This window comes from Barbatula barbatula (assembly GCF_947034865.1).
Source record: "Barbatula barbatula genome assembly, chromosome: 25".
Taxonomy (NCBI): Eukaryota; Metazoa; Chordata; class Actinopteri; order Cypriniformes; family Nemacheilidae; genus Barbatula; species Barbatula barbatula.
Window position 1 is genome coordinate 5,634,232 of NC_136788.1, and position 144,179 is coordinate 5,778,410.

At 40.4% G+C, this 144,179-nt stretch overlaps 8 protein-coding genes and 1 long non-coding RNA gene across 12 annotated transcripts; 3 read left to right on the forward strand and 6 right to left on the reverse strand.

Annotated features, from left to right (window-relative positions):
• Window positions 1–7,145: 7,145 nt before the first annotated feature.
• Window positions 7,146–8,631, reverse strand: LOC306890759 (histone H2B-like). Its single transcript, XM_079450715.1, has one exon. It carries the CDS (start codon window positions 8,592–8,594, stop codon window positions 8,220–8,222), a length of 375 nt encoding a protein of 124 aa, XP_079306841.1. The 5' UTR covers window positions 8,595–8,631; the 3' UTR covers window positions 7,146–8,219.
• A 1,212-nt stretch (window positions 8,632–9,843) lies between these two features.
• Window positions 9,844–118,991, reverse strand: LOC306890760 (histone H3.2; the record flags this gene model as incomplete). Its single annotated transcript, XM_079450716.1, has 2 exons — window positions 118,905–118,991; window positions 9,844–10,254 (listed from the first exon to the last, which is right to left on the reverse strand). The coding sequence occupies exon 2, from the start codon at window positions 10,252–10,254 to the stop codon at window positions 9,844–9,846; it is 411 nt and encodes a 136-aa protein (XP_079306842.1). The 5' UTR covers window positions 118,905–118,991.
• Window positions 10,826–11,212, reverse strand: LOC306890769 (histone H2A-like; the record flags this gene model as incomplete). Its single annotated transcript, XM_079450730.1, has 1 exon — window positions 10,826–11,212. The coding sequence occupies one exon, from the start codon at window positions 11,210–11,212 to the stop codon at window positions 10,826–10,828; it is 387 nt and encodes a 128-aa protein (XP_079306856.1).
• Window positions 11,671–12,306, reverse strand: LOC306890389 (histone H1-like; the record flags this gene model as incomplete). The annotated part of the gene is made up of 1 exon (XM_079450079.1): window positions 11,671–12,306. One exon carries the CDS (start codon window positions 12,304–12,306, stop codon window positions 11,671–11,673), a length of 636 nt encoding a protein of 211 aa, XP_079306205.1.
• On the reverse strand, window positions 32,535–35,133 carry LOC306890205. 2 transcript variants are annotated; one of them, XR_013786261.1, is made up of 5 exons: window positions 34,787–35,133; window positions 33,498–33,816; window positions 33,278–33,403; window positions 33,088–33,163; window positions 32,535–32,706 (listed from the first exon to the last, which is right to left on the reverse strand). It is a non-coding gene; the product is annotated as an uncharacterized lncRNA (long non-coding RNA). The 2 variants fall into 2 exon arrangements; XR_013786262.1 differs by having other exon boundaries at window positions 33,498–33,820.
• lamb4 (laminin, beta 4) lies at window positions 50,065–65,449 on the forward strand (the record flags this gene model as incomplete). Its single annotated transcript, XM_079450887.1, has 35 exons — window positions 50,065–50,139; window positions 50,393–50,411; window positions 50,505–50,662; window positions 52,699–52,834; window positions 52,988–53,061; window positions 53,159–53,347; window positions 53,439–53,502; window positions 53,973–54,187; window positions 54,305–54,425; window positions 54,585–54,773; window positions 54,997–55,152; window positions 56,040–56,152; window positions 56,238–56,317; window positions 56,396–56,528; window positions 56,785–57,051; window positions 57,628–57,813; window positions 57,906–58,015; window positions 58,101–58,221; window positions 58,364–58,541; window positions 58,653–58,796; window positions 58,901–59,132; window positions 59,251–59,408; window positions 60,066–60,290; window positions 60,400–60,617; window positions 60,717–60,813; window positions 60,917–61,271; window positions 61,810–61,970; window positions 62,107–62,306; window positions 62,382–62,567; window positions 63,324–63,468; window positions 63,862–64,069; window positions 64,185–64,320; window positions 64,413–64,583; window positions 64,658–64,811; window positions 65,310–65,449. The coding sequence occupies 35 exons, from the start codon at window positions 50,065–50,067 to the stop codon at window positions 65,447–65,449; spliced, it is 5,514 nt and encodes a 1,837-aa protein (XP_079307013.1).
• On the forward strand, window positions 67,927–89,578 carry lamb1a (laminin, beta 1a). Its single transcript, XM_079450529.1, has 33 exons — window positions 67,927–68,065; window positions 68,596–68,768; window positions 69,668–69,806; window positions 72,330–72,403; window positions 73,046–73,234; window positions 73,342–73,405; window positions 73,501–73,703; window positions 74,757–74,877; window positions 75,268–75,456; window positions 76,084–76,260; window positions 76,353–76,465; window positions 76,645–76,724; window positions 77,368–77,503; window positions 77,601–77,759; window positions 78,408–78,535; window positions 78,711–78,831; window positions 78,924–79,125; window positions 80,728–80,871; window positions 81,019–81,250; window positions 81,598–81,761; window positions 81,967–82,191; window positions 82,274–82,491; window positions 82,607–82,703; window positions 85,735–86,104; window positions 86,189–86,373; window positions 86,460–86,701; window positions 86,782–86,988; window positions 87,190–87,334; window positions 87,417–87,624; window positions 88,168–88,309; window positions 88,481–88,657; window positions 88,754–88,913; window positions 89,143–89,578. Exons 1-33 carry the CDS (start codon window positions 68,023–68,025, stop codon window positions 89,280–89,282), a joined length of 5,367 nt encoding a protein of 1,788 aa, XP_079306655.1. The 5' UTR covers window positions 67,927–68,022; the 3' UTR covers window positions 89,283–89,578.
• On the forward strand, window positions 92,698–96,323 carry islr2 (immunoglobulin superfamily containing leucine-rich repeat 2). Its single transcript, XM_079450208.1, has 2 exons — window positions 92,698–92,917; window positions 93,447–96,323. Exon 2 carries the CDS (start codon window positions 93,456–93,458, stop codon window positions 95,574–95,576), a length of 2,121 nt encoding a protein of 706 aa, XP_079306334.1. The 5' UTR covers window positions 92,698–92,917; window positions 93,447–93,455; the 3' UTR covers window positions 95,577–96,323.
• stra6 (signaling receptor and transporter of retinol STRA6) lies at window positions 96,844–114,382 on the reverse strand. 3 transcript variants are annotated; one of them, XM_079450353.1, is made up of 19 exons: window positions 114,195–114,382; window positions 113,899–113,972; window positions 109,648–109,736; window positions 108,488–108,554; window positions 107,931–108,013; window positions 107,444–107,577; window positions 106,520–106,686; window positions 105,922–106,047; window positions 104,192–104,262; window positions 103,483–103,559; window positions 103,184–103,245; window positions 102,889–103,051; window positions 102,375–102,450; window positions 101,007–101,140; window positions 100,748–100,865; window positions 100,450–100,551; window positions 100,036–100,199; window positions 98,920–99,057; window positions 96,844–98,118 (listed from the first exon to the last, which is right to left on the reverse strand). In XM_079450353.1, exons 1-19 carry the CDS (start codon window positions 114,289–114,291, stop codon window positions 97,868–97,870), a joined length of 2,193 nt encoding a protein of 730 aa, XP_079306479.1. In that variant the 5' UTR covers window positions 114,292–114,382; the 3' UTR covers window positions 96,844–97,867. The 3 variants fall into 3 exon arrangements, with proteins under 3 accessions (XP_079306479.1, XP_079306480.1, XP_079306481.1); XM_079450355.1 differs by lacking the exons at window positions 113,899–113,972; window positions 114,195–114,382 and adding exons at window positions 98,783–98,813; window positions 113,083–113,190 and having other exon boundaries at window positions 97,292–98,118; XM_079450354.1 differs by lacking the exons at window positions 113,899–113,972; window positions 114,195–114,382 and adding an exon at window positions 113,083–113,221.
• Window positions 118,992–144,179: the final 25,188 nt, after the last annotated feature.

Sequence of the window (144,179 nt, forward strand, 5' to 3'; positions counted from 1 at the left end):
GATGCTGATAAACTGTCAATGAACAGAGGTAGGTCTGCTGTGTATCTATACCTGGTCATTGAGTTGATTACTGATTGATCTCCACTTGTGCTAATTGGGTTAATTATCTGAACCTGCTCCTCCCAAACTTTGTTAAATAAAAAGTCATATAATATGCTGTTATAACAGCATATTATACAATCTATCCCATGCTGTTTTAAAATGAATGTATTAATAATCTTAATTTATGCAGTAATTAATTTTACTGCACAAATAATACCACATCTAAATTAAAATACACCATTACAAATGTAACTTCTGTTTTGAAAATCTTCAAAGTTTGTAAGCATTAACTGTAACGTTACCAACATTTCAAAAGTAAAAGCAAAACATATTTCTTAATATTAGCTACTGCATGTGGCATTTTACAGCTAAAATTTTGAAGTTTAGCTGTTTTAACTACTGTAATCATTAAAAATGTAGCAACCTGAATATAACTTCCTAACATCATCCCTAGCAAGTAACTCTCTTTCTCCTCTCATGTTCCATACTTACTTGCCCTGTATCTGCCTGTGAGACCAGCACATCTTTCTGTCCCTGATCACTGGTGGCATGTTGCTGTGTAGCTGTCTGGCTCACTTCTTCACTGCTGATAATTTTAAGCTGCGAGGTGCTGCTGCTGGCTTTGCTGCTAAATATTTCTGTTAGTTTGCGACATTTAGTGGCTTCAGCATCTAAATATCGAAATATTTTCTCTCTCGCTTTCTCAGCCCCACCCTTTTCTTTCCGTTTTTTACCCGCGGCCGTGTTATGCATAATGTTTATTTGTTTCTAGCCTCTAACGTCTTTGCTGTTAGTTTCTTCCTCCCGCTTCCTCCTCTTCTTCTTCTCCTTACTTGGCGGCCAACATAGACTGTATAGGCTGCCAAGCAATGCGGCCGCGGCCAGTGCAGCTGGCATCCAACTTAAAGGTGCATTGCTGCCACCTACAGTACTGGAGTGTGAAACAGATTAGTGGGTGGAAAAAAACAGGTGATGACTGCGTGGGTGGCGGGCGGGCCAACCGGCCGTCCTGGAGTACCGGCCATCTGTGATTCTCCAGATCACACAGATGGCCAGTCCGCCCCTGACTGACATACATTTTACTTGAATACTTTAAGTAAATATTTCTATGATATTCCTTAAAGATGGGAACATGAAATAAAACAAATAGTAAAACTCAGTCCGCTCGATGACAATGATGACATTAGACATACTGGCATCTTCCTCTTCTACAGATCTGCTCAGTACGATGATTTTCATGACATGACTGGAGAAGGTCCTTAATCATCTCCCTGCTGGTATCCTGTGAAATACACAAATCAGTGCAAAGTGGTTAAAACACTGTACAGTATGAATTTTTCAATTTTCCTCAAAGGGTTCCTGTTCTGAGACAAACTGTCCACTAGTCTTAAAGGATAACTCCGGTGAAAAATGAACCTAGGGGTAATTAACACATGGTTACAGAGTAGATCTAAAAATAGATTTGCTTATAACGCTAGTATATGGTGCAGAGAGTTAAAGTAAATCGCTAGTTAATACCACAAGGCTCAAAATAGCATCACACTCCCACGGTAGCATAATGAGGGTCCTTACATGCAAACCAAAGCATTAAGAGCTTTGTAAGTGTACAAACGGTTTAATAAGAAGATACTTTATAAAAACATTACGCGTATACAGACAGCAGCCATCTTGAAAAACAAGTCGAGACTAATTTTTACAATAATCGTCTGACAAGATTAACGTTATATAAAACTTAAGACAATTGTTTTCAACAGAGATGCCATTTGCTAATAACGGATGGCGGTGCAAGTCTGTAAACTAAATTAATAGGTTCATTTATTAATGAATTAACTCAGTTATTCATGTGTTTAACAAAACAAAACTAAGATTATGTTTTAACGTTATCCAAAAATCTGTTAACATTGTTAACATGAACACTGCTAGCATCCGTAACTCGATAAAAAAAGAAAAAGGTAATTTAGGCACAAACCACTGGGACTGCACATAGCTTAATAACTCTACACTTTTCTGCAAACATACCTCAATTACTTAAGCATATTAATAACTTACCGTGGTAAAATTCACATTATCCGTCGTGAAGTCTCGATTCCTTTCCTCTGTGCGCGCCAGTTCAGACTTGAAGCCAAAGACGCATGCGCATCAATTATATTGCTATATTGATTACATTTTACTTGAGTTGTTCATTTTTTGGTGTGATTTGATTAGATGGCGAACACTAAGTAAATATTACTTAGGAGATTGTATTTAAATTTACTTATGTATTTTAGAACAATAAATGACAAAGAAACTTTAAGTAATGTACTGAATTAAACATGCCATTTTCAAGTAAAAAGACAAAATAGTATTTGTTTGTAAAACATACTTGAATAATGTTTCTATTATTTACAAGACCAAATAAATCACTTTTTACAGTGCATGCTCTTCTGCATACATACACGGTTGTAACAAGTGGTTATTTGAGTTACTGTTGCTTTTCTATCAGCTTGAACCAGTCTGGCCATTCTCCTCTGACCTCTGGCATCAACAAGGCATTTGCGCCCACAGAACTGACGCTCACTGGATATTTTCTCTTTTTCAGACCAGTCTCTGTAAGCCCTAGAGATGGTTGTGCGTGAAAATCCCAGTAGATCAACAGCTTCTGAAATACTCAGACCAGCCCGTCTTGCACCAACAACCATGCCACGTTCAAAGTCACTTAAATCACTTTTCTTCCCCATTCTGACACTCGGTTTGAACTGCAGCAGATCGTCTTGACCATGTCTACATGCCTAAATGCATTGAGTTGCTGCCACGTGATTGGCTGATTAGAAATTTGCGTTAACGACCAGTTAGACAGGTGAACATAATAAAGTTGCCAGTGAGTGTAAATAATATGACTGGAATCATAAACCAGCATCAAGCTTCATCTGCTTCATCAAATGAATTTGGTCTCAAGGATCTCTGAGTACTTACAAACATAAACTTAAAACCAGAAACAGAATGCAAAATTAAATACGTATCAAAATAAATAATTTAAACAATATATAGTCAGAGAGATATGTACACTTTAGAGGTTAAAGTATAGTGAAGGAAGTATAGTGCCATCTAGTGGGTAAATATGCTGTACAATTGTTTAACCATTTTTTTAGAATAAGCATTTCATCCATTATTACATATGATTCATGAGACCATTAATATAATAATAAATACACAATTATAAATGTCAAGTAGGTGTAATAAGGGAGAAAATGTACATCTAGTGGGTTGTTATTGCAGAATAAATCCGGACATGTTGATCAGGACATAATCTTTCCTGTATCTCAGTGGTAAGATGGCTCTAGCAATGCCAAGGTCGTGGGTTTGATCCCAGAGGATTACACAGACTTAGAAACAAATGTATAGTATAATGCAATGTAAGTCACTTTGGATAAAAGCGTCTGCCAAATGCACAAATGTAATAAAATCTAGTGTTGATAAGGACCACAAAACACCATGAAGAGATTCATTTATCCATAACAATCCTAACAATCACACCTGATGATATTTAGTAAACTTCATAGAAAACAATACCAACTGTTACTATACCAACTACTTTATATGAACAGGATTTTATTCATTGGTCATATTTTAATTGATTCATATGTTTATGCTCGACATTACTGTAGTTTACTGTTTAATGATAAATGTTGATCTGCATTCACATATAAAAAAAGGTTTGAAGTACTTCAATATATTTTGTGTAATATTGTTACGATATTTTTAAAATAAATATCACATGTCATTTTTTACATGTGTAATAAATAAATGTTGCAGAACTTCTTGATTATCTTTATAAATACAAAATATATTCAACATGATTTATGTTCAGATGATATTGTGTTATTAGTGATCAGTGTTGTGTGTGTTTGTGTTGTTTGAGCAGCTGCAGTATGTGTGAGGTGTATCAGTGCAGTCACTGTTCAGTCTGACTGACGGAGGTTTTTGTACGACTCTTTATCACTGTGTCAACACTGGACCACTGTGATAACTCTGACAGTAATAATCTCCTGCATCTTCAGTCTGAACTCCACTGATGCTCAGAGTGAAATCTGTGTTTGATCCACTGCCACTGAATCTAGATGGAGTGTTTGACAGTCTTTGACTTGCAGAATGAATCAAGAGTTTAGGAGCTTCTCCAGGTTTCTGCAGGTACCAGGCCATACAAGTATATGAACCGACACAACCGTTGCTCACTCGTGTGTTGGTTTTGCAGTTTATAGAGACTGATTCACCAGTCTGAACCATTTTAAAAGAAGGAGTCTGAGTCACAGTTATCTGTCCACTGAAACCTGTCAAACAAAACAGCAGAAAGTCTTTAAAATAATGTAACAATCACATTTTGAGTAATTTAACATTCATATGAAAAACTATACCTTGAATACAAAGTATCCAGATGAAGATGATGCTGAACGTCATTGTTGTTCTTGTTGGTTTGTGTGTTGTGTTGTCAGTCATGAAGTGTTAAACTCACAGCACTATAAACACTCTCAGATCACTGAAGCACGTGATCACAATGCAAAGAGGTGGGCAGGATTCTTCTGCTAAATTCTATACATTTATTACAGAACTTGCATGCATAGTAAAATAAACAATCTTCCCTATCCGGAATAAAACCTAAAAGTGTTGAAATGATGTTGATGCATATAAATGTGATGAGCAAAATATCTGTAGAGTCAAACACAATAAAAGTCTTCACGAGGTCTCGATGCACAAGAGTCTCTGTGAGTGTCTGTGAGTGTCAGACATCATTCATGAGTCTGAAACACACAAGTTTCACTTCAACTCAATGAAGACATTAGACACTTATGAACTTATATGAGGGACTTTTTAAGACCATTTTTATAAACAGTTGAACTGCATTGGTTGATCACACTGTGAGATGTTTTCCTCTTTAAACTTTATTTAAATCAGTTTAATATAAATAATATGACTGGAATCATAAACCAGCAATAAGCTTCATCTGCTTCAGTCAAATGAATCCGGTCTCAAGGATCTCTGAGTACTTACAAACATAAACTTAAAACCAGAAACAGAATGCAAAATTATATACGTATAGAAATAAAGAATTTAAACAATATATAGTCAGAGAGATATGTACACTTTAAAGGTTAAAGTATAGTGAAGGAAGTATATTGTCATCTAGTGGGTAAAGATGCTATAAGAATGTTTTACCATTTTTTTTTGAATTTCATCCATTATTACATATGATTCATGAGACCATTAATATAATAATAAATACACAATTATAAATAGTCAAGTATGTGTAATAAGGGAGAAAATGTACATCTAGTGGGTTGTTATTGCAGAATAAACCCGGGCATGTTGATCAGGACATAATCTTTCCTGTATCTCAGTGGTAAGACGGCACTAGCAATGCCAAGGTCGTGGGTTTGATCCCAGAGGATTACACAGACTTAGAAACAAATGTATAGTATAATGCAATGTAAGTCACTTTGGATAAAAGCGTCTGCCAAATGCACAAATGTCATAAAATCTAATGTTGATAAGGACCACAAAACACCATGAAGAGATTCATTTATCCATAACAATCCTAACAATCACACCTGATGATATTTAGTTTACTTCATAGAAAACAATACCAACTGTTACTATACCAACTACTTTATATAAACAGGATTTTATTCATTGGTCATATTTTAATTGATTCATATTTTTATGCTCGACATTACTGTAGTTTACTGTTTATTGATAAATGTTTATGAGGACTAAAATATATCAAAATAAATTACAGGGTTTGTAAAACAATTGTATGCCAGTTTTGAATAAATATTATTCTGTCATGACTCTGGGTCTGCTGTGTCCGTTTTCTGCCTGTGTGACTTTGTTTTGTTTCATATCGAACACGTGGGGAAATGTTACTACACAAACCTTGAGCAAACACTGTGAGTGTCCAGATAAAGATGATGCTGAACGTCATTGTTGTTCTTGTTGGTTTGTGTGTTGTGTTGTGTTGTCAGTCATGAAGTGTTAAACTCTCAGCACTATAAACACTCTCAGATCACTGAAGCACGTGATCACAATGCAAACTCACTCTCTACATTTACATCATGTATCTGAAGCTCCTGAAGACATTAAATGCCAAAAACATATTAATGTTTCACTTGTTGCTTTATTATTCAGCTGGTGAGTCTATAATTTACACACGACTCACTTCACACAGACACATCTGCCTCTATCAGCAGTTATTTACACTGTGTGTCTGATCATAATATCAGGAAGGTTACTCCAGAGTTTATGTGCTACGTATGAGAAAGCTCGACCCCCATTGGTGGATTTAGTTATTCTAGGTGTTATCAAAAGTCCTGAGTTTTGAGATCTTAGAGAGCGTGATGGGTTGTAGTATGATAGAAGCTCTGTTAGGTAGGTAGGGGCTAAACCCTTTAAGGCTTTATAAGTGATTAAAAGAACTTTAAAGTCAATACGGTACTTAATGTGTAGCCAGTGAAGGGTTGATAAAATTGGGGTTATGTGATCGTATTTTCTGGACCTGGTTAGAACTCTGGCAGCTGCGTTCTGAACTGACTGTAGTTTGTTTATTGATGATGCAGGACAGCCACTGAGTAGCGCATTACAGTAGTCAAGTCTTGAGGTCATAAATGCATGAATAAGCTTCTCCGCGTCAGCAACACACAGAATATTTACTAATTTGGCATCATTTCTTAGGTGGAAAAAGACTGTTTTTGTGACATTTGAGATGTGATTTTGAAATGACAGGTTGCTGTCTAATATAACGCCTAGATATTTTACTGTATTTGTTGGAGTAACAGTACATCCTTAAACTTGCATGTTATTATGCTAAATATTCAGTGTCTTTGGTCCAATAAGTAATATTTCTGTTTTATTAGCATTTAAAAGAAGGGAATTACAGGTCATCCAATGTTTTATATCTTCGATTCTAACAGTCCAATGCTGTAGACCTATGCTTGATTTGGTGGTCCAACCGAAAATTATAGACACAGAACAGCAGACGGTATTATTATTATCAATGAATGTGCTATATCAGGTTAAAGCACAGTGAAGGAAGTATAGTGCCATCTAGTGGGTAAAGATGCTATAAGAATGTTTAACTTTTTTATAGAACAAGCATTTCATCCATTATTACATATGATTCATGATACCATTAATATAATAATTAATACACAATTATAAATAGTCAAGTAGGTGTAATAAGGGAGAAAATGTACATCTAGTGGGTTGTTATTGCAGAACAAACCAGGGCATGTTGATCAGGACCACATACACAATGAACGGATTAATTTATCCATAACGATCCGAACATTCAAACCTGATGATATTTTGTAAACTTCATAGAAAACAACACCAACTGTTACTATACCACAGATTATATTTCAATTCCCTATATAAATAGGATTTTATTAATTGGTCATATTTTAATTAATGTATATGTGTAATGATCTAAATCTGTTACTATAGCTGTAGTTCTTTTTAACAAATATCATAATACACTTGTAGTGTTTGTACATATAAATAAAACTATAGGCCTATCTTAAAGCCATATACACTATAGAGTAAAATGTCATAAAACTACCATTGCAAGATTTTGTCTATTTATTGTTTTTGATAAAAAAAACAACATAAAAGTCAGAACCAAACGATTAAAAGGGAAAAGTGGTAAAAGTAGAATCAGGAGTAAACAGCTGGAATCAACATAAGCCTATTCAAACGACCTAACGGACTTTTTAAGCAAACCTTGAACTAGACTGCCCCCTATAGATTCATATCTGTAACTATATATAACTATATATATAAGTTAACACGTTTACTCAACACGGAATCACATACAGCATTTCCGGTGCACGCACATAGCGTGCTTACGTATTACAACAGTATCAAAAAGTGATCTTTCACGGCACAATTTCACATTTGATTTACACAAACTGATCCAGGTTTTATCATTAAGTTCAAGGTGGGGCAACACTCAAACTTCTCCCCGTAAACAAAAGTGTGTGGTTCAGACTTGTGCTGATGCAGGCGTCAAAGCAACACCACCATGAGTTATCTTCGGTTTCACTTACACTTAACCTTCAGGTCCATCAAATGACAACGGAAGCTCTTTATCCGACATTGTGGGTGGCTCTTAAAAGAGCCTTTGTGGCGTTGAAGCGTCAAGCCGAGTTTTACTTGGAGCTTGTGTACTTCGTCACGGCCTTTGTTCCCTCAGACACGGCGTGTTTGGCCAGCTCACCGGGCAACAGCAGACGAACGGCGGTCTGGATCTCTCTGGATGTGATGGTGGAGCGCTTGTTGTAGTGAGCGAGACGAGAAGCTTCACCGCCGATGCGCTCAAAGATGTCGTTGACGAAAGAGTTCATGATGCCCATCGCCTTGGAGGAAATACCGGTGTCCGGGTGAACCTGCTTCAGGACTTTGTACACGTAGATGGCGTAACTCTCCTTCCTGGACTTTCTGCGCTTCTTTCCTGCCTTCCCGGCGGGCTTAGCGACGACCTTCTTAGAGCCCTTCTTGGGCGCGGACTTCGCTGGTTCAGGCATGGTTGCTCAGAACAGACACTGTATCAGTGATCGCTTTTTGCGGGCGTATTTATACACAACTCTATGCAATTGTTTAGAAAAACGGGGCATGTGCTCCGATTGGGTGTCTCAGTTGGCCAAACCCCTTAAATGTTTTAATTGGTTAGTTCACAGTGTGGCGAGAGGAAAGAGAGCCAATGAAAATATTTCCACCCACAGACTCAAGTATGACCGTGACCCTCCCCCACGCGATTCAGTTTCCTCTGTTCAAGTCCTTTATTTTGGTGATATTCTACACAATGAACATCTGTATCATTGCGCACAATCGTGTGATTGAAATCGCTTATTTTAATGTTTTGATTTAGAGTGTAACATTTTATTCGAACATTTACGAGGCTTTATTTTGTTATACTTTTAAACTCCGACCAAACTTCTCTTCAACTCTGAGCTTTTTTTTGTCTTGTCGCAAAAACAAAAACTCCAACTTGCGTTGAAAGGGAAACAGACCTGAACATTTCGGTCATCATCTGACTGAAACCATTCAATTGTTAATCGTATAGACTTGTTTTTAGACAAAAGTGAAGCCGAACCATATAATCTAACAAACTTCGTTACAGGAGTAAAAATTAAATCTTTGTGTTAAAAGGTGATAGCTCTTTTTTTAACCCGAACCCCACAGAGAATCTTTTCAAGAGGGAGATGAGACACCAGACCCAGCAATGCAGATGACCCGAAGACCGTTATAAAGGCAACATGGGCTTCCGTTACACCTGAGCACTGCCACAGGCCGATTGCCTCCATGCCACGCCGCATTGATACAGTAATTCATCTAAACTGGGGCCCAACCAAATATTGAGTGCATAGAAACATACATCTCAGAAGCCTGACATTTCTGTTTAAAATATCCTATTTTTCTGAGACACTGAATATTCATTATCTGTAAACCATAATCCTCAACATTTAAAGAAATAAAGGCTTGAAATATTTCAACCGATGTAATGAATCTAATAGAAAATATATTTTGTTGCATTTCTGAAATAAGTTACAATAAATATTGACTCATCTTGTTGGCTGTGGCTCATTTGCTAAACATGGAATTTTCAATTAAATCAACTAAACAATATAAATTTACTGCACACTTCCATGGGTCATCGTAATGGATCCTTAAAGACTTTCCTCATACAACTTATTACAATATAAAGTCGCTCGTTCAGTGGAATTGAAGTGGCTCTTAAAAGAGCCTTTGGATTGATTTGTCGGAGATATGAGTTTAAGCGCGTTCACCACGGATGCGGCGGGCCAGCTGAATGTCTTTGGGCATGATGGTGACTCTCTTGGCGTGGATGGCACACAGGTTTGTGTCCTCAAAAAGCCCGACCAAATAAGCCTCGCTGGCCTCCTGCAGGGCCATGACGGCGGAGCTCTGGAAGCGCAGATCGGTCTTGAAGTCCTGAGCGATTTCTCTCACCAGACGCTGAAACGGCAGCTTGCGAATCAGCAGCTCGGTGGACTTCTGATAGCGGCGGATTTCTCTCAGCGCCACTGTACCGGGCCTGTAACGATGAGGCTTCTTCACGCCGCCGGTGGCTGGTGCGCTCTTGCGGGCGGCTTTAGTAGCGAGCTGCTTTCTCGGGGCTTTGCCACCGGTGGACTTACGAGCAGTCTGCTTAGTTCTCGCCATGACTACAGTTGCGACTCTTCTCTGTCAGATACTGAATGAAACGCGCTCTGTGGCTGCTTATAAAGACTAGTCCACCGTGACATCAGAGGGTGGTGACGGTGAGCTGGCACGTGATTGGATAATATGTGACGTCTACGCATACAACTGACCAATGGCTGTGCGTTTCACGTTGTTTAAACGAACCGGTTCCCGCTCGAAACCTTTTGTTTACATTTGTCGCATTAAATCCTCTGATGTTTACTTGTGATGAACTCGCGACTTTACGGAGAAATCACACATTTGCTCTTCTAACAAAGAGGTTTTATTTCGTTTATTGTTGTGTGAGTGGAATTGTAATAAAACACAATTAATGAAAGGCACCACTAACGTTAGTTTAAAACAGTCAGACCAGTTACTGACAAACTCAAAATACTGAAGATCCGTCTTAGACAGACCCTGGTTATCCAACACGTGCGCAATGTTTGTCTGCATCGCTTTATATTTGTTCATCTATTGAGGATGAAATCGCTCCCTTTTGGTTTAAGTGGGTGGCTCTTAAAAGAGCCTTTTCATTGATTCGGGAGAAAGTCGTTTACTTGGTCTTAGCGGGTTTGTCGGTCTTCTTGGGCAGCAACACCGCCTGGATGTTGGGCAACACGCCACCCTGAGCGATGGTCACTCCACCCAGCAGTTTGTTCAACTCCTCGTCGTTACGCACCGCCAGCTGCAGATGGCGAGGAATGATTCTGCTCTTCTTATTGTCCCGAGCGGCGTTTCCAGCCAACTCCAGGATCTCAGCGGTCAGATACTCGAGCACAGCTGCGAGATAAACTGGAGCTCCGGCACCGACGCGGTGAGCGTAGTTACCTTTGCGAAGAAGCCTGTGAACACGGCCAACGGGAAACTGAAGACCCGCTCTGGATGACCTAGTTTTAGCCTTGGCTCTCGCTTTGCCGCCGGTTTTGCCTCTTCCGCTCATGATTCCTTTGTAAGAGAGAATTATCACAACCACACAAACAACGTTTGACATGGAGGTCGTGAGTTCCAGTATTTATAAGGGTCTTTCGTTTGCCTATTGGTTGGACTATGTGAAAAGTTCAAACCAATCACTGAACTTCCCGCCAAAGCCCCGCCCATTTATTTCCTTTAGGCTTATTCGACTTGATGCGGTTAGTTTTTCGTCACGTTGCCTTTCGCCACTTTACGCGCATTAGTTTAAATGATATCGGCTATAATATATATTTATACAGACAACACAACTTCAGTTGTTGCGCTGATTCTGAATTAAAATGATTTGGCGATTAATACCTACATAATTAAGTTTATCATTTTCATAATCATTTGTTAAGAACACAACTATGATAATATCAAAATATGTCTTTAGTGGGCTGGTGGGTGGCTCTTAAAAGAGCCTTTTTTTAATGTAAAGTCAAGACTTCACTTCTTCGGGGCGACCTTCTTGGGTTTAGCTGCTTTAGGCTTCGTCGTCTTGGGTTTGGCAACCTTCGCCTTCTTCGGGCTTTTAGCAGCTTTCTTTGGACTCTTGGCTACTTTCTTGGGTGCCGCTGGCTTCTTCGCCTTCTTGGGGCTCTTCGTTGTCTTTTTAGCGGCGGCAGCGGCTGGCTTCTTCGCCTTCTTAGGAGATTTCTTTGCGGCGGTCTTCTTTGCCGGTGCAGCCTTAGGTTTCTTGGCAGCAGCAGCGGGTTTCTTGGCTGCGGGCTTCTTCGCTTTAGCAGCGGCTTTCGTCGCGGGCTTCTTTGTCTCGGCTTGTTTCTTGTTGAGTTTGAATGATCCTGAAGCGCCGGTTCCTTTGACCTGGACCAGAGTTTCTTTAGTCACCAGACTCTTGATGGCGATCTTGACGCGGGAGTTGTTCTTCTCCACGTCGTAGCCGCCGGCAGCGAGAGCTTTCTTCAGGGCGGCGAGAGACACGCCGCTCCTCTCCTTGGAAGCAGACACGGCTTTGACGATGAGTTCGCCCACGCTTGGTCCGGCGGTCTTGGCTTTAGCAGCAGATTTCTTCTTGGGTGATTTGGCCGGCGGCGCGGCGGCAGCTGGAGCGGTTTCTGTCATTCTTCTCTTCGGATCAGTGCTGTCACACAATCTGTAGTAGATCAGTAATGCTGAACAGTCGAGCGCGCTGCGCTCTTACACAAAGCATGAGAACCATGTAGACTCAATGTCCTGTTCGGCGTCTCCAAGAGCCGTTGACGTGTGTTTGTTTATCCTCAAACATTTACATTAAACCCCGAGTAATACAGCACATTGGTGAGATGAAAAGATATGAACACAAAGCAGACATACAGAGCTTTATATAGAGACTACAACGCAACGATGGAAACGTTTATTTCGGCATTTTTCAGATCAAATTCACGACCGGCTTCAGCCACTGGATTAGCTCGCGTATTATTTTCGTCAGTTTTTTTGTGTGGAACATGTAATGAAAGGTTGAGTGCGTTTACTGCGTTTTCAACATTTACTTTTAAAATCACCTGAATTAAACTAACATCATAGAAGTACTAGAAAAGCGTCATTTATAGGAGTTATTGTGGCCGTATTGAAGCACACGCGCCACCCAGACGCTTCCTGTCCATTTTCACGAGCCTTACTCAGAAGATTAAATTCACTTTTAATACACACTTTAAAACACAGAAGTGCATGTCAAACAAAAAATAAACGATAACTACAGGATAACGGAAATAAACAAATCTTTAAAAAAGACAATCCTCACAGTGCAGATCGGTGATCAGTAAACAGATGTGTTTTCTGCCTGGACTGTATGTCTGGCTACTGTAGGAACTCATTTGACATGTAAACTCCTTTGTGTTACCTATTACCTTGCTCCTGCACTTTCTCATGTTTGAATGGTCTCATTTCTTACATCACTAGAAAACAGTGAGGTGTAATACAAGAAACGTGGCGAAAATAAACGCAAGCTATATACTTTAAAGTGAGAACATGTGTGGCTCTTGAAAGAGCCTTTGTTGCGTTGAAGCTTCAATCGATTAGATTAGATTCAACTTTATTGTCATTACACATATACAAGTACAGTGTAACGAAATGTAGTTTAGGTCTAACCAGAAGTGCAATTAGCAAGTGCAGGATATACAGTGAATAAATGCAGAATACAATATTAGGAAAATATTATATAGTGGGTTATGGTGCAGTAGATAAGTTAGTGCAGTTATTGAAGTTACAGTGCAGTAGATGAGTTAACGAAAGAGGTCCATTAGTGCAAATGAGCATTCAGTGTAATATTTCCAGTGTGCAAGTGAGCAGTATAGAGTGCAAACGATGCTGTGTGTGTGTAAACCCAATCCAGAGCAGATTACATGAAGTAGGCCTACTAGTGTGTACAGTTCAGTCATGCATGGCAGCCCTGTAGTTTTCGGGAGTTTATTTGGAGCTGGTGTACTTAGTCACGTCCTTGTTCCCTCAGACACGGCGTGTTTGGCCAGCTCACCGGGCAACAGCAGACGAACGGCGGTCTGGATCTCTCTGGATTTGATGGTGGAGCGAGACGAGATGCTTTGCAGCCGATGCGCTCGAAGATATCTTTGATCACATCAGAGGAAATACCAGTCTCCGGATGAACCTGCTTCAGGACTTTGTACACGTAGATAGTCCCACCTATCCATGGGCGTAAATTTAATTTAACAGTAGGGGGGGACAATAAACATAAAAATTTATTAAGAGCCATTTTTGAAGGGGACACAAATAATAAAGTCAAAATTGTATAAATAAATGTGAACACAGAGGTATGCCTTGCTACTATCATTATTGTAGCATTAAGACGGCATCATTATAATTTTCTTTAAGTTTCTTTGGATCAATGAAAAAGCTCTGCTCTTCATCAGGTTACACTGGCTCCCTGTTGCCGCCCGCATAAAGCTCAAAACTATGCTCCTGGCCTACAAGACCACCACCGGGTCCGCACCATCGTATCTCCACTCACTGATGCAGACCTATGTTCCTGCCAGATCACTGCGGTCTGCAAAGGAACAATGACTAGTGGTACCATCCGAAAAAGGAAAAAAGTCACTCTTCCGTACCTTCTCTGGATCTGTTCCACATCGGTGGAATGATCTACCTGCTGCTACAAGATCAGCAGACTCGGTTGCCATCTTTAAAAAATGCATCTCTTCTGTCAACACTTCGCTGATTGATTTATCCTTCTTTTCCCTTTCCTTCCTAAAAAAACGTACTTACCTCACTATTCTTAGCTTTGTATACTGTTCTAGGCTTTAATGGACTAGTTTGATGCACTTATGTATGTTGTTATAATTGCTTCCAATGTTTCCTCATCTGTAAGTCGCTTTGGATAAAAGCGTCTGCTAAATAACTACATGTAAATGTGATGTTCATCTGCTGAACAGCCACAACTCCAAAAACATTAAAGGGATAGTTCACAGAAAAATCCTGTCATTTACTCATCAAATCTAAATGTCTTGGTTCTGATGAACAGAGAGAAGGATATTAGGACAAATGCCTGTAACCAAATAGTTTTTGGACCCCACTGACTAATTACATTGATTTGTTTTTGTTCTGTTGAACACAAAAAGTTTTATTTTGAAGAATGTAGGAGAGCAATGAGTTTTGGGGCACTTTTAACTACCATTGTCATTTTTACTGCAATATTAGTCAATGAGGTCCAAGAAATGTATACAGATTTGTAGAAACTGAGTAATCACAGAATTTTATTTCTATTTGGTGAATTATTCCTTTAATAAAAGTGATCATGCTCTCCCTGTCCCTCAATCATTTCTGTCTCCTTTGCTTGCTTGATACTGTGACATTGTTTTCTTATAAAGAGGTTTTGCCTTAATGTGGGAATTTTTTGTACTTATGTTACCCCGAGCTTCTTCCTGGCATGGGTAGAAAACCCTTGAGCTTTAAAAGTATGCACAAGGGGACAAGGTTTTCCAAAAATATAAGAGTTTATTCAAAGCATCAGAGTTTACTAAGACAAACAGGTAAATTCTCCCGTAGAAGACCAAACATGTAACAAATGTTTTCCTCCCCCCCTCAATAAATTTAATTTACCTTCGGCCAAACCCAGATACAGTTGCGGCCTAAACACAGGACCACTCAAGACCCAAAATAACTCATATGCAAAATCCCAAACTCATAATACACTTCAAATAAACATAAACAAAATAATACCTGCCAAAAACAATACCACACCAAACCACGCACAAGAGAGTAGTCCACGTCTGCTGGAAGTCAATGTAATAGGGAGCGTGTTCTAATGGCCAAAAGAATGAGAGACTCGGAAGGGACGTAAACACACAAATACAGTAGAATAAAAAATGAAATCACCTTGCTCGTCAGTCCCCTACACCACAATCATAGCCCACAGCTAGATTGGAAACATGCGGCATGCACGTACAGGGACAGACCAGCGAAGGGAAAACCTAACCGAAACAAAAACAGGAGGAACAGCGAACAACTCCACCTACTGCAACACTGTCATCAACACTGGACAAATTTCCTTGATAAAACCACACAGCATTGTCGCTACCCGATCCGTCCCGGAAACACAATTTGTTCCGCGCATGCGCCAAACTGACCTCAATTACTGTCTGAATTAAATCGAAACATTTTACGGCACTTTCGGGTATTATTTATACCGTGACTGCTGTTGTTTTAAACTCGCTACCAGATACACTGTTTTTTTAATAAATATTTTATTAGATTGATCAATAAATGTATTTATCATATTTGTATAAGTTTCGTTTTTCTTAATGTGACTCTTTCGCTGCTTTGAGATATTCCCTGGCTTGTTAAATTGTTGCGAGTTTGGTTGTTTGTTTTAAGGTACTACTCAATCCATTTCGGTTAAAATTGGTTAATATGTGGCACAAATTAACTTTGTTGAATTAAATAAATGGTCAGATTAAACTGAATTGTTTAAATTCTCTAGACAGAAAAGTACAGATGTGTATACAGATGTGTTTCAATTCATTTTCTAAAGAGGGATCTACTTAACTGTTCTAGATTGTTTAACACATGTCTGCATTTAAGAAACATACAGAATAAAGTTACATGTGTATTTATTCAATTTATTTATACATTTGTTCCATTCCTCACTCACTCACTCACTCACTCACACACTCACTCACTCACTCACTCACTCACTCACTCACTCACTCACTCACTCACTCACTCACTCACTCACTCACTCACTCACTCACTCACACTGTCACCGTCTCTGTCTCTCTGTCTCTGTCTCTCTGTCTCTCTCTGTCTCTTTGTCTCTCTCTGTCTCTTTGTCTCTCTCTGTCTCTCTGTCTCTCTCTCATGCGCACACACACACACTACATTTCTCATTGTAGAACATAGCATTTACCTTTAGGCCTTGTTCATCAAAACAATATGACAAAAATGTTTCCATGTCTTCTTAGTGGTAAAATATAAACAGAAAGTCATCCTTCGCCTCAGAGAATTGAGCCCCCGGAGGTTCTTGAAGGCATTTTGTCGATCAGCCCTGTTCATTTGAAAAAAGGCCTCCTCTATCACCTCCCCACGGAATAAGTGTCTATGATCCTGTACCCAGTACCATGCTGTATTTAGTTCTCGTACAATGATTGGTTCCTGCACCTATTGAAGTTTGTTACATTCTAATTGGTTGACTACATTATTCCTTGCATACTAAAATGGTAGTTTACTATTTTAAACTATTTATTCAGCATGTATGCAAATGTTTCATGTATAACCACTACTGTATAATCATTTACCTTATTAATGTCCTTGTCATCCACTACTCTTCTGCTGGGTGACAGTTTGGTGGTGGTGGATTTTGACACCCTAAACACAGGCTCGACGATCCCCTGAAGGAGTTGGGAGGCTTCTTCAGTCCAGTATGCAAACCTCTGTCCATGCCTTTGAAATATTTGTCAATGTATATGAACTGTATATGTACAGCCAAGATACTGAAATTATATCTGTAGAATCTATCATATCCCTCTAAGCAAAATCTTTCTCATATGAGGTTAATGCACCACCACTGGCGAATTAATGGCACCTTCTCCTAAAACACACAAACACAAAAATAAATGTACACATACCAGTAGTTAAATGACATACTTGTGTGAAAATGCAGCTTACCTTTGTGAATGTTAAGGGACATGATGTGCAGATGCTGAGAGCATACTGTGAAACACAAATTACATTGAAAGACTTGCATGTAGACACCGCAAGAATCCCCAGGAAAAACTGGAAAAGTAAAAGTGCATTCACAGTTAGTTTAAAAAACAACTGTTGCAACTGCCTCTGATGGCACAGTGATTGCCAGTTCCAGGGTTATTATAGCACTCTGCAAGAACAGCACTCTTCTTTCCTCGGACAACTAGCCGCATGTACTGTTTAGTTGGGCCGGCGTAGAAGAGTCTGTCTGTCGCCTGTTTAAATAAGAAAAAAAGCATGAAAGTTGCAGTTAAAATTAATATCATCTGACTATCTGATATCGATAAAGGTCAATAAAAACATGACATCAATTTAACCAATTTTTTATATAAATTAATTTTATAACCAATAACACAATTCAATCCTACAGGAATCATGCCCAAACCACACTGCAAGGAATGACATTTGTAATGGTTTTAATAGTAAAAGCTAATAGTTCATAGTAGTATTTTAATGGAAAGAATTTGCATCTCTGTGAAGGTTTTTATAGTTTTCTCGATGGTCAGTTCTCCTTTTTGTTAAATATAAAATCGCTTAACGCTACTTAATTCGAAGATGCCCGGTAGGACAGTCAGGAATTTCTCCTTTTAAGATACATTTTTGAAGTCTTTCGTGAAAAGCAAATGAATCCATACCGCTGTCACACATAATGAAAGGGGTTTGGCTGCACGACGTAACCGAGCTGGTCCCAGGTCGAGAAAACTGTCGTAAAACATCGGCGATAACAGGAAGTGACGTCGCATGCGCGGAACAAATCGTGTTTCCGGGACGGTCACGGATCGGGTAGCGACAAGCATCACCGACGGTCTATGCCACACTTATCCGCTCTCTCCAACGGTGTCCGCAACGAATAACAAAATATCCCAGCAATGTTCACATCTGCTTCGGGCCCTAGCCATGCGCAAATGTCCTCGAGAGCATACCAAAAAGGCTTCCACACACTTAAGATCCAAACAAAGGGACCGGACCTCATATTTTGGCATCCTCTCAAGTGCCTGCTTATAAACCCCCCACCATGTACTTGGCCACACTCTACAAGCAAAAGGAGCTAGCTCCCCTGCTACACTTACTTTGCGTTTAGGTGAATTGTAAATAATATATTATGTCCACTATTGTGTTAGGTTTATAGGTTTACCATGCAGACTTACAGTCATATTATATAATCGTATTATCGAACCAGAACGCGACAGAACCGGCATGTGTGCACTAACAACAAGCACCTCAATTCATAAAATAACTGCGAGCCGTCTCAGGTAACGTTAGCGGCAGCAAGGTTTTAGAATCCAATCACATTACAGTTAGCCAGTTTAAATATACACAGCCTACGTTTCCATATACATGTGTAGCTCTGTCAAGCATTACGAATGATAACTTAATGCACATTGTGCACAGAAACAAAACAAAAACCCTTTTACACGTATTTAAAAATGAGCCCGCGGCGTGAGTTTTTTTTTCAAGGCGACCATTAGAACGTATCACTTGAATATTTTCATGGCATTTTTTCTTTTTTATTCAATATATATAAAACTTGTAAACTATGTCACGAAACATCTGATATTCTGATTGTCAAATATGTGTATATGAATGTGTTTTGTTGTTTAAACACTTTTGTAATGATTTGCGTTAGTTGAGCTAACAGTTACATGCGGGCGCCGCAAAGTTTGCCGCGATTCAGGAGGATCAGTTGTACAGTTTCCACAACTAATTTATTAATAAATCAGCACCAACTACATTAAATATAATCAGTTCATTTAAAGCTAATAACTTAATAGAGTTCAACATCAACAACCACATGAGCCGAGCCATGTAGGCCCTACCTGGCTTGCGTGACGTGTCTACTCTGTGTAGTAGCGTAATGACAGCTACTCCTCACTAGACGTCCAGCGAGGAGGAGCTTCAGCCTCGAACTACACCGCTGTGCAGCACGTGATGCGCCCCACATGGGAATATGGCGGAGAGTCAGAGACAGTTGGAGGTAGTCAGAGTATGCAAAAAATGATCTTTAAAGATAAAATTAACTTCTAGTTGTGTGCAAATATTTTCTTAGCTGTTTTTGAGTCCCTGAATATGCAATCGTGCATAGTTTAACGTTAGCCTGAAAAACCCAAGAAGCTTACTAACGTTACATGTCACGTTCATTTGTGGGGAATTATTTTGAATGCATGACATGGAGATGAAAAAGCACCCGAAATGAAGCACACATATGTGAAAACAGACATGGATTATCATGGTCATGCCACAATTAATAGAGAAAACTGTCATTGATTTTGGAAATGTGATGTGTCTATGCCAACTTGACTGGAATTACTTGTGCAGTAAACTGTTTAAATGCACAACACCTTCCAGTTAATAAGAATCCAGTGTTGAGACTGACCATGGTATAATATAGCATGTTAAACTTTTCTTCTCACATGTGACTGCTCCAGATTTATTGTTGTAATAATTGCGTGTATTGATTTGTTTTAGAAACTTAGCAAATCATATTTCACCTTGTATTTGTACTATGTCCTTCCCTGAGTGACTTTAAGCTACAGCTTTTAACTTGGCATCTAAACCATTATCATCAGCAGTGAAATGTCATCCTATAATATATTCAGAATACACTATATAGCCCACTGTACGTCCAGTCTTAATTAACAGGGTGCACCACTTCCGCTTCGAGGGACTGACTGTGGAATATTTATCCATTACTAGTTATTTGATCACCAAAATGAACTACAAAAGTGATTCGAATTTAATGACTTGAGATTTTCACTTGGCATCTATTAGTCTGATATGCCTGCAATCATGAGGTGGTGCCATCAGTTATTACAAGCTTTTCCTCTGGGAAGGTATGATATTGATAACTATACTGTGAATGAAGATATGCATTATGAGCATTCCTCTGTATGCAGGTAATTTGTCATAAATAATACACATTGGAAAAAAGTGTATTGTTTTTGCACACTTTCTCTAAAGTCACATTTCTGTCAACAAACAAGTGATCCAACCGGATCACTCCAATTCATGGAGGTCATCCCAACTATGCCAGATGTCATGGAGGTCACCCCAACAACGAGAATCCATGTATGTACATAGATATGTTTATCTATTGTTTGACTTATTTATGCAATTACCTTCCTGTTTCATAAAAGTGTTTGAGCAGCAATTGAATATTGACATTATTATTGTAATGTCTTATCTTTTTGCACAAAGGACTCTGCTGTGATGAAACGGATTCAGCTTGCCAGTGACTGGGTGGAGGAGAACCGAACACAATTTACTGGGAAAGTTCACCTACCTCAGATCACAAGCATGAGTGAGGATGATGCCTTGTTGGCCATAACAAGCATCTGTTTTTTGACACCATTTTTTATAATGGTGAAATGGATGAAGACAAGATCCGGGCTCCCTTCCTTTTCACATTTAAAAGAATAGAGGACATGATGTTTTTCATGAAGGAAATGTATGATAGAAGAAGTGTGTCTTGCCTGCATAACCCTGACCTTTGAAACAAAAAGGCTAGCTGATAGATCTGTGTAAATATTATTTTATAAAAAAAATCAACAATTAAAGTTATGTAGGGAAAGAATTCTGGCATCTTTGTTTATTAATATTCAATTTTGTTTTTTTCAAAATTTGTTGCTAGTGATAGATCCAACTGCGGAATATGGCTTGCCGATCTTATAAATTTGAGTCCAGTTTCACTAGATCTCTCTCCTTCAGGAATTTATTAAATCCAGGAATATCAACTCCGTTGTGAGTCGATACCTAAACATAGCTACCAGGGAGATAAAGAGCTGAAGGGAAGAACAGCAGGCAGGAGACGAAGTGATGTTAAATAAACTTGAAAATTATTAATTGAATCATCTCAGTTGTGCTGTAATGTTCAGTCTAGGATTGTCAAACTTAGTCTGACTAGAAACAGATTCAATAGGTGTTGTAAACCATGCCAGATAAGAGTATCAAAATATTGTCTCCTGATGTTATTATGAACCTTGAGATGGAGACCATTGGAGACTCATATCAAGACAATACAACTCCCAAGGAGGTCAAACAATATTGAAAATAAGGATGAAATGTAACAAATAATATGAATCGAAGTGTATGATAAAAGAAATGAATGAATACATATGATTAATGAATAATGTAAAGAATGAGATAAATTAAATAGAATAATTCAATGAAAGTTTCTATCCAGATGTCACGCTCTGAGAGAGAGACCCAAGAGCAGGAGGAACATAAAAGTTTATTAAGCACAAAGTCAAAATGAGTCACACGAGCCAAGCTCGGAAATAGTCAAATACGGAGGTAGTCGAGAAGGCTGGGGTCGGTCGATCCGCGAACAGAGTCCAGTGGGGCAATGACAGTTCAGAAGAGGGACAGGCAATAGTCAAACCGAGGGGCGAACTTTATCAAAGGGGTGCAGCAACTCGTAAACAGGCAGACAGGAGTAAAAACCGGGGAAACAGTCCAAGGAGCTCTAACCAGCGATCACCAACTCGGATGAGCACACACTGGACAGAAGACAAGGTTAGTACACAGTATATTCAAATGACAAGACGTACCATGGTACAAGGGCAAGGCGGTCAGCATAATTCGCAAAACACACTGGCAAGGAACAGAAAGACGGAAGCAACTATAACAGTCAGAAATTAGCGAGCAAAGCGAGAACAGGTGTGCAAGAGAGCGAAATGATATTGGTAGCAGCTGTGCGTGAGCGCACGTAGAAGAGAGTAAAACGAAAGACAGAGCGAGGATTAGACCAGAGTCCTGACATTACCCCCTCCCTTAGGCGCGACTCCCGACGCGCCCAATATTGGGTAGGCGTGGCTGCGTTGGAAGGCCTCGATGAGCGAACGGTCCAGGATATCCCGGGCCGGGACCCAACATCTCTCCTCATTCGCAGAAGGGAGTTTAGGAAGAGCAATGAAGTGAACCCCTTTAGAAAAGCGGTCCACGACAGTTAGGACCACCGTATTGCCATTGGAAGGTGGGAGACCAACCACAAAGTCCAGGGCAATATGAGACCAGGGGCGGGACGGGACGGGAAGGGGTTGGAGTAGCCCGGAAGGAGGTAGACTGGAAGTCCTGTTTTGAGCACAGACAGAGCACGCCCCCACGAACCGATGAACATCCTCCGCCATAGTCGGCCACCAAAACCGCTGGCGGATGGCAGCCAGTGATCTCTTGGCTCCCGGATGGCACGTGAGTCTGGAAGAGTGGCCCCAGTGAAGGACATGAGAACGGACCGACTCATGGACAAAAAGAAGACTCGCTGGGCACTTCCGAGGCACCTCAACACCGACCAGAGCTCGCCTGACCCGCTGTTAGATTCCCCAGGAGATTGCCCCCACCACCCGATCAGTCGGTAAGATGGTATCAATGAGGGGCGAATCCCCTGAGGGGGTAAAACATCGTGACAGTGCGTCAGGCTTGCCATTCTTTGAGCCCGGCCGGTATGAGAGGGTAAAGTTAAAACGCCCAAAAAAGAGGGCCCAGCGAGCCTGCCTGGAATTCAGTCGTTTGGCAGACCGAATGTACTCCAGGTTCTTGTGGTCGGTCCACACAACAAAGGGAATGGTGGCTCCTTCCAACCAGTGGCGCCACTCCTCCAGGGCCAACCGGACAGCCAACAGCTCACGATTGCCAACATCGTAATTTCGTTCTGTGGGAGACAATCGGTGAGAAAAATAAGCACAAGGGTGTAATTTTTTATCACCGGCGGATACCTGGGAGAGAATCGCTCCAACGCCCACCTCCGAGGCATCGACCTCCACCACAAACGGCTGGGCCGGGTCAGGGGAGAGAAGAATAGGTGCGGAGACGAACCTGCTCTTGAGCTCCCCAAAAGCCTCTTGCGCGGCAACCGTCCACGTGAACGGCGTCTTGGTGGAGGTCAACGCAGAGAGGGGTGCCGCCACCTGCCCGAAGTTCCTAATGAATCGCCGATAAAAATTGGCAAAACCCAGGAACTGTTGTAAGGCTTTACGGGAAGTAGGTGGCGGCCAGTCAGAGACCGCTCTCACCTTGGCAGGATCCATACAAATACCCGTTGGTGAGATGATGTGTCCCAAGAACGAAAGTGACTGGACATTGAACTCACACTTCTCAGCCTTCACGAAAAGTTGATTCTCCAGCAGGCGCTGGAGCACTCGCCTGACGTGCTGAATGTGCACCTGGAGGGAAGGGGAAAAGATCAAAATGTCATCCAGGTACACAAAAATAAACTTATTGATCATATCTCGCAGCACGTCATTGACGAGTGCCTGGAAGACAGCAGGGGCATTAGAGAGTCCAAACGGCATAACCAAGTACTCGAAATGCCCCGTGGGAGTATTGAAAGCAGTCTTCCATTCATCCCCCTTCCTCATCCGGACAAGATGGTAGGCGTTGCGGAGATCTAGTTTCGTGAAGAACCTGGCTCCCTGCAAGAGTTCAAAGGCCGATGACATAAGCGGTAGGGGATACCGATTTTTAATGGTTATGTCATTGAGGCCTCTGTAATCTATGCAGGGACGCAATGAGCCATCTTTCTTCTTCACGAAAAAGAACCCCGCACCAGCCGGAGAGGAAGAGGGACGAATGATGCCCGCTGCTAGAGAATCATTGAGGTACTTCTCCATGGCTGCCCGTTCCGGAGCAGCCAGGGAGAACAGCCGCCCACGAGGCGGAGAAGTGCCTGAGAGGAGGTCGATGGCACAATCGTACTGGCGATGAGGAGGAAGAGAGGTGGCCCGGGATTTACTGAAGACCGCCCCTAACTCATGATAAACCTCAGGAACTCGGGTCAGATCTACACGCTCCACCTGAGGAACAGAGCAAGAAGAAACAGAAAACTGTGCAGAACCAAGACAATTTGCATGACAATAAGCGCTCCAAATAGAAATTGAATTATTTGCCCAATTAACAGCAGGATTATGTAGAGAGAGCCAGGGATGCCCGAGTACTATGGGGACCAAAGGGGATTTAAAAATGAGGAACGTTAGCTCCTCCCTGTGGTTCCCTGATGTAATGACCCCAAGCGGGACGGTGATGTGTGAGACCGACCTGAGAACTCTACCATCCAACGAGTGGGCGTTGATAGGTGGGGTGAGAGGCACGATAGGGAACCCCTTACTGCGGGCCCAAGCTTCATCCACAAAATTCCCTTCTGCACCCGAATCAATGAGGGCAGATGCTTTAATGGAAAACAACTTGTGAGTCAAAACCACCGGCAAGAGAGTACGAGAACCTAAGGTGGGGGAGGTGGTGATAGCGCTCGCCAGGACTCCCCTGACTACCGGCGAGCACCAGCTTTTCCCGGACAGGAAGCAGCCTGATGTCCCAGACCGCCACAGTAAAGACACAATCCCTCGTTGAGACGCCGTTGCTTTTCCCTGGCAGAAAGACGTAATCTACCCAGCTGCATCGGCTCGGGATCCTCGTGGAAAGTGGGCGTTGCCACGGGAAGTGGATGGGAGTCCAGGCGAGGTGTAGAGAACGCCTGGACTCGTCGACGCAGTTCCATCCGGGTGTCGATGCGAATGGCGAGATCTATGAGGCCGTCAAGTTCGTCAGGAGGATCCCGTGCATAAATCTCGTCCTTGACGTCCGCCGTCAACCCCTCGAGGAAGCGCGCTACGAGAGCCTCTGCATTCCAGTGGCAAGAAGCCGCCAAAGTACGGAACTCAATAGCGTAGTCCGCGACCGAACGCTTGCCGGAGAGCCGCCAGAAGTCGTGATGCCTCCTTGCCGAAAACCGAGCGGTCGAAGGTCTTAATCATCTCGGCTTTAAAATCCGCAAAGTCATGGTGGTGTGCGGACTGCGCTTCCCACATCGCCGCTCCCCAATGCCGAGCTCGTCCGACTAACAGGGAGATCACAAAGGCCACTTTAGCCCTCTCAGAGGAATAGGTGCGCGGTTGAAGGGAAAAGACGACCTCGCACTGGATAATAAATGCCCGGCATAAGGTTGGCTCGCCATCGTACGGTGGGGGATTATTGACACGGGGCTCCTGAGGAGCCGACCCGGGAAGAGAGGTCTCGGCCTGTGCAAGCCGTAGACGTTCCAAACGATTAGTCACCTCATGAACTTGGACCGATAGAACATCCATGGTTTGCTGGGTGGCCATTAGTCCCTCCTCATGCCGGCCCAGCATTGCGCCTTGCGCTTCGATAGCAGCGCGAAGAGGTGTTCCGTCCGCTGGGTCCATTATTGGCCAGTGTGTTATGTCACGCTCTGAGAGAGAGAGAGAGACCCAAGAGCAGGAGGAACATAAAAGTTTATTAAGCACAAAGTCAAAATGAGTCACACGAGCCAAGCTCGGAAATAGTCAAATACGGAGGTAGTTGAGAAGGCTGGGGTCGGTCGATCCGTGAACAGAGTCCAGTGGGGCAATGACAGTTCAGAAGAGGGACAGGCAATAGTCAAACCGAGGGGCGAACTTTATCAAAGGGGTGCAGCAACTCGTAAACAGGCAGACAGGAGTAAAAACCGGGGAAACAGTCCAAGGAGCTCTAACCAGCGATCACCAACTCGGATGAGCACACACTGGACAGAAGACAAGGTTAGTACACAGTATATTCAAATGACAAGACGTACCATGGTACAAGGGCAAGGCGGTCAGCATAATTCGCAAAACACACTGGCAAGGAACAGAAAGACGGAAGCAACTATAACAGTCAGAAATTAGCGAGCAAAGCGAGAACAGGTGTGCAAGAGAGCGAAATGATATTGGTAGCAGCTGTGCGTGAGCGCACGTAGAAGAGAGTAAAACGAAAGACAGAGCGAGGATTAGACCAGAGTCCTGACACCAGATCTATCACTCGACTGAAGTTTGCTATTAACGATAATAAATACAGTAACATATAATGGCAGTGATGTATGTGACTAATAAATTGTAAATGAAGTAACAATCCCTGTCTACTAATAAATATTCCTGCAATGGTAGTCTTAGAGCACACTTCTTGTTTTTATTGTTCTTTAGTGTGATGTGGCTGGTTTCAGACTACTGGACTTGATCCATGTCTTCTTAATCAATTAGTTATGAATCCATCCAAAATGATATTCCTTATACATTAGATTCCCATCTACCCTGTGTACATTTAAAAGGATGAAACGGGATGAGACAAGCTAATAGGTTCATTTTGTTTATTTACTTATCACACACGCAAGGACAACGCAGTTTCCAAGTTTAAGCGATTGAGATCAATTCACAGGTCAGGCAATCTAATGTGTATCAAGGATTACTTAAGTACGATCTGACGTAGAGCTTTCATGATCGAAAATGTGCGGCGCTTCGATATCCACAGAGGTGAAGCTTTCATCTAGCTCCTCCTCTCTGGATCTGTATCTCCTCCTCGCTGGACGTCTAACATCCGCCCATTTGGTCTGCAGCGAGCAGCACTTGGAGAACGTCTCGGTTACGTATGTAACCTCTGTTCCCTGATGGAGGGAACAAGACGTTGTGTCGAAGCCGACAGATGGGGTTCGCCCTTGAGAACCAGTCATCTCTGACTATTTTGAAAAGGCCAATGAAATTTGGCGAATGAAATTTGCATGCCGGGCCCCGCCCCCGGAAATCCGGGTATAAAAGGGGAGCCGGCGTGCTCATTCATTCACCTTTTGTGCTGAGGAGCCTAAAAGCATCTCGTGACTGCTGCAGCGGACGGCTATTGTCGTGGCAAGAAGGACACAACGTCTTGTTCCCTCCATCAGGGAACAGAGGTTACATACGTAACCGAGACGTTCCCTTTCTGTCGGTCTCTCGACGTTGTGTCGAAGCCGACAGATGGGGTACCTATGGAAAACGCCACGGCAATAGCCGCTTCACAATCTCCAGCGAAGCGACGTTGGCCAGCCTAGGCGAGTCCGACGTAGCGCTCTCGCGAGATTGTAACCTTCCAGTAGATAGACAGGGGGACCCAGAGCTTCCAAGAAAAGATGGGTAGCCCCTGCCCTCTGTCAACTCAGACGGCCCCAATGGCGAGAGCCGTCCGGCCATAGGACCACTGGGTAAGCGCTATTCCCTCAAGGGGGAGGTGCGCTACGGAGACCACTTCCCACCCTCGGGGGGAATACAGTGGAGAAACAGCATGGTCTTACCGGCAGGGAAGAACCGTGTTGTACTGGACACAACACGGACGGGGTTGGGTCTTCCTCCCCAGTGGGGAGCGCCTGCAAGGTCACCACCTGGTCCCCAAAGCTCGCGCTGTCACCTTCGTTGCCTGGAGGGCAAGGTCGGTGGCAGCGCGGAGCTCCTGCATAATCTTCGGGTCGGTCTTACCCTCGTGGAGCTCTTTCAGTGCCTTGGCCTGGTGGACCTGCAGGATGGCCATGGCATGAAGAGCTGAGGCAGCTTGTCCAGCAGCGTTATAGGATTTCGACACCAGCGATGCCGAAACCCTACACGGCTTAGACGGGAGTCTAGGTCGAGACCTCCAGGTGGCCGCCGTCTGCGGGCACAGGTGCACCGCGACTGCACGTTCAGCCTGGGGGACATCAACGTAGCCTCTAGCTGCCCCGCCATCGAGGGAAGAGAGGGCGACAGAGTCAGCATGACGGGAACGAGCCGAAAAGGGGGCGCTCCAGGTCTTGCTGAGCTCCTCATGCACCTCGGGGGAAAAAGGTACAGGGGGCGAGCGCTGGGGCGTGGGCGGTGCGGTGCACTGCAGCCCGATGCTCGCGGCGGCCCGATAGAGCATGGCCGACATCTCGACGTCTGCCTTTTCCTGAACTCTATCTCCTGACGGAGACGGCTCGAAGGAATCGTCAGGGTCGGATGCCAGAAGGTCGCCCTCCGATGCTGCGAGGGACATCTCATCGTCGTCACGCATCGAGACCGACTGCGTGACGGAGGAGTAAGACGGTGTGGAACCGCCTTCCTGGGAACGGCCAGACGAGCGAATCGGGGCGTGAACGGTCCGCGAGCCATCGGCTGACGGATTTACGCTCACGGAAATCCCCATGCCACCCAAGCTGCTCGCCGCTGCTGACGGCGGGGCCGTGGCCACCGCGGTCGCAGAGCGGGAAGCAGACGAGGTGGTGGCTGGCTCTCGAAAGAGCGCAGCCACCCGTGACCGCAACGTCTGTATCGCCATCTGCCCGCAGTGCGGGCAGGATGACTCCACGAATGCTGCCTCAGCGTGTTGGACCCCCAAACACCTGACGCAAGCATCGTGTCCGTCCCCCTCCTCAATGAGGGAACCGCAACCACGAGAACAGCGGGACATGCCACACTGAGAAATTTGCTCTTTCAGAAAAATACCTCTTTCAGAAAACACCTCTGGAACTGCTGGAACTGCTGAAACGCCGGGGGGATGATCGCTCGGAAGGGACAATCCGCTGCACCACGTCAAGAATTCAGCTGTCGTCAAACGATGCATAGGCTCCGAAGAACAAAAGGTGAATGAATGAGCACGCCGGCTCCCCTTTTATACCCGGATTTCCGGGGGCGGGGCCCGGCATGCAAATTTCATTCGCCAAATTTCATTGGCCTTTTCAAAATAGTCAGAGATGACTGGTTCTCAAGGGCGAACCCCATCTGTCGGCTTCGACACAACGTCGAGAGACCGACAGAAAGGGAAAGATGAATGGTGAAAGCTGGCAGTGGGCCAAACCACTGTTAGGCAGGGGAGGGGAATCTCAACAGTTTCTAAACTTAAAACGCGTTTATTGCGTTTGTATTTTTTCTGTTTACACGATGTTTTTAGGTAAACATCAATATGTATTTTTCACAATAGACAGTGAGATTTATAAAAAAATGTTTTGGGGGACACACTCGGATAGGGGTGAAGTGTCCCCTGAGTTCCCCTCGGGATTTACACACATGCACCTATCGCCTCCCGAACGAAAAACGACATTATTAAATGAGCGGGACTTCGTTTCTTTTCCCAAGTACACCTGGCTGCAGTACGGGGCGGTGCTAAATATGGGGGTGGAGATAAAGGTTTTGCTCCGCTCCCTACGCGTCTCATTGGTCAATGGGTGGGGTAATGTTAAGGGCGGGTCTATGTGTCGTCTCGTCCTAACCTCGCCTTATTGGTTAAACACAAGTAATGACGTCGATTCTTCAGTATGTGTCATTTCCGCTATATCTAGCATCACGGTCAGTACACGGTCTGTATTTGGGCGTTTTTTTTCATAATGTTTAATCCCCATGTATAATGAACTTTATTGTCATTGATAAACAATTGAGTTCAGATGCAAAACCCTCTAAATGCCACATCATTAACTTGTGATGTTGAGTCAATGTTTTTTATACATAGCATTCGGAAATACATGTTATTAATGGATACAATTTGTTTTTATTTAAAAGAAACGTATCTGATTGACTCTCCATTCCAGATAAAAAAAATAAAATCACTGTAATGAAACATAACTTGTTAACAAATCTGACAAAATTCTGATCCACATTCTGTAGCCCACTTATTTCTGTTTGCTGATCCGGTTTTCCTTGTTTCTCATTGATAACATGCATAAAACCGTGTTAACCAAAGGGGAGTATGAGAAATTGTTAAAGGAATGCAGCAAATGCCGAATTTTAGGCAAATCCTGCTGTGGATTTGTTGGCAATGGCAAACGTGGTGTCCTGCGTGGTTTTTATGGCAGAAAAGAGGACCCAGACAGATGTTTTATTTGCCAGTAATTTCATGTGTAGAAACATTACATTTACGTGTGTGTAAATATGTTAATTGTTCATCGTTGTCATTTTATGTTGGTTATATATGCTTATGTTTTCTGTTTTTATATTCATATACATTTTAATAATTTGTTGTAATTGAAATAAAGTGAATGATGTAATTCAGTAATTGTGTCTGCTTGTTTTTTTATGGACAAGGAACATTGAAGCTATGTTAGGTAAATAATAATAAGTTATGTTAGTTTTCGCAAAGGATACAATGTTTTAACCTCAGTTCCTGGTTTCAACGTAATTTCCTTGTAACCAATGTAAAGAGTTATGGGCAGAGCAACACATGAAGGCCGCGCTTAAAGATAACCCCGCCTGCTAACCAATGGGTTGTGTTGAGGGCGGCGCTCCACATCTAGCTCCTCCCCCATGTTTAGCACCGCCCCGTACTGCAGCCTGCGACTTCTCTCTTTTCCCGCTCATTTAATAATTTATTTAAGGGAGATATTTATGCAAGTAATGCGAGCATAGAACATTATTTTATTTATAGTCAATTACCCAATATTCGAAAACAAAATTATACGTTTAAAAGTAGGTTTAAACAAATTTTCCTTTATTTCGCATGTAAGCGTCTAGAAAAAGCCTAAATTTGAATAAAAGAAAACTTGACTATTTGGCACAAACTAAATTTATTACCAAGCGCACAACTATAAAACAATTCATAGAAAACAAATTTGAACTGTTTATTATTTTGATGTGCATTTTCACGTAGCAAAATAAAACCATGATATAAATAGAGAAGCAGAACTTTACATACATATCAAATAGTATAAAACTTTGCGAGGATAGCGATCCAACTGTCGTAATAGACTGTTACTGAACGCGTTTCTTACTAGCATTCAGGGGCGTCGCAAGTGGGGGGAAATGGTGTCTGAGTACACATGGCCCTGCCTTCTGAGGGTCCTTGAAGTTCCTGAAATTATATGTATTATTAAATTACAATTGTGCGTCTGTGCAACTTCCCTGTTCTCCTCAAATGTTTCTGTCAGCCCGAGCACGGCACACATGCAACGGTGAACTACACGATGTGTAAATGCAAGTGGAATGGACTCTCTGTTTCTGTTATCACTCCGCTAGAGATCCGTTTATTCCGCTCCGGGTTTTCTAATTTCCGCTCACAGTCAATTTCCAACTTTTTCTTGACGTCTCCACGGAGGGCGCCATTACACCGAGTGACTTCCTGTATGATGCTCCGCACTTCCGTTTTGTATTTGTTACCATGTTAGAGGAAATTTCTGTTAATGCTTGAAAGTAAAGTTTCTCGAAATAAATGGCTGTAAAATGCAGTCACAACAGCCACAGAAACTTAAGAAAACCTTAAGAACGAGTGTTTCCCGCGACACAACAAGAGGGTAAAGTAAATATAATTTTAAGATAGCTCGGTCTTAGATCTGACTTCTGCATTCTGCCCCTCTCAAAACACCACAACATATTGTTTACTTCGTTATTTACTTTTTTGTTATTGCATATAACATCACTATTAACACACGAAGCATACATCCAGGGCTAAGTGACATTACAATAATGAATTTAATATCACAGTTCAAACATTCACATTGGATGAAGCAGGAAATAAACACTATTTAAAAGTATTTTCTATGTAATTTATGTATTTAAGTGCATGTTTGGCCAAGTCAGCATTGTAGCTCTATAAATAAAGGCCAGTTTAACAACACAGCAGTTGTATTATTTTGACATATTTATTTTATTCCTAATAATACACAAACATTTAATTAAATAATAACATGCTAAAGTTAACAATTTAAATAAATGCTAACCATTTTAGGACCAGCATAAACCAGCACATGACCAGTAAAAACCAGCACATGACCAGCACAAAACAGCTACCATGTTTAAAAACCTACCTATGCTGCTTTAAAAAGATGTGCTAGTGTATTTAGGCCTTTTATTTTTAATACAATTTTAAAAGATGGGGAGTCTTTTTTTCTTGACATTCCTGTATATAGACTTGATATGTGAAATATGAATTTGTCAATCTCAGTAACAGTCATGAAGTGGTATTATTACTACCATTTATGCAGTTCTAGTACTAGATTGTTAACTGTTCAATAGTTAAATGTGTAATGTTTTGAACTTCACTGCACATTGCCTTTATTAATGAAACACAATTCAAATAAAATATACACTGTAAAAAATTCTGCCGTAATTTGACGGTAAAATACTGGCAGCAGGGTTTCCAGCTGCGGACCGTTATTTTACGGTTTCACTCATTTACGGCTTTCTGTAAATTAACGGTAAAGTACTGGCAATATGGTTTCCAGCTGCGAACCATCATTTTACAGTTTTATTAAATAGCATATTTTCAGTAAAATACTAGCAGCAGAGTTTCTGAATGAATGCTTTTTATTTAAATAAATTAAACAACAGACTGGCAAAGATGAGAAGAGGAACCATAAAATTACCAAACAGATATGTTGTGCATAAAGAACCCAGTCTATAGACATATTTAAACAGATAAAAATTTATTATTATTTCTCCATAAACAGATACTGTGCAAAAAGAACAGTCTATAGACATATTATCTAAACTTCTTAAACAATAGAAAACATTGTATTATTAAACCTTGAATGGGCAAAGAACTTTCCACCATCTGTGACCAACTTCACATGCTGGTAGTCTGAAAGATAGGAAAAAAAACTTTAAGCAGAGTATCTATAGAAGGTATCTCTAACCCTACTCTTGGAAAGCTACAGTCTCGCCACGGTGTTTAAAATGAATGAAATGTGCACTGTGTGTCGATGGTCACGTCAAACAAGTTGCCCCAAAAATAACGCAGACTTGTTGCATGATGATGCTCTGCTCGTGTAACTTGTGAATTTTCGTGTAACAGCCACGACTATGCTGATCCATGAGAAAGACAATGGAGCTCAAAATTATAAAAACGCGGTGTGTTCAGCAACACAGAGTACATTACTTAATAAAACGGCCTGCTTTTATAACAGAATGCAATTCAGTAGAGAGGCAACCTTTGGATTAACTGATGAATATTTTTACTCACCACCTTGCCGGTCTTCTTGGAGACCTTTCCTCTGCAGGTATTGGAGACTCGTTCTGGTTTAATTCCAATTAAGCGTCTAGGTTCAACAAATAGGAATTCACAGAATACAATAACCATTTGTTAATCATTCTGATTGAAGAATTTATATACACTAAACAGTGAAAGGATGGAAAACTCTTAGAGGTCGTACCTTTGAAGAAATTCTTAAGTGCAACAAGCCTCCTCCTGATACTGCAGATGGAAGATGTACACTCAAATATAATACGGCCCTCTAGACTAAGCATCCATCTTACAACATTTGCCTGCCCTCCAATGTCTAAAATGAAAAAAAAAAAACATTTACATTATAATTTCAATGAACTGCCTTTGAGATTGCTTCATTTGAACAACCGGTTACCGGTGACACTAACCGAGCATAATCAGACGAGGACTGGCAGGTAGAATGAGTGTCTTCTCAACATCAGATGAAGATGCAGTAATCTGTAGAGAAAACACAATACGTGGAAAAACATCAAAAAATTACTTCAATACAGAAATTTTAATAAATTACTAGTGGAAAGAAAATGCATAAAACAAGTCCATCTTCATGTTCCTGAAAACGGGACCGTTGAAGATTGATAAGCAGGTGGGCCATCTCTGTGTTATCCGTCTGGGACAGAACAGTCTTCATTCCTCCCGTCTCTAATGTGTGATTTAAGGTGCTTATAAAAGGTCCTTCAGAGTTTACACCTGACTTGACACAAAAAAAACATTAGATGTTAATTCAAATAAGGTCACTGACACAGATCGGATAACAGTGAGTTACTTATTGCAAACAGGCACAATTAAACCTGACATGAGAAACATGCATATGTCTCAGAAATGCAGGTGTAGTAATACATATGTGTCCACAAAGCTTGCAAAAAAACATTGCTTATCTTTAACACCACGAAACAGCACAAGTCTGAATTTCATTCATTTATATCTGGAGGGATTTAACGTTACCTCAGGTAACAGTCACTTTACGGCAATTTACCAAGTCTTCTTGGTCTAGCTAACGTACAAAAGCATACCACACATGTAATTTATTGCGCTAACACACACAAAACTGTATTTTTTACTTTATTTGAAGTTATTAAGTAAATTATTATGTTATATATCGACGTTGTACTGCATGCGCTTATCGCCAATTTAACGAAGCAAACCACCAGTCTACTGTACCGTATTTGCAACAGAAGGTGTGTGTGGAGACACAAAACTCATTTAATAATCAAACTTGAATCCCATGAGTTTCTTCAGACGAGACTTGAAATGAAATGTATGCAGCTACGAAAACCGCGAGGTGTCACACTGACTAGAATTCATTCAGCAGGTCCGCCACTGACTCTTGTGCTGCTGCGGAGTAAGAACCCGAGCGGCGGGGGAGGGGAGAGCAACTAGACTGGTTTAGTTTCCATGATCGACTACCTTGTAAATAGCTTCAATTTGAGATTGAATCTGTAACGTTTCTACTACAACTTTTAGTCAAGGAGTGTCGTTGAATTATCTAACAGTTTCCCCCTTCCGCACCGCTTCTGATGCTCGTCAGTGGTGGCCATTTGAGAACTCTCTGGTTTGTGTGTCAGTCTAGGTAATTCGCGCCACGCAGCTCAGTCAAAATATATAAGTTTCGAAGCGCAATATAATAAAATAATAGATAAATACAAATAAAAACACTTACCTTGACAGTGTCTTGGAAGATATGGCCGTCTCCTGGCGTACTCGTGTTCTCGTTGACTTGTAAAAACGTCATCCGTAAATTAGCTAACGTTAGTTGCGCAAGTAACGTTACTGTTGTCATCGAGCCAAGAGCTTCAAAATATGACTGTTTTGTGTAACAAAATGTAGTTTTGAGAGTTGTTTAGACGAGAATGTATGTGTATAAAGTTCAGATCTGCTGTCGTTTAATAAAGATAGCGTCTATTAAAAAATTTGCTCCAACTGTTTCGGACAAGTGAGTCGATTTCACTTATGCACCCCGCCCAACGCAGCCTCACCTCGGCAAGTCTTTCTTAAAATCACCGCTGGCTGTGATGTCTCTGTTAAAGGGTGTATTTTTTATGAATACATTCTGAGTTATACCCGTTAGCCTTTCTCTTCCAAACTTTATTTCTATATCATCGACTGTATTTGTCTGAAGATCATCGATACTTTAAGGTTGAGTAAAACATGGGGTCATTTTGTTTCACCCCTGAAAAAACCCTTTAAATAGGGGATTTAATTATGTTATCCCTTTAATTATTTGTCCATGGGGAAATTGTTTTAACTGAGGGCAAAGTTAAATTCTACAACTTGTATATTTCTTACTGTGCAAACTTATTTTACTTTGTAATAAAGGATTGTGTAAATTATCACAGTAATGTTTTGAATTACTCTGTTTAAATGTAAATCCAGACTAAATAAAGATTAACTCTGATTGCCTTTGTTTGCTATACAGCTCTTTGCAGTTAAATTCCGTAAACAGATTTACGGTTGAATGTTCTAATTTTACTAGCGAGTAATTAATTTACAGATCAATGGCTGTAAATTAACATTATTAAACCGTTTTTTTAAAAGAACAGTATTTTGCCGTTAAAATTGGCCGTATTTTTACGGTAATATTTTACAGTGTAGTTAAACTCTCAATGAATGTTTAAGGGGATAATGAGGTGATCTATTGAGATTATGTACATTTACGCATTTGGCAGATGCTTTTATCCAAAGTGACTTACATTGCATTATATTATACATATTCATTTGTTTCTGAGTCAAGCCCATGACCTTGGCATTGCTAGCACCATGGTCTGACCTCTGAGCTACAGGAAAGTATGTCACAATTCATACAGAAATTTGAATCAGTGCTGTATTATAAATATAACAATTTACATGGTATAGTTTGGAGGGGCTCCACACATTGCCTTTGCACAGAGATTCTGTGCAATGCAACTGCTAGCATTTCACAAGATACAGCACACAAACTAAAACTACGATATGAACATAAGTTTGTGCATAGACGACTTCCATGGTGGCGATGTGTTTTCTCTTGTCGTGTTCAGTGTAGGTGATGGCATCACGAATAGTATGGAGCCATTGAATCCTTGTTAGTTCATATTATTCGCACATTAAATTAAATATTTTTTATTTATTCCAAACTGAAATTTGATAAACTATTGTAAACATGCATTTCCTTTCACCATGTTTTATAAACACTTTCATATTGAAACAAATGGCAAACCATTTGCGAATTGTCATAAGACACATTATTATAATAAGTTACAGTGGCTTTTGTGGCTTTTAAAATGCAGTAAATATCTGATCTGATCAAACTCTTTTCTATTTAAAAAAGAAAATCCACCACCACTAATACTTTTCTGCACCTCTACCCTGTGTGCATATCACTGGTTATGCATGTACATATAACCGTACGTCACAGCCGTATCTCTTTCTCAGCACTCAGGATGTGTCTTGTGACGTGCTTTTGATAACAGAATTTACATTGTCATGCTATAGTAAACCAAAAGACGCGAACACAGCTTTCAACAATCCGTCTAGCTAGCACATGTCCAATCCACCTTCCAATCCACCTTTATTTATAAAGCACTTTAAAAACAACACTGTCGACCAAAGTGCTGAACACAGTCTCTAAATAAATAACAACATACAACAAAAGCACAACAAGAATAAAAACAATAGATAATAAAATAGATGCAACAATATTACAAAGCTGAAAAAAGTCAACCCTCAAACTGAGTTAAACGGCAATGAAAATAAATGAGTTTTTAAACAAGATTTAAAAACAGGAAAAGACTCAGCCAGCCTGATTTGTAAAGGCAGCTCATTCCAAAGTCTTGGAGCTGCCACTGCAAACGCGCGGGCACCTCTGGTTTTGCGTTTGGTCTTAGGGACAACCAGCAGTGCCTGGTCAGCCGACCGGAGCGATCGACCCGGAATGTATGGCACGAGCAGATCAGATAAGTATTGAGGGGCCAGGCCATGCAAACATTTAAAAACAAATAAAATAATTTTAAAATCAGTGCGATAGTGCACAGGGAGCCAGTGGAGGGATCGGAGAATGGGTGAGATATGGTCAAATTTTCGACCATTTCTTTTCATTTTTACTTCGGACTCTCCGGTGCTGCCTTCCCTTTAGCTTGGCCTGCACCAGTCAACCCCTTATCTGATGGAATGCAATGCTGCTATCTCGGGTGACGAACAAAATTCCTGCTAATACATATTTTCTTCTCTCTTAATCTATCTTAATAAAATATTATTACTACAAATACTCAAAAGGTTATAATAGGTTTGAGTAAATATTTTCGTGCAGTAAACATAGTATATCGTGTTCTATAGCCCTAACTATACATATGTTTACGTTTAGGAGAATACATAAATGAAGGACAATTGTACTCAACAGCAGTGATAGACGAAGGGGACATAGCCCTACTGTCATCGACATTCGACCTGCTAAAGATGGAGACCACAAGACTGGAAGAAAATGCAGGAAGGGTAGGACTCAAACTGAATGCCTGGAAGTGCAAGGTTATGAAGGTGAACAGCAAAGAGGATGCAAAGAGAAAGCGGGTCAACCAAAGACTTGTTTTTCCGGAAAATAACGGTGACGAAAGCTCCTGTCAGAGTTGACGCTATCCTATTGGAAGAAAACTAAAAATGCATCATTCGTCATCATCTGCATCATCTGCTGGAAAAACAAACCACTGGTCCACACGCATTCGAGAGACATCAACGTTAATAACACTGTCAATCCTTAACAAACACACTCTATTGTACTCTATTTAGTGAGATAGCCGCCCCCGTACCATAAGAGAACACAGCGAAGCACTGCTCTCTCTTCTGAAAGAGTGTGCTACGGAGACCACATCCTACCCCAACTTCGGGAGAGAGCCCACAGGTTCACCGACAGGGGAACCGAGAGTGAAAAGTAAACATAAGGGACGACCCTGCAGGGCAGTCACTACGTAAGGGGCAACAGTCCAAGTATAGGGGTCCACTGGAATGGGGTGACTCTACCACTACCGGACTTGGTATAACAGACCATTCCGCCCGGTCTACTACCAATATTGCCAATGCTTAGTGATGGATGGAATGCCTATACTTCACCCTGCGGGGGAAGTGGGGAGGCTAGAAGCGCACTGACTCACCGAAGAGGGGAGAAGTCACCGGTCTCACCTGCTGGTAGCGTGTTCAATACGGACTGACACTGGTTCCACTCTGAGATTGTAAAACCTTGCGAAGGTAATGGGCGTAGTCCAACACGCAGCACTACAGATGTCTGTCAGAGAGGCGCCCTGGCGTTCTTGGGACCGGTATGCCAAAGTAATGGTATCCAAGATCCAGTGCGCCAATCTCTGTTTGGAGACAGCCCTCCCCTTGTGCTGTCCCCCATTAATAGATAAAGAGCTGCCCAGAGCTCGTTAAGCTCTGTGTGCGATTCAAGTAGAGGCGTAGGGCGCATACTGGACACAACACAGTGGAGGTTGGGTCTTCCTCCCCAGGGTTACCAACTGGTCCCCGAAATGGTGGGAACCTTGGGCACGTAGCCTAGCCGGGGTCTCAGGAGGGGATGGAGTCATCACTCTCAATTGCTAGAACCAATCCAGGCGACAAACTGAAGTCAGGATGCACTTCTGCGTCAGCATTCAGAACGGTGAAGGAGGAGGTGCTTGTTCAGGGAGTGCAGGACCAAAATGAGGTGCAACCCCCCCACCTTTCTTGGGAACAATGAAGTCCAGGCTGTAAAACTCGGAAGACATCTCATCTAGAGGCTCTTTTGCACTATTCACCAGAAGGATGCAGACCTTGGCCTCTAGTACGGAAGCGTTCTCCCTTCGGACTGAGGTGTGGAGAATGGCCCGAAACCTGGGCGGGTGTCTGGCGAACTGGATCGCGTGGCTGAGACGGATCGTTCTCTCTAGCCACCACAACGGACTGGTGCACTCTAGCCAAGTGCCCAAGTACCGGGGCGGGGCGGAATTGGGGGACTGGTCTGACATACCATCATGCTGAGAGTGCTGTGGGGAAGGGGAGAAAACCCAGAGAGAGAGGAAACTCTTTTTGTGAGAGAGTGGGTGCCAGGCCCTGAAAATGGATCGGCTTTGGTGGAATCAACGATGGAATGGCCGGAGGGGTCAAGCCTGATGTTACTCTCCCTGGGCTAAAATAAGGACTTTAATCGATATATTCTATATTTGTCACCTAAAATATCTTTATTTGTGTTCCGAAGAGGCCGGTAGGTCTTAAAACATGTTGAACGCCATGTGGGTGAATAAAAAAGAACACAATTTTTTATTTGAGATTATGATTTTGAGATTCTTCTGAGATTAATGACATTGCATGCATGGTTTTGAACAATCTTATTTTAGCCAAAATTTTTGTTCAATCATCAATTGATTTCATATCTGTTAAGTACCTTTGTAACAAGGTTCAATAAAAGGGAAGGAAGGATGCGGGAACCGGCGAACGGAAAATACTTTTAATTAAAAGTCCTCTTATACTCCACAATCTCCTCCGTGATACGAGACCGTACAGCTGACGCTCGTTAACACTCATGCACTGGCCTCGCATCCCGGCTCTCGTCCCGCCTACCTCGCTACATACCCCCCTCGGAAGTGAGAGAGGGGAGAAAGCTAAAAATTATTATAGTCCGGTTCCCTGACATGCTGCCGCTCGGTCCTCAACCAGCCGGGGTACTCTCCTGCGCGGTGCCTTGTGGTGGTCCTGAGTGCCAGACCTCGCGCTTCCTGGCGGCCAGCGGTGGTAGCGGAGACAGTAGCAGGCCCCCCGCCCCCTGGTCCTCCCCCTTGGGCAGATGCCCTTTGTTGTGTTATAAAAATAAACAAGCAATATTTGTTTGTTAAGGAATGTTATAAGCTATGTTACACCTTGCAAAGTTTCCAGGGTGAAGACTTTGATTCATACTTTTGCATTTGGTCTATAAATGTCTACAGATGCCGAAGAAAGACTCAAGAGGACGAGAGATGTGTTGGTTTGGGTGGTATGTGGTTGCTAACCACAGCTGTTGACTCTGACATCATAAAATCTGTCTCTGAAAAGTGCATTTCTGTGATTTGTAGCCCAGCTGCTGAATGTTTATCAGTCTGATCTGAACTCCTGAGCCACTCAAATATGCAAAATATATTCAGTATGTCAATTAGGATATAGACTACAACATTTTAAATGGTTAAGCGATGTCTGTGTATATACACAAGAATACATGGAATTCATGGTGTTGTTTCTACATTAGCCCTAAACGGACAAACTGTTCCACGGAGAGTTTCATAAATACTTTATCTCATTTGGCAAAGAAGCAAAAACATGACACATCTTATCCTTTTTCAGCCACCGTAGTGCTTCGAAAGGGAGGGGTGGATTAAGACGTTGGTTGCAATTCGCAAACTCACCTCTACCTGCCGCTGCATTTCATACACTGGACCTTTAAATTATATATCGTTGGCAACAGTGACTAAAAACTTTTGGTCATGCATGCTCCACCCTGACAAATAAATGTAATTTCTTCATCCAATGTTTTACAGTACCCACATGTGTGCAGTTACCAAGACCAAATTAATACCTCCATGTTTATATTTTTAAGGTACACAATAATAATTATTTTTGTATGTTTGGCCAAGTAAGAAAAATTCAAAGTGTCCAATTCACAAGAGAATTTGGTTATTATGACTGCGTTCTCTCGGGGTAGGGAGAAAACGGCTCATGCTGACTTTCACTCGCCCTTAGGATGATCATTACACCTTTAACCCTCATTAAAACAAATATTTAAAAAAATCCTTCACTTCCTTTGTCCTTGTTAAAGAGATCTTCTTCCGTATTTGATTCCGCTTTGATTCTTCCGCAGAACACCAAATGTATTTTGAAGAATGTCGGTAACTGAACAGCGTTGGCACCCATTCACTTATATTGTATGGACACAAATCCAATGCAAGTGAATGTGTGCCGATTACCAACATTCTTTAAAATATCTTATTGTGTGTTCTGCGGAAGAAAGAAAGTCATTCAGGTTTGAAATGACAAGAGGGTGAATAAATGATGACAGGTTTTTCATTATTGGTTGAGCCATCTCTAAACCAGTAATAGCATTCAATCCAATTCCACATTACTTTAAACACGCCCATTACACATATTTCTAAAATCTGTCATGAACTGCTGAATAAAAGTCTGATAAGCCCTCGTTCCATATTCCAGTGTGCTGTATTCTGTAAATGACAAGTGTAAATCAACTTTCAATGTAACATAACCCTTTTTTCCCACACAGCCCTGGGGCTTTTCTCTCTTGTCTTTGACGCACACACACAGGCACAACTCAGGTGTGTCCTTACAAGCTTCAACTTTCAAAGTTATTACTGCACAATCCATGTCTGGCAGCTACAGGTAAGAGCACACAAGCCTGAGTCTACAACTCTGAGATTCCCGGCAAATTACCCCGCGTCACTTTTTCTGAAACTTCACATCTGATGCTGCAAAGAATCGTAAGTCACAAATTGTTTTGCTCAACTAACTCCGCTGCCCTGTTGAGAATAATACAATAACATGCATATGATAACTCAGAGCTATGCTTTTATCTCTGGAGGATATTATGTAATTTGACTCGTGAAGCTGTTTTGTCTATTTTCAAAAATGTTTTTATGAAAAGCAATGTGTCATAGCTTATGTGATAAACTCATGGTCTAGTTCAAAACTTCTTGTATTTTAGCAGATTCTTGTTCACGCTTATGTAGGAGTACACTAAGATCATTTTCTATAGTCGCATGGAATCTAATGTCATTGACTTTTCATGTTTTAAAATTGCTATTACTAACACCGCAATGTGGCTTTATCTTGAATCAAGTTGGATTAGTTCATAGTGGTAAATGATCTTTGGTGTATGTGCATGACGTTCTTTACACTCGGGGGGGGGGGGGGGGGGGGTCTTTTCTGTACCTTTTTGTGTACTATGGATATGTAATACTAATGGGCTCTGCAGAAAAATATAACATTACAGGCTCATCTTATGTGTGTGGGGGGAGGTAGTTGACGTCAACAAGTATGCGACACTTCTTTACATGTAATACATGCCAAAACTATTCATGTATTTAGAAAAAGCATAATATACATGATGTTTTATGACCCCATATGAAAATGTGTTTGCCACCGCAGCACATCTAAAGTAAACTAAATGGAAATGACAAATGTGTGAAAAAATTTAAATATACATTTACAGTAGAGCTATATACATTTTAAAATACATATTTTGCTAAATGACATTGACATTACTTATGAATTCAACTGTATTACTAACATGCTACACGTTGAGATAAAGTAGTACTTAAAGCAACACACTCCTGTGATTAAAGATGTCTGGGCCTTTTCACCCTCATTAACTATCATTTCAAATCAAGCCATTGATGCAAATCATTTCTGAAAATTAATTTCTCAGTCAATTATGTCCAATATTTTAACTGTGTGCAGTATTCCTCCACCAAAATGTTATAGCTGTCAACGTAACTGGCATGTCTTGAAACAGCAAATCCAATAAATAATTGAATAAACCAAAACGAAATAACGTATATGACTGTTTTTAAATTTTCGGTAATTTCCCATGTTCTTCTGCGCGCACAAGCTCTGCGCATGCGCAATGAACCGGGATCAAGTGCATGCAAACTTGCAACGCTCGAAATGGAAATGGCTGCATTTGCATATGCTTCGTTTGTACTGTTCACTTCCACTAAAAGAGACGTGTTCACATACAACACTTTCCAGAGCATACAGTCGAAGCTTGTTAGCTTTATTGCTCTCAATATGTGACATTAAAGTGAACAGTTAAGTAGCCACAGCTGCAAAGGTGTAAATCCATAAATCACGGTTGTAATTCAGAAGTTATGTGATGCGAACAGCCCCTCCCCCGTAACCTCAACCATCTGGGTACATTAGGTTCCCTGGCTAAAACTACAGTCCTGCAATAGAGTCATTCAAAAAACTGTAGTCATTTGCACTACATCACATCAGTTTTAGCTAAATTAACCTAGTAAACTGCCAAATGATTGTAGTCATGTGCCTATCTAGGGTATATAGTTTCCATTATGCAGATTTTGCTTGCATTAAGGCTGTTTTTAGGTTACAGGCCAGAACCTGTACCTCACGAACCATATGTGTTGCAGTGTTCCCCAGAGAGCATGGGCCTCTTTTCCGACATCTCGTGATGTCATATTATTTATAAACATTTCATGAATATGAAACATGTACAGCTCGAGTGAAGTCATTGTACAGTAAATGATAACTGATCGATCGCGAGATGTGCGAAGAGCTGTAAAAAATGAAATAACAGTAATTAGTGTAGTTATTTCATTATGCTTTTTTTTATTTATTGGATGTCCTGTTTCAAGCTGAAATAAGAAGATAAACATTGTTTATAAAAAAATTGTGTACACAGAAAAACGTCTCGGTTACGTATGTAACCTCTGTTCCCTGATGGAGGGAACAAGACGTTGTATCGAAGCCGACAGATGGGGTTCGCCCTTGAGAACCAATCGTCTTCTGACTATTTTGAAAAGGCCAATGAAATTGGCGAATAAAAATTTGCATGCTGGGCTCCGCCCCCGGATAGCCGGGTATAAAAGGGGAGCCGGCGTGCTCATTCATTCACCTTTTGTGCTGAGGAACCTAAGAGCATCTCACGACCGCTGCAGCGGACGGCTATTGTCGTGGCATGAAGGACACAACGTCTTGTTCCCTCCATCAGGGAACAGAGGTTACATACGTAACCAAGACGTTCCCTTTCTGTCTCAACGTTGTGTCGAAGCCAACAGATGGGGTTCCCATTGAAAACGCCACGGCACTAGCCGCATCACAATCTCCAGCGAAGCGACGTTGACCAGCCTAGGCGAGTCAGACGTAAGCGCTCTCGCAAAATTGTAACCTTCCAGTAGGTAGACAGGGGGTCCCAGAGCTTTAGCAAAGATGGGTAGCCCCTGCCCTCGGCCATCTCCGACGGCTCCATCAAGCCTCTGCGAGGTATAGCGTAGCCCAACCCGCAACTCTACAGATGTCTGCCAGAGAGGCGCACTGAGCCGGTGCCCATGAGGAGGCCACACCCCAAGCGGAGTGTACCGTCACTCAAATGGGCACGGGCTAGGATCGGCACGCCGTAGTAACGGCGTGTGCGATCCAGCGCGACAACTCTCCTCGGAGACAGCACTCCCGTTGCTGACCTCCATAACAGACAAAGAGCTGCTCAGGGCCTTGAAGCCCTCCGCGTGGTTCGAGTAGAGGCGCAATGCGCTTACTGGACACCCCACGTACAGGTTGGGTCTTTCTCCCGATGTGGGAGCGCCTGTAAGTTCACCACCTAGTTCCCGAGGGGGAGCGGCGGGAACTTTGGGCACATAAGTCGGCCGGGTCTCAGGATCATGTGAGAGTCACGGGGCCTGAATTTTTGCAATGGGTGGACACGGAATGCTTGCAGGTGCCTCACCCTCTGGAAGGCCTCGAGCCCCAGCAGGAGAGCCAACCCCCCACGCAGAACGAGGAAGGGGGCTCTCCGCAGAGCCCGAAAAAAGGGGACCCAAAGGTCCACCTTAAGGCCCAAGAGGGTGCGGGGCGCGGACGAGGCCTTAGCCCCTCGCGCCCTAGAGGAACCTAATAATCAGGTCTTACCAGCAACTGGTACGTGATAACCGGGACAGCGGGTACCCATGCTCCAATGTGGAAGGGGAGTTTACTCCCCAGCCTCTCCTGCAATAGGACAGCACGTTCCTGAGCGAGCAATTCCGCGGGTCTTCTCCTCGAGAAGAGCACCAGGACGAGAAGGGGCGCCACTTAAAGGCATCCAGCCTTGTGGGCATGGCCCTTGCTTGAGTGATAGTCTCCACCACTGTGGGGGGTAGATCATCCAGGAACTCCTCGTCCCATCCCCTGCGAGTAGGGCCCTTCGCCAGGGGATTTGGCCAGGGGGAGCTGTCGTCAGGAGTAGTAGCTCCGAGGACAAAGTGTAGTTGGGCCCGTAAGGCGCAACTAGCAGCACTTGATACTCCCTTCCCAGACCTTGCACAGGATGCGCAATGAGGCTCACTGGGGGGAAGGCGTACTTCCGCTTGTCCCGCGGCCAGCTGTGCGCTAGGGCCTCCGTGTCGAGGGGGGGGCCCCTTCCAGGGAGTGCCCAGCGGTACTGGGTGGTGTTCAGGAAGGCAACAGGTCCCCCTGTGCCCACCCAAACCACACCCAAGCCGGCCCGCAGGGGTGGAGTCATCACTTCCCACGAGGTGTCAACTGACGAGAGAGCACTTGGCTGTCTGGTTCAGGACACCCGGTGGGCGTGTGACATGCAGGGGCTTTGCCACCTGTTGTCTCCACGGGAGGAGGCGTTTGGGCGAGTTGCGATGACTGCAGCGAGCGAATGCCACCCTGGGGTTTAGTACGCTACGCCGCTCGTGCTGTCCGGGCCAGTATGCTGGCTCTGCACGAGAGGCCGGAGCCTCATCAGTGCAAGCAGGACAGCTAGCAACTTCAGGCAGTGTTATGCCAACGCAGGCGGGGGCCCGTCCAGCGACCCGACACTGCGCGCCCGTTGCACACCGCACCCTGTAGGGAGGCATCTGTCGTTACCACGACCGGCCTCAAGACCTGCCCAGGGTTAGGATGCGACGGCAGCAGGCGTAATGAGGATACGCCTACTGCCAGTGCGCCACGCTCTCAAGGGAACTCGTCTCTGTAGTCAGTGCTGTAGCGGTCCCATGTGCGTCAACCCGAGGGGGACAGGCCACCCCCGAGGACACCATGCCCAGGAGCCTCTGAAACTGATTTCAGGGGACTGCTGGCAGCTGCCTGGTAGTTCAAGCAGCTCAGCACTGACTGTGCGTGCTCGAGCGAGCACGCCGTCATGGAGACAGTGTTGAGTTCCCTACCAGGAAAAAGGGGAACTCTGTGCCAGGGAGAGCCGCTCTTTTTCCTGGCTGACCCGTTAATGACATGCCAGCCCCTCGACAGTGCTGAGGGATACTGGACATGAGAGTATGCGGTCAGTTGTCATGAACCACTCCTGGCGTCTGACAGACACCAGGACGCGCTTCTGCGCCTCCTGAACGGCACCCTTGCAAGGTGCTGCTCAAGGTATGCAGCGACCCCTGGTTTTGGGGATGATGAAGTGCGGCTGTAGAAGCCACTGGACATCTCGGCCGAGGGGACGGTTTGATCGCCTTCGCCAGAGGGGTGGCAGCCCCGGCCTGGAGCACGGGAACATCCCTGCCTCTGCTGAGGTAAGAGGATGCCCGAAGCCCAGCGGAGGTCTGGCCAACTGGATGGAATGCCGAGACGGACCGTACTCCCAGCCACCGTGATTGTTTGAAATGCTAACCAAGCACCCAGGGACCTCACGGGGGGGGGGGCTACGATCTGCTTCATCAACCCGCAGGGGTTGGTTCAATGACTAGCAGTGTTGGTCCCACCCGGGGGGGACAGCTCCGCTAAATCACCTGCAAGGCGATGGCGCAGCTCAACGCACCGTCGAAGCGAGAGTGCTGAGGGCTGCTTTATACTCGCCGTTGCGTGCCGCCACGACGCAACGTCGAGTTGCCGAACACCATCTTCCAGAGGGTGAGAGCGGCTGCAAGTGGGACCCAGAGAGCTCTCCTTGTGAGAAGGCGGGCACTAGGCCCCCGGAGGGGCCCAGACGGTGTTGGGACGTGGCAGGGACCGCCCCAGTCCGACCATCCAGCGACCAAGGCTGGGTCGGGCCCGATGGTTCAATCTCTCTAGGTGGTCCTTCTCTCGACGTCTTCCTCCGGGGGGCCACCTGCGGGGGCACCAGAACCAGAATCGACGCTGGAGAAGGCCGGGGCTGCTGGGGGGCAGACCATGTGCGAGACCTCGACGGCCGAAAGGCGGCCGGGTCACAGCAGGCCGGTCTGTTTCTACACTGTCAAAAGGCTGCTGGAGCAGTCCTTGACAGCACCACCAATCAGCCGACCTTGCGAGAGGGGAGTCGGGAAAGTGGCCTTTCTCGACATCGCCCACCTGCGCAAGATTGAGTCTGAGGCGTCTTTCCGGGCCAATGATGTGGACATCGTCCGACCCAGCCTGCGCTGCCACCGTGGTCCCCGGAGGGCCAGACGGCGGCGGCACTACTTGGGACGGTCTTACCCCGTGGGGCTCTCTTTAGCGCCCTGGCCTGCAGGAAGGCCATGGCGTAAGAGTGGTGGCAGCTTGCCCCACGGCACTGCCAGACTCAACACCAGAGATGTCGAGACCTTACATGCCCTGGACGTTGAGTCTAAGTCACGCTCACGATAATCCCCACATCACCCTCGCTGCTCGCCGTCGCTGACGGCAGGGCCGTATCCGCTGCGGTCACAGAACGGGAAGCAAACGAGGTGTGGCTGGATCTTGACAGAACACAGCCACCGTGACGCAACGTCTGAATAGCGATCCGCCCGAATCCACGAGGCTGCCACATTGGTCGGACCCCCGAACACCTGCGGCAACCACCGTGTCCGTCCCCGTCCTCGATGAGTGTACTGCACCCAGAAGATCAGCGGGCATGCCACGCTGAGGAAATTGCTCTTTTAGAAAAACACCTTTGGAACTGCCAGGATGCCCAGGGGAATTCGGCAATTCCAAGAATGTCATCAGATGCAAAGGCTCCGAAAAACCAAAGGTGAATGAATGAGCACGCTCCCCTGTTATACCCGGATATCCGGGGGCGGTGACCGGCATGCAGATTTCATTCGCCAATTTCATTGGCCTTTTCAAAATAGTCAGAAGACGATTGGTTCTCAAGGGCGAACCCCATCTGTCGGCTTCGACACAACGTCGAGAGACCGACAGAAAGGGAACTAAATATCAACTTTTTTTATGGAATAATCAAATGATCAGATTATACACGGATAACCGTGATCCTGTCCTGATTGGTAGATTGACAAAATATTGCGGTAACTTGCTGACAACGTCCAACGTCCAGGTAACGTTGTGGCAACGAATGCAGAAATGTTTGCGTTACCACAACGAAAGTTTGGTCGTCAGATTACGTTTCAGCTCAAAATAACACTGATATGGTTAGCTGGATAAAAGAGAAAGTTGTCAAACTTTTAATCTTCTCTAAAAGTTCTGTCAAAGTTGACAGAGAGTGGAGAGTGTTTGTCTGTGTAAAATAAGCTTCTTTAAGGGGTTTTGCTCATTCATCTACTAATATTCGAATGCAAACTAACACGCGCCACAGATCCCCATCAGCTCAGAACGGAAGTGGCCGTTGTTGCCTAGACAACATGGTGGCCATTAACTTTAACACACATCAAAAGCAGCTCTTCTTTCCATTAAGGTATTTCTTCATTCATCATTTAGTATATAATGTTTACTGTATACTTACAATTGTTAATTTAGTGACTCATCAGTTATGTAATTTATTAATGCAGTGGAGCGACACTAGACTATGAATTGTGGGTAATATTTGCTGCTGAGTGTGCATCGTTCTGCACTTCAAATTTCTACCGGAAGTAATATACTCCCTGGAATCTTTGGAATAATCTTTTAACGTACTACAATTTGGGACATACCAATTCTACTTTCGAATACTATTTAGGACAGAAAGTATACGGATTGGGACACAGCAATGCTTTTTTTAGGCGTTAAATGAAGCTGCAAATAGTACAATGACAAGCGCAAGCCTTAAGTAAATCACCTTAAACTCTCCAGCCAAAAGAGTTCCCTGCCAAAGACGAGTTATTATGGCAATCTGTGTTTATACTGTTTTACAGCAGTTGATGCTGTTACCCACCTTTGGAAAAAGTACAGAATCTCTGAACCTAGAACGTATATATTTGATATTTTTTGAATGATTGTTCTGAGTCTAATCTGGGTGGAGTCTATGACAAAAATGCTCGTTATCTAATTAAAGAAAGAACAAATGAAGAGGAATATGGTTTATTTTGTTTAAAAGCAGAGACTCTTTTCGTTCATTTGATATATTGTTTGTCCATATATTCATCACAGAAAATGTACTGTGAGCCATCAAAGCTTAGTGAAAATGTATAAAAAGGCTGATGGGGAAAGAGTTAAAAAATGTTCTTTGTGCAAATCAACTTGAGCAACAATTTGTGTCACATGACTTATTCTTGGTTTAAACTTGTGTATCAAGGAAATAATGACCCATTTCAATGCACTTATAAAATAAATTATAGAAGGATTGTTAAAATATGTTCACACCATACGCGAAGCATTGCGTTATTCGCTCCATTTGACTTTTTTCTCTATTTTTACTTCGCACATCCGGACGTTTCCAACCTTAGTAGTAGTCACTAAGCTCTTTGAGCAAATATGCCGTCCACATTTTGCACAGAAGATGCTTTGCATTGACCTTGCATGTTATTTACACACACAAATAGTTCAATTTGCTCTTGGTGTGAACACACCGTAAGGATGAAGAGAATTAAATGAAAGGGACAGTGAAGTGGTCGGAATCACTTTCAGAAGGATTTTTATTTCCAGCTAATGAACAAAAAAATATCTTTATAGTTATTGTAACCAACCCTGGGTCTGATTCTAGATCTGATATAATGTATGTCTCGCATTGATGTTCGCACTTTTTCACTTATTCATTCATCTTTTCTTTTACCTGTTCACCCATCGATCCTGAAGGTCCCACTATGCTGACTGGATTGGATGCAACAGTGATCCTGATTCTCTGTGAGTTTGCTCGTGTCTGCTTTGACATTACTGTAAGCTGACAGTGAAATTACCTTATCAGTTTAAACATGTGATCACTTGCCATACTTGAATCGAATTTTTCCCACTTGTTGACACTTGAATCATCAAACATTCGTCAGATGCATTTCTGTTGCATATTTTTCAGCATACTTCTGTGGTTTTCTGAACCCAGCCAGTTAGGACAAAAACACTGTCACTCAAAGTTGATCTGCTCTTCTGTAAATTACAACCACAGACTGGTTTTCATAAAACAAGGCTGGGTTATTGACTGGGACAATGTTCCGGGGATTGTCAGGGACGTCCAACCCCTCAGGCTTTGTGTCACAAGACGGCACCAAGGCTTTTGTGCAAGTAGACAGCTTTGGGCCCCAACTTCTTTTTTTCATCTAATTGTTTAATGTCTAGCCCTGTATTTATAAGCTTAACAAATACAGCTTTTCTCATACACTAGGATTGGGTATTCCTCATGTGTTTTAAAACCTGTTTTTGACTCTTTGCTCAGTGGAACATAAAACAGGACATTTCGAGAAATGTCTTAGTGGTTTTGTGTTCATACAATGCAGGTCAATGGCATCCAACATTGCTTAGTTTTTGTGTTCTGCAGAAGAAAAAAGCTCATGCAGGTTTCAATAACTTGAGGGTGATAAGATAATTTCCATTTTTGGGTGACCTATCCCTCCTCTTGGGTGAGCTTACTGAACGTTTGTGGTTTGTAGTGATTGCAGCTCCAGTTCACCTCGAGGATGAATGTGAGGGGAATTCGTGTTATCCTCACCTTGGTGACCTCATGGTGGGTCGTGCCGCCCAACTCACTGGGTCCTCTACCTGTGGCCTCTACGGACCACAAAGCTATTGCATCCTGGGATACCTGGAGGTCAGTTGTCAAAACAACAGTGCTACAAGGGTTTAAATGTCATTGAGGAGCATGTGCTATAAAAACTAATGTTTTTAGATTGTAAATATGTGATTGGAATGTAAAGTATACAATCATTGCGATTATCCCAACAGACTTGCTGTCACAGGAAATGGAATTTACAGTTTCCATGATCCATGCATTACAAAGAATGCAAAAAAAAAACATCCAAACGACCGATTCAAAACACCCACAATTCAGTTTTATCCCAAAATAGCCCCTTTCAGAACACCCAGCATGCCTTTTCGCTCATTTCAGTTTAAATTCATAGGCAAACCCTTTGGGTAATACATACTGCAGACAAGTTCAGATATGCCTTTTTTTGCTGTCGCATAGGTCATTACCTCTTCTCTCTCACAAGGCTAATTTATTATTCCCCCCGGCCCTGTTTAAACAGGTGATAGCTGTGCTGTGTGTTATGGCTCTCATGTTGTATATTTACACCAGTTTTCCACAATGGTGATTTAATAACTAGGTGATATTGCCACTATATCTTGGTTGGTTTATTAGGTATTTAGATGAGATTATTTGTGTAATAGACAAGTCTTGTTCATACATGCCTACAACTGAAATCAACAAATCAATCTACAATTATTGCCCTCATGCTTTACGACCTTTTAACCTTTCAACGTTAGGAAATACTTGGAGCCAAAATAATGATATTATGTTAGTGTTGTGAATTATTTATATCACATATTGACGCTTTGGGTTTGTATATTGTGGGAGCTTTATTATGTAAATATGCACTACGCAACTTCTAGCATGATGCGTATTTGACATAAATGACGCGTTATTGTTTGCGTATACAAAGCTGACAAATATGAAGCAGTTCCCACCTGTGCAGGGCAAAGTTACTGACCAAAAACTACCTCCAATGCACATCAATATCAACGTATATATGCTATATGGTGAAACCCTGTACAACAATAAATGGTAAAAGACATTTGATGACTCCGACTCCGTCAATCCACAACAGTAAGAGAAGAAATGTGTTGTCCTTCAGAGGATTGCGATCAATCTTCCAATTTCTAAAGGCCCTTTTAATTTAGAAAGCAATGAGGACATAAATATTACACTGTTACTTAAAATATTATCTTCTTTTGTGTTCTGCTGGAGAAAGAAAGTAATCTAGGTTTGACATTTTTCGGTGAACTATAACTTTGATTCTTGCTTAATGTTAATTGTGAGTAAATGTCAGTTTTATTTTCAATAAAACATTAAATATATGTTTTAATTAGCATACAGATGATTCAAATAAGCCCTGATTGTTATCCACTATATAACAATAAAAATGTGTCTGACTTGTTTCAGCAATAAACTGTCACGCTTCTGGTTCTGGCAGAAGAGCACACTCAGAGTACCAGTGGAAAGGGGGTTTTTAATGAACAGTCAAAAAAGGCAAAAACTCCACAAAACGTAAATCCACAAAAGAGTAATCCAAAACGGGAATCAGGTATTGATAGCGGAACTATAACCAAATAAGCAAGAACAGGTTACAACAAACAACAACACTCGACGAAGAGCTAAAGCAAACAGCGGGGTGTACATAGAGTCCGGTAATGAGATACGATCCAGGGGGCGTGGTTGGTGATGGGGAATCCGGTGTCGTTACATAAACCTGTTATTTGAAGTTTCATGTGTAAAACTTAATAAAAAAATACAAATATTGTGCTACAATCGTTATGTGAAGCACACACTGCATACTTTGTAAAAGTTTTATTGCACAGAATGTTTTATTTTACAGAATTGTCACGTATTTTTGAAATGCTGTAAATAAATTCAAATGACAAAAACAGACTGCAAATTTAAAATAACAATCGGTTTAAACTGTGATTTAAGTTTTTTTGAGCCCCAGCTGCTGGAGTGTTAACGTTTTTTTACAGTGAACTGTACCGAATCGTACTATTGTAATCTATACTGTTGCTTTTTATGGACTTGTTAAATCTATATGTTCATTTTATTAATCAGGCAATAACAGTCTTTTTCTCAAATTTCAGAATGAGCAGAAGTGCTTCATCTGTGACTCTAGAAGCCCCTACAATCCCTACCAGAATCCCAACAGCCATCGCATAGAGAACGTCATCACCACCTTTGAACCCGAGCGCAAGCTGAGGTGGTGGCAGGCTGAGAATGGTGTGAAGGGGGATTCATCTTAAATTTGTTATTGATTTGGTGATTTCTATGTAATGGATTATAAATGCTTGGTTAGATTGTGCTGGCACAGGAAACATTTTATACAATGTATATGATTTGAAAACTTAGTATGGCTTGATATTTAAATCTCAGGTGTGCATGAAGTCAGCATTCAGCTTGACCTGGAAGCAATGTTTCAGTTTAGTCATCTGATACTGACATTCAAGGTACATTTGGCACTTTTTTTATATGTTATTTCTACTTCTACACTTAAAAAATCGATCTTTTGGAACATTTAGCAAAACATATGTCCTTGAAAATCAGAGTTTCCGGCCTGCTGCCATGTTGGTTGAGAGGTCGAAGGACTTCGGTCAAACGTGGAAGGTCTTCCGGTACTTCGCAGAAGACTGTGCAAGCTCATTCCCCGGCATCCCCGAATGGCCAGCGGATAGCGTTGATGATGTCATATGTGATAGTCGCTATTCCGGGGCAGAACCATCCACCGATGGGGAGGTCAATTCACAAAGCCATCGTTAAATAATCTGTCCTTCTGAAAAATGTATATTTCAAACTCTTAAGTCTTCTGAAAATGCATTACATCTAGGTGGTGTTAAAAGCTTTGGATCCCAGCTTTGAAATCCATGATCCATATGACCCTACTATACAAGGTTTGTGGCTTTTGTGTTTCAAAAACATCTTTAAAGTATGAATGCGTCCTAAAGGCATGTTCAGCGTGTGAAGGCTTGGGATGAGCTTCTTAACATTACTCACATGAAGAAAATATACACGGTTTAACGCAAACTGCCATAACATATAAGCATCTGTTGCCATCTCCCTAATATGCCAAGCATTAATCTTGTTCAAACACAGATGAAATAAATGCATGGTCTTTGATGTCAACAACAAAAGACATGAACGTTGTTGAATGAATTATATTAGCATTGTTTTCTCCCTTCTGTCCACCAACTGTCTATCAGAAAAAAACAGTGACCTATTCTTGGTTATGACACATCAACCCCCAATTCGTCGACTATTATTATTATTGATGTCCTTATATCAAGATGTACCTTTATCAAGACATTGTACTGCATTGTTTCAACCAACACAAGTGACATATGTTGCATCTTTTTGTCCTCAGAGCTGATCACCATAACAAACCTGCGCGTAAACTTCACACGTCTCCTAACCCTGGGCGACACATTGCTCTCACGGCGGAGAAGGAACCCAGAAGAAAAGTATTATTACGCCCTTCATGAGATGGTGGTTCGGGGGACCTGCTTCTGCAATGGTCACGCCAGTAAGTGTGTCCCTCTGGACAGCGTACGTGGAGACACCTTCAGTGAGCCTGGCATGGTGAGTATCCTTCGATCTAACTTTCCGAATTGCAAGACTTTTGGTAAAGCTTTCTTTTCTGATTTTCTTTTTCACTTAAAGCTGTGCTTTATGATAACTGTACTATTTTGCTCCAAGGTGCATGGTAGATGTGTTTGCCAACACAATACAGTTGGGTACAACTGTGAGCATTGTCAAGACTTTTACCATGATGCGCCCTGGAGGCCAGGTGGAGAAACAGACCCAGGTGTTTGCAGAAGTAAGGCCAATCACAGCAATTTGCTGACTCTGTAATTCCTGATCTCTTTTTGCTACAACATAATGGATAATGGAAATACAAAGCTGTAAACTGTAATTAATCTTCATTCAAAAATGTGTATCGACAAACTATATGCGAGTAACTGTTTGTTATTTTAAGGTTGTAACTGTAACGGTCACTCAGAGAAGTGTCACTTTGAGCTGGCACGTTACCTGGCCACCGGGGGGGTAAGTGGCGGCGTGTGTGAAAACTGCAGGAACAACCGAATTGGGCCCCAGTGTGAGCTGTGTGGCCCTTATTACTATCAGGACCCCCAGCGTTTTGTGGAAGACCCTGATGCATGTATATGTAAGTTTATATGGAATCCATTGGGTTGTTTTTAGATTGCTGGTTTAGGGATGGACCTCTATGGGTTCCTTGACAGTACTGCAGGGGGTTTCATTTATTTTTGTGAAAAAAATATAAAATACAATATCAAGTTACGAATGTTTTGTTCAAAAAGTTACAATATCAAGTTAACGTTAACATTTATGTAATGTCTTTATTGCATTGCATTGTATTCCACTTGCAGCTTGTGAATGTAATCCAGATGGTTCAGTGGACGGGGGACTCTGTGATCCAGTTACTGGCCAGTGTGTGTGTAAACAGAATGTGGAAGGGGTGCGCTGTGACCGGTGCAAGTTTGGTTTTTACGGATTCAGCCGGGACGACCCCAGTGGCTGTCGGTGTATGTATTCATCCCCAAAATGAAAAATGACCTTTTTAGATTGGCCTATGGATGACCTTATTAAAGCTGCATTTTTATTGGTACACACCAAAAGTGAAGCATCATGTTCCTCTCTCTAAACTGTGTCCACCAAAGCGTTTTAAGCCAGCTAAAATAATAATACCTGCTGCTCTTCTGAAAACGACCAGCTGGTGGCGCCTGAGAGCGCTTTGGAGGCACTGCGCATTATTCCGGAGATGCGTTGGTTGCTGTTATGATATCCACAACAGTTAGCCTAACTTAATTGTCGTTGTGTATGATGGTTGGTCAATGTAGTATTTGTCCCGCCTCTTCTCCACTGAGATTGGACGGCTGTGTAAAAAAGGAAAGTGACAAGCTCTGCTTTTTACCCAAAGTTAAAAGACTGGGCAAAAATAACTCTTGATATATCATTATGATACATAGTGCATCAAAATGCAGTGTCATCACTTTGTCTAAAAGAATACAGAACCTTACATGCTGTTTTAGGCACTATTTATGTGTATGTGTACATTTCGTTCGTACCACCTAACATTTAGAATACAAACATTTTCATTATTCCAAAAATTTGACGTCAAAACGACTTTACGATTTACACAAAACATCGTTCTGCTTGTGTTTCATGAATGAGGCCCATTGCGTGAGAACGGTTTAAATTCTGAAGTCGTTTAGAAAACTAGTTCCGTCCAAATAGGGCTTAAATTCCCTGGAAATGGGAATGCAGACGTACATAAGATGACAACTTCCCCCACCAGCCTCAATAGCACTCCTTGAGTCAATACTGAAAACACCACACATACTTGCTCTGCATTATGACTAACATTCACAAGTGTATTACTTTTATCTAACCTTTACTAATTTATATCCAGTGTGTGGGTGTAATTTCATGGGCACCATACACACGGGCAACCCTTGTGATCAGACCACAGGAAGGTGTATCTGTGAGCACTTTGCTCAGGGCCCACAGTGTGATGAGTGTCTAGTGAGTTGAATCCAATCCACAAACACTTATAAATAATTTCAGCTTGTCGATATCAATGTTACACTATGAATTTTATATTTTTCAGCCAGGTTACTGGGGTCTAGGGAATACAGTGTATGGCTGTATACCTTGTGACTGTGACATTGGTGGCGCCCGGAGAACTGAGTATGTTACCACTTTTCCATAAAACTTTTTTTTAAAGTTAACTTCGTCAATAAACACACAGTCTTGTTTTCTGCACAGATGTTCCTCAGAAGAAGGCCAGTGTGAATGCAGGCCTAACATGGTGGGTCTCAGATGTAGTGACCCTGCTGCTGGCTATTTCATGGCCCCACTTGATTTCTATATCTATGAGGCTGAGAACGCAGTGCCTCTGGTGAGTGAATAAGATCAAATGGCTGCTATTAAATTTAAACTCATTTAGATCCTTATTCATTAATATGAAGAGACCTCATGCTTACAAATAGTTCTACAGATTTGTTTAAACTTCTGAATATCATTTACCAAAATGTAATGTAGGATCGTTCTGACCCCTTAAAGGGATAATTCACCCCCCAAATATGTGTTCATCGTTCAATCACCTCCATGTCAATCAAAACCTGTATGACACTTTCTGCCATCGTATACTGTAGGTTGCTTTACCATTGGTGAAACATGATAGACCAACCAAACTTCCTCTGTGCCCGGTTGCCCCCCAACCTCCTCCAACACCTAAACCAGAGGTGCCCTACCCCACAATACTCTCGGCAGACACTCCCACCCCCTCAAAGTATCCTATCACCCTACCTATCTGTGAGCACTACTTCAGACAGAGGGGTTATGATTTCAAGATCACCAACGGGAGGATTGTAGTGATCAAGCGTGAGAAACGACATGCCAGAAGGCGAAGACAAGACCAGGTGAATGAAGGCTAACAAAGGCAAATACTGTTTATAATATATGTTTGTCACTGTGGTTTAGTCCATTCAAAAAGGGACAAACCCAACCGTTCAATTAAATTAACCCAGATAATGTGTATATTTGATCCAACGATGGGTTAAAACAACCCATCATTTTGGGTTGAGACCAATCATAGGTTTATTTAGCTTCAACCCATCAGCTGGTTTTGTCTATTTTAGACCCAATGCTATGATTTTTAGAATGTTTTTTACACTATTGCCTATAAATCATTTTCGATTTGTCTTAATGGTTTAGGTGAATTTTTATGGTTTTGTCATTTCTGCAGCCTGTACCTCACTATATCCACTCAAAGAAAAATAAATGCTGGGTGATTTTTAACTCAGTGTAGGGTCAAAAAGGGAATAGATTTGTGTTGAAACAACCTAGTATAGGTTAATTAAAAAACAGCATGTTTAGCGCACAAGGCATTTCAAATTGGCAAGCCTACTAGTAAACACTTTTGCTATGCATCCAACCATTTGAGAACCACTGTGCTAACGTAACGTTCTATAATTGTCATACTTGGTCCTATGCAGAGAATCATCAGCTTTGAACCAGGCTCATCTCTTCAAATCATGCAGAGACAGCGTGCCCCAGACAAGCCTGTCACTTGGACGGGACTTGGTTTCGTGCGAGTTCAGGATGGAGCGGGACTCAGATTTACCATCACCGATACACCATTAACTCTTGACTACTATTTAATTGTCCGCTATGAACCAGAGGTTTGTCAGATTTTTCTTTCAATCATTTAATGTCTTAACTGTTTCGGTCTGTTACACATATATAGTTTCTATATACTGTTATATCATTGCAGTCCACTGATGACTGGACAGCAACTGTGCATATTGTATCTTTTGGATCAGGAGATGGAAGTTGTCCAAATGACCCATCGGATAAAGTCTTTACTCTTCCGGGGTCTGGAAGGTAAGGGTACACTTTTGCACGGTAACAAATGATTGACTGATAAATGGGTGTATTTTATGGATCTATGTTTGTTCTTCACGTGTAGGGCGGCCACTCTGGATGCCCCATTGTGTTTCGGCTCGGGTGATCAATACCTCATAGAGGTTACTTTTAGGAAACAGCCTAATGCCAACCATCTGTCCAGCTCATTCATCCTAATAGACTCGGTACAAATTCATAAGTCATACTTGAGAACATTTAATCTATGCTAGATCAACAATACAATGAAACAGACAGAAACATTTAACATGTTATAGGTCATTTACCTCTGTTCACCTTCCCATCATCCTATATATGTTATGATTATAGCTGGGACTCATTCCTAAAATGGATTCCCTTCCAAACTTCTGCTCGAAGTCACACCTAGCTGAGTTTCAACAGTACCGTTGTATTGAGTTGGGAGCGCAGGTGGGAGAGCACACCCTTCCTGAAGTATGCGAGAGGCTGATTGGAAGTATATCTGCCTTTATTCACAATGGTGCAGTCAGTAAGTATCCTCTGAAAGTAAACCGCTTAAATATTGGCACAATACTATAACTCTAAATGTTCAAATCATGATACATTCTTGTCTAATATGTATGTTTGTGTATACTACCAGTTTGCAACTGTCATCCAGTTGGAGCGTATGACTCCTCCTGTAGTAAATTTGGCGGACAGTGCAAATGCAAACAAAATGTTATAGGCCGCTGCTGTGATTCATGTGCTCCTCTGACGTACGGGTTCGGACTCGACGGTTGCTCAGGTAGGCCATATTATACGTTATACATACAAGAAACTGGCCAGTCAAGCACTGGAAATCATCCACCATCCCCATGCACACATTAATGATTTTTTTCTGGTCTCTAGTATGTGACTGTGATCCGTCTGGCTCTACTGCTCAGTTGTGTGACCAGAGATCCGGTCAGTGTCCTTGTCGAGATGGCGTGAATGGCCGTCGATGTGATAAATGTTACCCTGGTTACTATGGGTTCCCCCTGTGCAGAACTTGCCAGTGCAACAAGCTTGCAGATAAATGCGACCCTGTCACTGGAGTCTGTCTCAACTGCAGGGATCACTCCACGGGATCGCACTGTGAAAGGCATGGCTGGATTTTAAGATTATGTGGAATTGTTTACACAATTAGGGACCTTTAGGAAATTATTATGGTTTAAAAAATATATTTGTATTCGGTGTCATTATGTTATATCCTTTCCCAGGTGTAAAGAGGGTTATGTTGGTAACCCTATCTCTGAGGAACCTTGTGAGCCATGCCTTTGTCCAGAGATGAAAGGAAATGGACATTTCTTTGCTATTTCCTGTAACAAAGATCCATCATCTGGAGTCCCATACTGTGAATGCCTGCCTGGACATACAGGTTCTTGTCTCTTTTTAAAGGTTCACCCCAAAATGAAGATTCTGTCATAATTTACTCACCCACAAGTTGATGCAAATCTGTATAAATGTCTTTGTTCTGCTAAACACAGAGAAAGACATCTGGAAGAATGTTGGTTACCAAACAGGTCTGACATTCTTTCTAATATCTTCCTTTATGTTGGGAACAACTTGTGAGTAAATGATGACAGAATATTATTTGCTGGACTGCAGTTTAGTTCCGTGTTTGGCTAGTGTCTAATAAAATACTATTTATATTTTATTTATGTTAATATTCATTTAATATTTTATTGTATAATAAATGTTGAATTTTGTTGTATGTTATTTTCATTAAATGACAATTTGTTGAATGGGTCCTGTAGTTTGGTCGCATGGTCACAGCGGTTGAGCGTGGTATCGCTGTCTAAATTTAAAAAACAAGTTTAGCCAAGTAACGGTTCTTCTCGGTTTCTTTTGCTTGTTATCAGAAATAATCTACAGGCACAATTGTTTGTAAATGTGTACCAAGAGCGCACGTGAGCAGTTACGTTTGTTTACGTTGTCACTTTGAAACCGTCTATATATAGAATGTTCCAAGAGCGAAGATAACAAATACAACATATTTTAAACAATTATTTCACTTTATCAACTCTGTTCATAGGCCAACGCTGTGACACATGTGCTCCTGGTTACTACGGTGACCTGAGATTGCCAGACGGCCGATGCGTTGAGTGTTATTGCAACAATAACATAGACCCAGCTGATGGCGATGCATGCGATGCTTTAACTGGCGAGTGTTTGCGCTGCTTGCACAACACCGAGGGCCCAAGCTGTCAGAGTTGCAGACGTGGATACTATGGCAATGCAATCGCTCAAAACTGCAAAGGTACAGCTATTCTATGTTTCAAACAGAATTTAAAAGTTTTAAATGAATTGATATTGTATAACGTGTTTTTAATTCCTGATTAATTTACTATTCTAATGGTACACTTTAGAGTGTTCTTGTGACCTGAGGGGCACAGAGGTATCAAAATGTGCTGCTGGCAGCCTCTGTTTCTGTGACCAGGAGACCGGCCAGTGTCCTTGCCGGCCAGGTGTCGAGGGAGGCCTCTGTAATGAGTGTGTGGATGGTTACTGGAACCTAGACGGAGAGTCTGGGTGCCAACCATGTAACTGTGACCCAGAAAATGCCCTCAGCAATGCCTGTGATAAGGTTAATGCTTACAATTTTTCCAACAAAGTCCCTGATACCGACAGTGATAATATGTTTCAGCTTCCTAATATCATATCTGTGTTATTCCACGTTTTTCAGATCACAGGGCAGTGCCTCTGTCCACCAGAGTATGGAGGCAGACAATGTGATGAGTGTGGGCCAAACCACTTTGGCGACCCGGCTATCCAGTGCATGTGTAAGTATTATATGCACGGCTGTCTTCACTTCTGTGTCACTAAAACCTTTAAATGGAGATTAGAACTACCGACTAAAACAAAATTATTGGCTTCTTCCTTCAGCTTGTGACTGTAATATGGAGGGCACGATTTATCAAGCCTGTGATCCTTACACGGGCGAGTGCTTGTGTAAACCGGGAGTGACGGGTCTTTTTTGTGATGAATGCAGCCCTGGTCATGACACCAACTTTCCCACCTGTGAGCCGTGCCATACCTGCAACCAGCTCTGGGAGAAGATCGTCTCGGATGTTAAACTAGATACTGAGAGGATGGAAACTATAATACCTTGTCCAGAGAGCTCTCGGCCTATACCTGATCTTGAACGGTTACAAGCGCTTCTGGCGAAGCTGCAAAGTCAGCTTAACTTGACGGATGAGTATGAAATAGAAAGACTGGAGAAGCTCTTGGCACAAATTAGGTATAAAAATAATACACTTAACTAATACAGAAAGTTACAGTATATATTATATAATTAACATTAAATATGTTTTATTAATATATATTATAAGAAATAAAAATGCATATATATCTGTGCGTGTAACCATGGGTATATATCATAAGGTTTAAAAGTGGTCATGTGCTTAAAAGGGGGGTTCGCCCATTAATTAAATCCTTAAATCATTAATTCACTCTCATGTCATTCCAAATGACTTTCTTCTACAGAACACAAAAGAAGATATTTTGAAGAATGTAGGGAATCAAATGTCATTGTCCTCCATTGACTTGCATTGTATGGACACAAAACCAATGCAAGTCAATGGCTATAGTTTAACAACATCCTTTAAAATATCTTCTTTTGTATTCTGTGGAAGAAAGTAAGTCATACAGGTTTGAAATGATGAGAGGGGGAGCAATGATGACATCTTTTTTGGGGGGTGAACTATCGCTTTAAAGTTTTAGAGAATGCAAAATATTAGATTAATTTATAACATGCATTGTATTTTCTCCATCTTTAGGAATGAAACGGAGACCATAGACCCAAACCTAATAATTATCGATCCAAGCACACTGCTCAACACTGACATCCACAACATTCGCCTTGAGTTCAATAGGCTGTTGAAGAACCTACGAGAGAAGATAAAAGATATTCCAGTGACCGATGTAAAAGCTCTAAATGGTTTGTGTGCAAGAGAAAGTCAAACGTCACTTTACTGTACTAACACAAATTGCAGCACTAGAAGCTGTACATTAAGCAATTGTGAGTTTGCAGATATTATAGAACATATTCAACTATTTTGTGTGCCATTTTCCAGGCAATTTGAACAAGATCAGGAAGCTCTATGACAAGTTCACTGAGAATGAGAAGAAAGTGGAAGCAGCTAAGAAGGCCCAAGAAGCCTCCAAGAAAACGAGAGAGAGTGTCATACTGGAGCTTACTAAATGTCGCATAGGAGAAATAAATAAACTGGAGAAGAATGTGAACGCTCTGAGTGTAGCCCGACTGAACGCGGAGGTGATTAAAGACAGAAACTTGAAAACAAATATTAATACCAAAAAAGTGCAATAACATAAAATCTTTCTGCGGTAGATCTGTGGAGCTCCAGGTGATGTGAAGTGTGAACAGGCAAAATGTGGTGGAGCTTCATGCGGGAAGTGCGGAGGTCCGGGCTGTGCGGGGAGTTTACCCATCAGCCTCGATGCCTCCAGACGGTCAAAGTTGACTATGAAGAACATTACAGACCTCCACAGTAAACTCAAGGAAGACGCTGCTAAGGCATGTCTAGAACAATTATATAAGTTATATAATTATATCAAAGATAATATATATTAACAAGCGCTACTGCAATTTCACAATGAAATGAATGCAATGTTCAATATGTAGCTCTAGCAAAGAAAGCACCGCCTTTTAGTAGAACCATTCAATCATCAATCGATAAAGACTGATGATTGTCTGGGGCGGAGCTTATTTGAGGCGCTTGCCTGCCTTCTGTGCATGCGCAGTAGCTGATGCTACCTTGAAAAATGTTTAACACAATTTAAGCTTAGCAACCCGAATAGGAGTTTAGGATTTTAGAAATATCTGCCTTCCACCATGCATAGAGATTGTAAACATGGCTGCCGAGTGACACGACGTCCATTAACAGACTTTGGTTATATAGTAGATGTTGTTTTTTGGTGCATTAAGTGTATTAGTGTGTGGGGTCGGGTGACATAAGACTGTAAGTCCAATTACGTTCGGTTTATATTTATATTCAGGAATGCAAGTAATATGCTTAAAAGTTTAGGTGTATGAAACTTTGACCTTGGCAATAACACACCAAAGAATGCTTAAAAAACTTTGAGACTTCATATGAGTATGGAGACCACCAAATTTAGACATCTGATCTATCAGTATGTGAAAGCCTTTAATAAAATCTGGATTCTTTCATCTGGAGAATGACAATGGCATTTTCATGGCATTGCCCACCTGCAAATTAGTGTTTGCCATCATTGTTGTCTTTTAATACTTTTATTAATTTGATATTTTCAGCTCATTATCATGACAAAATTGACCGACGACGTCAAAGATCAGGCAGAGGACATGATGGATCAAATGAATCAGTCTAAAGACAAATTTGAGATTGAAAAGACTATCACCAAGAAACTTCTAGAGAAGATAAAGAACTACCTGACAGGTAATAACAATTCAAGGCAGCAATACTTTTTACAATGCACTTTTAAGTACAACTAACAGACTTTATAAGTCATTTAAAAAAAATCTAAATAAGTTAAGCAATTTCAACTTTTTTTTAAAGTTATATCAACTCAATATCAAGTTATATCAACTGGCCAAAACTGAAATAAAGCTGAAATGACTTGTAAAGCCAAGTTACTTAAATATTCAAGCCAGCAAAAAACATGTTGCATTCTAACTGAGCATTTGGTGAAGTATATTTTGGTCAAGAGATTTACCCAAAGTCGAGAGTTTTCTCCTGCATGTACGTTTTCTTTAAAACGTACATGCAGGGCTTGTGTCAATTTCTTTTTCAAAGACAGAATGGGGGTCTGATTGTACTGTACCTTAACAGATGAGCTGGTGACCCCGGAGGACATTGAGAAACTGGCCAATGCTGTGTTGTCAATTAGGCTGCCCAAGTCCCCTGATGACATCAAGAAGATGATCGAGGACATCAAGAACATCCTGGAAAATGTCTCAAGCTTCAATGAAGATCTTGAACGCTTGGAGAAAGAAGCGAAAATAGCTGAAGACATGAAAGAGAGGGCCAAAGAAATTGTGTGAGGCTGCAGTAATCTGTTTAATTTGTATTATTCAGTAGCAGTCAATATTTTTATAAAAATAAGCCTGTGGTCACCAGCTTTACGAAACTTTTTATTTGTTGTTGTAAAACAGAGACAGAACCAAGCCAATTGATGTGAGTGACATCGAGAAAGCGTTGAAGGATACAGCAGAACTTCACAAAAAGATTGTCAAAGATCTGGCCAAGGCGGAAGACAATAATGACATCATCAATGAAAAACTTAATGAGGTAATACATTAATTTGCTCAAAACCGCATTGCTTTCTTTTGTAGGTTAACGTCTTAAAATGTCTCATTAAGCAGCTTTATAATTTTAACCAGACTACTCCTAAAGTGGAAAACATTCAGGATAATTTAAATTCAACCCAAAAAAAAGAATTACTGGACGAAATGGAGGCCTTAAAGGACAAAACAGAAATGAACAGAGTTCAGGGAAAAGACGCCAAGGACGCCGCCAATGCTGCCCTCAACAGTGCCGAAGACGCCAATAAGGTTAGCCTAATAGAACACTTACATACATGTACATTTGAATGTAAATGTAAATATTCAGTTTGGTGTTTTGGCAGGGTCTTGAGGATCTGAAGGATCAGTTTGAGAAATTAAAATCAAACAACAAGAACCAGAGCGTTAATGATGAGGCCAATGAACGTCTGAAGAACATTACAATGGAAACAGAAAAGCTGGCTAAAGATGTTGAAGATAAAATGAAGCAAATTGAAGGTACAATATCAGAAATTCACAACGGCCACACAGTGCACCCAAAAATTAAGATTCTGTCATAATTTACTCACGCTCTTGTCATTTTTATCTTCACCTTTATAACTTTCTTTTTTTCCCACAGAACACAAAAAAGATATTCTGATATGTTGATATCTGATGATATGTTTATAACGGAACAACGGCGGTACCCAATCACTTGCATTGTGTCATACAACCGAAGTGAATGTGTACCGCTATCATTCAGTTATCAACATTCTTCAAAATATCTTCTTTTGTGTTCTGCGGAAGAAAGAGAGTCATACAGGTTTGAAATGACAAATGGGTGAATAAATCATGACAGAATTTCATTTTTTGGTTATTTAACGTCCAACACCAGAAGAATTTAAAAAACATCAAGTTGCAAGCACTTGAAAGATGTACAGAAAGCTATCGGTGAGCATTGAACTGTAGTGATGTGTTTCTCAAATATAAAATACTTATTTGTCACTGTCATGTCAGACTTGGAGAAGAGGATTCTAGATGCAGTCCAAAGAAAAATAGAGAAGATGAAAGATTTGCAGGACCTCCAGGAGGAAGCAAACGATTTGAAGAACTTCGTTGTCGACAAAGTGGAAAAATATGGGCTTTGCTCCACATAGAGGCTTCCCATCTTTCAAATTCAAGGAAGTTTTTCCATCGGACAAGTGCTGAAGGCAAAAGGATTACGGGATCAGTTCCTTTGCGGGTTGGCTTGCTGACTTTCTGCTTACAATGTTGTGCAACAAACGGGTCCTCATCAACTACAAGAAAGGGTTCTGTTTTAAACGACTATGGATGTTTAACAACTCATATTTAATATACACGTATATTATATATGTAAAATCATCTTGTTATCTGACATTTGGCATGTTATACATTCTTTATATTATTTTATTAAGAAACAATCACAAACTAGAGGTTTTATATTAAAATGTATGATCTTGAATGTCCACAAGGGGGCTCAAGAGATAACCAAAAAAGCCCAACCCACAGAGCATTCCATTGACATGTTTTGTCTATGTTTAAGAAAGGCTCTGCTCCTTTGTGAAGAATTCAACTAGACTGAAAATGGGCAAAGATATAGTTATAATGCTTTGAAAGTTATTCCAAATTGTGTGTGAACTTTTTTCCTCAATTAAGCATCATGCAAGAATAAGCAGCTCAAACAGGCGTTTCATATTTTGCCTGTTTTTGTTTTCTGCCTAATGAATATGTTATTAAAACGTAAGGTTTCAGAGTGAAGCTTTACAGACGCCTCGTGTACAATAAGTCAGTCAAGTTTACATAGGACGCCTGCTGCTTTTGGAATGTGTGTGTTTGTCTCTCGCAGGATGACGTCTCTTTTGTGATGGGGTGTTAACAGCCTCTCCATTTACTATTGACTTGCAAACCCAAAGGTATTTTACAGAGTTCTGTTGAGCGTTACTTCATTGATCTCCCTGAGTGGATCTCCCACCCCTTACATCCCCCCCTTCAGCTGCTTCAGTGCTGGGACTCATTTCGCCTGAGATGCTTATAAAGTCACCAAAATGTAAGACAAATGGAAACATCTGAAGCAGATTAAGCTACTGTGTTGTATACAACGATAAAACTGATTTCGCATGTCTTCTATTGTTTTGAGAGGGTTTCTTTTACATGGCCATTATACAGTCTAGCCGACTGTTTAGTTGACTGATTGTGTATTAGTTATGGTAAACAGGTTAGTTATGTCACCTCACTTTGCCCTGTTGACTTTACAGACAAAACTATAGATCAATGAATGTAAAGATGCTTTAAAGAAGGGGTCTCCAACCTTTTTGTAAGCGAGGGCTACCAAAATATCTACAATCCTCTAGAGGGCTACTTTTCGCAACATACATTTAAACTTATGCCTTATTTTTACACTCACAGAACGAAATTCAGTTTTCTTTCAGATATTTTTGCACTTGAATATATTAAAGCTTATCACACTTAATGTAGCACTTGGCTGATCGGTATAGTCACAGATTTGTCTTGAACATTATTGGTGAGCCCTGTGTTTAGCGGGCACCGCGTTGGAGACACCTGCTTTAAAGGATCCTAAAATAACCTTCATTTAAAAAATCCAGCTGTTTTGAAAGCTCGCCACTGACAAATATGTAATAGTTATATAAAGCAAATGTTAATCATTCGATTGTAACTATGTACAGTATATATCAAAAGCTCATCTGATGTAGGCACCTTGCGTCTGAGCTCGCAGGATACTCTGTTTTCTCTGCTTGCTTATTTGGATCACAGTCTGTTCAGATCCACATGAACCTCCTGGCCCTTGACTCACCTCAACAGTCTCATTACTGAGGAATTCCACTGTAATTTAAGGCTGTTTAACTGATCACAGGTCAGTTCACTCCAGGTTCTCATTTGTGGAAGTAAGAATAACTGTTCACAAAACAGTTGTTAGCGCTTTGTAATTGTTTTCCGTGGGAAACTACATTCGAATATGTAAAAAATGCCTACGTCGTGTTCTTTTTGGTCTTAAAAACAACAGGAACACACAAAAAAACTGAAAGTATAATGTGAATGCATGAAAGAAGTCCCATCTTTATATCTGATACATCATTTGACTTTACTTACTGCCAACTTCACACTCATGGAAATGAACCATGGCTTTGCTAGTGTAAGGATAGTTTAACTGTTAGCAAACATTTAGCATTGTCTCAAGAACCACAATCATGCATGATGTTTGTACAAAATAATGGTAATACAAATGGGAACCAATCTGGCATAACTACCTTGATTATACATACTTAACTGTAAAAACTGCATTGTGCTATCTGAAGAATACAGTGCAAAAGACGACAGCATTGTTTAAATTAAAGTTAACGTTAAATGTTGGTCTTGTCACGATTTTGTCGTCATTTGCTCTGAGGGGGAGGGGAAAGTACCTTTCCTCCATTTAATTCCAGTAAATTGCATGATGTCTCCACTGTATTCAAAAAGTCGCTGTTTACTTACCATTCGTGAATATAACGTTAATTTAGTAAATATTTAACGAAACTGACCTCAAGAATAGCACCTTGATGTAATGGGGCGAGTCGACCGGTCGTTGTGCGCATGCGCGGAAGATGCACCGCTGAGCAGAAAAAGTTTCGCGGAGCGCGAGCGGCTTCATTCCAGAGGTGAAGTCCGTGTTGCTGACATCTGATTCACATCTGCAGATTCCAGGAATACTGCGATGAATCTGGAAAATATGCTGTTACGTCTCACATCTATTTTATGTAAGTTGTTTTTTGTTCTTTTGAGATGTGATGTAGTAAAGCCCTTCTTTCGTTTTGTATGAACATGTGAAGTGCAGTTTCCATGTTCCCAAGAAAACGTTCAGCCTTTAAAGTGTGAATTTTGAAAAGTTGGAAAACTTTTGGTCAGCTAAACATTTTAATTCATTTTTTTTTATTCTGTCAGCATGTGATGAATATAATGTGGTCGTTTGATGTTTGCTTGTAAAGTAACTGTTATTTTCTTATTTGACAATTTACAAATTTTAATAACATTAATGTTAATTTCTTACTGAACTTATTTCAAAACGTCTTATACTCTTTTGTTTAATTAATTTCTTTCACATCGCATACACTTTCCTTACAAACCGAGCCAGTTGCATTTAATGTATGCACTCATGTAGTCACACAAACATGTATTTATGCTCAACATGTCATATTGTGGCAGATTTTGAGCTTTAAGGGGCTTTTGAATGCAAAGGCTATAATAGTAATAGAGTACTAATGTATTTGTATATTCTTATTCCACACAGGTCTTGGGTCGTGGGCTCTTGCCGATCTTCCTGGGTTTGGAGATGTTTGCACGGAAGGAAGCTGTTATCCAGCAACAGGAGATCTTCTCATCGGAAGAGCTCACCAACTCTCATCCACCTCAACGTGTGGACTTCTGAGGCCTCAACCGTTCTGTATCGTCAGTCATTTGCAGGTAATGTCCAACATTCAAAGACATTCCTAAATGTTTCTTAAATTTGTTTTATAGTTACTTACTTTTGAATTAAATGTTTTGCAGCGGGATAACTCAACTTTTTGGGGGGGTTATATAAAGTTAAGGGCATCATTAACATAAATTACAAAAGTTCATTGGACACCCATGTTGATATTGTTTGTTCTAGTAATTATATTATAATACCACAATTTACGTTTTATGTGTTAAAGGGTAGTTTCCTGTTTGTGGGATTTTTCCCAACACCCCCTGGGCTTTTATCTTGAACTTGCTGTTAGAGCTTTAATGCAGCCCTTTTATTGCATGTGGGTGTTTTTGGAACATAATGGAACATGTTTGTCTTTAGGCATCAAGGCTCGATAATGGTTCTGCGACCTTTGGATGTCTAGACTACATCCTTGTAGACAAAATCGTCCAAAATGTTGTACATAAAGCGCCCTCTCCAATCTCCAAAGTTTGGCCTGGATGTTTGGATATGGCGAAGTGATAATCCCTCATGCCAGACCATAACAAAGAGATAACTGCTTTTTAGTTTTGACTTTGTTCGCCAAAGACATTTCCTTTACATCCTTGTATCAGTTTCTTTGATCAAGACTATATTGTGCTCTCATCCCTTTTAACAATCAAATGATGACATCAAGCGGACGTTTGTTTTAATCTCATTGCCCTTAAAAAAACTAAATTGCTTTAAAAGGTTTTTAATTAAATGCCGAAACATTTAATTTTTACATCTGGATGGCACATGAGACTAGCGCAGAGACAGCTGCTTCATGTAAATCAGACCGCCATCTCAGCCTCGGCCATTCATTTTATGTGGCCAAATGTGTAATCGCAAGAATGCAATTGACATTTTCTGCTTTTCCCACCCTCCTCCACCTCAGGAAGAGAAGAAGTGCTTTGTGTGCGATTCCACGAAGTCCTACAATGAGAGCGCTCGCCCAATCACCGGCCACAGAATTGAGAATGTCGTGACCACGTTTGCCCACAACCGCCTCAAGACCTGGTGGCAGTCGGAAAATGGTGAGTTGAGTTTCCGTTTCAAACAAGATAACACTTTTCTTTTATTCCCTCCTTTTCTGTTGTTCAGTCACAGATATAAAAACCGACAGCCAGCTCAAAGTTCTCATGGGAAAATAGGAAGGCCTTGAAAGGTCTTATTAGAGGGAACTCTCTCGCCGTAGTTTGTCCGTAACTTCCACTGTAATCAGAACGGTGGTTGGGCTTCAAAGCAGTTGGCTAATCCCTGACCAGTTAAAATAATGACCCGTCATGTGTGGAATGGTAATGTTTTTTCTCTTGAGAAAGGGTTTTCTACATGCCTTCAGGCTACTACCTGTCGAAGAGTTGTTGTGGAAAATAAATGCATATTTTATTTGAGAACCCTCGATTTGAAATATTTCGTTTCCCCTGATCTGAAGCAACAACATTTTGTGGTGGAACATTTTTATCAATAGTCAGTTGATATGGGATTTTCAGTGTCTAGCCAATAGGGTGCCGGTATCCCGTCATCAGCCCGGTTATCAGCGGCCCTAGGCTTGCTTTCTCATACCCTTTAATGATGGGGTTCAATATGCCCTCAATATTTTGAACAACGCTTTTTGAATCGTGCACAAAATAACTGAAATTAAATGCACACTTTACTCTGAATTTCACAAAACAATACACTGTAGTTGCCGAAAGTGTTGTCCTGGGGGGGAGGGCGAGTACTGCCCCCCCACGTTAAACCATCGGGTGTATGGTACATAATAGACAAAACACTCAATTTGTAGGTTTTAATGGGTCAAGATGATTTGGCATGTCAAGAAATATGGTTTTTATTTTATTAATAAAAAAATGCTAAGGAAAACAAAACAATGAGTATACTTGTAACTGTTAAACATAGCAATACTTGCTAGTCATTCTCCTGGGCCTTGACTTAATATGTTTTGTACATGTGTTGTAGTGTCATTTTTTGCCAAACCAGTGAGATGAGAAAAATCTACATTGAAATGTTTAGGTAGAAATTAACAAAGTTTTCTCACACCACTGGCAGATATTTCTTCTTGCTTTAAGCATAAACTTGACATAACATACACCCTTTTCATTAAAACCTTAGCTAACTTTGCTTTCAAATAAATGTATCTTAAGAATATTTAGATATTTGTGCTGGAAAATCAGACAAAAAAGTGTTTGTATATCAGCTGAAATATCCAGTTATCCAGCCTGACTAATATATATATACAGTACATTGCTGTGTCGAATCTTTAAGCAACCAATCCAGCTGTAACATGACGTTCAGTATGTTCCAAGATTTAACAAGCAGACTATCTTCTCAGGGGAGTGTGAATGTACAGGGACAGGAAACGAGGGCCATGAACGCAACCAGAGAATCCTGTGAATGTATAGTTGAGAGAGAGAAAGTTGTGTGTAGGAGGACAACGATGCAGTAACTCATCAGCCAACTGGAACAGCAAGCCTGGGAATGACGGCAGACTTCGGCTTACTAAAATATATGCTCTGGTTATTGTCCGTTTAAGTTTTTTGCTGATAAGCAGACGTTGAATGTAACTGTATAGCATATACGATCCACAGTACAACTAGAGCATGTCATGTACAAGCTGCAGATGTTCTTGTGAATTTTTTTTCTTTAGAGGTCATTACAGTTTAACCGAATGATCATATAACAGAAAAAAAACAAGAAAAGATCTGAATTGTTTCTTTAAGACCAAGTGAAGAACGTTGCCAAAGTCCCCAACCTTTTCAGATGTTTCTCCTGAGAAAAGTCCTGTAGAATGGCAGAGGAGATCCAGAGTCTTGCAAGTTTTTCAAGTCTGCAATTAAAAATCAAACATTTTAATATAAATTATAAAATCTTAATTATTTAAAAACAGAACTAACTGAGCTATTCTCGCCATATATAGTTCTGTATTTTTATGTCCTCCCACTTTTTACATTTTAATGTTTTTTTCTGTTTTAAATATATATTCAGATTCAACAGATATTTGTCTCCGATATTTTACTATTTCTTTCTCTCATACCTTTACCTTATATTTATGTATATGATTATACACTTACATAACTGATCGTGACAAACAAAATGTTAAATCTTCAGCATAACTATTGGTCTAATCTGTGTCTATATAAATGTACAAATAATCAAAAGAAAACTTTTGATGTTGCTACTTTAACTGAACACAACGGAAATCATTTAAATCTCTTAAAATGGACAAAGCACAACCTCTGGGCATAAAAATGTGGTTTTAGATGAAAGTGTCTGAACTGCAGTTTCTCAAATGAGTGGAACTGACATTCTTTCAAATCTAACAATTGCTAAATATCTCTTGTTAGATGCCAAAAGGCTTTTTCTAGATTGTGTCGGCCAAGAATCCTGTGTAGAGACAAAATGTTTCTTATTTTGCTTTGGATAAAGTGTCTGCTAAATTAATAAACATAATGTCTAGATGTTCATGAGAAAGAAAATAATGTGAATAGAATCTCAGCATTGGCATTAAGAAAGCTGCTCCTTGTCATGAACCAGGTCTTTAATCCATGTCTTTCCTTCAGGTGTGGAGAACGTCACAGTCCAACTGAACCTTGAGGCCGAGTTCCACTTCACACACCTCATCATGACCTTTAAGGTAAGTGTTGACGGGACACAGTCATTTGGTGGTGTTGTGGTCATGGGGAAGGTGTCGGCACGGCCTCGGGCCTCGGTGTGATTTGAGGCCGTTAATAGAGAATGTGTGTGACGGGGGAGTGGATTTACTGGGGGAAGGGGAAGTGTCATTCAGGCTGTGGGAGGTCTGGGATAAACCCAGCTGTGCAGCCGACTAGAATGCTTCGGGTGAAGATCAGATTTCAGCAGGATCTCAGTGTAGCAGTGCGGTTACAAGAGATCAGAAAGCATCTTATAACTGTAGAGCGTCAAGAAAACTGTAAGACCTTTGTGATTACATTGATAAAATGTTGTAAGATGATGAAGATCAAAACAAACCATTTCACACTTAATATTGTTGGGTTATTTTTAATCTTGGGTCAATGTAATCCTGGATTACCTTGTTCCATGTTTCACACGGACGGTATTATGATTATAGGGTTAGCCATCTAGACATGGGGTTCAATTTTTTTTAACCCAGGGTTAAGTGTGAAAGCCTTAAAGGTTTTGAAGTACAATATATCTATTGTTAATTTCTTTGCATGTACGTTGTATTAATGTTGCAACATTGCTTAGAAAATTCAATTTCTTTATGCTCACAACATCTTGTCTGCTTGTTGCCTAGACCTTCCGGCCGGCTGCCATGGTAATCGAGCGTTCATCAGATTTTGGCAAGACGTGGCAAGTGTACCGATACTACGCCTATGACTGTGAGACCAGCTTCCCTCGCGTCTCTCAAGGCCCGATGAAAAAAGTCGATGACGTTATCTGCGATTCGCGCTACTCTGACATTGAACCTTCGACTGAGGGCGAGGTAAGCTTCTGAGAAATGAACCCATTTCATTTTTCAATTTACTTTACTTTGATATATTTCATAAATACTGGAATTTCCGCTAACACCTTTTTATTCTGGTTCTCCAGGTCATCTTTAGGGTTTTGGATCCAGTTTTCAGAATCGATGATCCTTACAGTCCTAGAATCCAAAGTATGCATTAAGTCCATAGTGCATATTTTTCAAAGATCAAGTGGCACCAATGGCCTAATAATCAATAAACTCCTATTATTTGTGTTATAATACAGACATGTTAAAGATTACCAATCTGAGGGTGAAGTTTACTAAACTCCACACTCTTGGGGACAACCTTCTGGACTCACGTATTGAGATCAAGGAGAAATACTACTACTCCATTTACGACATGGTGGTGAGGGGGAACTGTTTTTGCTATGGTCACGCGTCGGAGTGCGCCCCCGTCGATGGAACTGGAGAGGTCATGGATGGCATGGTGAGCTTTACAGATCTACCATCCCTTGCATGCTTGTCTACATTTCTGTGCAATATTCGACCAACATTTTATACTATATGTTTTCATTTATAGAGACGGTAATGTTTTGTGGGTATTCGCGTTTTGATTTGTCATCTCTTTTGTGGCTTTTTTATCCTCAGAACATCTCACACACATTTGTCTTGGAAAAAAGTAGTTTGAACTCACATCACAGTATACCGCTAGATCTGTTTCACATTAGTATGAAAGAATGCAGATTGCTCCATGGTTTCCTTTTGAGTAGTTTACAGTGTAAATATTCATGCGGTTGGGAAAATGCACACAAAGGCATGATTCTTGTGTTTCGGTCGAGCATCATGTTCACATACCCTGTGTTTGTTGTATCGTTTGTTTTTGCTTTTTGTTTTTGGACAATAGAAACCGAAATGAGATTCTTGTTTAGTCTGTGTTCACTTCTGTTTATAATCCGTCAGGACAAGATGCGTCTCGAGTCATTACCAAACTACCACAGAAATGATCAGAAATCCAGATCTCAAGCTCACGTTTATGCGTACAATCTTATTCAAAGAAACTGAATTGACCCAAGATCAGCTCTAGGTACAGTTCTGTGAATGCTCAGGCAGCGTCTGTGTATGTACCAGGACTGAAGATTGTTTAATTTAGACCAGATGCGTTCAGTATAAACACTTCCTGTTGCCATCTGGTTTGGAGGCAGAATGTGTAGATGGTTCTGAGCGACTGCATCCTTTTGTCTGTGTTTCTCCTGTATGAGGAGGCTAGTTTTCGCTAAATCTTTCCACGGTCAGGTTTATGAATCATGAGTCTATTTATTGTTTAGTTTTGAGGGACTTAAAATATCTCCTGCTTGTATGTGTTGGTGTATTCAAACATTCTGTTTCAAATATTGTACATTGAAGCATTTGGCAGTTGTTTTCAAGCCATCGAACCCATGACCTTGGTGGCATTTTGTACGAACCAATATGAACATGAGTTGATCGTTGTGTATAATTTTACTATCTTGCGTATCATTATAATGTATTCTTTTTTTTGCAGGTCCACGGTCATTGTATGTGTAATCATAACACGATGGGTCTGAACTGTGAGCACTGTCAGGACTTTTATCATGACCTGCCCTGGAGGCCAGCAGAGGGACGCAACACCAACGCCTGTAAAAGTACGACTGACATTACAAAATGCTGCATTGCTGCAACACAAATGTGCATCTTTGAAACAGAACCAGCTCTGCTCATGATTTCCTTTGGACAGATTTCACATATGACCTGCTTAAGGGAGGTCAATATACTTTTACTCTAAAGACAGCAGTTAGTGCCTAATGGTTAGAGCATTGGGCTTGTGATCAGAAGGTTGCCGGTTCTAATCTCAGTGCCAGCAGGTCATGACTGAAGGGCCCTTGAGCAAGGCACCTTACCCCTGATTGCTCTGCAGTAATGTGTCACTGTATAAAACTACTTGTAAGTCGCTTTGGATAAAAGCGTCTGCCAAATGAATAAATGTAAAATGTAAATGTAGTGCCTCCTAACATTTTCCCATGTTTCATTTACAGAGTGCAACTGCAACCTTCACTCGGACTCGTGTCATTTCGACATGGCCGTGTTCCAGGCATCCGGCAACACGAGCGGCGGCGTGTGCGACGACTGTCAGCACAACACCATGGGCCACAAGTGCGAGCAGTGCAAGCCCTTCTTCTACCAGCATCCGGAAAAGGACATCCGCGACCCCAACATCTGCGAGCGTACGTGCCACCTCTCATTTCCCCTGCCTCTCAGTTCTTCCCGTTTCCTTCAGACGGACGCTTCTCCTCTACCTGTCTGGTCTAGTTTGTGATGTGAGGCTCCAGCTGTTCCTTTGTTCATCTCGCAGAGATTTGTGTGTTTGTGTATATGTGTGGGGGGATACAAACACCTGGGCTTTGAAGTGGTTCCTCAAAACACGGCTAAGGACCGCCCTCTCTGCAAACGCTCAGATCTACGGTTTCACACTTGCCTTTTGTCGTGGTGAATGAAGTTTTTTATCCCAAGCCCTTTGACCGCAAATGTAGAAATGCGGTTTCGGAATTCTAATGCAAAAACTGTGTCTGTTTGAGTGATAATTCCTTTTACAAAGCTGCAATCTATAACTTTTTAAGATAAAAATGAAAAGACAATGGAAATTGTATACCAATAAAAACCAAATACAGATATTCAACGTCCCAATCTTCTTCCCTTAAAATCATGTATGAATTGCATGATGTAATGCATACGTTCTTAGTTACGTCTAACATTGATATGGCATAACAATTAGTAAAGCTCCCTTTCTTCATTCTCAGCTGTCCACATTTCCCTCCATTGTTTGAACATGCTGGTTGGATTTTTCTTTTCAGCCTGTAACTGTGATCCCGTTGGCTCGCTCTATGGAGGAATCTGCGACGCGCTGACAGACGTGTCTTTCGGGCTGATCTCGGGTCAGTGCCGCTGTAAGCCCAATGTGGAAGGAGAGCGCTGTGACCAGTGCAAACAGGGCCATTACGGACTCAGTGAAGATCCCTTCGGATGCCAACGTAAGTTTCTTAAGCAGCCAAAATTGTGTGAAACTGTTGCAGGAATAAAAGCTCATGAGCAACACATAAAAGTTTCATTCTTGTTTACCCAGCATGCACTTGCAACGCTTTGGGAACAGTACCGGGCGGCAATCCGTGCGATACAGACTTGGGAAACTGCTACTGTAAGCGTTTGGTCACCGGACGGAACTGCGATCAGTGCCTGGTGTGTTATTAACTTCAATCCTCTTATTTTGTTAAATTTCTTTTTTGTTTAAAGTTTTACAATTAAAGTATGTCACATAAAATATGTTTTTATTTAGTTCATCTAAAGTAATCTTTGCCATTCCTGGGAGGACTGTCACAAAAACATTGTTCAAGTTGATCTCTCTCTTTAACACACAGCCTCAGCATTGGGGTCTCAGTAATGACATGGATGGGTGCCGACCATGTGACTGTGATCACGGGGGTGCTCTCAACAACAAGTGAGTTCAATCATTCACTCGGTATGAAGTTCAGCTTTGTGCCCGACTCACTCGCTCGTTCTTACGGTTAAAACTTTAAACAAACCAAATGAAGAGATGTGATATTCCTACTAAAACATACTAAACAACATGATGTCGCTGTGCTTCTGAAACGTCATATGTCTAAATTCGTTTCAGGATTCGGAAATGGAAAAAACACTGTACTTTTTATTTACGAATTCAAAGTTGACAAGCACTTTTTTATATTTTTGACAAACATAATAGTGTCATTTACAGAACAAAACCTCATCGTATTACAACTTCTGAATAAAGAAGCGCTGTCATTTTCTTAGTGAAATGTTAAAATCTGCTTTCTTCTGGTAATTCTGCAGTCTTCTTTCAGTAAGTTGTATTGGACCGTTGAGAAATGGCTGGCAGGCGTCCTGCAATAACAAAGAGAAGGATGTTTATAGTCTCAAATGAAGCCTTGGCTGGTTCAAAAGTTTCATTCACATGGTTTAACAGAGACAGACTTTAACTGCAGTCCAGCAAACTGTTGAATTTCATTTCTCACAGGGTTTGAAGTTTAACAATGTGTGTCATTTTAGATCATCTTGAGCTATTATTTTCCATTTTCTAAATCTCTTGATGCATCTTTTTCCAGTTGTTCTCCTGAAACTGGACAATGTCAGTGTCGCGAGCACATGTTCGGCAGACGCTGCGACCAGGTGGAGTCTGGTTTTTACTTCATTGCGTTGGACCACTACACTTATGAAGCAGAAGATGCCAACTTTGGACCTGTAAGTACGATCGTCTTTATAAAAGCTTACTTAGATGTATTCTAAGTACTCAAGTATTCAAAATGGACCAAGCAAGGACTATTACTTTTCTCTATAGGGTGTGACCGTTGTCCCGAGACCTCACCCTCAGGACAGATCTCCTACTTGGACTGGTATTGGTTTTGTGAATGTTCCCGAAGGTGCCTATCTTGAATTCAGCATCGACAACATCCCCTACTCCATGGAGTATGACATCATCATTCGCTACGAACCTCAGGTAAATTCCACTATTCATGTTATATTTAATGCACGCAAAACGGTTGTCATGGCTAACCTTTTGTATCCAACCCAGTATGCTTTCTAAAGATGCGCCGATACTAGATTTCTCCACCGATAGCCGATTATTCAGAGTGATGCTGATGCCGATACCAATACAGATTCTGAAGATTAAATTAATATTTATTTTGATTGAAAGGATATATCGACCCTGATTATCGTCCGACAGTGTTAAATATAGGCCGGTTCTTATTATTGTCCAATATATCGGTGCATCTTTAATTTTTCCCTTGTGAAACAAAAAAGACAAAATTTTGAAGTTTGTACTTCATTGTCATGAATCCTACATCCAACCTACATTTTAGTCAAAGCTCTTCTTTGGAAATGTGTAGTGTAGAATTTGGGCTGTTCAGAAAACATACTTTTTGAATCCTCAAGACGTCACTTCCTATTTATTGGGAAACCGAAACCCTGCAATCTTCATCATTTCTGCTCACTATTTATTTATCTATTTATAGAAAAAGTTACTTTACTTATGTAAGCTGCTAAGCCAAAGTCAGCTGGACAGACATGTTTCATCAGGCTTGTGCTAAAACACCATTACATCATCACATTACAACACATTCTTGTCGTCTTATGATATTCGCAGTTGCCAGAGCAGTGGGAGGAAGTGCTGATGACCGTGATTAGGCCTCGCGTCATCACCGCCGGCAGCCGCTGTGCCAACACAATGCCCGATGATGACAACCAGATAGTGTCTCTGCATCCTGGATCCAGGTAAGGGTTTGGTTTTATCTTTTACAGCACATTTTACATTAATAAATGTAGGCTCTACACATTAGGCAATCCCAGAATGCACTGCAGCAGCGAAAATTGAATCTGAGATGACAAAACTAATCTGAATGAATGCTTTCATTCTTTTTAACTCTATGCTTTTGGTTTTGCCCATCAGGTATGTGTTGCTGCCCCGGCCTGTGTGTTTCGAGGAGGGTTTGAACTACACCGTGCGTTTGAGTCTCTCTCTCTACACGGCTCTCAGCGACATCCAGTCTCCATACACGCTCATCGATTCCGTGAGTTACATCTAACGTCAATGCAAATGGACACTTTCTGTTGCATTTCAAACCTTAAAGCCTGAATGAGTCCGCTGGATCCCTCCCCTCAGATCGTGCTCATGCCCCACTGCAAAAACCTGGACATTTTCTCTGGATCAGAGGGAGGGGATTTGATGACCAACAGCGCCTGGGAAACTTTCCAGCGGTACCGCTGTCTGGAGAGCAGCCAAGCCGTGGTGAAAACCCCCATGACTGATATCTGCAGAAATTACATTTTCAGCGTCTCGGCCCTTCTGCACCAGGGAGTTAAAGGTATGCACGTAGAGATGTATAACTTTACTCTTCAGAGTACTCGTTTGAGTTTGGCTGTTGAGGTGAGCACTTCTGCTATCGTTTTTTTTTTTAAGGGATCGTCAACAAATTCCTACCCTCAGTATTAAACTTTGATACATCATCCGTCCGTTACAACTTGTGATACACAAGAATGAAACATTTACATAATGTGGCTTGTTAAGAAAAGTTGTGATATCACTTGCTGGCACCCTAGCAAGACAAAAGATTTTAATTGCTAATGCTAATATAAATGCTAATCCATTAATATGCTAGCCTTGTTTTAAACGTTACATTTCTGAATGGTGCTTCCAAATTCACCTCCCGTCCTTTCACACATCACCCGTTCACATCGCCCTGTTTGATCAAGTCACACACACACATATTCACCCTGTCATCACTGCGTGACACCGGCTGCATTCTATAACCACAGAAGAATCCCCGTTCACCTTTTATTCTGTCATCTTTCATTTGGCTTTCAGTCTTCTGTCTGTCAGTAGAGGGGCCTTCCTGACTCATGTCAGAGCTTGTAGCACGGCCCCGGGTATGATTACACCGCCTTATATGTTTCCTGTCTGACAGTCTCCCAACACGACACAAAGACAAGCAAAAGATGTGGCTGGGGGCTTAAAGGATGCAAGATTTGCTAGTGTTTACACTACTGTAAAAACATTCAGTTTTGAATGGTAAAAGCAAATCCAATACTAAAAGACAGTAGTAGAAAAATTCACTACTACACGTAGATTCCAAAGTACTAGTGTCCCTTGTAAACAAGTCTAAAGTTGAACGTCTGTGGGGTATAAATAGAACATTGGTTGTTAAATTAGTAAAAACAAATTTGCCTGAATCAACAAATTCTCAGAAGTTCAGTTGGGTTTTTTGACGTCTTCAAGGTTGAGATGTTTGTTAAATCATTAGGCGAGAAAGGACGTTGTGGGTTTAACGCTCGAGTGGTTTTGAGTTGAAGTTCAGTAAGTTAGTTTGATGTGATTTATGAGGTCTTCTTGGTTCGAGTTTGCGTTAAAGTTTACACAAGCTCTAACTTGCTCAACAGGACGTAGTATAGATATGAGATAGGGGCGTACAAAGACGCAAAGTGTTATCACAAGGCCTTTTATTAATATCACACGTTTCAACAAGATGTGGTTCAATGAAACGCCTGAAACGAAGTCGTGCTCTTCAACAAGAGCATAAAATAAAGCTTAAAATAAAAGCCAGATTTTGGTAATTGAAACAATGTGTAATGCCGCATATCTAGACCTTGAAATTGAGACTGAACTTTTCAAGTTATCTTGTTCAAATACACCACTGACTGCAAAAATACTCTACGTTACAAACTCAGGATGCACAAATATAAACATTTTATGGTGATAACAAATATGTCGATATTAAAAAGTACAAGTTTGTTGTCTATAAAACAGAACTCACTTAAAAGATTCAGTGTATAATTGTACATGTGAAGAAACAACGATGATATTAGTTAAAGGAATCTGAAGAGTCATGATTCTATGTGCCATATATGTTCATGCATTTGAGATGAGTGTGTTTGAGCATTGCTATATATTTCTTCCTTCTGTATTTCAGCTTGTGGGTGTGACCCTCAAGGGTCTCTTAGCACCGTCTGTGACCCGAGCGGCGGGCAGTGCCAATGTCGAACCAATGTGGTCGGCCGCAACTGCGACAAGTGCGCCCCAGCCACCTTCCTGTTTGGACCACATGGCTGCCGGCGTGAGTTAAATTATCTTCATTTCCTTCTCAATTTTCTTCTAACCTACATTTAATATTTTAATGCTCATTTAATGCACTTTATTTTATACAAAGGATGTATATTTAAAGAATATACCAGTGTGGTAAAATGTGCTTGTTGTTCACTAGCCTGTGATTGTAGTCCTGAGGGATCCGTTCATGATTTCTGTCATGAGGCCACTGGTCAGTGTGAGTGTATTGCTGGAGCGTATGGGCGGCAGTGTGATCGCTGTCTGCCCGGACACTGGGGCTTTCCCAACTGTCGGCCCTGTACCTGCAACGGTCACGCAGAGCAGTGTGACCCCCACACCGGACAGTGTCTGTCCTGCAGAGACTACACCACTGGATACAACTGTGAGAGGTTAGTGCCCTGCGTGAAACTTGAGTCTATGAACATGATTTTCAGTTGTAAATATTGGTAACATTAGTAAAGATAGCTGACATGAACTAATAATTTTAAATAACAATATTATAATCAAACCTTATTATCACAATATTTTATTTTTGTAGTGAAAATCTGATATTTTGACAGCCCTAGTGAAATATTTATTAATAATAATTAATTGAATTTAATTGCTGTTTATCATGATACATTTAAATATGAGATTGTAGCAGTATTTCTATAGTATTTGAATTGTTGCCAATTGAAAATTCTGATAATATTAAATCAAATCACAATAACTAATAACCTTTTTCAATAATTGACAGATGTTTGAATGGATACTACGGTGACCCTGTCCTGGGCTCTGGAGACCACTGCCGTCCCTGCATGTGCCCTGACGGACCCGAAAGCGGGCGACAGTTCTCCGCCGCGTGCTATAAGAGTCTGGAATCGGACCAGGTGTTCTGCATCTGTAACCAGGGATATAAAGGTAACCAGCAGGCATCTCACTTGATTTATATGATCATCTGTCAACGCTGTAAAATACCATCATGACTCGCAACAACCTGTTACACTAACATGGAATACAGTAATATTTTCCCCAGCCAAATTTAATTTGTACTGTATGTAGAGAGGGCTATCATTTTTGTGACACGTATCAGAGGTTGATGTTCAACGTATGGTGTTGCCGACAGGTTCCAGGTGTGAAGAGTGCGCCCCCGGGTATTATGGAAACCCGCACGAGGTGGGCGGAGAGTGCCGGCCGTGTCAGTGCAACAACAACATTGACATGATGGACCCCGTGTCCTGCGATGCCCGCACGGGTACCTGTCTCAAATGCCTGTACCACACGGAGGGCGAGGGATGCGACCGTTGCAAGCTTGGTTACTACGGCAACGCGCTAAATCAAAGTTGTAGAAGTAAGCGTTTGTCTCTAATACGGTCCCCGATATATAACCGTGAATTTGCCTCTAACGTCATAAATGTTTTCTTTTTGCTCAGAGTGTGTGTGTAACATTTTGGGCACGGCTGCGGAGACGTGCCCCTCTCAGGGTAACTGCAACTGTGATTTAAGCAGCGGTCAATGCCAGTGTTTGCCCAATGTGGTGGGTCAGCACTGCGATCAGTGCGCTACTGACACCTGGAATATGGCCAGCGGGGAAGGCTGTGAAGTCTGCGACTGTGACCCCAATCATTCCTCGGGCACTTCCTGTCATGAGGTCAGACCTGACTCACACCTGTGTTTATGCAAGTTGTCTGTAAGCGTATGTCTGGTAAAAATGTGTAAACTGCATGTGTAGATGATTCATTTTTGTTTTTTCCCGTGCGCTGCAGATTACTGGCCAGTGCACTTGTAAACCCGGGTTCGGTGGCAGAACCTGCAGGGAGTGTAGAGAACTCTTCTGGGGGAACCCTGAGGTCAAATGCCATGGTGAGTAAAAAAAAGTTACAGAAAAACATCCCTTTTATAAAATGCAATAATAGCTCTAGCTGGACTTTGACAAAGGTAACATCTTTATTACATTCTCCTTACATGGGACCACAATAATAGATAATTTTGCTACTGCGATACCACGAAATTGATAATATTATTATTTAGTATATACCTAAAAATCTATATACTATTTTTTTAATGGTATTTTAATATTTTTATATATACTGTATATGTCGACCTCAAACCGTATGACCTGCAGGCAGCCCAATTTCACAGGAATGTGTAGAGGGAAAAGCCCTCGGCCCTGTTTGATTTGGCCCAGATGTGCATGACCATGACGAGATCATAGGGGGATCTGTCCAAGCCTTGCAATTTACTCTCTGCTCCCACAATGCACCTTTGTTTTCGTGGGCTTTCCCCTCTTCACAGGGCTGTTAGTGTCGACGCAGGATGTCTCCACAGAAGAGTCTTTGTCGCCTTTCTCAGACTGTCGTTGCTGGTGTCTAGAGCTCCATAACCATTTGATATCATTTCGCTGGTGTTTCTGATAGTTCATCCAAAAAGGAAAATCTATTATACAGATGCCCTCATGTCATTACAAAACAGTATGACCCTTTCTTATCAATCCAACGAAAACATACAGCAACCTGGACAATGTAAAAGAAGTAAAAGTGAATTTTCGTTTTTGGATGAGCTATTTAATATCTAACTTCAGACGTTTGGCCTTAAGCAGAGCAGGCTTGGCTTTGAGCTGACACAAATCCCCCTCTCCCCTCGGTTTGTTTGGAGAGCCCTGCTGGAGCAGGAAGCCCCCTGTGTTCCCCTAAGATCCAGTTACCCCTCCGTAACCCCTCTATTGACTCGCCCTCAATGTCCTCTTCCTTCTTCTAACACAGGAATGAGCATTTGTTCAGCTAGAATCGTGTAAATGTGTGTTTTGTGGACTCCTGTTAAATACTAGCACGATTGATAAAGTCTGAAGAAAGCCTCAACATATTTGCCTAAGCGTATCAGCGTATCAGATATTTTGTAAGTTGTGCTTAAAGGAGCAGTTCACTTCCACATGTGCCCCCCATTCACCCAACCGGGACAAAATTGTGAACTACTATATTAAGGGGATAGTTCACCCAAAAATGAAAATCATTTACTCCAAACCTGTAAAAATGTATTTGTTCTGCTGAACACAAAGGAAGATATTTGGAAGAATGTCAGTAACCAAACAGATTGCGTCCCCCGTTTACTCCCATAGTATTTATTTTCCTGCTATATATACTGTTATACGTCATTTTTAGTTTAAGATAATCTTGTTTTTCTCTAAAGTAGCTCTTATTATAATTATATCATTACAATTTTTAATGAAGCTATGCTTTAACTAAACTATTTTTAAACTCAACTATTCCATATGTACGACTTTCTTCCGCAGAACACATGACAAGATATTTTGAAGAATGTTGTTAAACGAACAGCGACGACACCCATTGACTGTATGGATTTGTATCCATACAGTAGAAGTCAATGGGTGCTCGGTTACCAACATTTCTCAGAATATCTTCTTATTGTGCAGAAATAAAAAGTCATACAGGTTTAAAATGACAAGTAAACACTTTTTTTTCTTTTTCTAAATGCACGAATCAAGTTCAAGTACATTTGTAGACGCATTAAAAATGGTCATGCCCGCCGGCCAGCCGTCCTCACGTTTTGTTACTGTTTAAACATATCTGGCGAGTCCATCGGTGGGCAGAAGTAGGAATGCTTTCAAAGGCACAGCTTGTTAACACTGTCATGAATGTTAAACATCAACAAAATGGAGTGTATAATTATAGCAGTAACTCTTGGGCTGTGAGATATTCCATCCCCCTTTCTCCACTCGTGTGTGTGTGAGGGTGTTAAAGATTTACATCCCCGCCTTGCCTTTTGTGTAAGTCTGTGTAAACAAGACTGAGTACACAAATGCATCGCATGTGTTTGTTTACATTCGGTCTTACCCAGGTAACTCATCTCTTAAACAATTAAATGCCGCTGCGCTCTTCAGACAGTTAAAGCCCATTTCAGACTTATTGGGGGAACGTTGTAAGCGCGTAAATTGCTATAAAATACCGCCCGTCGTCACCAGCACAATAAGCCTGTTGCAGTGTCCGGGGGTCACATTCACTACATTGTGTTGACAAGAAACACCCCCGGTGCTGCCTGGGGCCTTCTGGGTAATAGCAGGGATTAACCTTTCGAGATAATTCACTATCTCTACTGGCCTTTGTAAATTAAAGCCCTCGGGTGAAGGAGTTTGCTTCCTGAGGAATGCGTGTTTGAGTAAACACTGGAATGTGTTTAAAGTGTATTTAATGTGCATTGTTATGTTTTCACACGCAATGATGCAAATTTGTACAAAAATGAATACACACATTTTGATTCAGAAACTAGTGAGATGCCTGCCGAGACGGCATGAAAGGTTATTTCCTGAAGTGGTGTTTGCTAAGTGTCCTGTCGGTCATTTAGGGGCCGTTGGTGCCTTTTGTTCACCAAACACGTCGAAACGACACCAGTAATGCGGCACTGAAGTGGGCAAACAATCCATCCTCGTCTACTCGTCTCCCCCCATTCTTTACTCCTCCTTTCAGTCCTAACCTAATAAGGTCACATGAACTCCGAGAATGCAGCCGTTGTCAGGATGTGCCAGTAATCGATCGGCTGTCTTAAAATGTGTTATACGAGTCCTTCCGTTCCGTTCTTTCAGATTTAAACGTGCAAAATCTCTTTACAGAATTTTGAATACCCTAATTTAAGGTGTTCTTAAAAGGACCGTACGCCCAAAAATAATCTGCCATCGTTTATTATGACTATATGACTCTTTCTTTGGTGGAACACAAAACATATTTTGAGAAATGTCTCTGGGGTTTTGTGTCCGTACAATGGAAGTCAATGTTGTTTGGTTCAAAAGAAGAAATAAAAAGTCATGCAGGTTTAGACGGACACGAGCGTGAAAGAATGATGAAAGAATTAATGCCGTCACTCTTCGTGTTTTACATTTCAGCGTGCGACTGCGACCCAAGAGGCATCGCAGAGCAGCAGTGCAACAAGGTCACGGGTCACTGTGTGTGCGCGGAGGGCGTGTCCGGGCCCAGATGCGACATGTGTGCCCGCGGTTACTCCGGCGAGTTTCCACACTGCGAGCGCTGCCACCAGTGCTTTGCCGAATGGGACATAATCATCGGCGACCTCACCAACCAAACACACAGACTGGTCCAGAAAGTCAACACCATCAAAGCCAGCGGCATAACGGGACCCTACCAAGCCACCATCAATAACGTTGAAAGCAGCGCCAACTCGATCCGTGACATCTTGGCCCAGAATCCAGCCACTGAACCTCTGACGGATATCCAGGGGCTTCTCGAACAAGCCACGTGAGTTACCGCCATGTAAATCTTACTCTGTTTTGTTTTGTTGTGTGTGTATTTATTCTGTTTGTATTCACACTCCTTCTCAAGTGCCTTCATGGCGGAAATGAACAAAAAACTGAATCTGACGGAGGAGAGCCTGTCCGAGATATCCGCTGACAACAACAGCACGGACACCAAGCTGAACTCTCTCAAAGAAGAAGCCGAGAAACTGAAAAAGACCGTGAAGGACCTACAAGAACAGGTTGAGTTTGTGAAGAACTCTGACATTCGGGGTGAGCAACATCACAACAGCACTGTCACCAGAACAAACATTGGCGAAATACCAATTTAACCGTGAATCCAATCTTTGTATCTACAGGTGCCGGAGCCAGCGTGACTCGCTTCTATCAGCAGTCTCAAGAAGCGGAGACTCGTGCGAACGCCTCGGTCAGTGACCCATACAACCTGGTCAATCAGTCCGCCACCCTGCGGAGCGAGACAGAAGATCTGATGAATCAAACCAAAGAGGAGTTCAATCAAAGGCAGGAGGGGTTTTCCAAACAACTGGATGATCTTGCTGGACAGCTGGAGACTCTTGACTTGTCTGAGCTCAGCGAGAAGGTAAACCATGCGCCACCTTAACTTCAACTTCTTCAGCTACGTAAACATCTCAAATGGATGTGCTTTTTTTCCGGATACAGACATGTGGAAGTCCAGCTGGCTCGGAGAACTGTGTCGACTCTCCCTGCGGAGGTCTGAGCTGTGTGGATGACGAGGGAAACAGGAAGTGTGGAGGAGAGGGTTGTGACGGTATCACCACGCACGCCCACAATGCCTGGCAGAAAGCCAAAGACTTTGACTTGGAGATTATCAGCGCTATGGAGGAAGTGGACAAGCTCTCCAAAATGGTGAGGATTCTGGGGCTGTATCTGCGGTTGACGTGATAAAGGTTTCGCAATGCATTTTTAGCGATACGCCTCCATGCACACATCCTGGTTATGATAAGCATTGTAGACGTTGCAGAATTCATTCCAATACACGGTTTGCGAGATTTCGGTGCACAATCTTTTCAATGCCTTTAAAGAGAACTTATTTTGTGCGTATTTCAGGTGTCAGAAGCCAAAGTCAAAGCAGACGAGGCCAAACTGAACGCCCAGGAAGTTCTGACGAAGACCAACGAGACCAAGCGTCGTGTGGACAGCAGCAACGAGGAGCTGCGTCAGCTCATCAAACAGATCCGAGACTTCCTCACTCGTAAGATCCGCTCGTGACAATCGAACTATATTTGTTGTATGAACGATCCCTTGAACAGGGAATTCTGCTTATGTACCTGCAGAAGATGGAGCCGATCTGGAGAGCATTGAGGCGGTAGCCAATGAAGTTCTGCAGATGCAGGTGCCCACGACACCAGCGCAGCTGCACAACCTGACGGAGGAGATCAGGGAGCGAGTGAGCAACTTGTCAGACGTGGAGGACATTCTAAACCAGAGTACGGCTGACATCATGAGAGCAGAGGCCCTGTTGGAACAAGCCCGCAAGGCCAGGTACCACACGCATATCACATGATACATCACTTAACATCAACCCCTTGTAACCCCTCGGCATTTTTAGATGTATTGTGGTCATTCAAGTCAACAAAATCAAAACTCAGGAGTGACATGAAGTCATCCATCCAACTGACAGCATGCGACAAGACTGTGATAAAATCAAGGTTATCACATAAAAAATGATGTTTGAACTTTTCCTAAGTACATGTAGAAAAATGACTGTTGTATTGCTTAAAAGTGAATATGAACTTGTTTTTGGTGCAGTATTTGAAGTCTGGAAAAAAAGATCTTTTTATGTCATTTTGACCTGTTTGCATTTAGAGAAGGCATATTTTTATCTGAGATGTGAGAGAAATATTGTTAGTAGTTCACAGAATAAAACACGAATAATAATTTGACCTAAGCACATACCTATAAATGTACATTCAGAAAAACGTTAATTTCACGCAGCTGTATGATAAATGAGGCAGGTGTTATTTAAGTTATATTATAGTGCCATCTAGTGGTCAGTTTGCTGAATAATCTCTGTATATCTGACAGGAAAGATGCCACAGACGTCAAAAAAACAGCTGAGGTGGTGAAGGTGGCTTTGCAGTCAGCCGAACAAGCACAGACTTCTGTAACCGAAGCCTTAAAACAGGCAACCGCCAACATCAAAGGAACACAATCATTGCTGGTCTCGGTGAGAATACATTGTTCTGAATGCAGCGTGTATGAAATGTAACTCAACGTCTGTAGTCTGAATGAACATATTTACACATTTTTTATTATTACTTTTAAGATATAGACAGACAGACCGATGGGTCTTATGTTTCTATTTCTACATTTTGATTCTGCTTTTTTTGGAGAACAGGTTGAATCAGAGACGTCGGATTCAGAGCTCAAGTTGAGTAACGCCACCAGAAGGCTCCTACAGTTGGAAAGCGACGTCGCTCTGCTGAGAGAAAAGGCTCTCAACACCTCCATCAGCGTCAACAGCACAGAGAAAAACACAGAGAGCATCAACCAACTGACCGAGCAGCTCAGAAAGGTGACGGTGTCATCCTTTAAATCTGTTTTCGCATATCAGACGATTTCGTGTTGGGAACCTCCCGTAACCTTGTGTTGTGGTTGACCGTATGTTCAGGAACTTGATTCAGAGCTGAACGATAAATACAGTACTGTAGAAGAGCTCATCACACAGAAAGCAGAAGGAGTGGCAGAAGCCAAGAAAAAAGCAGAGACGCTTCAACAGGAGGCCAAAGATCTGCTGCTACAAGCCAACGACAAACTAAAGCTTCTTAAAGGTACATATATATAAAGTTCCAGCAATTTTACATTGATATGCAGACTATATATCATCAGGGTAGAACAGTAGTTTTTTGTAATATATACACGCACATTCAAAGATTTATGTATTTATGTATGTTAAACATTTAAATTATGTTTTGCTTTCTAGGTTCTTGAATAACTGTTTTCAATATAGTTTATTTGTCCAGGGACTTGTAATGAACTACATTTCTGTGTTTTTGGTAGATCTTGAGAAGAGCTATGATGAAAATCAGAAGGTGTTGGAGGACAAAGCCAATGAGCTGGTGGAACTAGAGAAAGCTGTGAAGGATTTGCTCCAGGAGATCAGTCACAAAGTCACTGTCTACAGCACCTGCCTGTTTTAACACTAAAACCAAACGTCTTTTTTTAGAGAAATAAATATTATTACAGCAGTTTTCTGAGAAGGTTTTAAGAGCTTTACAATGTTGAACACGTGTATGAGACCACAAGAGAATGTCATTTGGATTTTATGAACAGATGAAAAGAGTGAATGTATGATATGCCCAAATGAACTATAGGACTGCAATTAAAATGTTTTAAAATGAAAACACAATCAAATATTTTTCTTTATTTTTATAGATACAGTATATGGACCGATTTCTAATATTCATGGAAAACTGAATAAACTCATGTCAGCAATAATAAAGTGTCTATTGTTTTCAGTCCATCAAAACATAAATGACAGTTTTCCTAGTCGCTTTCTCGAATCATCCTTGACATTTGCAAAACAGTAAGTGCATTTCTCAAAACAATACGTACAAATATCAAAACACCATGGATGACCTGCAAAAGCAGCTCAAAATCCTTAGTTCATCTCTCAAAAATAAATATCCGTGTCAATGAACAAGTCAGTGCCACGTTTGATGGAAACTATGGCTAAAGTTTTGATGACAATAATTGAAAATTGTAGGTTACACCTTAGTGAATATGGGAGTTTGATTGCAAGAGACTGCACATGATTCACATTTACGCTTTTACTGTTTGTGCTGTAATTTATAGACGGACCGTGTCATTGCGATACAGAAAGGAAAACACAGCGCTTGCATAGCACCAAAAAAATTGAAATGTGAACATAGGCTCCAAATTCACATGCGATGCAGTGTGGAAAGAATCATTTATACTGGCCTCTGCAGGCATCTGCTGTGATGTCATCACACGCTGCATCCATAGCAGTCAGAAGGGTCATCTGTGTATGCAGCCGGCGATCATATACTTTCCATCTTCATGCTGAGAAGAATTCCTCAATGGGGTTAAGGAATGGAGAGTAGGGTGAGAGGAACTCCATCAGCATCCTGTTGTGGGTGCCAGCTGAGGTTGGAGCGATGGAAAATGACACTATCACGTACTTTGGCAGGTCATCTCCAATCTGACCCCTCTCTTGTTCAGGGATGAGATCCCTGTAGAGAGTGTCTAAAAAGGTGACAAGAAGTTCTGTGTTGTATGGCCCAATAATGGGAAAATGCGTTAGCACACCGTTCACAGAGATAGCAGCACCCATGGTTATGGTCCCGCCCCGTTGGCCTGGCACATAGCTCTGTGGCCGATGATATTTCGACCAGGCCTTCTGCGTTTCGTGAGGTTGAAGCCAGCCTCATCCATGTAGATGAAGCTGAAATGTGGTTCACTTGCTTCCGGGTGAATTACACGCTATATCCAGAAGACACAAAATGAGTTTTATGCGACTGAGAAAATCTTTCACGTCTTTGTGTTGGCGTGAAAGCTTACAATATGGTAATAAAGATGCTGTTTTACTGTGTCGCGCGACACTTTAATCAGATTTCTTAAATGATAACAAAAGAATGAACACAAATAGACGTGTTTTGGCTGCAAATGTGTTTATTGGACGTTTTTCTTACGCTGTTACAGCCAGTAAAACATCTAACCATGGAATGGTAATAGAGGAACCATATTGGGAAAAGCCAAATACGACAGTGGCAAGACAAAACTCCCTACGATTTGTAGGACGGATCCTTTGGAGGAACTCATTGGGGGGACTGGCCCATCCTCCTATGGCCGGCACATTTCAGACATACTGAATTTGTAAATATGGTTATACTAACTATATACACATGTTGTGCATGAATAAACCAAGATCAACCTACCCATACATTTTAACCCAATAAATCAAGTTACAGTTTAGCAGCAGCAGTTTGTTTTCAAGGGCAAAGATCATTGCAACGTCACAACGGCAAGTGTTCGTCATAACCGGGTCAGAACGTACTAGTCCAGTGTTAAAGTCACATTCACATAACTGTACGGATTTTTATCTTTAGCTTCATAGAAAGGCATTCATGAAAATGTGTTTTCTTTCTTTCGTATTAGTGAATGTACAGTTGAGAATGTACCGTATGCCCATAGGCTCTGTTGCTATAGTTACAGTTGTAGCCAAACCTCCTTAGCCATCCTTAAAATATATTAATAAATATTTCAAGCTGTCCTGTAGGTCAGGACTTTTCCTGAAAATATATCATTTTCATATTTACAAAACATTTGATTTAGGTTTCCTAAAAACGTTTTATCCACTTAAATAAATAGTTTGAACTTGTTTGATTGTTTGTTTCGATATTTTTGTGACATTGATTTTATTCAAATCGACAACAAAAGTCCGCGCACATCAATGTTATACAATAAAACATAATAAAAGCATAATTGGATATGTCGGCTGTAACCAATGAAAATGCTTCAGTGATGCATCTCTGTTTATGACATGCGTAATATTATATTAAGTGAAAACTGATGATTTTAAGAGTTTAAGACGAAACGCGTGTCAAAACTGTGAATGCAATGAAAACACGAGTGAAAGTCAAGCAGTTCATTCGAGGTTTTAAGAAAATGACTTTGAGGTTTCTAAGAAAAGTGTCTTATACAGCCGCGTGTATTGAAACCGAAGGTCGGCCTCCTGACAAATATCATCTCACATTTTAAAGACAGATTAAAAAACAGATTAACGCAAGTATGTACAAAAGGGGTTGTGTTCAGAATAAAGAGTAAAGTTTACGTTCCGTGAAAGTGTCTTAATTGTTTAAACGTCTTGGTCATGTGCTATATGTATAAGTGGTCACTAGATGGCAGCATGTTATAACAACACGACTGACCCCGCCAGTAAAACCGCAAAAATGAAGAAAGTCAGCGTTACGGACAGACGTATAGTCCGGCTCAAGTTAGTTTATTTAGCGGTTTGCACCAGGAATACCTAAACTTTAACAACAAACTCACAATGTTTGCTCGTGTTATTATTTTCCTCTCGCTTGTTGTTTTGCGCCCACAAGGCTATTTATATAGTTCTTACAAAACATGCACGTTCGCCTTCTTATTTTCTCCGTGTAACTATTGCGATATTTTTTCTCGTTGGAATATAACAGTAAGGACCTCATAAGCACATCTAATAGGCTTATCGTAAACCTTTCTGAGTTTGATGGTTTGTCGAGCAGAAGAGATCTTATGCAAATGAAAATGTATGCCATGCTATGCTATAAACTGTAATGTCACGGGATATATTTACATTTGTATTCATATTTGTAAACTTTTGTGTAGTTCGCATATTTAAAAACGCACTTTGCGTCTGTCTTTAATATAAGCGTAGAAAGACAAACAAGAAGCAGAGGGCATATGATATAAACGATCCACTGTATCTAAATTATGAATAACCTTCATCTGGACGAAGCATCCCTGTGGCTTTCATGCGGAATTGAAGGGAGAGGCTGCGCGTTCACGAACCCTCCCCTTGCACAGCGCGGGCGGGAGCGCGCATTGAATTCTGTTCGCGAGGAGGAACAGCCTCTGGACCCTCAGCATCTCACGGACACTAAAATGTATCGTCTGCCGTCTGTCGACAAAAACAGTAGCGTCTTCCAACGGGATATAAACGACAACATGGTGTTTTTGGATAACTCGTCCGAGCACTAAATATTCTTATTACAATTTCGTCAAGTGTCGTGTTGACAAAAATCTGTGCGAGTGTTAGGAATATCACTTACAGGTAAGACGATATCGTGTAGTTAAAAGTCCTGTAAAGTTGTTAAGTGTGTGAGCGTTTGGGATTGGAGAGGAATTGTGAGATTATATTATCTTGGAACTTTCAGTCGACGCTTTCGTGGTTCTGGAAAGGAAATATCCGCCGTTAATACGATGTAAATGCTGATAAGTTTAAGACATTTGCAAAACATCGATGTTTTATGAAGCGACGCGCAATTTCAGCACTCTGGACAGCGCACGGGGTCCGACAGGCGTTCTCAAATCCGTGCGCAGCCGTCCGGTTACGCAGCGGGACGCTGGAGATCAAGACGCTCGATGTCTCTTTGATGTACCTCGAGTTCTTCCAAAGAACAATTATGTCCAAATAATAATAATAATTCATGTCCATGTGTAGTGCTTAAATCTGTTCTTTAATGCGCTGATGCGCGTGCACGTCTGAATTTGCTGTATCGTATGCGTTGTTAAATTAAATCTGAGTTACAGAAATACACAAAACAGCGTTTTAATTATTCTTCACCTTTATTCATTGACAGGTGCTGAAAATGGCAGCCAAATACCTGATGCTTATTGCCTTGGGGACCGCAGTGTTCGTCAGCGTGCACGGTTGCCCTGCGCAGTGTATGTGCACGGATAAATTGAACCTTCATTTCGCAGAATGTGCCTACAAAGACGTTGTGGAAGTACCTGTCGGATTGCCATCCAACGTAAGCACCCTGAGCCTTTCGGCGAACAAGATTAAAGTGCTGAAATCCAAAAACTTCATAAACGTGACCCAGGTGAACTCTCTTTGGCTGGCACACAATGAAATCGTCACCATCGAGAGGGGCGCTTTGGCACCGATGATTCAGCTGAAGAATTTGGATATAAGCTACAACAAAATCGTCCATTTTCCATGGGAGGACTTGAAAAATCTCACTGCTCTCCAGCTGTTTAAGATGAACAACAACGAGATGATCAGTATACCTAAGAATGCGTTCGCCAACCTGAAAGATCTGCGCTCCATCCGCATTAACAACAACAAGATTACCACCATCATGCCGGAAACGTTTAAGGCTCTGGCCTCCCTGTCTCTCCTCCAAATCATGCACAACCCCTTCATCTGCTCATGCAACCTTGAATGGCTGAGGGACTGGATCAACAAATCGTCAATCTCCATCCCTGAGCATGAAAACATTCTTTGTGATTCTCCTGCCCACCTCAAAGGTACCAAGGTCACCAGCATGCCCAAACTGGATTGCAAAGCCCCGTCTGTGTCCATCACATATCAGCCAAACATCGAAAACACAGAAATCCTTGAGGGATATACGGTCACCCTGAACTGTGAAACAAAAGGAAGCCCCAAACCAGATATCACCTGGGAGATATATTCAGGAAACCAACTCATCACATTCCCTCTGCCCCCCGTAGTTGAAAAAAGAGAGGTGCCTATCAACGGGGCACCCACAAACGCGAGGTTCCTTGTGTTTCAAAACGGCACCCTGATCATCCCCCGCATGAGTAAGAAGGAAGATGGAAATTACACCTGCTCGGCCAACAACGACATGGGCAAAGACTCGCACTCGGTTCGGCTGGCCGTCACCGGCACGAAAAAGCACGCCACCAATTCCATTCTGGACACAAAAGTGCCCGGCAATTTACCCGACAAGTTCGGTTCCAAGAGCTCCAAAAACAGCGTGATCAGCATATGGCCTAAATCCGAGGAGAAGACAAAGAGCATTCCAACAGGGACGTCCCTCATTATGGTGGAAAAGGAACGAGGGGACGAGGGGACGGGCACTCTGCCATTCGAAGGCAAATGTGGTATAAACGATGGCACGCAGTACATCTCCAACCACGCTTTTAACCTCAGTCTGGATGAACTTAAACAATACACTTTTGATTTTGGGGTTATTGCACTTGAGGTTTCCGAAACGGAGGCCAAAGTTCAACTGAACCCTTTTCAGATGGCCAACGCAAAATCCGTTCACCTCAACCAACAACAAGACCTGCAAACTGTGAATAAGGAGCCTTTTAGTCTTATCCAAACCTCCCCCAAAATATCTCCTCTGGACATGCTGTATCTTTGTGTCAGCACAGGGAACGGACATTCAGTGGTGCAGTGGTCCAAGATAGAGGAGGGCATCAACGCCTATCGCTTCCGGGGACTAAACCCCGGCACGAATTACACCCTATGCCTCACCTACGGAGGCCAGGACTGTCAGATCCAAGTGGTGTTCACCACCCGAAAAAAAATCCCGTCTCTACTGATCATAGTGGTGGTTAGCATTTTTTTGTTGGCGTTGGCAACTGTACCCCTGCTGGGTGCCACGTGCTGTCACCTCTTGTACAAATATCAGGGCAAAACCTACAAGCTGATCATGAAAACCCAGAACCCGGATCAGATGGAGAAGCAGATAGCCACAGATTTCGACCCCAGGGCTTCTTTTGTGGGCTCGGAGAAAAACTTTGACCCGAGTGAGCTGGGAGAAGGAGATTTAGAGGAAGGAGACGTGGAAGGTGAGGATGCCGAGGGCAGCGTGGTGACCGAGTCCATTCCCGAGTCCCAATCCAAAACGCAGGAGGAATTTGAGGTGGGATCCGAATACAGCGACAAGTTACCTCTCGGAGCCGAGGCTGTTAACATAAATGCAGAAATTAACGGGAATTACAAACAGCCCCGTTGAGTGTCAAACATTTATTGGAAAGCACATTATAATACCGATTATCGTCTCACGTCAACTACGCGCGCGCGTTTTATTCTTACCTCACTAAGTTAGCAGTGTAAACGACGAGTGTTCGTGCTTACAATAATAATAGAGGGTTTGAGATCGATGGAATAGACATAAATGAATCATATACGTCAAGAAAACCTCATAAACCACTGTAATTCTTCTCATAACTGCATACATGTAGTTTTAAAATAGAGAATGCGTCACGAGCATTTCACTGTATCATACTGAGGGAAATACAACGCTTCTCACAGCATGTGCGTGTCTGGAAAATAATCCAGTTCACCTTCATAAATTTGTTGTAATGTGGGATCCCGAAATGTGTGATTTTTACTATCTTTGCAAACGGGTGCTTTTAAAATCTATCGCCTACCGATTGACTGAACGTGTCCTTCCTTTGAGGTAGACTACTTGTTCGTGGCATGTCACACAGAAGTATTTTCAAGTGTGTTTTGTTAGGGTACTATTATAGACTGTAGATATTCAGTGTCGATTTGTGATGTAAGCCTCTGAAAACGATGTTCTCTCTTTTTATAAACATAATGGTCCGTTTTTTCCATCGGTCAATGCGACACCGAGCGTCCAGTAAATTGACGCATAGTGACTTGTTTTGTGTCTGACTGTCCACTGATGTTGTAAAAATACTTTAATCTTGAAAAGATTTTGATATGATTTTATGTACGTGCCCTTAATAAAATATTGAACAAAAAAATGTGTTCGGATTTTGTTTGGTTTGCGAAGACAGAAAGGAGTTTTAATGAAATGCTCTCCAACATGAACCGCATTGAACGCAAATATTATTCTAAGCTAAGAGATTGTAAAATATCGAAAACATATAAATGAATAATTTTATAAATATGAAATATGCGCCTGTGATTGGGCGTTGGCAAGGACAAACACCCTTTATAAGGAGCGCAGGTAAACACCTTTATTCTGTCGTGCGTTTTATTTTATGTAAGTTAAGAATATATATTAAGTCTAATGCATGAATAATTTCGTTAATATTTCTATTCATAGAACGAAATCTTATATATTCAAGCTTTATCTCTTTAACTGCTATACGCAATTTAACTCTTTAAATCATCTTAGCGCACGGTTTTTGTGCAGTTTTCATTTTAGATGCATTTCGGTTTTCTTTAAGCCTAGTTTGAGGAATTTACTATTTTATTTGCTCTTAAAAAAGTGTTGAGGAGAACAAAGGACTGACATGAAAACAACTGCGGCATTTGTCCAAAAACACAGTATTCAGTATATTTTTATTTTCACTCCGTTTCTTTATCAAACATTATACAATATTAAACGAATGTTTTAGTGTAAAAGGAAACCCTTTGTTATTATTTCTTTTAATAACAGGGGTCAGTTGTGGCCTGGTGGTTAGATCGTTGGGCTTGTGATCAGAAGGTTGCCTGTTCTAATCTCAGTATCAGCAGGTCATGACTGAAGTGCCCTTGAGCAAGGTACTTACCCCTGATTGCTCTGCAGTAATGTGCCACTGTAAGAAAACTACTTGTAAGTCGCTTTGGATAAAAGCGTCTGCCAAATGAATAAATGTAAATGTTCTTTATAAACGGTAAATAATGGAAATTAGTTTCATCAAATTGAAGTTTCATCAAATTGATGTTTCGCAGAACCCCAATCTTTCTGTATTCAAAACAGGGAGCATTCAGATTCGCGTTTAGATGTATTTAATATTCATTAGGTAGCAGAACAAGATATCTCAGAGAGAATAGAAACAAATCAAAATTAATTGTCAAATGTAACAATGAAACAGACGTCATACTTATTTTTAGAGATCAACAACCATAACGACAAAATTGCATTAGTTATTATCATATATTTATGAGAACAGACACGGATCACACCATAAAGGACGTTATAGTTGTCTATATGAGAAGAACATTTACATCACTTAGAATCACAAAGAGTGCAAAAATGATGCATTTGCGCCTGTACATTCATAAACAGTCCCATTAACCTCCAATAGAGCGCTTAGATGAGACTTCAGTGCTAAATTTCCTGATATGCTAAATTCGACAAACCTCGCTCACACAAGAGACAAAAGACACAACACACGCTTATCAGCATCCATCGATCGTGCAAGAGACCTGTTTCCTACAACTGCCAAAGTTCGTCCTGAGCCACCGAGCTGTATGTGCACTTCTCTGCTACACCAAAGCAAATAATACTATCATGAATATCTGGCCAGCAGCCTTCGTGTATTGAGAGGCTGGGGTGGGGATCTGTCCTCAGTTGGTGGCAGCGCTTTCAGCACTCTTGACAGGCTCCTTGATGCTGCCGTCTTTTCTGCTGCCTTCCTTGGTGGTCCGGCTGAGGGCTCCGTTGATGAAGCTCTCAGAACTTTGGCGTTGGAAGTGTTTCCTGGAGCCCACCAATGATGGGTTGTTGACCAGCGTGTAGAGGAGCTGCCAGTGCGCTCGTGCCCGCTTGCTGTTGGACACCTTATTCTGTTTCTTCTCTTGCTGGACCAGTTGGATTCCTAAAATATAGTAAATGGTTATGCATGCAAATCAGATCAAATGTTGTTTTGACATGCATCCGTGTATCTGAAGGTGTTTGTTGGCTAATACATCAAGGTTTCTTTAATGCCGAGTAAACACCATCTGCTGCTCATATCATCTTCGCAAGGTCTATCAGAGAACTGTCGTGTCCACCCTAACAGCTCTGACTTGAAAGGACAGACAAATACGAAGCTTTAATTTGATCTCCTTTCAGATATAAGAAGGACAGATGAGATTTGAGTTACGGATTGATCAGCCTCGTCCGGTACGGGCAGTGAATTTATGAAGGTGTTCACACTATGAACCCAGGCGTGTCCCGTGCGACGAGTCTGATTGAGCACTAGTGAGCCGAGGAGAGTTATTGCACATCAGGGCCCAATTTATCTGGACAAATTTAATCATTGCGGGTACACTCGCATGCTGCGTGCGAGGCAATGTGATGAGGCATTTATCTCAAAAACACGGCCAACCGACTGTCTGCGCAAGAAAAATCAAACATAGATGTATATCAATTCTGCCATCATTGAATCACCCTCATGAGTCTTACTTCAGTGGAGCACAAAAGAAGATATTTCGAGAAATGTCTCGGTGGTTTAGTGTCCATACAATGGAAGTCAATGGGGTTTAATGTTGTTTATTTACCACCATTCTTTAAAATATCTTCTTTTGTGTTCTGTTGAAGAAAGAAAGAAAGAAAGAAAGAAAGAAAGAAAGAACATCATTTATTTTGGGTGAGCTATCCCTTAAAACTGATCACTGAACTGCTCAAGAAATACAACCTTCTTCAGCTTCTCGGATCCTCTGTGTGGAGAGGTTGTCATGTCCTGTGGTTTGCAGTAGCAGACCGCAGAAGGCCTTCATCACGGGATGAGACTGGCTGACCTCAATCTTCAGGTAATGAGCGTAGCAGCGGTATCCTGCCGAGAGCACCACAGGGGTGTGAGACGAACAAAGAAAAGACAATCTACGTCCATATAAGAATCAGGCTGACTGATACAAGTCTTCATCTGCAGTAGATCAATCAGAAATACAGATACTTGTTTTACAAGGGAACATTCCGTCATCAGTTACCCTTGTCATTTCCTACCTGTATGACTTTCTTTCATCCATGGAACAGAGAAGAAGATATTTTAAAGAATGTTGATGCACCCATTGACTATTGTATGGACATAAAACCAATGCAAGTGAACATTTTCCAAAATATCTTGTGTGTTCTGCCGAAGAAAAAGAGTCATACAGGTTTGAAATTACAAGAGGGTGAATAAATGACGACGGATTTTGATTTTTGGATGAACTATCACTTTAAACTAGTCTTGTTTTTATTTATGAAATCTCAAAATCTTTCAAAGTTCCAAATCTAATATCTGATTGGAAGCTACATTTGATGACACGGTCAAATAGCCAATCTATGCAAATCTGCAAATAAAAAAAGTGCATTTATATTTTCTTAATCACAAGAATAAGAGACTGAAAACGATATTTAATTTTATGCAGTTTTCTTTTTCTTTATTAAATGATGTTTGCTATAATACAATGACTTAAAGGAAAAGTTAACCTTCAAAATGAAAATGATGTCATTATTTACACTTCCGCTTGCCGTTTCTAACCTGTATGACTTTCTTTCTTCTGCAGAACACAAAAGCTGATATTTTGAAGTATGTTGGTAGCAAAAAACCATTGGTCCCCATTGACAATGGTTTAGAATAGAAGTCAATGGGGACCAACGGCTTTTGGTTACCAGCATTTTTCTCAATTTGTTATTTTGTGTTCTGCAGAAGAAAGAAAATCCACACAGGTTTAAAATGACAACAGGGTGACTAAATAATGACAAAATTATATTTTGTTATTTTTTCATTTTTAACCTATATGTAGTGTTTATTATTTGTTTACTGTACCTGGATCAAAGGCCTCAACATTGCGGTTCAGAAGACTGATATCCAAGCGTCCAAAATGAACTATGTTGTAAAGTGCAGTGATGACCATTCTCCAGATGCCCACCACCACACCCACCATGACATTAACCAGAAAGAAAATATAGCTGAGCAGAAACAGACTCCCTCTGTGAAGACACAACAAAAATGTTATTTAAAACCTGTATGACTTTCTATAGAAGATATTTTGGAGAATGTTGCTAAGCGAACAGCGCTGGCCCCCATTGTAGGAACAGAAAACCACTGCGACCTTCTCAAAATATCTTCTTTTATGTTATACCGGATTTGAATGAAACTGTCCATTTAACACATCAAAGTAAATAAACTCATTACAGGAACAATAGCCGTGTTAAAACAATGAATGTATGAGTTCCAAACCTGTTGTTCAGATCTCGTGTTCCCGCATCCTTCCTGATGAACAGAAACCTGGTAGTCACATGCTGGATCAGGGCAGCCAGGAACAGTGTCAACCAGAAGGGCCTTCAGCGAGGAGACAATGAAAGTGTGAAGCCATCAGAAGAGGCACTTATCTAATTGCTTGGATTTATGGCTTTTTATGCGAAATGCCCCATACGAAAGGTTCAGTGCTGCACTCAAAGAAATCCGTGGCTTCAGGGGTCGTGACCCTGAAGACACATGTCATGAGGTCATCATTATCGTCCGAAGTAAAACTCACCACATTTTGCCAATAATACGGAACAGAAATAGATTATTTCCGTAGAGGATGGGAATGATGACCAGGAAAACGGCAAACAGAATGCAGATGAAGAATACCAGAGTTTGAATCGCCATACCTGCACATGCCGAAAAGATGCAATGAGACATGTGGGGAACAAAATGTCAATAAAAAAGGCATATGATCACAGAACAAAGACTGAGACGATAAATATATTTGAAATAATTGAAACACCATGAGCTCTAATCTGTAGTCTCACCTAGACAGAGAAAAGCTGCCTGATAGCTGGTGAAGCCCATCCAGCAGACCAGGGTGGGTCGAGACGGCCTTATGTTCCTCTGACAGTTATAAACATTGAAGATGTCTCCTCTGTACAGTCCCTTTAGATTAGACCTACAGAAAAAACACAGATACACCATTCAGTGGTTAAAAGACTCGTATTATATGCGGAAACATGTGTAATGGAGGCGTCTCTTTATTAAGAAGGAATGGAGTTGAAATTGCATGTCTTGGAGTCAACTGCTCATAATGAGATTTAAAGACTCGATTTAAAAAGACATTATTGAAATCTGCTGTTCGTGACTGTTATTACCTCACACTCATTAGAGTAGGAAATTATTTTTGCCTGCTTCACCTTCGGCTATCTCTTATTCCTAATAGCCGTAGTCATTTATGATCAAGAGAATATTGTTAGTAATGCATTTACATATGTGTGCATGTGTAAATGTGAATGTGAGGAGACAAGTGACGGCCAATAAAAAGCTGGAAATATAAGAGTCTCTTTTTAGAAGCTCTTAATACAATAATTATCAGTGGGGTCTCAAAATGAAAATCAATCTGTGTTGCCAAATTGTTTATTTATATCATAAACATAACAATTAAAGATAAATGATAAAATTCATGTTAATTATTCAAAGTATTTAAAAAGTAAACCGTAAATACATTTGTACCCTAGTTTAGATGTAATTATGTCATTTATTAATTTACACGAACGCTTCGATATTTTAATATCATGAATTAGCATACTCGTCCCTGACCATTCTGTTTCTTTAGAAATGCAGTTTATCAAACTCAAAACAAGCTATTTAGAAAGCAATTTCTTGTGTATGCAAATGTTTTGATGAAATTCCCCTGCTGTCCTTCTGAAACCTCCATATTTTATGATTTTTATGTTTTTCCATAAATCCTTATTATTAGTCACCCTTTATGTTTGTCACCGGGATTTGCAAAGCAAAAAAAGTATAAAATATTGCTTGTCAACATTGACATTGAATCATCACTACGGTGTTTTTTCCATTTACTGAAAAACAGCTCATTTGGACATCCGATGTTTCTGAAGGACGGCGACGATATCATCAGTGTGACCATGTTAGATGTCCACACGAGCAGTTTACACATTTACAGAAATCAGATAGGAAAAAGTTGCAATCTTGGAGCAATCGAAACACATAGAAAAACATCCTGACTCATGTGTTCATAACTTGCGCATTAATGTGTAAAAAAAATCTCGAAAAGAACAAGCAGAATATGAGCAAAATAAACCTATATTACATTGAAAAAAGAAAGACACTTTCAGGTAACTGATTGAAACGGTGCATTGGGATAGATATAAGGTATCTGTAGTGACCTGTGCAGGACCATAGATCTCATGAGCATCAAGAGGTTAACCAGGCAGGACAGGGTGACCGCTGACACGTAACAAACTGAAAAACACACACCACAGTCACATGAGCTGAAGAGGTTAATGTCACAAACATGAACACGTTCATATGGACTTGACACACAACCTCAGCACTTTTTACCATTGACCAATTGAAAAACAAGTCCTGCTACAGTTCAGCGGTCTGCTTTGCTGACCTCTACATTATTTAGCCCTGTGTGCGGTGATTTACATGGGTATTTCAGTCCAGTGAAAGTGGATGCACACAGAGCGGATGCTTCTTTATGTGATTACATGGCATGCCGTACTTTTCTCAGTCTAGATTAATGAAAGTGTTTTATCAACAAACTCTTGTTACTTGTCAGACATCAGCGCATTTGACATCATGAGCAAAACAGTAACTTGTGATGCCAAAATGACTTATAGATTTTATGATTTTAGTTTTGTAATATTTTTTAGTCCATGCACGTTGTACACTCACCTTCCACACACCACATATAGTACATTACAATCTTGACCACCTCCTGACGGTCGTCTGATAAAACGATGTTAAAACCGGCCAACAGGTAGGCAATGTTTTCATCCACTCCTCTACGGACGATGTGAAGAGTGGGCACAACTCCGGAGATCAGCAAGAGCGCCATCTGAGACATATATGCACATATGAGAGAATGAAAACTGCTTGGGAATATTAAGGTATAACTTTTCTTCCATTTAAATAAACTAAAGACACATTTATTCATCACTTTCAATAAAATAAACAAGCAGGTGTTTACCTGATAAAGAGCAATGAACGCCACAACCACGGATATTGCCAGTTTCAAAGGGAACCTAAAAACTGTAGAACGACCACAAATTATGAATTTGTTAGTTTGTTCATTCACTCGTTCATTCATTGATTCGTTTGTTCATTCATTCACTAGTTTGTTTATTCCCTCCGAGCGTAAGCTTCCCGTCTCTCTCATGAAACCAACACAGAAGTGACTTAAACTGCAATTCATCAACTGGCCGCTAGAGACTGGCTCTATAACAGAGTAATCTACAACATCTGCAAACATTTAAATGCCATAGTTACCCTCCTCTGGTGTGTAGATGTACGATTTAACAGCTTCTCTGAGTCTTTCAAACAGTTTCGGCTTTGATGTGCTCGAACTGAAAGGCAAGAGATAACAAGCAAAACATTTTCAAATCATCATACAAATCTGTAAAACTTGACATCTAAGGCCTATCTTAAGTTTATAGTCACATATATCTTCCTACTCATGATGTCTCTGATGTAAATGATATTTTAGTGTTACCTATGTAGAATACAATGGAGACAAACATTAAAAACATTAAAATTTTGCACATGAAGACCTTTCTGATATTTGCTTTGCTTTTGCATGAAGAAGATACATATCTACCTCATTGCACGGATGATTGCCATTCACTATCTACAGGCCTTTGCATACTTTATCCATAAGTGTATGTGGAGTAAGTGTGATGGGTGACTGTTTATCAATGGAATCGAGGAAGGAAGTTACAGTCCATCTACACAACTACAGGCTGGTTATTGTGTAGTACAGTAAACTGCTTCACATACCGTAATGGGAACAACCTCAGCTTAAATCTTCCAGTGGAACTACACGTCCATCATACGGTTTCACTAACCTTTGCATGATATTCATCTATATGTGGTGTATTAGGTTGAATGAACAGAAAATCTCAGTTGATGGATCACCTTTTTTAGGTTTCTTAAAGCTTTGGGTTATTAAAAACAAATCATCCCTACCAGGAGGACTCACCTGACTTTGGTGGGCTTTTTCTTCTTGAGAATCTTCTTGACATAATCTCTATAATAACTGCTGCTCAGGTCCTGCAAATAACATATAATCAATAAATACAGCACAGTAAATACAGCTTAAAAGTATGACAATTCAACAAAAAAAGGTTACAATAAACTTGAACTATTTGAGTTGGAGCTACACGAATGATTTGTGTGGTGTTAAGCTAGCAAAGGAAACATCAGAAAATATAGAAAAATCACTTTGTCAAACGCAATCAAGTTAAACATACAGTTAATTAACTGGTCATAAAGCAAGAGATTTGAATAAAGTAAATTAAATTGAATGTGTAACAAACTTCAATACAGTTTAAGACCCTACCGTATATCATTTTAGACCCTACTGTATATATATTTAGACCCTACCGTATATAGTTTAAGACCCTACCGTATATTATTTTAGACCCTACCGTATATAGTTTAAGACCCTACCGTATATAATTTTAGACCCTACCGTATATAGTTTAAGACCCTAACGTATATTATTTTAGACCCTACTGTATATAGTTTAAGACCCTACTGTATATAGTTTAAGACACTACCGTATATAATTTTAGACCCTACTGTATATAGTTTAAGACACTACTGTATATAATTTTAGACCCTACTGTAAATAGTTTAAGACCCTACCGTATATAATTTTAGACCCTACCGTATATAGTTTAAGACACTACCGTATATAATTTTAGACCCTACTGTATATAGTTTAAGACCCTACCGTATATAGTTTAAGACCCTACCGTATATAATTTTAGACCCTACCGTTTATAGTTTAAGACCCTACCGTATATAATTTTAGACCCTACTGTATATAGTTTAAGACCCTAACGTATATTATTTTAGACCCTACCGTATATTATTTTAGACCCTACCGTATATAGTTTAAGACCCTACCGTATATTATTTTAGACCCTACTGTACATAATTTTAGACCCTACTGTATATAGTTTAAGACCCTACCGTATATATTTACATAGTGTGCCAAAACATTGTGTGGCATGTACACTGTACAGAATATTTCCTTTAACGTTACATACTTTTTCTGTTATTTTTTCAGATTTTTCACGTAAATTACAGATTTTGTATGTATTTTTTTACAAAGGTAGAAAACCATAAGATCACAAATTATAATTTTTTAGAGTTAAACTATATAACTATATAAACTATAATTACAGAACAACAAATTTACAAGAATTTTACAAGAAATGTAATGTACAAGAACAGTTTTGTTATTTATAAAAGGAGCGCGCTTATTTTGTCACATCTTTCATAGTTGAGACATGTTGTGATGCAGATTGTTCCTCTAATTTCCCCAAAACATATTTGTCATGGTGATTAAAGCTGAATAACAATCACATTGTGTTTTTGCTGTTGTGTAATATTCTCAGCGAGTCAAATACAACCCCACTGAGCTGCTTACAGCGATTAAACAAGCGGAATGCAGGTGCCAAGTTCACAAAACCTCCTCCAACCTTTCCAAGATTAAGATGTAAAAGCAGTTTACCCAAAATTATATACATGTTGAACATGTATGACTTTCTTTAAACACAAAAGGCAAATTTAGCTATTACTTTTCAAACGTTGAGACTTTGGTCACCATTTGTTTCAGTGGCATGGAAAAAACACTTACAATTAAAAATCAATCTAAAACCCACACACCCAAACTTTCTTTTTGGAAATATGGTCTCTCACCTCAGAGGCATTGGTTGTCTCTGAATTCTGAAATCCTTTGAAGAGAAGCAGTGGATACTGGAAACTGAGGAAGGCCAGGCAGGCGATTTGAGGTAGACTGCTTAACAGTGTGTAATATTTATAGATCTGCAGATACAGCGAAAGAGCAGCACGATCAATGTCAAATAACATCAAATGTGTGTAATCATCCGTCTGTCTATACCCATATTACCCACAATTCCTTCCATTCGTTGTCTATGAAAATCAATCATAAAGTTTCACAAGGAATTTATATTACAAACTAAACAAGGCCTTTTGTTTCAGCCTAAAATATAAAGGCTGTCATCAAGAATCTATCCAGCCTGTTTGACAATCTCTATCTGCTTGTTCCCTTGTTAGTGTGCAAAATCCATGCAGTATAGGCTAAATAAAACCTTCATTGCTTTCCCTAAATCTGAAAAACTAAAGTAATTCGACACGGAGAGTTCTCGAAGCAGAACAAATCTTTTGAAGGTTTGACTATTCATCAGATGAAAAGATAAGGTTAACAAAGCTAAGCTGAAACTGAGGAAGACAGAATTTGTAAATGAAATGTGAAGATCCATGTTGAAACTCATACCTGTGGCGTTTGGGGACAGTCCACCTTCTGCCAGACCAGAACCCCAAAGTGGGTCCATGATAACAGGCTGCCCAAGACGTAACCAACTTTGTTATGTAGCGTCCCGCACGCCAGCAGAGGATAATACAAAGTGGGGTAGTACAACAGGGCCAGAATCAACCATAACTCTGGAATAATAAACAACAAAATAATACAGTTTTAAAAAGAAGAAAATATATTATCTAATTTCAATCAAATTATTAACTTAATAGTAAATATGTTTTACACTTTTGTTGGTAGCCTATTGTTTGTAAATGTGAAATATTTAATACGACTTTTAAAGAAAGTTTGTTCAAAAATATACATTTTCTTGCCGTTTCCTCAAACACTTACATAAGGCAAATACAGCTTTATCTGCTCTATTAAGGCTCTGCTCGCCAAAGAAACAAAACAAAAAAATGCAGACGATAATCCAATTACAAAACACAACTGAGAAGGACTAGCGGTTCAGAGGGAAAAAAGACCAGACAGGGTGTTATTTTTCATCCTCTTGTGTGAACTGAGTCCACGTTGGGCAGGTGCCATCTTGTGAATAGGCAGACTGTTCATTTGATAGCGCCGATGTAGAAACTAGTGATTTTCCCAAACACTATGGTGGCCTGAAAACTTAGTAAAGGTTTCATCATTGAGTTACAGTGTGTGGAATACAATCCTTATTTTATCTCCACACAAACAAGAAGCAGCAGAATGTGTCTCCATGTGAAATGGCGCTGAGACCTTTTTACAGAAACAATTCCCTTGGGAAAAGATGGGGTTAACTGACATCTTAGTAATGGGTCATAGCACGCTTCTTTGGATTTGAACCAGCAACCTTCTGGTCACCAGCGCTGACAATAAAGCCAGGTAATAGATTTCACAATTTCAGCAAGAAAGAAATTCTTGTACCTTTGTTCACAACATCTTTGGTGAATGGTAGTGGATGGTGACTGAGGACCATCCCGACCAGCTTGCAGAAGAGAACACCGTACACAGCAACAGCGAGGCCCTTGTGTTGTGTGTGGTCTAAAAAGTTTACAGGACTAAAGACAAAATGCGCAGAAGTTATAAAACAGGTTCGCAAAAAACTAAACAAAAAATGCTCAATTGTGGTGGGATAAAGAAAACAGGCTGTAATCTTCACTTTTATTGAACATTTATTTTATTTAAAACGCATTTATGTTATTCAAAGTTTCTTTGTGATAAACGGTGATCATTTTGTATAACATTATACTTTTTCACTCTCTTTCATCATTATACATTTTTTTGATACTGTACCTTTAAGACTTACAGTACCTCTACACAGAATCAAGTTCAACATCTTTAATTTTAAAAGAGCAAGAAAGACGCCATGTTTTTATGATGCGTTGCATGGTGTGTAAACGGACATACTCACCTGAGTAAACCTGTGACCCCCCTCTGATTATCACCCAACTTCTGCCGTCTCGCCAGGACAGCGAGGACCAGCATGACCACCAACTTTAAACACAAGAACAAGACCGTTTGTCACTCCTTATGTCCGTCCCATCATCCTTCAAACCACCGACCCATATCAAACTACAGCACATGCTCGTACGGGTCTCACTCAGAGGGCAGAGGTTGAGATCATCGACCTGTAGTGACCCCAAACATTTTTAGGAAGAGTGATGGCAGGTGCTGTTTTGAGACCACATGGGTCCATCACAGTCAATTAGTACTTGTCTGTTTTCATGCAAATCAAAGGAAACGAGCCAAACAGAAAAAAAACCTGTTTGTCAGTTTTAAATGAAGTGTTTTTAATAGAAAGAAATGAAGGAAATGATCCTCTGGTGTGGACACTAATATAGTTATCAGTTTAGCTCTGGGTGGTTGCTAAGAGGTTGCTAGTAGGCTGTTCTAAATATTTGCAACATACAAATATATAAAAGTCAGAAATAATGACAAAGCATAGTAGGTTTATCTCACAGAACTCACAGATATGGCAGCGATGCATATGTGAAATAGACCTTCATCTGCTGTGGGGTCACACGGTGGGATAATTCTGAAAATTGCACAAACACACAGTATTTATGATAAGCTGCTGTGATTCGGGCCGATTACTCAGCCTGTACACACATTCCCATGCATTGGACCCTTACTAACAAGTGCACTTCAACCACTGAACCACCTCAAGCGCAGATTATTCATTTAAACCGATTGTCGTACATAATGCGACTGACGTAAAATACCAGCGCAATGACCCCGCTCGTGTCTCTAAGCAAACTGGAATGCTGGGATAGACTTACAGCTGCTATAGTTCACTGTAAAGGAAATATTCGGGAGCCGGTTTTGGTTTTGTGAGTAACGGAGGAGGTATTGGACAACGCCGATGTGTGACGTTTCATTGTTTGATGTCTTGTAACCTGAAATCCAGCCGAAAAGTCTCTTGCATATGTGAAAAGTATGAGAGACGAGATCAAAGTCATGAAATCCGCATGGATTACAGTGACGGATGGGAATATCACTTTCAGCAAATATATGATCTGAATTGTTTGCACACCTGTAGACCTGGAACCATATAACGTTCAGGGAAAGCATCAGTTTAGATAATGACCAGCAATAAAGATAAAATCTTTGTTATCTAGGTGAAATCAAAATGAAGTTAAATAATTTATAAACGCATGCATAACAGGGTAGTTGGACATTTTTTTAAACTTTATTTTAAAATTTAAACTATTTAGGAACTATAAAGAATTATTTGGAAATTAAGCAAGGAATATTAATTCTTAAAAAAATCATATTTAAAAAACATATTGTAAATTAAAACAAATAAACTTAAAAAATGTAAATTAAACGTATAGATGATGAAGTTACATAAAGACAAAGAAGTGAACTTTTTTTGTACTTCAATTTGTTATTTTGACCAAATTCCATTTGTTAAAAATATGACATTAAGTACTCCATTAAGTATTATTTTCGTTTAAATTTATAAATTCCTAAATACTGCACATTTTCCATACTAAATTACCTGCAAAATCACTACAATCATCGTATCAGAATTTCAATTCACCTTCATTGCAATAAATTGTATAAAATTAATCGCAACAAAGTTTCAAATATTAACAAAAAAAATCAAGAAAACAAAAACTACTTACTCGACTGGAGGCTTAGTTGGCACAGCATTTTTGGACCCTTCCAAGTAGTCATAGTAGTCGTTCCCAATTTCAGCACTCATAGTGCCAGCCTATGAACAGATCGAAAGTGTCAATGACTTCCAATAATCAAAAGAAGTCTTGCACACTCCTGTGGGACGCAAAGAATGCTCCGGCTTCTCCAAACTAAAAAGTTTCCTCCAAAGTTTGCCAGTGCTGGTTTGCACTCTTCAGTGTCTGAAAGTGTCCTCGTTCAAAATCCCCCGTTTTGGTGCCCAATTACTGTGGCCGAGAGCTGTGAGATCCAACGTGACAGGTCCCTTTCTTCAGCATGCCAACCCAAAACGTCTTTATTTCAACTTGGATCTTCTTTTCAGTTGAGGAATTACCACCACAGAGAGAGATCGCAATGGAGAGAGAGGGAGAGGGGTGTGAAAGAAAACCAGCGAGAAGTGTTCCAGATATGGGCGGCCGAACACTCCTGCCACCCGTAGTTTTTAGGGATTATGTGGACCTCAAAAGGCTGGACTTATAAAACTGTGTGGAGGATGGAAATGTGTGGGCCGGAGTTAATGGAGGTGGAAGCCGCGCTGCCTGCTCGTATATTCCACTGTGATAACAAGGAAATTCAGATGTGTGCACTTCCATTGCAGTTATCAGGATGTGGAGATTCCCAAAGATGATTCAACGTGTGAGATAGAAGGAAATCATTTCCCTGAACTACACAGTGACACACATGTGATGAAGCAACAGGTTACACTACATTTGAATCAGAGACAAAGGAGTATTTTATCATAAAGGGCTGAGCGATGTACTGTGGAATCTCAATATCCTTTAGTTTTACTTGATATATCTCAAATATGTTTTTGTTTTACTGTAAAGTGTAGAATAATAAAGCGATTTTGTAGCATCCTATTAAAATGGCTATATATACAGTACACTAAAAATGTAGACCTAATGTAGTTTTAATTTAGGCAAAATGTTGCTCATATGTCTATATTAGCACTGTTTTGATCTAACATCAATCATGTTTTGTCTGATTTATTACAATTTGTATTCCCATATCATGGTTAAAAGTTACTCTAATGAAACTATGGTAAATTTGTGGGGGCTTTACTGTGAATACTATAATTAAATTATGCTTAATGTAGTAAAAAATATGATTAATTTTCACAAGGGCTTTATTAAGTTAACAGATGCACATTTCAGGGAATTGTTGAGGGGAATTTTGATTTAATGTATCAGATTCTTATTCGTTTAGATTCCTAACCTTTTGATTCCGAATTGGAATTGATTTTCAATTCCCAACCCTTATCACGACTGCCCTATTCCACATCTTCATCTCGATATCTTATATTTGATATATCGCCCAGCCATAATGATGACAAATAAATAATAATAAAGTTACTTTAGCTGAGACTTTAGATAACTGTTAAACTGTATACAGTCTAAAATAGTGCTTCTAAAATCCTCAAACCCTCTGAATAGTCATTTTTAAGATTTGCTAAGAGAAAGTTGTAAAAAAGAAATCTACTTAAATTGAAAGAGGAACCAGAGCTGCAAAACTGTGCCAGTAAGCAACTTGCCAGAACACCCTAACTACCACATATGAGAAGTGTTTAAAAGCACCTTAGCAACCACAAAAACACACTCTGACTTTTGCATAGTGAATAACACTCAAGTTTCCTTAGAAAATATGCAAATCTTTTCATAAGATCGCCACTTTGCATCTTAGCAACTGGTTTTAAGTCTTTTTTTAAATAAAATAAGCATATAAATGCCTTGGATTACATAACATTGAAAGGATCTGGAATTGAGACCGGACAGAAGATCAAATTTAATTCAGGTTTTAGATTATAGTCAAAAAGTTCTTTGTCTAAAAACCTTGGTTTTACGCAGTACAAACTGACCACGCCCCCATGTGTGACCCCACGCCATTACTGGTGTGTGTGGACCTGGAGGTTTTTGCAATTTTTCTCGCAGCATTAGGGCTGCAACGTTGCTCTCATTACGCAGGGATTACAGACAAGTAAATGAAACAAAAAATCCTTTACTAACAATGCTGAGAACATTCTCAAATCTCATTCCTCCTTTGGTAGAGCAAGGCTAACAATAAAAGTCTCTGAACAAAGAATGATTTCGAAGAGCATCGACTACATCATGGAAATGGGCCTGAAAGTTTATTTATATCAGGTTCGGAAGGGTGGATGGGTTCGTTTTTATAGATAAAAGTACAATACTTGTGTTAATAGTCTAAGTAAGATTCACATCAGTTAGCATGTTGGAGGAAACAAATGATCCCAACAGAATCACACTACACAGCCTCATCTATGAAGACATGGACCTCCATTGTGGGAGGCGTTTGAAGCGGTGTGCTCACACGATCTATTCTGGCTGAAATGGGATCTTGTCAGTGTCCATTGAAGCTCATAACAGAGATGAATCTGATTAAAGAGCCAACACTGCACGGCTAAGATGGATGCTGCATGTAATGACTTCATATCAACCACCATCAGTCAAGGACCCTGGGGAAAACCTCGTCTCCATGGAGCTTACGTGACTGGACCACTGACAGCGGAGCATTTAAAGAAGGATAATGATAGTTAGGTGGCAACTCTCCAACTGCCTTAGTCAACAATTTACTGGATTACAGTACATGGGAATAAAAAATATATGTGTACATTGGATAAAATATGCATCAGTGATCTGAATGGATGGATGGATGGATGGATGACAAACCTTAATACAACCACAACCCCAATATTCTAAACAAAATAAATATATTAATTTAATATTTTGGAAATTAAATTATTAGTCAAAACGAGCCGCTGGAACATTTGCAAGATTTTGACAGGCAGTTCTACTACAAAATACACGTTTTTATTTCACAAGAGCATTTCATTTTTTTTTATCAAAACAAATGATGACGTCACTTCCTGTCAAGTGTAGTTTAGGCATTTCTCATATCCAATTAACAATTAATTAAATGGTACGATTAAATGAATCGAGCACATTTTAACCGTCAAAAGGGTAAAGTTAGATTACTTAGAAAGACTATACACGTTTCCTCACGTCCACCTGGCATCGCTAACTGCGCTGCGCAGACCGATCCGAGCATGACATCAAATACCGCGAGAGCGACTCGGTCCCATGACATTTTTCTCGCGACACTTGGTGTCGCACGCCGTTCAGTCCCCTTGAAGTCGAATGCAACTTTTAGACAAACGTCCATGAGCACGAGACGGTAGACCTCTAAACGTGTTTAAGTGACGTTTGGTCATAACCGGCAAGTGTCTGAGATGACTGACTGTTTTCAGACCGTGTTGAAGATCTGATGGGGATTCATTATTAGCGAGACGTGAGTAACGGAGCTCTGTCTGTGTAATGGAAACGCGTATTTGAGTTTAAATGCATTGCAAATGATGTGGAGCAACTTACCATGTGGCAGAGTGGACACGTGGGCACAACACACACCGTTCACTGACACACCTGACCCTTACAGACACTAATGAAGGATCATCTGCACACCTCCATCATCACCACATTAAATGTGCGTCTCTGATCATATCCACTAGAAGAATTCACGAGGTAATCAATAATGTAATTATGCAAATGGGTTATTGATTTATGCAATATATTAGTTATTTTCAATTCAATTTTATTTATATAGCGCTTTTCACAATTTGCATTGTTCCAAAGCAGCTTTACAGGGGAAAATAAGAAAAACACAAAAAGGTCACCCCAGTACATGAATAGTTTAACATGTTATATAAACACCTAGTAAATAATATCTAATGTCAGCAGTCTCCCGGTGGTTTATTTAGCATATTTGGCATTAAGTGAATGCTTGGCTGAAAAGATGTGTCTTTAATCTAGATTTAATTTTTGTTTTACTGACGTGAGAGTATAGCCTTATTTTTAACATACAATCTGTACTTTTTATTTCACTTTAAAGTAGAGAAACAAATTCTTGTAAAACCCATTTTTTTAGGTTTTTTTGTAGTATTGCTGTCATTTTTTATTAATTTGTTTAAATGTATGTTATTGTTAATGTATGTTATTGTGTTATATTATTTGCCAGAGAAGATCAAAACAGTTAATCATGTTTCTTAAACATTGCTGAATGGCTCCATATATCATAGATTTGTCACATTATTGCCGTATGCCGTCCGATTTGTATTTTATTGTTTGCCGGAACCACATTTTACAACATTTGCCCTGTTTCCAAAAGACTATTTATGAATGACTTCTTACCTTGATATCAGGTGGACCTCGATTTCTCCCACCAACCTTCGCTCCGCAGAAATGCCTCGGTATCGAGTAAGATCCTTCAGGAAAATGTATAAATAATGTTTAAAGGCATCACAGACTTGTTTGACTTATTTACAGCTTTTCTATAAGCATGTGTTCAATGTTTTCACAAAGGCTAAGGTGAACACTCCTTGCACTCTCTGCAGACTTTGGCCTCCTTTTGCAGTGACCGCAATATCTTGGTAATGAACATCGGAAGAAAAAAGACACAAGGAAAGCGCTGTTGTGAGATAGGGCACCTCTTGGCAGAAGTTCAAAGCAGCGGCCTTTGATCACTGATACGAAACACCGTCGCCAGAAATTGATACCTGCTTTGCTCTGTGAATGAACCCGCATGAACACAGAATTGAAATGTAAACGTGTGATGTTTGCTTTATTTTATTGCCATGTGCATGCATTGCACACATATTGAAATGTGCCACAGTGCAAGGCATTATGGTTTATAGCACCTTTAATTGTTTAGGAGACCAATAGCCTTGCAACGTATGTTCGGTCTTTAAAGCAAGAGGAATGGCATAAGTTCGGTAGGTATAGCAACAGAACAAATCTCATACAATATATAGGCTCCTATAGGCAGCACAGATCACTTGCATTAAACTGTGAATATTTGTAAGTTTTATAAATTAATCTCATTCGTATATGTACAAATTTATGGTCCAATAAACTGCTTTCTAGATTGAGAAGGTCCCTCCCCTGATACGACATGGAATTTTTAATGTGGTCTTTAATACAAAATGTCACCACAAACCCATAACTCAAGGTTATAAGTTGCGTTGTATGGGTTTTTTATAGGGTTCTGAATAAATGACCGAAACTATGACGTCTGTCACAGCAGAAGCCAAACAGGTGACAGATTCGGAAGCAGGTGAGGGATTCTTTGCCATATACCCATGAACCAGTGCTCCTCGTATGAGCAACATGGCCCTGTATTGGGTCCAGAACAATTGCACTGTCTGTTTTATTCAGTGGCCTTCCAACAGACCAGACCTGCCCGGTTAAGAGCCATTGAGAGAGTTGATCCACCTGAAGTACAAAATTTGTTACGTGATCCATGGAGCCTTCAGCATTTTGTGTCTTTTATGCTATTTATAATTTTGTAACCACAGATTTTCATAATATTGTATTTTTATGCTTTTTAAGGACCCATATAATCCAGATACAGACGATGTGAACCCAACCTATCCAGATCACACACTTCTACTGAAAGTCTTCATTCCAAATTGATGGAAACATTCCCATCCCCCTTTCTGATTGGCCAGCCTATATTTTCCTCAGACGACACACAGTTACATCATTTGCACACACATGTAATAAAATGAGTTTCTGTTTTCCACTGCATTGTATCTCTTAGTTGACATTGAATTATTGTGCAGTGCAAAGGAAGCAATGGGGGTCTCCAAAGCAGATTCACCCTCATTGCCCCAACATTACAGTCTGACACCCTGAAACGTCCCGGGTCACGTGCCTAATTTACGAGGTCGTGTCACGGCTTGCTCATTCTATTACTCTGCAGCAGTTGTAATCAATGAAGCCTGTGACACTCAATTAGGCCTTAACTGGATTGGTGTGTGTTCCTGTTGATATGCTCATTCCTGTGTTCAATTGAAGCGACAGGCCTGATTATTACTGTCGACAAGTGAAACGCACAGAGCTTGAAGGATCTACGGCTTGTACCGGGATAATCACCCCTTACACACGTTTTTTTGAGTTTGTACAATTATTATATATATATATATATAGCTGTTAGTTGTGGTTCTAAAATCTAATTGGATGTACAGATATATGCCAGTTAGGTCATGTACATCAAGAGTGATTTGTAGTATCACAATAAAGGGATTTATTTATAATATAATAAAACAATCGTATAACACAGTGTAACAAATCGCCCAACCTTTTTATAGTTTTTGCACAATTGTTTTGATTGTAATTATCGTGGTAATATTTATTTTCTTGTAGCATCAATATTTTTGTTTATATTTAGCACAATGTTGAGGTTAAATCGTTAATTACAATGTTTCGGTTTACTGCCAATAAATAAAAACTACAGATTGTCACATACTTTTCCAATAATTTTCCAATTCTCACCGTTAACAGGCCAGGTGGGATGAAGCGATGATGGGTGACTACGTCTGAAACTTGCTCCGTGAGGATAACATAAGTCATAAAAGACAAAAAAATGAAATGTAAGACTCATTTTTGAGCTCAGCGTTATGCCAGTAACTTGGAATTTCTGTGTATGAGTAATAATTCCTAAATGTGTGAGCACAAAAAATGTGATTGTCGTATTCAGCATGGTAGACTTCATAAAGAATTACATTAGTGTTTGTTATCTGGGAATAATAGAACAAGAATGTCGTGACCGATCAATCAGAATCAAGGATTTTTGAGAGCTGTGTAATAACCTTGGTTACAGTTTTAAATGGTTTAATTATTGCTGACAACATCTCTTAAAGGGATAGTTCCCCCAAAAATGTTTAGCCCTCATGTCTTTTCAAACCTGAATGAATTTCTCTCTTCTGCAGAACACAAAAGAAGATGTATTGAGGAACGTTGATAACCAAACAATATTGACCCACGTTGACTTCCATTGTATGGACACAAATCCACAAGACATTTCTCAAAATATCGTCATTGTGAGAATGACCACAGAAGAGAGTTGTAAACATGTTTTGAACCACATGAGTTCAATTTTTTTTTAATTCTGCCATCATTTAAAGGAATCATATGACACAGCTAAAACAAATATTTTCGTTTGTTTTAGATGTAATACGATGTTAATACACGATTTAAGGTTAAAAAACATTTTATCTTCCACATACCGTGCATGTTTGTATCCTCTTTGCCCCGCCTCTCTGAAACGTGCACATTTTTGAACCAGTGCGTCGTGATTGGTCGAATACTGCAAGTGTGACGGAAAGTAACGCCTCTTGCCATATTTGGAACATCAGGTTCCAAAGCAATTGTACTGACAGGTACGCCCAGCTTACTTGCGTATACATTTGGGCGGTCTTGGTCAAATCATACCACGAACTGACGTAGATTAGTGGGGGTGTGGTTACAAGAGGCGTTTCAGGCAGCTCTGGGTGAGCATTCGCTTTAAGATAGAATGCATCTTTTGTTCCGGCACTTAAATTTTTTGCTATTTTACGTGTCTAATACATACCAAAGACACAAAAAAACACGTATTCGTGCCATATGACCCCTTTAATACATCAGTGTTCTAGTCAATGTTATTTCCTTGATTCATATGTTTGTAATTCTGTAAGGTTTAGTTTTTCCTCTTGTAACTGCATAATGCTACACGTGACTGAAACCATAGTTGAATTAAGACAAGATAAAGCTGCTTTGACTTCCAAAGTTGATTCGTTTTTTAAAATGGCCACCGGACATAAAAAAGACTAAATCAACCGTAGTCAGTTGAAATGATTTGTTCTGTGATTTAGCATTGTTACGCAGATTTATCACGCAGCTGTGTAATGAAGCCTGAGCTGGGTCGAGATCGAGAGACTAGACTCTCTTTGACATGTACAAATCACTCTACTGGTTATTAAAACAGCGGCGGTCTGCGTTTACACAGACACATGCATGCGATCACTCCTCGGCTGTCATGTTCACACTGTTACAGTATGACAGCTTCTTTTACTAACAGACAACAGATGCTGCTGTGTGTGATTGGCAAAATCCTGGGACAAAATATCAGGCTTTTAATTCAGCTTGTCTTTCGTCATTTATTGATGTTTATTGATTGTTATGTTTCTCCGGGCATTTTGTTTGAAGAGTCTGTAATACTTTTAATGATTTATAATATACGTTCCTAACCACCATGCCACGGTTTCAACACAGCGTTCTTCATCGGTTTCTCATACAGATTACATTCTGTATAGCAGCCTGTATATACCAGGTAGGCTGCAGGAAACCCTATTTTGTGATGCGCTTGGGTGGTCAAAGCACCTTAACAAGGAGAACGTGAGGAACATTGAATCTGACGTTGTCTTTAATTACTCTTTGTTCTTGGCTGTGCGCTCGGGCCTCCTGTAGTCTGAGCTGTGACACATCACGCTGCGTGTGGTGCCAGGACTTACTGGCAGGAAACAGACCATGATGACACCATGACAGGGACAAGCCGAATTTAATTAAAAACAGCCGAGCGCTACATGGCTACTGTATCACTTCATGAGTCTCAAGAAGAGGCGCGCTGCTTCTTAAGGGTGTCATTTTGTGTCATTGGATGTTGGTGTTCATTACGTTTGATGTAATAGTCAACAGTGCAGTATCACTGTAAAATATTTTTTGCTGCCTTAAATTGATAAAAGTTGAGAAAATCTTATAGACCGCTTGAAGAAAGAACCTTGACAAGATTCAAAATATTTTCTAAAACTAGGTGGGATTTGTTTTACTTGCTACTCCCTAGCAACCTCTTTGAACATCTTAGCAACCAGAAAGCAATGCACTGAAAGCACTCAGAATGACTTAGCAACACCCTGGCAACCATCCGTAACACCCTAACAAGTTTAACAAGTGTTTGAATTTTATATAGTACAAATATATATTTTTATTATTTGTTGGTAGTGCTGTTAAGGAATATCATTTTTATTTCTTATAGTCTGTATTTTACGGTGCTAGTATTTATACTTTATACAGTTTTGTCATTTGTATATTCTCTTTTCTGTACTGTTTTCTGTATGGTAATTCTTGTGTCCATCTACTCGACCTTGGCCTGTGGTCCACACTGTCGGCTCCTTCAAACAAAGCCTGCGGCCCATTTAATAAGATCTTCTTTAGAATGAGATGTATAGCTGTCGCTGCAGTATGCTGTGGTTGGGTATACACAGGCTGTAAAGATGTACTCCAGCAAATTAGTGCTGTAATTAATGGCTGAAATTTATAGTAGCTTAGGGAGCATTTTGTGTGAAAGCAGTGATTGAGCGTGGGTTTGCCGTTAGCACTACCGCCTTTAAACTGATGATGGATGGATTTTGTGTGTGTGTGTGTGTGTGTGTGTGAGAGAGAGAGAGAGAGAGAGAGAGAGAGAGAGAGAGAGATTTGCGGTCAACTCGTGGCCATCGTGGCCAATTTAATGAAAAACTATCAATTGTGGACCAAAAACATTTTGTGTGGCTCTGGATGTTTAGTTGTGCACCTGTGCTGATTTTCAGAGGAAATGTAACTTGCATTTATTGCCGTGCTTGGAAAATGTCAAATCCATTAGCAAATTTAAGATGAAATGACATTTGGGAGTTTTTTTATCTTAAATTCTGCTCACATTTTAATTTGTGAACACAAATGCATGTGCAAATAGAGAAAATGATGCATGTGCACGCAGGGACAATTATGAATATTGACTTTCCTGTCATCACTTTGGAGAAAATGTGCATAAGATAAGTTTAAAAGGTTGTAATATAATTGCCAACAGATTCAAAAAGGTTGTAACATAATTGCCAACAGATTCAAAGCATCTCTCAAAGGACGGTTTAATAATTAGATAATACTCATGTGTTTTAATTTAATCTAAACATTGTACACTGTAAAAATAATATTCTGTGTCGTAGTACAATTCATGAAATGAGTCAACTTTACTCAATAAAATTGTGTTCATGTTTTTAACCAAAATTCGTGTTAAAATTGTAATTCTAAATAATGCACAAATGATTGAGTGAATTCATTCTAATATTATCATGTTCAACCCTCTTATTATTTTGTAAAGTATCTTAACTCACTATCTTGGTGGTGGGACTGCATGAATTATTTTTGTTAATGTCACTAACTAAGCCATGGATTTAGAGTTCCCAGCATGCTCTGCATGCGACATCATTATGAGAGTGTTTATTGTTCAGTTGTTCTTAAGATTTAATAGAAATACTGTTTGTATTTTAAGGTTCCCATTGTTCAGAAGAGTGGTGTTTAGGCTTAGGCTTTGAGAGAGCTCGTGTCTGTTTCTTCACTTAGTGAACAGTAGCTCTCAGCTTAGTTTTCTTAAGTTTAGCATGTGACATGCTTTAATAATTTAAGAAAGTTTACTTGATTTATCATGGAATATTGCATTAAAATTAAGCGTTAAATTAACAAATGATGGTAACAATACCACACAAAATATCTTTACGTAATTATAGTGTCATTTTATTTACAGTGTAGCTAAATATAATTGTTTGTACATTACGTATACAGTATATGCAATATGATATGTGAGATGTTTTTCCTGGACTGTTCCCCACAACTGGAACCCTCGTGTTCTTTGTCTTTGTGTTCCAAAGACCTTTATAAATAAAAATTTGTCGTACAGTATTGATGTTTGTATGCAAGTATGTCTGTATATCATCCCAAAAATGCAGACTGTAGTAAATTCTATTTGCGCAGAAAAATAATGAAACGTCACATCTATTGTTCCACACAGTAGGTTGAAAATAGCGTGCCTTAGTCACCTGCCTCCATAGGGAGCGTTCAGCATCTCACCTGGGAAACGGATCATTCATTGTAGTATTTGGAGTATGTTCACTAATGAGGATGCTAGAGCCTTGCAGAGACGGATTGTATTATCGTATGGAATACAAGCGTGTGCCTTTCACTTGACTCTTGTTGCCATGGAACGAAAGTTACAAATGATGTCATAACCCTAATTATCTAATAAACTCATATTTATATTTAATATATATAAACTTTATTTAATTTTAGGGACTAGGCAAATGGAGAACATATAACGCTTCAAAGCCATTCCTGCCAAATATGACCAGTTATGAATTACATGCTTTTATTAGCTTGGGTTATTTGTCGCCTATGGTGCCGCGTTGTTTTTTTTAGTTACTGTTAAATGGCGTATGATTAGTTTTGGTATATTTTGCCCTTCATTAAAACCATTTACCGCAATGATTTGATTTGGTTTAGCCACAACCCATCCACTGTCACACCGTATTTTGGGTTTTATTGGATTAGAAGAAAGGGCGAAATGAAGATTCTCTTTTGGGGAATTTCATTTAAAGAGCAGGCAATACAGATGGGACGTATGACTTCACTGTGATTGATTTTGCACAATATTGTGGACTCAGTTTTGTCCATCTGGGATGGTTAGAATGAAATCTTGGCATCAATAAGTTTATTGTCTGTGTTTGTGAAAGACCCGGTCTGGGAGTGATATAAGGCTCTCTGTTTGTATTATCTGTGTGATTTGAACTTCAGGCCGTAAAGCTGTAATTCTCTGCAGTTCAGAAGCTAGTGGTGTCTTTTCCTTTGAAGGGGTCTTATCGTCTCGGATCGATTGCAGGAAGAATTGATTGCAATAGTAGAAGATAATCGAATGACCTGAGAATTCAATGGACTTAAACCGCAAGATACCGAAAGCGTCTTATTTACTGCAAATGAGAACGAATAGATAACTAAACGAACTTTGGGATATAGTTGTGATAGTCAACGAAAACCCACCCTCATGACCATATGGAGGTCTGGACAGCTGCTTTCAGACCTGAAACCAAGGCTTTGAAGATTAGACAGAATATTTGCAAACGTCATCCTGATATAAATGACTCCCTGTTTCATCTGAGCTCCCCATGGAGACAGAGGAAGCTCCGGCTCTTTCACCTCCTGCTGAGATCAATGACCGACCTCCATTACGTCCCATTCTGTGAAAACAAATACACACATGTGATGTCTCTGTATGACTTGTTGCACATTGTAAATGAGCCCAGGGTAAAGGATCGTAGTTTGTCACCGTTTGTTTTCACAAACAGAAAAACAATAGACGTTTGTGTCACGTGTGCTCGCCGTAACATGATAAAGCATGGTATCAGATTTGATGAGATAAGATACTATGGTAACCTGTTTTTATATAGTGTATATATACAGTATATATGTTAAGAAGGCATATTCGTTCTTGAAAAGAATACTCCAAACTCTTGTTGATAGAGATAGAGTTATGCAAGGGTCGCTTGTAGACTGATAATGTGTGAATTGAGTAATTTCAGACTGTTTTTCGTCAGGCATAAGGAAAACTGCATGGTGTTATTTCTTCCCTTTCTCTCGCTGCGATCATGCTGAGATGTGCCTGGCAGCAAACGCTGCCTATGGCTCTACACTGACACATAAACACAGTACAGCAGTAATAGCTTGATTTGGAAGCCACTTCAAATAACCTCAGGACCTTTTTTAATATTTTGAAAGAACACAAGCAAAAATGATTCCCCCAAATTATTATTAGAGATGCACCGTTTTATCAGCGAAAACAACTGGCCGATAGTTAAAAATAGATGGTGATCAGGGACGTTATATGCTGTCAATCAACGGTAAGAAGCATCACCAGGTCAATGATCAATAATAATAGTCATTATATGAATTAATAACATTTTGAAAGTTATTAATGTAATCTTCAGAATCAGTATGAGCAGATATCACTATAACAGAATTGGCTGTCGGTTTCGGTGAAGAAATGTAGTCTCTCTACTGAATATATTTTATTTAGCATTCATATTTCAGAATCGAAATCAGAAAGAGCTTTTCACCAAGTGTGCACATTCACACAAGGAATTTGTTCTGGTTACAGGAGCTTTATTATGATTAAATTATTGCTTAAGATGGTGTTTTTGTACTCCAACCTCATTTTGAATCCCTCACTGTCTGGCTTGTCTGGTATTTTCTCTCGCTTTCATTTTTCACACAGAAATCCAACCACCAGAATGATTCGATGCTTTACTCCACGTAGACTCTTATGGTGATGGTTACTCACATCCAGTTCAAGATCATGACTATAACCTCTCCTTTAAATATGGTGATGTCATTGTTTCGGTGGTGAGTCATCTCTTTTACTGAACATGAGATGCTTTGTAAAGCCCACTGGACATGGGACATGTGTGCATTACGGTTGTGTGGAGAATTGTATTATCGGCGGTACAGCTGTTGCCTAGACATTCTGTGTATGTAGTGAATTTCTGTTAATGACATTGATAAGTCACTTTGTTACTGACATTACATGGACATCTATGACCAAAAACATGTTACAGGGTTCCGCTTATTTCTCCCGAGATGTTTTGATGACATTTTGCATATAATGAAAAAACAGCTCTTATCAAGCTGATGGAATGTTCATTTAAACACAAAACATGTCCTAATGTGATTGATTTATTGACTTCATTGGATTTAGTTTTGTGTAACAGGCACAATATACTTCTAAAGACAAGTTTATGATGCTACGTTACGTATTTATTTTACTTTTTTATGAATTGAGGTGTGTCTGTTAATACAATCTCATGTTGAATGTTTGGTGGGAGTGTGATTTCTAATTGTGGGATTAAAGTTAAATCCAGGGCACATCCCCCATCTCTCCGCACATGGGCACGGCGCCCTTAGGGTATAAGAACGTCACATGACCCAGCCCCTTCATTAGTAACATAACATATTGTCATTTGCATGCACAGGTCCTTAGCGAGAGGCTGCGGTGTGTGACTGTGTTTAAGGGTTGGGGATGATGCCGGTCCTCGAACAAGCCTTGGAGACAAAGTCACTACTGAAACATTTATATTGTGATAATTACTAGCGGAGGTGTCGATTGCCTTTCAGTATTACGAGTGACCGGAGATAATAGAGATGAGTCACATGTGCTGTTGACTATAACTTCATCAAGGACATTTAATGTGAAGGACAATGCATTCTGTTTTTGGAATTTATAATGCGGCTTGTAGATTAGATTTGTGATATATAAAACAATTAAATTGTAGAAAAGACCTAGTGTGTGGTGTATCTTTTATGTAGAGATGTGTTTAAACCACCAAACCTGTTAGTCACTAGCGTGGCATTTCCCCAGAGACGAGATTTGCCGCTGTAATCCCTGCCAGTGATATTTCACGAACAAAGAGGCTCCGGCCCTTTAAATGGATCCATTATCAGTCTATTTGCTCGACTTATGAATCACGTCACGTATTCGCTTTGTTGCTTTTGCTTGAGACAAATCTATTTAAAACGTGTATAATTAATCATAAGGACATAGACAATGTCAAATCTTTCAGGACAATTTTAGCGACATGATGCTCACAAAAGGTTTCAGATATGGCACTTCATACAGATGGTTTATGCAGTTTACAATACGCCTACAGAAAATAACCTAACTGTGCATATATTGCAGAAATTCAAGCTCCAATGTGTAATTTTGGAGGATTATTGACAGAAACGCAATACTATGTACATAACTTTGTGTTCAGAGGTGTATAAAAATCGTACATAATAAAAGCGTTATGTTTTTATTACCTTAGAATGTGCTATTTCTATCTACATACACCGCCAGTTCCCTTAAATGGAATTCACCATTTTGTTTATACAGTAGCCATAAACGGACAAACTTCGAGAGCGCATTTCCTGAGTATATAATCTCTCATTCAGCAAAGAAGCGAAAGCATGACGAGATTTTAGTTCTGTGAGAGCCACCGTATAGTGCTTCAAAAATGAAGGGAGAGCCATGGAGTGAGGCGTTTGGTGCCAATTCGTAACCTTGCCACTAGATGCCACTTAATTTCATACGCTTGACCTTTTAGTATAATCGAATGCAATATTGAATGTAGCCAATAAATAGATGTATTACTCCCTTCGATTTACAGATTTGAATAAACACAAGACAGCAATAAAAGAAGTTTATCTCCGTTTAAAGCTTTACGCGCAAATCCAAAGAACTCCAAAAACATCTTCTCAGTGGCATTTTGTGGTATTTGCAGTTCCTAATTCATTCACAGAGAGATTTATAAAGGACTGCCATTATTGTTCAAAGTCAGAGCACAGAGAGAATCCTGATAAAGACGAGGCTTTTAAATCCTGATGGGCGGATTCTCTCTGGAGACGTGAGGCGGGGAGCTCTGACTGATTCAGATTGTGCCGTCGGGGCCCTTCGGCTGTTTGTGCACGTTTTCAAAGACGCTGCTCTGTCGAGAGTTCAATGTGATAGCGCTTTGTTCTGCTTTGTCAACAACCAAATGTTTCAGCGTATCTTTTCTTTTGTCTTCTTATGGTTAACTTTGATGGGTTACATGGTTGTATTGTTTTTTGTGATGCATCTCTTATGAGCTCTTATACAAACGAAAGAAAGTCATACAGGTTTAAAATGACATGAGGTTGAGCGAGTGATGATAGAATAACAGTCTTTGGGTGTACTGCCCCTTCAAATGTGTTGTTTAGAAGTCGTGCCTCTTTACGAACATGTAGTCTTGTGATATGCTACAGTTATGGTAATGCCACGATACTATAACATACAACAGTGTACTCTATGATCACCACGTTTATTATATTTTGTGAAGTAAAAAAATATATATAGAATTATACTTTATTACCATAGTATCATCCAGAAGAATACTGTTTTGCATTAAAATGTATACAAATGAATACACATAATATATAAATACTATATATGTTATACACGACTGTATATGTTTTCAAATAATAATACAAATATTTTTTCTGCATTGTGGTTGAAGGGGATACTTCACCCAAATATTGTTGCTCCAAAACTCCAAATTCTGATGAACACAGAGTAAGATATTTGGAAGAACGTTTATAACCAGACAGATTTTGCCCCCCGTTGACTCCCATAGTAGGAAGAAAATGCAATGGTAGTCAAAACCTACTAGGAGTAAATGGGGGCAAAATGGTTTTGGTTAAGCATTCTTCCAAATATCTTTCTTGAAATACTTTTTGTATCCATTCATGAAAACAACGTAAAAATGCAAAATAATCGTACAAACATCTAATTCTTTTAATTGTGGGGTTAAAAAAGATCTAGACATTGATTTCATGAGATTCACCCATCCACTGAAATAAAGCACTCCAAACTGTTTGTGAATTACAGATTTAATGATTTCTCATTGGGCCACACAAACCCGATCACAAGCACACAACAATTACTGGTAAACAAATGACATGTGTTATCTTTAGCTGGGATTAATACTCTCATACAACAATATCGGCTGCAGGATATTGTTCAGAAGTGTTTTTTCGTTGGTGGTTGATTTTGGCAGATGATAATTCATCACGAGTCATGTTGATAGTCACGTCAAATGTTTTTGGTCATCATAGTCTAATCTAATTGCATCGTTTTGCTTCTATTTTAATATTATACACAACAAGGTTTGGTCGGGACTTGGTGTACATTTGTAATACCTATTTGCTCTTTCTTTAACCGTCTATTCTTGTATATCTTGCTGTACATCTCCACTTCAAAAAACAGCACCTCATATTTCGTTTTTCTCTTCCCCACATGTATCTTTGTTTCTGTTCGGGCTGTCAATCCATGCTTATATCATTTCGGCCAGGACCTCTGAATTATTGACTAGTCTATAGTCTCTGGAGATGTGAGTGTGGATAGCTTGAGTCAATGCTGGGTTATATTGAGCCATTGAGAGGAGAATGAAATCCTGTGCTCCATATCAATCAGTTTACTGCATGGAGATGGCAAGAGATGTGTCCAGTGATATTCCTCGATGTTTCTAAAGATCTTGAGTTTCAACCTGCACATGTTAATAGCATATTTACATTTTTAGAGAAATTGGTTTCGAGAAAATGAGTTGTGTCAAGGGTTATATCTGGATGTTATTCAAAATTACACAAAATACCTTTTCTGTTTTGGAATCAATCATGTTTGCACTCTTTTGAATGATACTGTGAATATTTTCTTATACAAATTCTGCAGTTTTCCTTGCTATCATTTGCAAGCTTTGAAAATACAATCACCTCTCAAATAATGCGTTACGTATCTAGAAAGTATTAATTAAGATTAAATTTGTAAAATGAATATTGCAAAAAGAGAATCTTAAGTGCATTATTACTTATTCTCTGTATAACTTTGGGGATTCATATCCAAACATTTTTTTTTATTCAAAAATAATTGACTATGACTGTTTCATTATTGAGATGTCATATATACAGGTGATACAGAACCCAAGATGCAAAACAGACATTTATTTTGTTCATAATTTATTAGTCCCGAGTCCGATATTTCGCTCAACCAGAGCTACCACATATCTACGTCTATAAATTGTGTTTATACACACAAAACCATTCATACGTAATAAATACACTTTCCATTGATGTATTTCTATAGGACAATATTTGGTCGAGATACAACTTTAAAAAAAATCTTAAATCTGAAAAATGTATCACTGTTTATTTTTATTTAACAATATTAAACCTAATGTAAGTTAGGCTAGTCATTTTTGTTTATGTAATAACTGCATTAAAGCGGCATGGTTCAAAAACTAAAAACATACAGTAACTACAGGAAGGTCTGTTTTATTATATTTGTCTTTTATTTAATGGTTTTTTTGTGGTTTGGCCAGTGAAAATGCTTTCAGGGCAAGTCAAAATTTAAACAATTGCAATGGGAGCAAGAACCAGATCTGTTAACCTCTTGTGTACCACAAATAGCACAAATTGTACAAAACACACTTTTAAAAGATTTGTCATCTCCATTAAATGTTTCACAGCTCAATAAAGGTTCATTGAAATAGGGTTCTTTTTTTATTTGATAATAATAAATAAAATAATTGTAATACTCGTAATTAAAATACAGATAGACATAAGTGGTTGTATATAAATAGTTGGAAATCCTTCCTAGGGACACTTCCCAAAATTTTGCTTAAACTTGATGAAGAGATGTGCAACTTACAACATCTGTCTACCAATCAGAATACAAAACAAGTAAAGCTGTAGTACAATACAGAATTCAAAATGCCTATTTATTTTGCTTTCCCCCAAACAAACGTTCTCAACGGTCACATGACCACTGAGCATAATATCTTAAGCCGGTAGCTATTCACAACCCAAAACTGAAGGTTCAGCTGCAAAAATATCCCGCCGATGATGCGTCTCATGACAAAAGCATTTAGGTCGAACAGCTCTCAAAGGATCTCTTGTTCATTCGCGAACAACATCATGCTGCACTAGTGAAGCTTACCGACGCCGGCGTGTCTTAACGCTTTTTGCGCCCAGCCTACGTTTTAAGAAGCTTATTTTTCTAAAAGGATGAACATCGAGGCTGGTTTTGGCTTTGGTTTTGTTATTCTAGACTTTAGTGTTGTGCCTGGAAACCCGACTCCGTTAAGCAAACTCGATAGGACCTTGTCCGAGATAAATGTTGGTTTCGTTGTTGAATCTGATGACTTTTTCTCCCCTTTGATTTCGGTGGAAAAGAAATAGCTGTCGCCCCTGAGCTTTTAACAATGAGTGCTTCAAGGATGCTGGGTGATGTAGGCTGCATATTGACTTTCACAGGAGTTGCATACGACTCCCACTGTGAATAGCCATTTATACAACAGCCGCGTCTATTGTTAAATTACCTGTTGCTTAGGAACCACTATGACTGGAGAGATTGCTTGTCGCTTAGCCAAGGTCATTCTTTTCACGAAGTTTAACATGATTATTGTATTTGAAGCATGCAAACAGTATACTTAAAGCCATAGTTCACACAAAAAGAAAACATTTATTCAACCTCATGTCAGTCAAAACCTGAATATGACTTCTTTAACACACAATTGAAGATATTTTGAGAAATGTCTCAGTTGTTTTGTGCTTGTACAATGGAAGTCAATGAGGGCCAATGCTGGTTGGTTACCAACATTCTTGAAAATATCTTCTTTTGTGCTCTCCAGAAGAAAGTCACACAGATTCCAAATGAGGTTGAATTAATGATGACATTTTTCATATGATGAGGCTCATTCCCTCCCTCAAGACAACCATGTGCCCCATCGAGGGGGAAGACTTTGAGCATCATCCTGCACGGTTCTTCCGGTTTTCCTCCCTATGAGCGACGGCGGAGTCCCGCTGCTTTTTGTTGTCTAAACACTTCATAATTACCCCAAAGCTAAAGACAACACAAGCCGTGTTATTCTTCACGCGTCCTGATTGTTGCCACACGTATAAGGAATCTTTGTTTTTTATTTATGTGGATTGATGGTAGTTTTTCACAATACTGCTCAGCTCCAAAAACTAAGTAAAAGCATCATTCATAAAGAAAGATATTTTGATAAATCACCATTGGCAGAGTGAACTGCACCTTCGTTTTGCTTGTTTGTCTTTCTGAATTGACCTCTTTATGTGTGGACACAGTTTTCGTTTTTAACTTGGAGAGGAGTAACAGAATAATTTTTTTAAATCATTAAAAAAATCGGCCTGCCCAATGATAACCAAATTTTAGGGGATTTAATTTAGTTTTTAGACGTGCATGGAGTAATGGTAATGCAATGATTTTTGAGAAAGAATTCCAGCATTATTGCAATGATATAAAAATAGACATGTCTAAATCAAAATCATGTCTATACTTGAAATTGAAACAGTAGTTTTATTTATATTAAAGGAACATATACAGTATACTTATACAGCTCCTAGTATTTTCCCTGCGATTGCAGTAAATGTGGAATGGGATCCGTTTGGTTACTGACATTCTTTCAAATATCTTCCTTTGTGTTAAGCAGAACAAATATTTTTATACAGATTTCGAATGATGAGAGAATTTTCATTTTTTGGTAACACCTAATTTGCTGGTAGGCCATCACTAGCCCCACCCCTTTGTTTATGTTATGTTATGTTATGGTATGTTAGTTTACGTTATGCAACCCACTATGTAGTCATAGGAATTACATATGATGTGCATAAGGTGAACGAACTTTAACGTAAGCATGTAAAATATTACAGTTAGAAGCATATCTAAAGCTTTCAATTGATGATCGTTTGGATGAAATTGTTGTTTCTTTATTGCATGACGCCTGTTGTGATGATGGAGCTGACCTCCACCTCTCCTACCACCTGAAAAAATCTGTGTAATGATGCTTTTAGTGTCTGGTGGGAGTCAATGTTCATGCCACAATGGGCAATACCTGTATGCTGACATGAACATACAAATTCCTGAAAGACTTGATTGTGTGTGCATGCGCGCGTTTGTGTGTGTGTGTGTGTGTGTGCATGCGCGCGTTTGTGTGTGTTTGTGTGTGTGTGTGTGTGTGTGCGTGCATGCGCGCGTTTGTCTGTGTGTGTTTGTGTGTGTGCGTGCGTGCGTGCGTGCCTGCATGCGCTTGTGTGCGTACGTGTGTGTGTGCATTGCTGGCTTGTAAGTTCTATTTGCAAAGACAAATGAATCTTGACGAACTACACAGGACCATTTGAACAGTTCATGTATTTTTTAGGACTTGCAGTGTCTTTGGGATTTTCTGATCTTTTATTTACTCATACTTTATGCATGCATGTTTTCATGACAAAGCTGAGCAATTTAAAAAAATCGAGATGACTTCCAATAACAAAAAACATCAATGTGTATGCTGATATTGTCGCCTATCTGTCATTTTGGCGCGTTACATCTAAATATCCAAATATTCTGTGACAACTAACATTATGTGATGTTCTTTCTTTAAGTTGTGTACATTATGGGACTAATTTCAGGAAACAAAAGGTGTCTACATAGTCAAATGGATTTAAAAACGTTGAACCTCAGTATCTCCGAACTGCTTAGGCAACTGCTTATTTCCAAGGTTGTTGTTTGTATTTCATCAGGTTTCAACTTAAAATTAAACATTTTTGTAAATTCATCACTTTAAAGCGCACGTTGTCTGTATACACATCTAAATGCTTCAAAGTCTTTGTTTTACACAACACCATATAACCCAGTGTTAAGTTATTTAGCAACAGTGGAAACTTTGACCATGTCATTATGGGTTATCATGGGTCAAAGAGTTCGAGACTTTCTTACCCAATAAAAACACAGTTTGACCTGAATTTGTGGAAATGTTTACTCATGTTTAGTGAGATGTCAGACATTTGTCTGCTCCATTTGGCAATACGGTAGCTGTATATCATTAAGATTGACGGATCGTAAATAAAGAGTTTAAACATTAGCCAAAACACAAAGACACAATAGTAAACCATGGTAATTGATATTGCTTCATTTCCATTATTTGCAAACAGCTTTTGACTTAATCACACGCCATTACATTCAAGAATGCCATTTGAGTGTCCAGTTAAATGCAGTGTATGTAAGGTTACGTTGTAAATCTATGTCAGTGTTTATATCCATTCATGTAGCTGGAGGCGTTTCCTAAAGCGAGAAAGAGACACTGTGCTAATGTTTCTCCACCTTTTGATCTGATGCCCAAATAATGAGATGCCTATGAATAATAAATCCAGATCGTTCCCTGTGACCTTGCGGGGAAATGTGGCAGGACGCAGTCGGAGGCCGGGTAGAAGTGAGAGAATTTCCCTGTGCAAATTTGCACCTGTCGGTTGTGGGTGGCGGGGCTTTAAGTCAATCACCAATTATATCACTGATAATAACACTGACTTGATTGAAAGACTTGCGATCAATGCTGGATTAGATCAATTCTCTAATAACGCCAGCTGGACGATCCTTTACCTTTTATCAGTGGGGTTGAAACGTGTCTGAGTGCAAAGATGGCCGCCGTCAGACGGGGCTGCAAACTTCAGAGGATGAGCTGCACTTCAAATAGAATGGAAGGGGGCTTTTTCAAGGCACTTTGCCATAAATTTTTCATCTGCATCTGGCTTTGAGGCACATGGGGGAGGGCCAGTCGAAAGCTTTTGCTCAAAACCTGGACTCTTGGAGCCAAAACAAAGGGGGTTGGGAGCTGACTAAAACTATAAAGCAATGATTATTTACAGAAGAACGACAAAGACTGGTTTACACTTGAGTGTTGTTTGGATGATCCGAGGCTCTCCACTCTTTTTTCTGAGAGAGCTGTGATCTTCGCGATGGTATCTGAGGCAAACTGGGAGGAGGATTTTGCTATTGATGTCCTACAGAGAAAAAACAAGGCTCAGAGAATGTGCGTTTATTGTACAGTGCTGTCACAACTGAAGGCCAATGAGGCAATTTAAAGGGGCGCTTCGCTTAAAAAAATAACAGTAATTTTTTATGTTGTCATTTAGTCACCTTCATGTCACTGTGAATTGGTGTATTTTTTATCTGAACACAAAATAACTGAATTTTATTCATTTGAGGGAGATCCAAGTTGCTCTTAAAGGGACATTTCACCCCGAAATAAAAATGACGCCATCCTTTACTCATCCTTGAGTTGTTTCAAATCTGTATACATTTCTTTCTGACTAACACAGAGCAGTTGTTCTTGGGCATCATTGAAGTCAAGTCAGCTTTATTTATATAACGCTTTTTAAAATTTTCATTGTTACAAAGCAGCTGTACAAGAAAACATTGACTATAAGTAAAACATAAAAGGTTATGCAAGTCAAAAGACAGGTCAAATATCAGACACACAATAAATTCCTATATGCAGTGTTAATTAAATAAGACTATCAAATTCTAGACTACCATTGACAACCATAGAAGGGACAATGGTAGCCAAAGCTGCCCCAGAACTTTTGGCTTTCCTACATTCTTCAAAATGTCTACTTTTGTGTTCATCAGAACAAAGACATTTATAAAGCCACTTTTCCTACTATGGTAGTCTATGGTGGGCAAGAACTGTTGGTTTACAGGCATTCTTCCAAATATCTTTAGAGAAAGAACAAAGCATGCCATGGAAGTGGATGGGGACTGGCGATTTCAAATGTTAGTAATGACAACAAGAGCGCTGTTAAATGCTACAAAGGGTTTGTTTGTCATTCAATTGGTAGAGCATTGCATTAGCAGTTCTAATGGTTGATGTTTGAATCCATAAAATGTATATTAAATGCACTGTGTATGAAATACTGTGTGTTTGTATGAAAGCGAATGCCAAATGCGTAAATGTAAAGTATTGTATGTATTGTAGAGTTTCTGAAGGCATGTTTACCGGTATATGGACCAGACCAAAATGTAGCTTTTAGAGAATATCAAGTGGTGAAGAAACTCCTTATGATGATTAGTCGAAAAATGAAGAGAATGTGGAGGAGCGTCCAGACAGACTGAACTATAAACTTCAATAGAAGTTACTCAGCTGAATGAGACAGAGGAATGTAGACTTTTTCTATTTTTATGATGTATCCCACAATTCACACCAGGGAGGACAGAATACCAGAAACGAACTGACCTTATTACATGTGAATCAAGATTCAAGCTTTTTCTAATAATCACTTGTTCATGTCATTCTCAATACAGCGCAGGTCTGGTGCAATGCTAGAATTCACAAAGTTCTTCATGTAAAAATGAAAAGGGTCATTTTAATGCTACAAACACATGAACTAGATGCAATTCTGAGCTCAATAGTCATAAGAAATTTATGACCGAAGACAATCCAGTATCACGTTTGTTTTCTCAAGCTTGGCAGATTTAGCCAGTTAAAATGTCGTGAAGGTTTCTCAATGTCGTCCAAACCTGGGTCATGTCCCCAAATAGTTCAATTTGACTTTCGTGCCCACATTCAACTATTTCAAGCATGTATAAGGGCATATCTTTGCTGTATCATACAGATATAAATGAGAAAGATGAGTGGTCTCAGGATCTGTCCTCCCCCGTCTGAGGGCCCTCAGTGGGAGATCCGCTGCACATTTAATGAGAGATTTCCTGGTACTGTCGAATCCCCGAGTGCTGTTTTCTGTCTGACGCTAATGTGCTCTGACTGCTGCGGGCTTGTTAAAACAAACCCGAATGACCAGGAAGTAGCACAGGAGGAATAAGAAATTAAATAGTTGTTAAAAAAACAGCACTTGATGTTAAGCTGCTGTTGATGATGAGTCATTATTGCTCCCATATGAACAATGGCTGAAATAGTTTTACAAGACCTGAATGTTTTGTTTGTTATGTTCAGGTTTACACACAACAGATGTGATCCTGATGTCGCTTAGCAGTATTGAAGCTTTTGCCTTTTTCTATTGTTTAATAGCTTGAGTTTCAGTCTTGATTTTGAATCTTTATCCGAAGGGACTTGTAATGAATAATTACCCAGAATCTCCTTTGGCATATAGAGAAGTAGGGCATGAAGCTGAACTTTTGTGTGCGGCTAATGAGAGCATTCGGTGCATTTTTTTACTTTTATATGATTTGTAGGTAGTTCTGGTTGTGGGGTCTCATGTCTTCCGATGTGTCTGAAATCGCTGCCTGTTATTTACTCAATACAGTGCAATGCAATTGGGTGGTGTCTGAAACCTGAGTGCAAAAACTTCTTTACCCACAATGCAATGCATCTGATGTACGTTCGCTCACTCACTATTGCTCATGATTTAAAGTACGCCGACTTTATTGGAATCAGCTGGAGGATAACAACAAAACCAGTCTTATGGGTACATTTTCCAAAATTGAGATGTATACATCATCTGAAAGCATAAGTAAATAAACAATAATGAGTAAATAAGCTTTTTATTTGGATAGGACAATATATGGCGGAGATAAAACTATTTAAAACTCTGGATCTGAGCGTGCAAAGAAAAAAAAAAAGGTATTGAGAAAATCGCCATTGAAGTTGTTCAGAGGCGCTGTTGCAGGCCATCCACTCATGAAACATCTATAATTTTGAACAATACAATTTAAATGCAAATCTACACACTGGGATGGAGAAAGATGGATTATTCACACATCACAAGTGTTTAATCTGGAATCCAAAGTACTCCATAGCTTCTGTGTAGATCTTACTGGTATCTGCAGCATGTAGAGGATTAACTCTCAAGAGCTCTTGAATAACCTGCAGTAACCCCATTAAATGCTTTCGTAGTGCTTTCAGATCATTCTTTTGTAATACTATATACTGTATGTAGAGTATACAGTACGATACTGTGTCACATCTGTTATAATCATCATAGTGCAAATGCACGGTGTCCTATTTATTACAATACTACTCCACCTGTCTGTCTCTCTCCCTTTCTCTCTCTCTGAGGTGTGTCCTGCATTAAGTTCAGCAGATCAGGAATCGTACTCATTACATTTCCCAGCTGGCATTGCAGTGGGCCCATGTCTAATCCCAGCGTCTGCACACAGCTCATCTGTCAATGCTGTGGGGCGTTGGTCTGGGTGTGTACGTACATGATGTCTGGTTGGATAAATGAACAGTATCTTCTATATATTCGTTTCCATTTGCATTTTCAGCCCTCCAGTGAATAAGAATGATTTGTTTTACTAAAGTTGAAAAGGTTTTGGAGAGGATTTTGAGATTAGAGGTCTTTAGCAATGTGAAAGAAGCTTTTCGCGTGTGTTGTAACAGGTGGAGTATTGTTTTCGTGGCCATGGCAAGCAGGAAAGGGCAAAGGGATACTTACAGAACTTTCTAGACTGGCGAGCGGCCAACTTGTTTGTTTCTTGCGGATTATGTTTAGTGGAAAATCCTACAAGAGGATTGAGACGGCTAATTGTGTAAGGCAAAATGAAAATACACCGAAATATTAAAAATATGTTTTAATTTGATTTGATTCTAGGCACACACACACAGACACACGAACAGGTATATATGTATAGTTGCCAAATAAATAGATATCTCGCTTGTATTTTTAATATACATTTCAATAATATATTATTAACCGTTTGTTTATATATAAATATTTTTATAAAATTACATTTTTTGTGCCTATATAATGTAAATATTTGACGTAACAAAATGATATTTATATACATTTTTCAGTGTATTTTGTGTGATTTCCTTGGGCTTTTATAACATTCAACAATATACATATTATAACATTTTAGCAATATATAACCATGTTCGTTCTTTACCCCTGCTACTATTACTAATAATAATCGTAATAATAATCTAAACTTCTGAACGATATTTTTGTGTGTGTATTGTCACATTAATGTAGGTATTCTGACAAAGAATTATAATGTGATTGTATCTTATGAATGATTGCAGTGGTATTACAGCATTTGTGTATTTTCTGTACTTCTATATTTGTTGGAGGAGTCAATCTGATGGGACCTGTGATTGGAGGAGCCGCAGCCGACACACCAGCCCTCATTGGAGGAGAATCTCTGGGTTGAGCTGCAGGACGGGTGAACCCCTGGGACGGGTGAGGCAGCTAACACAAGCAAATAGGATGAAATGGATGTGTAATGACGTGTGGGCCTTGGTGCAGTCTACGTGTTACACCACAGGATGAAAGAATCAAGTTTGTAGGGATGTGAACGGCTGCTCTTTTGGCACAACAGTTATCTGTCTGTCTATCTGATCTAAGTCAAGTCATGTTTACAGTTTTGTAAGTTTCACATTAGATGTGTATTTCACATGAAGAAATACACAAAGTCGATTTCAGAAACAGTATTGCGCTTGACAGGCCCTGTTGAATATTAACGGACAAGCTTTTGTCACCACGAGAGAACGAGAAAGCCGTGAAAAGGAAAGAATTGGTGTGAAATTGCTCTGCCTGCTCGGGGAGTCTGGGTTTTGAAAGGGCTCGTGTGTTGATGATGATTGCAGAGGGTTATTCCAGCCATGTGCTTTCTGTAAACTGACAGAATAATTACACACCGGCCTTTAATGGCGCTCCTGAAGAGAAAGGTTGAGCGATTGCCGTGTATGTGCGTGGAATTCTGATGGTGCCCAGTGAAGAACCCAAAACATCTCTAATGCTGTGGGTTTCTGCTAGCTTCTTTCTTATTGGTTGGGTGTCCAAGAAAGTTATTAGATGAAAAGAAGTGAGTCGTTGTCAGGCTTGTATACGGTGGGTGATGTTTTGCAGAGGAGGTTGGGAACAAGTTTCTCTGCATATCTGGATGTCATATTTGTCTTTGGCTTGAAATTAAAAGGAAAATATGGATTGTTTTGTCCAAGGTGAAAATGAGACCAAAACAAACAAAGACCTGGATTTTGTACTTTGGATTAATGTCTTTCAAACCACCGGATCATGACGATGTTTTTTTTCTGATTGCATGTTATGGTTTAAGATTTTGATTTGAGTAACCACGATCCTACATCAACATCCTTATTGGTCCTGGTGCAACAATCTTCTCAACCAATCAGATCATGAGGTGTGTTCTAGGATCTGGCTTAAAGCTGGGGTTCGGAACAACAGCAGCTAGAATAGTTTAATGAGTATTCTGCTTGAAGACCAAGGATGTTGATCAAATACGTCCTACTTTTCTAAGTTTTGATGCAAGACATCAAGGAAAGTTCAGACAAGGAACTCTACAACGAGTTCACTAGCATGTTTAAGGCCACGTTTACACGATGAAAAACGGAAAAGTACACACGACAACGTTATGAACCCATGTAATCCGCCATTGTTGTATTTGTTTCTTCTTCTTTGTTGTGTTTGGGTGTACATGGGCATACCACACCCCCACACCTAATACGCATGCGCACCATGTCGTTTTCTCATTCTTCATTCTCTTCATTCTCATTCAAATCATCGCAAACCTGAACGACTTTCTATCTTCTGCAGAACACAAAAGAAATTAAAGAAAGTTGTTAAATGGCCAGTTGGATTGGTTGTGTGTCCGTATAGAAGTGAATGGGGTCCAGGGCTGTTCGGACCCCATTATATAGAAGTGAATGGGGTCCAGGGCTGTTCGGTTAACAACTTTCTTCAAAATATATTTTTTGTGTTCTTTGAAAGAAAGAAAGAAAGAAAGTGGAAAACAGTGAGTAAATGATGAAATAGTTTACATTTTTTGGGTGAATTATCCCTGTAAGGTAGTGTTACTGGCTGTTATTGTGGATGACCAAAAATGTAATCTACAAGTTCCAATCTGAGATGATCTCTTTCCTTTACTTATTGTCTGTCCATCCAAAACCTTACCAAAGTCATGGTTTTATACTAAAGTGGGTGGTTCTTGACCAGATTTAGAAGCAGTATGCAGCAAACGTATTGTTAAAAGTCTTACGATGACATGTAGTTATGCCGTCACCCCTGGCCGTCCAGCCTTACCACACGGCACTGTAAAAAGAAACAGCAGGTCACCAAATCATTCAAGTGATTTGAGCAAAGCTCATCATACCGGCCGTGAGCCTCGGTTAAGGTGCGGGATACCTGCAGCTCCGGTGATATTGAGCGACAGGAGGCGCCTCAGGCACAATTCATCAAAGAGAGTCTGTGTGGAGTTCAGCGAGCGCCATGAATAAACCATATCTTCTCCGTCAAACCACCAACAGAAGCTAGGTTTTATCATGAGGTTGGGTTTTAAAGGTATTTGAACATCATTTATCCGCTTTAGAGGGTATTGTCCTGAACAATGAGTGAAAATTCATTGACGGTGTAGCTTAATGTGGCCTTTTCAGATTTGTTCAGATAAATGCAGATTATGGCTTGATACCAAACTGCTGTGAACGAGAGAAACAGATGTATGTGTTTCATCGATTTGGTGGACTGTTTTGAGGTAGTGTGTTAGGAGGAGAACCAGACAGTCAGGTTTACAATGACCGAGAATAGCCAGACGGAGAGAAACGAAGGATGGACAGACAGCTGTGAGGATGTATTTCTGCTTGTATGTATATCTCCGGCCATTAAGCTGTCAGTGTCTGTCCAAAAGCCAAAGAGAGGATGTGCTCACACACGATTGAGCAGCACATTTCTCCTTCATCACAGACCGCAGACTCAAAGTCATAAACTATTTATCTTTCACTCAGCCCACTGCGATGACATTGCTTCATAATATTAAGCATCTCGCTCTATAATAACAAGTAATATTTACTTTTTAGTAGGGATGTAAAAACATATAGAAGTATCGGATGTCGCAATACAAAATGTATCGTAGTGCTATTGAGATATGTATAGTAAAGCTATGTCAACAATTTATTTTTGTTAAGATTTTTCTCTGACGGATCCATTTATTTGTATTAGTTTACATAAAGATGGTTGAAACCTTGAATATTGACAATTCTTTGAAGTGATTGTTCACCCAAAAATAAAAATTCTGTCATCATTTTCGCACCTTTGAGTCCTTCCAAATCTGAATACTTTATTCTTTCTTATGAACACAGAGAAATATATGTGGAAGAATGCTTGTAATCATACAGTTATTGGACCCTATTGACTCCTAAAGTAGGAAAACTACTTTACCATTTTTGTTGTTCTGTTGAACACAAAGAAGATAGTTTGAAGAATCTAGGAAAGCAAACATTTCTTGGGAACATTTTTTGTTTTATTTTTCTGCACAGTTCGTTTTTCTACACAGTTTGTTTTTGGGTGAACTATCCCTTTAACAAAATTACAAATAATACTACAATTGTTGATGTTTTGGTAAAAAATATGTCCTCTGAGTGTTTATTTAAAAACATTTCCGAAACGTGTGCTGAGTGTATCGTCACACGCCCATCTATTCGTTTTTGCGTTCTTGAAAGTATATTTATATGATTTATAATATTTGAAAGTCTATATGATTTTACGTTTTCATATTTTAATGAACAAAATGATCCACGTTTATGACATTTTATAGTGACAAGTCTGCTTTAAAAGTGAATAAATTGTATTGTGTAAATTGCAAATTGTACATGATCGTATACTCATTGTACACCCAAGCCATTACAGACTGTATTTTCATGCTTTTCCATCCTTGATAATGATTCAAATGCATTTGTGTTTTTGGGCCGCTGTAGTCTGTTTTCCATGAGAAACGAATCTACGATATTGAAATGTTGATGGATTGCCCGAGTTTGAGAATCACCATAGCCAGTCATGCGTCATGTTAAGACAGCAGCTCATGTTAAGACAGCCCCTCTGATGAATCCTCTGCGCTGTGCCGCCCTCACCGGCGATGCTTTATGATGCCCATAAACATTGATCCTCTCAGTGTTGTTTTAATGGAAGATGCTCAAGAGAGCCCTGAACTGTAATCACACATACTCAATGGCTTGTGTGTTACCTACCACACACACACTCGCTGGAGATAAGGGGTCGCGCTTAAACACAAGCCGTCTCTATTATTCAGTGGGTCATATTTTAAAGCAAGTAAAAGCGATCATGACTGAATTTATGTACTGTTCTGCTAGTGAGGGAGAATGTGGTTGAGAAAGGGTTTGTCTCCATTTATACATCATTGGAGTTTTGGTTCCTTGCCCAGTGTTGGGCTTGCTTACTGTGAGACCGCTGACATCAGGTTTAGGGATTTATACTTGAATGTAACTTTTTACAATAAAGTTTCCTAGAAATGTTTAGACACTAAACTACTTATTTAGAGTCATGTTTTTGGTGCAATTTGTGATATTATTGCAAATTCTCAATAGATAATATAATATAATTTAATTTACAATGCCTGTGTACGGTTTCAAATGAACGTTATTATTAAGGTTGTTTTTAATGTGTTTATAACCCTGTAAGACCCAAATATAAAAAAGTGAATGTTAAATGTTGTTGTTGGAGTCCTCTGATGCAGGAATAAAACCGCTTTTACATTTTTGAACATGTTTGTATGTTTTTATGGACATGTTGTAATATTGCAACGTTGGGCTTTTGGGGTAGCAGAATTTCAATGATGTGACTTACTGTCTGAACAAATGCTTCAAATATTAGATGGGTGTGCAGGGTGTAATGCTTATGTTGACCCAATACAGTGACATTTATGTCTATTGATTGATGATTAATAATCATTAAATAATGATAATCATAAGTCATAATTTCATAAAGAAATATTTATTATAAGAATATGCTTACATTGTATTTACAAAACCAGGTGAACTTATTATAAAATCCTTTTTCAGCCAGCGATACCTGTCAAAAGGGATGGTCTGTCTTGGTGGTTGATTCGGCATCTTTTGTGGAATGTCCACATAGTCATCAGATGGCATGGTTAATGGATTTTTGTATTTTCCTTATATAGTATATAGGAATCTCCAAATTCCTCCTCATCGTTTGACTCGGAGTCCATCTCAAAGTTACTGTTGCCATTCTGAACAGCATCGATGACATCATAAACATTGTATGTGATATTTTGGTCAAGCAAGCAAAGGTCAGAAAACAAATAAATAAAGATACTGGTAGTTTAAAAAAAATGCTACACAAATACTTCCAAACTATTTAATCCCTAATTCAAATTACAGTATTTAATAATCATTACATTTTATTTGAAACTATAAAAAAATATTTTAAATATTTTAAATTTGTGATGAATCAAAAACAGTATGATACTTGTATTTGCTTCATGTGGAATAGGAGAGAATTTACTTACTTGAATGTGGAATTATGTGGTCCAGTAAAACAAGATTATTTGCTTTAAGGCAAGTTCATGGCCAAGTAAGCACACCTAAACAAAATCCACCATCCAATAGCATTGCAAGGGTGAACAATAGGACCTATTTGTTGTGAGAATGTGCCCTTGGGAGGGGGACCATGTGAAGGGATAACACTGATGTTGAAATATTACAGCAATGGGTCTTTGAGGGTTAAGGGAGTAGTTCACTTCAAAATAAGCCCCCTTTGACTTTCCATGGTCATTTTTATTCCTACTATGGAAAGACAGTGAGGGCTTATTTTGAAGGGAACTACTACTTTAACATTTTTTATTAAAAAGCTTTTTTGTGTGTTTTTAAAAATAAACATGATTATAAAAATAAACATGATTTGACTTTACGATGAAGGCAGATCTTTATAATAAAAGTTTACATTTTACCCCATAATCATAGAGAAGAAGATGCGAAAAATTGGAACTATTGCTTTTGTTTATTTACAGTTTACAGTAATATTTTCTATAAAACAGTAGGTCATTCTAAAAAAACGTCTAAAATTTGTGTTTTTAAACATTACAACAGTAACACCAGGGACCCGTTTCAGAAAGCAGGGTAAGTGCAAACTCAGAGTAAGTTAACCCCAGAAAACGGGATACTCTGGGTTTTCAGTTTCAGAACGCGAGGTATATCAAACCCGTGACCGTGGGGTAAGTCAAGCCCGATTCAGAAATCAAGGTATCTTATACTTAGAGTGAGTAACCATAGTAACCTACTCTGTGAACCTAACCTGGTCGGGAGCAGGTTTTATTCCACTAACCTGAGGTTTGTTTCAATCTCCGCCCCTTTTAGAAACGCGAGCGGTGTTGAAATTGCCTTCGCCGTTAGTTTTTTCAATCGTTTTCATTAATCGCACAAGTTCATAACACAGACATTAAAATGGCATGTCTGTTTATTCAGGAACCCGTAGATGAGGAAGCTGCATTCATTCAGAGAGAGTTAAATTTAGCATAAATGGTGAAGCCCCGTTTGGATGTTTTATCATATCCGGAGGATTCTTTATTTGAGCGATACAGTTTTTCTTTACAGTCCATTAAATATATCCACAATCTGCTTCATCCTTACATCACAAACCTCACTCGTGAACACGCTCTTATATCTGAGCAGATTATTTTTATGGTCACGTTTCTTTGCTAATGGAAGCTTTCTATATATCACCGGGGATGCAGAACACGTTAGCAAGGCAACTGTATGCAGAGCAGTAAGAAAAGTGTGCATCGCTCTCAAGCTCTTTTTATACATTTGTGTTAAGTTTCCTGTGAGAGCCATCAAAGAGGATTGCAGGTGAATGGTGAACGTCTTTCTGAATTAGGCTGATCAAATAAATGTGGTCTTGCTGACACCTCTGGAAGTAGATAATAATTCAAATACCCTTAAGGGTTTCCCAATGTGATTGGGTGCACATGTAACCGGTCCCTCTCACACCGTTCTGCGTGGGCTTCGAACCGTCATTGGTCAGAATGATAGACGGGCGCTATAACAGGAGCCTAAAGACCACAGTCCCTATAGCATCTGTCAGTAGAGCGTCTCTGTTGGTCGGGGAGTGAGGCTTACACACTGCACAGCTCTTCACTAGCTGGCCTCCGTTACACATAGCTGGAGCAGGTGCAAGCATGGCCAGTTTTTTGTCTTCTATAGCCAGGTTCTCGGTTCTCATGTCCTCATAACTTTCAAGGCCAGTTTATCAAATATATCAAACATTTCCCAGTCAGGCATCCTACTAGCAAGAGCATTTAAACTCACCGGACTGAAGGATGTTTTTAGATTTCATTTTCAGCTGCTGCCATGTTCTTTTTATTGCAGAAGGATTGCACCTACATGACAAAAATCTTAGGTATATATAAACATATATATAGATATGTATATATCTATATATAAAGTGGCTCCAAATCGACTGACGAGAAATAAACGGACTGCTTTTTGTCACGTGGCGTTGCCATGGTGAATTGTGTTATCTTCGCTCAATTGATGATGGCTTTTTAAAGCCGCGATGAACACGCGTAACCTAGAGTAAACTTACTCAGAGTGGATTGAACTCATTGAAACGTCTCGGTTACGTATGTAACCTCTGTTCCCTTTCTGTCGGTCTCTCGACGTTGTGTCGAACCGACAGATGGGGTTCCTATTGAAAACGCCACAGCACTAAGCCGCGTCACAATCTCTAGCGAAGCGACGTTGACCGGCCTGGGCGAGCCCCACGTGAGTGCTATCGCGAAATTTGTATCCAGTGGGCAGGCAGGGGCTCCCAGAGCTTTTGGCAAAGATGAGTAGCCCCTGCCCTCGGCCACCACAGACGGAGGCCTTGTTCTCTAACAAGAGAGCCGTCCGGTACCGTAGGGCTACTGGGTAAGCGCTGTTCCCTCAATGTGGACCTGCGCTACGGAGACCACTTCCCACCATAGGGGGGAATACAGTGGAGACATCAACATGGTCTCACAAAATAGGGGAGAACTCATGGGAGGTATGTGCGGAATGCCGCAAGGTGGACGTCCACCTGGGGGAGGTCATGGGTTGCCACGCGGGGAACCATCTCATGACGACATCTCAGACGGAACCACCCTAGTGGGGGTTACTACGTGTGGGGCACTAGGTCCGGTTAGAGCTATATGTAATAACTCAGCTTGGTACCCGGCCATAGGCTGCAGGGCTGCTCCGCCAAGCCCGCCGCCCTGAGTGCTTATGGATGGATGGACGGACTGCCTATTCTTAACCCTTGGGGAAAGAAGGGAGGCAGCCCATAGTGCACTGATCCACCTAAGAAGGGGAATTGCGCTATGTGCAGGCGTACGCCCTACGACCGCTGGTCTCACCTGTTGGCAAGACTCGAGCTGCCGGTTCCCCACGGAGGTTGCAAGCCTCTGCGAGGTATAGCGTAGCCCAACCCGCAACTCTACAGATGTCTGCCAGAGAGGCGCACTGAGCCGATGCCCACGAGGAGGCCACACCCCGAGCGGAGTGTACCGTCACTCAAATGGGCACGGGCTAGGATCGGCACGCCGTAGTGACGGCGTGTGCGATCCAGCGCTACAACTCTCCTCGGAGACAGCACTCCCGTTGCTGACCTCCATAACAGAAAAGAGCTGCTCAGAGCTGCTCAGGTGTGGGAGCGCCTGCAAGTTCACCACCTAGTTCCCAAAGGGGAAGGGGGGAACAGCTCCGCTAAATCACCTGCCAGGCGATGGCGCA

Bases quoted from the DNA above. Each gene is read 5' to 3' on its own strand.
- LOC306890759 (XM_079450715.1), bottom strand. From the start codon at position 8,594: ATGCCTGAACCAGCGAAGTCCGCGCCCAAGAAGGGCTCTAAGAAGGTC.
- lamb1a (XM_079450529.1), top strand. From the start codon at position 68,023: ATGAATCTGGAAAATATGCTGTTACGTCTCACATCTATTTTAT. The intron at 75,457-76,083 runs GTACGTGCCACC...TTTTCTTTTCAG, and splicing joins CGACCCCAACATCTGCGAGC to CCTGTAACTGTGATCCCGTT. The intron at 88,914-89,142 runs GTACATATATAT...TGTTTTTGGTAG, and splicing joins CAAACTAAAGCTTCTTAAAG to ATCTTGAGAAGAGCTATGAT.
- islr2 (XM_079450208.1), top strand. From the start codon at position 93,456: ATGGCAGCCAAATACCTGATGCTTATTGCCTTGGGGACCGCAGTGTTC.
- stra6 (XM_079450353.1), bottom strand. From the start codon at position 114,291: ATGCGGGTTCATTCACAGAGCAAAGCAGGTATCAATTTCTGGCGACGG. The intron at 108,555-109,647 runs GTAAGTAGTTTT...TGCAATTTTCAG, and splicing joins CCAACTAAGCCTCCAGTCGA to AATTATCCCACCGTGTGACC. The intron at 100,200-100,449 runs GTTTGGAACTCA...GTGTCTTCACAG, and splicing joins ACACGAGATCTGAACAACAG to AGGGAGTCTGTTTCTGCTCA.